Source organism: Arachis ipaensis, chromosome B1 (assembly GCF_059453495.1).
Source record: "Arachis ipaensis isolate K30076 ecotype BB chromosome B1, ASM5945349v1, whole genome shotgun sequence".
Lineage (NCBI taxonomy): Eukaryota > Viridiplantae > Streptophyta > Magnoliopsida > Fabales > Fabaceae > Arachis > Arachis ipaensis.
The window spans coordinates 29,266,827-29,411,005 of record NC_142436.1 but is presented as its reverse complement, the minus strand read 5'-3'; the positions used below and the strand labels follow the sequence as shown (position 1 = coordinate 29,411,005).

At 38.4% G+C, this 144,179-nt stretch overlaps 6 non-coding genes and 3 pseudogenes across 6 annotated transcripts; 4 read left to right on the top strand and 5 right to left on the bottom strand.

The window, feature by feature from the left end:
• The first annotated feature begins 26,398 nt into the window (after window positions 1–26,398).
• LOC148576082 (uncharacterized) lies at window positions 26,399–26,966 on the top strand (annotated as a pseudogene).
• A 14,032-nt stretch (window positions 26,967–40,998) lies between these two features.
• On the bottom strand, window positions 40,999–41,598 carry LOC148576081 (uncharacterized; annotated as a pseudogene).
• Window positions 41,599–47,298: 5,700 nt separating this feature from the next.
• Window positions 47,299–47,406, bottom strand: LOC148576080 (small nucleolar RNA R71). The gene has a single exon (XR_015903758.1). It is a non-coding gene; the product is annotated as a small nucleolar RNA R71 (small nucleolar RNA).
• A 10,957-nt stretch (window positions 47,407–58,363) lies between these two features.
• Window positions 58,364–58,471, top strand: LOC148576079 (small nucleolar RNA R71). Its single transcript, XR_015903354.1, has one exon. It is a non-coding gene; the product is annotated as a small nucleolar RNA R71 (small nucleolar RNA).
• An 8,503-nt stretch (window positions 58,472–66,974) lies between these two features.
• Window positions 66,975–67,082, top strand: LOC148576078 (small nucleolar RNA R71). The gene has a single exon (XR_015904605.1). It is a non-coding gene; the product is annotated as a small nucleolar RNA R71 (small nucleolar RNA).
• A 9,403-nt stretch (window positions 67,083–76,485) lies between these two features.
• LOC148576077 (zinc finger BED domain-containing protein RICESLEEPER 2-like) lies at window positions 76,486–77,137 on the bottom strand (annotated as a pseudogene).
• A 38,431-nt stretch (window positions 77,138–115,568) lies between these two features.
• LOC148576076 (small nucleolar RNA R71) lies at window positions 115,569–115,672 on the bottom strand. Its single transcript, XR_015903661.1, has one exon. It is a non-coding gene; the product is annotated as a small nucleolar RNA R71 (small nucleolar RNA).
• Window positions 115,673–131,462: 15,790 nt separating this feature from the next.
• LOC148576075 (small nucleolar RNA R71) lies at window positions 131,463–131,566 on the bottom strand. Its single transcript, XR_015903573.1, has one exon. It is a non-coding gene; the product is annotated as a small nucleolar RNA R71 (small nucleolar RNA).
• A 9,845-nt stretch (window positions 131,567–141,411) lies between these two features.
• Window positions 141,412–141,519, top strand: LOC148576074 (small nucleolar RNA R71). The gene has a single exon (XR_015904048.1). It is a non-coding gene; the product is annotated as a small nucleolar RNA R71 (small nucleolar RNA).
• The last annotated feature ends 2,660 nt before the right edge of the window (window positions 141,520–144,179 follow it).

The following is a 144,179-nucleotide window of genomic DNA, read 5'->3' as shown; positions in this document are numbered from 1 at the left end:
GATGTCTACTTTCCAACGCAATTGAGAGCGTGCTAATTGGGCTTCTGTAGCTCCAGAAAATCCACTTTGAGTGTAGGGAAGTCAGAATCCAACAGCATCTGCAGTCCTTTTTCAGCCTCTGAATCAGATTTTTGCTCAGGTCCCTCAATTTCAGCCAGAAAATACCTGAAATCACAGAAAAATACACAAACTCACAGTAAAGTCCAGAAATATGATTTTTGAATAAAAACTAACAAAAACATAATAAAAACTAACTAATATACTAAAAACATACTAAAAATAATGCCAAAAGGCGTATAAATTATCCGCTCATCACAACACCAAACTTAAATTGTTGCTTGTCCCCAAGAAACTAAAAACAAAGTAGGATAAAAAGAATAGAATATACAATAAATTCCAAAAACATCTATGAAGATCAGTCTTAATTAGATGAGCGGGGGTATTAGCTTTTCGCTTTTGAACAGTTTTGGCATCTCACTTTATCCTTTGAAGTTCAGAATGATTGGCATCTATAGGAACTCAGAATTTAGATAGTGTTATTGATTCTCCTAGTTCAGTATGTTGATTCTTGAACACAGCTACATTATGAGTCTTGGCCGTGACCCTAAGCATTTTGTTTTCCAGTATTACCACCAGATACATAAATGCCACAGACACATAACTGGGTGAACCTTTTCAGATTGTGACTCAGCTTTGCTAGAGTCCCCAATTAGAGGTGTCCAGAGCTCTTAAGCACACTCTTTTTTGCTCTGGACCACGACTTTAACTGCTCAGTCTCAAGCTTCTCACTTGACACCTTCACGCCACAAGCACATGGTTAGGGACAGCTTGGTTTAGCCGCTTAGGCCAGGATTTTATTCCTGTAGGCCCTCCTATCCACTGATGCTCAAAGCCTTGGATCCTTTTTATTTTACCCTTGTCTTTTGGTTTAAAGGACTATTGGCTTTTTCTGCTTGCTTTTTCTTTTACTTTCTTTTTCTTTTTTTCTTTTTTTTCATATTTTTTTGCAAGCTTTGCATTCACTGCTTTTTCTTGCTTCAAGAATCATTTTTATGATTTTTCATATTATCAATAACATTTCTCCTTTTTCATTATTCTTTCAAGAGCCAACAATTTTAACATTCATAACAACAAATTCAAAAGTATGCATTGTTCAAGCATTCATTTAGAAAGACAAAAAGCACTGCCACCACATCAAAATAATTAAACTGTTTTAAAATTTGAAATTCACGTACTTTTTTTTTCTTTTTCTGAAAACATTTTTCATTTTAAGAAAGGTGATGGATTCATAGGACATTCATAGCTTTAAGTCATAGACACTAAGACACTAATGATCATGTGATAAAGACACAAACATAGATAAAACATAAAGCATAATATTCGAAAAACAGAAAAATAGGAGCAAGGAGATTAAAGAACGGGTCCACCTTAGTGATGGCGGCTTATTCTTCCTCTTGAAGATCTTATGAAGTGCTTTAGCTCCTCTATGTCTCCTCCTTGCCTTTGTTGCTTCTCTCTCATGGCCTTTTGGTCCTCTCTAATTTCATGGAGGATAGTGGAATACTCTTGTTGAGGTCCATGAGTGGACTCTCTTGTTTGCTCCATCCTTTTCTTAGTGATGGGCTTTTGAGATGATCTCTCCATTTCCCATGACTCGGAGGTGGAAGCTTTTGCCTTCCTTTTCCTCTTTCTAGAGGTTTCTCCAGCCTTAGGTGCCATAAATGGTTATGGAAACACAAAAAGCAAAAAGCAATACTTTTTCCACACCAAACTTAGAAGGTTTACTCGTCCTCGAGCAAAAGAAGAAAGAAGGCAGGAGGAGAAGAAGAGAATGGAGGAGATGGAGAGGTGTGAGTGGTTAAGAGGTGATGGGGAAGAGTGTTATTGGAATGTGTGAAGAAGAGAGAGATTGAATTGAGGTAGGTGGAGATCCTGTGGGGTCTACAGATCCTGAGGTGCCAAGGATTTCTCATCCCTGCACCATTCTGGCGTGTAAACGCCCTTTGAGTGCCAATCCTGGCGTTAAATGCCAAGTTGCTGCCCATTTCTGGCGTTTAACGCTAGCTTGGTGCCCTTTTCTGGCGTTAAACGCCAGTCTGGTGCCCATTTCTGGCATTAAACGCCCAGAATGGTGCCAGACTAGGCGTTTAACGCACATTCTGCTACCCTTACTAGCGTTTAAACACTAGTAAGCTCATCCTTCAGGGTGTGCTATTTTTAATGCTATTTTTGAATTTGCTTTGATTTTTGTAGTTATTTTTGTGACTCCACATGATCATCAACCTAAAAAAGACATAAAATAACAATGGAAAATGGAAAATTAACATAGATAAATAAAAATTGGGTTGCCTCCCAATAAGCACTTCTTTATTGTCTTTAGTTGGACCTTGACTGAGCTTTATTCAAGCCTCAGTTTTGAGCATTCTTGCTCAAAATTGCTTTCAAGATAATGTTTGATTCTCTGTCCATTAACAATGAACTTTTTGTCAGAGTCAGTATCCTGAAGCTCAACATATCCATATGGTGACACACTTGTAATCACATATGGTCCCCTCCATCGGGATTTTAATTTCCCCGGGAATAATTTGAGCCTAGAATTAAACAACAGAACCTTCTGTCCTGATTCAAAGACTCTAGATGACAGTTTCTTGTCATGCCACCTTTTTGCTTTTTCCTTATAAATTTTTGCATTTTCAAAAGCATTGAGTCTGAATTCCTCTAGCTCATTCAGTTGGAGCAATCTTTTCTCTCCAGCTAACTTAGCATCCAGGTTTAGGAATCTGGTTGCCCAGTAGGCCTTATGTTCCAGTTCCATGGGCAGATGACAGGCCTTTCCATACACAAGCTGGTATGGAGAGGTTCCTATAGGAGTCTTGAATGCTATTCTGTATGCCCACAGAGCATCATCCAAGCTTTTTGCCCAATCCTTTCTACGGGCAATTACAGTCCGTTTCAGGATTCTTTTTAGTTCTCTATTAGAGACTTCAACCTGCCCATTTGTCTGTGGATGATATGGAGTTGCTACTTTGTGGCTAATTCCATATCGGACCATAGCAGAGTAAAGCTGTTTATTGCATAAATGAGTGCCCCCGTCACTGATGAGTACTCTGGGAACACCAAATCTGCTGAAGATATGTTTCTAGAGGAACTTCAACACTGTCTTAGTATCATTAGTGGGTGTTGCAATTGCTTCTACCCATTTAGATACGTAATCTACTGCCACCAGAATGTAAGTGTTTGAGTATGATGGTGGGAAAGGACCCATGAAGTCAATACCCCATACATCAAATAACTCAATCTCTAAGATTTCTTGTTGAGGCATGGCATAACCATGAGGTAAGTTACCAGCTCTCTGGCAACTGTCACAGTTACGCACAAACTCTCGGGCATCTCTATGGAGAGTAGGCCAGTAGAACCCACATTGGAGGACCTTAGTGGCTGTTCGCTCACCTCCGAAATGTCCTCCATATTGTAATCCATGGCAATGCCATAGGATCTTCTGTGCCTCTTCTCTGGGCACACATCTGCGGATCACTTCGTCTGCACATCTCTTAAAGAGATATGGTTCATCCCATAAGTAGTACTTTGCAACAGAAATTAGTTTTTTCGTTTGCTGTCTGCTATACTCATTGGGTATGAACCTCACAGCTTTATAATTTGCAATGTCTGCAAACCATGGTACTTCCTAAATGGCGAAGAGTTGCTCATCTGGAAAGGTCTCAGAGATCTCAGTAGGTGGGAGGGACGCCCCTGCTACTGGTTCTATCCGGGACAGGTGATCAACTACCTGGTTCTTTGTCCCTATTTTGTCTCTTATTTATATATCAAACTCTTGTAGAAGCAACACCCATCTTATGAGCCTGGGTTTTGAATCCTGCTTTGTGAGTAGATATTTAAGAGCAGCATGGTCAGTATACACAATCACTTTTGAACCTACTAAATAGGATCTAAACTTGTCAATGGTATAAACCACTTCAAGCAACTCATTTTCTGTGGTTGTGTAGTTTTTCTGTGCGTCATTTAAAACATGGCTAGCGTAATAAATGACGTGTAGAAATTTATTATGCCTCTGTCCTAATACTGCACCAATGGCATGGTTACTGGCATCACACATTAGTTCGAATGGTAATGTCCAGTCTGGTGCAGAAATAACTGGTGCTGTGACCAGCTTAGCTTTCAGAGTTTCAAACGCCTGCAGACACTCTGTGTCAAACACAAATGGCATGTCAGCAGCTAGCAGATTGCTCAGAGGTTTTGTAATTTTCAAAAAATCTTTTATAAACCTCCTATAGAATCCTACATGCCCCAAAAAGCTTCTGATTGCTTTAACATTGGCAGGTGGTGGTAATTTTTCAATTACCTCCACTTTAGCTTGATCTACCTCTATTCCCTTATTTGAAATTTTGTGCCCAAGGACAATTCCTTCAGTCACCATAAAGTGACATTTTTCCCAGTTTAAAACTAGGTTGGTCTCTTGGCATCTTTTCAGAACAAGTGCTAAATGGTCAAGGCAGGAGCTGAATGAGTCTCCAAATACTGAAAAGTCATCCATGAAGACTTCCAAAAATTTCTCTACCATATCAGAGAAGATAGAGAGCATGCACCTCTGAAAGGTTGCAGGTGCATTGCACAGACCAAAAGGCATCCTTCTGTAGGCAAATACTCCAGAAGGACATGTGAATGCTGTTTTCTCTTGGTCCTGAGGATCTACTGCAATTTGGTTGTACCCTGAATAGCCATCTAAAAAGCAGTAATAGTCATGTCTTGCTAGTCTCTCTAGCATCTGGTCTATGAATGGTAAAGGAAAATGATCCTTTCAGGTGGCTGTATTGAGCCTTCTATAGTCGATACACATACGCCACCGTGTAACTGTTCTTGTAGGAACCAGTTCATTCTTTTCATTATGAACCACTGTCATGCCTCCCTTTTTGGGTACAACTTGGACAGGACTTACCCCGGGGCTATCAGAAATAGGATAGATAATCCCAGCCTCTAGTAATTTAGTGACCTCTTTCTGCACCACCTCCTTCATGGCTGGATTTAGCCGCCTATGTGGTTGAACCACTGGCTTAGCATCATCCTCCAATAGGATCTTGTGCATGCATCTTGCTGGGCTAATGCCCTTAAGATCACTTATGGACCACCCAAGAGTTGTCTTGTGTGTCCTCAGCACCTGAATTAGTGCTTTCTCTTCCTGTGGATTTAAAGCAGAGCTTATGATCACCGGAAAAGTGTCACCTTTTCCCAGAAATACATATTTCAGGGATGGTGGTAGTGGTTTGAGCTCAGGTTTAGGAGGCTTATCCTCTTCCTGAGGAATTTTCAGAGATTCTTTTATTTCCTCTGGTTCCTCCAGATCAGGCTGAACATCTTTAAAGATGTCCTCTAGCTCTGATTCGAGACTCTCAGTCATATTGATCTCTTCCACCAAGGAGTCAATAATATCAATGCTCATGCAGTCATTTGATGTGTCTGGATGCTGCATAGCTTTGACAACATTTAACTTGAATCATTCTCATTGACTCTCAGGGTCACTTCCCCTTTTTGGACATCAATGAGAGTTCGTCCAGTTGCTAGGAAAGGTCTTCCTAGAATGAGAGTTGCACTATTGTGCTCCTCCATTTCCAGCACTACAAAGTCAGTGGGAAAGGCAAATAGCCCAACCTTGACAATCATGTCCTCAATTATGCCTGATGGGTATTTAATGGAGCCATCAGCAAGTTGAAGACATATCCGGGTTAGTTTGACTTCTTCAGTCAAGCCAAGCTTTCTGATAGTGGATGCAGGTATTAGGTTGATACTTGCTCCAAGGTCACATAGAGCTGTCTTGGTACAAGCACCCTCTAATGTGCATGGTATCATAAAGCTTCCTGGATCCTTAAGCTTCTCTGGTAAGCTTTTTAGAATGACTGTACTGCATTCTTCAGTGGGAAACACCTTTTCAGTTTCTCTCTAATCCTTCTTATGACTTAAGATCTCTTTCATGAACTTAGCATAAGAGGGTATTTGCTCAAGTGCCTCTGCAAACGTGATCTTTATCTCAAGAGTCCTAAGATAGTCTGCAAAGCGAGCAAATTGTTTATCCTGTTATGCTTGGCAGAGTTTCTGAGGATAAGGCATCTTGGCTTTATATTCTTCAACCTTAGTTGCTGCAAGTTTATTCCCTACAGAGGTGGTTGGAGAAGCCTTCTTAGAGGGGTTACTATCAGCACTTGCAGGTGTCTGATCCTTCATTGGCGTTTGAACGCCAGGATTGGGTGCTGGATAGGCGTTTAACGCCAGCTTCCCACCCTTTTCTAGCGTTTGAACGCCAAAACTGGGCAAGGAATGGGCGTTTAACGCCAACTTTTCTCCCTTTTCTGGCGTTTGAACGCCAGAATTATTCCTCTCTGGGCTCTTTCTATCCTCAGAGGGGTTTTGGACAGTGGTTTGGTCATCCTCTGTCAGTTGTTTCTTTCTTGGCTTTCTGCTACTTTGGGCTGAATTATTCAATGTCTTCCCGCTCCTTAGTTGAACAGCTTAGCATTCTTTTGTTATCTGTTTAGATAGCTGCTGTCTTGTCTGATTTAATTGTGCTTCCATATTCTTGTTAGCATTTTTAGTGTCTTGGAACATCTCTTTAAATTCTGCTATTTGTTTTGTCATAAGGAGTAATTGCTGATTAAGTTCAACAATCTGTTTTTGAGGATTAGGATCAGTAGTTACTGCCCTAGCCTCTTCTTTTATGGAGGACTCACTGGTTGAGTACAAATGTTGATTTCTAGTAACCGTATATATGAGTTCTTGAGCCTCTTCAATTGTCTTTCTCATGTGTATAGATCCACCAGCTGAGTAGTCTAGAGATATTTGAGCTCTTTCTGTAAGCCCATAGTAGAAGATGTCTAACTGTACCCACTCTGAGAACATTTCAGAGGGGCATTTCCTTAGCATCCCTCTGTACCTCTCCCAGGCATTATAAAGGGATTCATGATCTTCTTGTTTAAAGCCTTAACTGTGGAAGACCGGAATACTGGTAATTTTGCTGCACCATGATAATGAGCTGAGGATTTAGCTCAAAACTGCTTGCTTTGATGGGAGGTATACAGATGCTACTCCCATATGCAGCTGTAATGGGGTCAGCATATGACCCCAGAGTCCTTCTGGACTGCTCATTTCCACTTAGGTCCATGATGGAGAAAGGAAGATGATGTGGATTGCAAATAAAATATATTTTGTTTTTATTTTATTTTAATTAAAATTAACAGAATAAAATAAAACAAAATAAATGAAAAATAAAATAAAAGTTTCAAAAATTAAGAGAGAAAGTAGAAAGATAAATAAATAATTCGAATGCTAAAATGGCTAATTAATTAAAAAAATTTGAAAAATTATGGATATGATTTTCAAAAATTAGATGAAAATGAAATAAAAGCAAATTGAAAACTAAATTAATTAATTAATTAAAAAGATTTTGGAAAAAGAATGCTTAGTTAATTTTGAAATATGAAAGAGAAAAGTAGTTAGGTGATTTTTTTGAAAAAGATTTTGAAATTAGCAATCAAAAAGATATGATTGAAAATTATTTTGAAAAAGATATGATTGAGAAGATATGATTGCAATTTAAAAAAAAAAAGATATGATTGAAAAGATATGATTGAAGAAATTAAAAAGATTTGATTTTTTAAAAAGATTTGAAAAGATCAATTTTTGAAATTAGAATTTTGACTTGACTAAAAAAAAAGATATGATTTTGAAAATCTTTGACTAATTTAATGCAAAATTTCGAAATTTATGAGTAAAATAAGAAAAAGATATTTTTTAATTTTTGAATTTTAATGAGGAAAGAGAAAAACAACAAAATGACACTAAACTTAGAAATTTTAGATCAAGACAAAGAGAACAAACAAGAAAACTTTGAATGTCAAGATGAACACCAAGAACACTTTGAAGATCAAGATGAATACCAAGAACAAATTTTTGAAAAATTTTTAAGTAGATAAAAGCACAAGGGACACCAAACTTAAAATTTTTAGAAAATCAACACAATTTTTCGAAAATTTAAAGGAAAACACAAAGAAGACACCAAACATAGAATTTTTAAAGATTCAAGAAAGAACTAAGAACATGCAAATTTGAAAAATTGAAAGAAAATAAAAGCATGCAATTGACACCAAACTTAAAATATGAGACTAAACTCAAACAAAAGACTCAAATTTAGTGACTTTAAACCAACAAAAATAAATTATTCCTAATCTAAGCAACAAGATAAACCGTCAGTTGTCCAAACTCGAACAATCCCCGGCAACGACGCTAAAAACTTGGTGCACGAAATCACAATCACACTTTTGCAGTTCCGCACAACTAACCAACAAGTGCACTGGGTCGTCCAAGTAATACCTTACATGAGTAAGGGTCGATCCCACGAAGATTGTCGGCTTGAAGTAAGCTATGGTTATCTTGTAACTCTTAGTCAGGATATCAATAATTCCCAGATTTAATTGTAAAAAGTAGAAGAACATGAAATAAATACTTGTTATGCAGTAATGGAGAATAGGTTGAGGTTTTGGAGATGCTCTGTCCTCTGAATCTCTGCTTTCCTACTATCTTCTTCTTCACACACGCTAGGCTCCTTCCATGGCAAGTTGTATGATGGTGGATCACCGTTGTCAATGGCTACCATCCGTCCTCTCAGTGAAAATGGTCCAAATGCGCTGTCACCGCACGGCTAATCATCTGTTGGTTCTCACTCATGTTGGAATAGGATCCATTGACCCTTTTGCGTCTGTCACTACGCCTAGCACTCGTGAGTTTGAAGCTCGTCACAGTCATCCCTTCCCAGATCCTACTCGGATTACCACAGACAAGGTTTAGACCTTCCGGATCTCAGGAATGGCCGCCAATAATTCTAGCTTATACCACGAAGGTTCTAAACTTAAATTAGAAACCCAAGAGATATGCACTCAAGCTATTACAGATAGAACGGAGGTGGTTGTCAGGCACGCGTTCATAGGTGAGAATAATGATGAGTGTCATGGATCATCACATTCATCAGGTTGAAGTGCGAGTAAATATCTTAGAATAGAAACAAGCGTGATAGAATGGAAAACAGTAGTAATTGCATTAATTCATCGAGACACACTAGAGCTCCTCACCCCCAACCATGGGGTTTAGAGACTCATGTAGTAGAAGATACAATATGAAATGTGTAGAGTGTCATGAGGTACAAGATGAATCACTAAAAGTAGTTTTTATAATAAACTAGTGACCTAGGGTTACAGAAAATGAGTAAGCTAGAATAGTTAGTGTAAAAATCTACTTCCGGGGCCCACTTGGGGTGTGCTTGGGCTGAGCATTGAAGCTTTCACATGTAGAGACCTTTCTTGGAGTTAAACGCCAGCTTTTGTGCCAGATTGGGCGTTTAACTCCAGTTTTCATGCCAGTTCTGGCGTTTTGACGCCAAAATTTCTATGCTGACTTGGAACGCCAGTTTAGGCCATCAAATCTCGAGCAACGTATGGACTATTATATATTGCTGGAAAGCCCAGGATGTCTACTTTCCAACGCAATTGAGAGCGTGCCAATTGGGCTTCTGTAGCTCCAGAAAATCCACTTTGAGTGCAGAAAAGTCAGAATCCAACAACATCTGCAGTCCTTCGATAGTGCTGTCAGAAAATAACATGTGTGCAATGGTATGTTAATATGTGTTATACAGATTTTTAGCAAATTTTGATTGGTTTGACATTTACTATCTGGGAGCGAAACCTTCTCTTCTTTTGTGAGTAACAATTTTATCATGCATCAAAGTCTTCTATTTTTGTCATAAAGAAGAAGATCTTTTTTTTTTGTTTTCTTTCAAAGAGACTAAAGAAATAGAAATAAATTTAACTTGAAAATTGAAATAATTGAATGTAAAGTTTGCTGTAAATATAAATAAAAGAAAATGATGACAAATTATGAAATGTAAAATGACTGAATTCTAATTTGTAATAAAAGTAAATTGCAAAATTTTAAAGTACAGAATTCAAAAGAAAAATAAAAAAATGATGGAAGGAAAAAATGAACTCATAACAGACTCAGAAAGTCGCTGGAGATATGAGTGTGCGAGAGCATTTTCTAAGGAAAAATTCCAACCCTTTGCTCTTCGGCTGCTTCTCTATTTATAGACACCTTCGCCTAATCCTCTTTTGACACATCGCCTATACAATTATCTCGTTAATAACCATTCCCGCCAAAGACACTCCGTTCTCTACGCATCAACCTCCTCTTCGACCATATCCTTTTAATATGCCACAGTTCCTTATTGATTTGACTCCTTGTTGATATCGAAACATTCAAACTTTTTGACGCTTTTCATCTATTTTTGATTGAATCTTTTTCTTCGACATCAATACCAAATAACATTGACACACCTCTGTCTTTGATCGAATCCTTCTTGTTGATGTCTACGCAAAATGATTTCGACCCAAATTTTGTCGAGTAACAATTTTAATAGAGTACGTAATTGAGTACTTAACTGCTTTTAAAGAGGTTCTAATTTATACTTGAAAGTTGATCGACAATATAATATTTTTGGCACATGACAATAATCAAAGTCTAAATTTATCGAACACGGACTTGCGAAAGAGTTCAATTATATCTTGTAAAAAATATTATTTTTGATATAAAAATATGAATTAAACTAATCTACATTTTTTTAGCTCCTCTAAGTTTTAGAAGGTAGCTTAGATGTCAATTTCTTTAGTGAAAAAAAAAAGGAAATCAGTATTAACCTAAATACAAGAGAAAAATATTAGAGAAAAGGACAAATAGGACCCTAACCTTTTGTCCCAAGGACATTTTCGTCCCTGACCATTGAAAAATACTTTTAAGTCCCTAACCTTCACAAAACTTGGATCAATCCCTCCATCCAAGACCCAACAGAAAAGTCTGACATGACTCCCGTAATGCTTGTCACGTGTACACGTCGCCTGGCAAACTTCCCTCTCACGCGTGCGCGTCGCCATGAATTCAACAAATCCTCATTTCTTCATGAATTCTCCAACTTTGCATGCTTTTTTTTTTCATTTCTTTCAAGCCATTTTTGCCTTCAAAACTTTAAATCACTCAAACAAACATATCAAGTCATCGAATGGGAGAAAAGTAAATTAAATTTAGCTCTAACCCCATTACAACCCTTGAAAAGACCTCTTGATATGTGTATCCATGCATTGAATATATGTTGATTGGTAGAAGAAGAGCAAGCCTTAGAAAGTAAGATTAGTACAGAATTGAGAGAATCGACCCTCAAACACTAGAGAGATTAGAGTGCAAACACTTCCGGTGAGGGTTCGATGCTCAATCCCTTGTTCCTTGCTTTCACGAGCTTTCTTCTTGCAAGTATATTTATACTTCATTTTGAGATTTGAATTAGTGGAATTCATAAATCATCATACTATCTTAGTCCTACTTGTTCATATATGTTCTTGGAGATTAATTCATTTTAACCAAGTAGGTAGACGCATTTTACTTATTAGTTGATGAACCACAAGAGTTTAGCATGAGGACATAATGTTTAAGTTTGGAAAAGTTGATGAACCACAATTTTATGGTTTATATTGTATTGAATTTGGTGAATTTTATCAACTTTTTTCATATTTATTTACTAAAATAGCATAGTTTTGTGAATTTTTCCTAAGTGTGCTTAATGATTGAAAATATGTTTTCTAGGCTATTAAATTGCTAAAATTAATTTACTCTTATCCCATTCTATGTCTTGATATATTTGTTTGAGTGATTTAAAGTTTTGAAGACAAAAATGGCTTGAAAGAAAAATGGAAAAAAGGCATGCAAAGTGGAGAATTCATGAAGAAATACGGATTTGTTAAATTCATGACGACACGTATGCGTGGGTCACGCGTAGACGTGAGAGGGAAGTCTGCCAGGCGACACTCACGCGTACGCATGACAAGCATTTAGTGACGGATCTAAAAAATTTTGATAGTGGGGCAAAATATATATAACATTATAATAATTTTTATAATAAAAATATTATGTTTACATAAAAAATTAGCTATCAAATTATCTAATATAAATTTGTGTATAAATACATATATCATTTAACTTATTTTTAATATGTATTTTGTATTTCAAAAATTATTTTTTAAGATTTATTCTGTACAAGTGATTATTTTATGTATACATAGCATAATTGTTGTTATAATTATATTTTGTTATTGTAAAATATGATTAAGTTTCAAAATATCTAATTACAAATTAAAATATTAAAATAGTAATTTAAATAATAATATATAATTTAAAATTTAATTTTTTATATTTCATATTTTGAAACCTTGATAATATAATTAAAATGTCTTTTTTTTTTGTATATGTCGTTAAACAATCATTTAAAACTCAACTTTCATACAAATTAGCTGTTGATGATATTAGTGTAGTTATTATGAAAAAAAACTAAAGCTAATTTTAAAAGAAGAAACACAAATGGATAGATAATATTCTTTCGAGTCGATCTCTAAGAAAGAATACCAATCTTATTTAAATTTAAAAATTGATCATTATAATAGACATCTAATATGAGGTTTTCAAATTGGCTATCAAGTGTCGAAAGTTGAATAAAAAATTATTGTGCGGTCAAATTTAATAATTTAGTGGGAGCAAATAAATATTATTATTATATACTATTCAATAAAATTCTAAATTGTAGTGGGGGGCGTTTGCTCCCACAGCCACATGAGTGGATCCGTCCCTGCAAGCATTACGGGAGCTACGTCAAACTTTTCCATTGGGTTTGATGGAAGCATTTGGATAGAAGACAGAGACTGATCCGTCCAAGTTTTGTGAAGGTCAGGAATTTAAAAGTATTTTTTAATGATTAAGAATAAAAATATCCACGGAGCAAAAAGTTAGATACCTATTTATCTTTTTCTCAAAATATTATGGAATAATATTTGTGAAATTAGAATAAGCACCGAAATAAAAACACGAGACATGAATGTCGCTAAGACGCTAATAAAGAGGACAAAATGTTGGTTGTATATATGGTGCAGGGTATTATGAGATACATGTACCAACCACGGAGAGTAAAATATTTCCACAAATTTCATGTCTAATCTACGAAATTCTCTTTCATTGAGGTCACATGTATTCGGACACATTTTATTCGAGCTATGAATAAATATTCAACTACAACAAAAAATTATTTTTACTGACAAATTTTTAATAATAATAATATAAATAATTATTATATGTCTTATTTAATTTATATTTTTATGATAATTATATTTTTTGTAATTATTAAAATTTTTTATTTATAATTATATAAGTATCATTAAAATATTTTAATAATAATATATAACACAATTAATATTTAATTATTAATAAATATATTAGTAATTAATTTTATTATCGTTAAAAATAAAATAAATAATCACTAAAATAATTCTTTTAATAGTGTTCACATTGTGACGGTATACATTTGAAACCAAGATGTTCCTTTTTCATGACTCAAATAAAATATAGTGATTTGATTTAGTGGGACTGTGGAATTCATCCTAATGATGAATGATGAAACTAGTGCCAGGTAGGTTGTATTGTTAGAAATACCAAAGTTAATTTCTTTCAATTATTATCTTATTTCATTTAATTATCTATAAATCAATCCTACATTTATAAAAATGATAAATCTTTTTTTTTTAAATTTAAATTTTGATATCATAAACCCTAAAAAAATTTCCAAAATCACTATAACATATTTTATAAAAAATCCGAACATTTCAAATTAGATCAATATTAATTTATTAAAAATAACAAGCATAAAAAATATGTTAGTTTATGACCGGAAAAATAAATAATAAATAAGTTTCAACTAGTGTATTATAGATATTATATATTTGAAATTATAAATGTTATACGTATAAAATTATAGATATTAAATTAGAAATGTTATAATAATTTCTACCATATAATTTATATTTTTACATATAAAGTATTACAAAATAAAAAATAAAATATGAAAGAAAATTATGAAACAAATTTTTAAATGTAGTTATTAACTTATCAAATTAAAATAAATAAATAAATATACATATGAATATCAAATAAAAATATTAAAATACTTATTTAAATCATAATTTATTAACGTATATATGAGATAATTTAAATTATAGAATAAGATATAATTTGAAATTGAATAATATTAATTGTAAAGATATATTAATTATTAACATTACATATGTTATGTGTGTGAAGTTATAGATATTAATTAAGTTAAAGATATTTTTATAAATTTCACTATGTAGCTTCTATTTTTATATACCGGCTGCCATAAAATTAAATAAATATAGAAAAAATTATTAAACAAATTTTTAAATAAAATTTTAACAAATAAGATTAAAATTAATAAATAAAAACAAATATAAATATCAATTAAAAAGTATCAAATTAATTGAAACCATACTGCATTATCGCGCATGTAAAGAATAAATGACCATTTGTACCCATGATAGATGAAAACGCTGACATTTGTACCCATGATAGCCTAAACCTAAAGTTATACCCATGATAGATGCCCTCCGTGTGACAAAAGTGCCCTGACTTGGATCTGAGCTTGGTTCGTGGGAATTCGATCCTAGGTGGCACTCCCTCCCTCATCTTCAACCCCTCTCTCTCTCACTCACTCTCTCTCTCTCTCTCTCTTTACTCCCCAATACCCAAGAAGAAGAAAGGCCAGACCTTTTCCCTTGCTGAGTTCACTGGCGCCAAAACCGACTACCAAGATCCCATCGTGCTCCCCACCGGTCCGCGCCAGTGCACCGCCAAGGAGCTCGACCGCGACCGCAACCGTCTTGGCGGCGGCATCAGGAACTACGGCGGTGACCGCGCCAACAGAAGCTCCAGTGGTGGTGATGATTCCTCCAATTCGAGGTGGGTTACGAACAAGAGTTCTGTGCCGTCAGACAGTCGGAGATTCGGTTCCAACGGTGGTTGGTGCACAAAATTGTTACTCTCTTACAATTTCGCACACATGACCAGCAAGTGTACTGGGTCGTCCAAGTAATACCTTAACGTGAGTAAGGGTCGAATCCCACGAAGATTGTTGGTTTGAAGCAATCTATGGTTATCTTGTAAATCTTAGTCAGGAAGTCAATTATGTTTATCAGTTGAATTGTGAATAACCAGTAGAGCATAAATTAAAAGTTACTTGTTGTGCAGTAATGGAGAATATGTTGGAGTTTTGGAGATGCTTTGTCTTCTGAATCTCTGCTTTCCTCTGTCTTCTGATTCACGCACGCATGTCCTCCTATGGCAAGCTGTGTGTTGGTGGATCACCGTTGTCAATGGCTACCTCCCATCCTTCCAGTGAAAACTACGCTCACGCGCTCTGTCACAGCACGGCTAATCACCGGTTGGTTCTCGATCCGGTTGGAATAGGATTTACTATCCTTTTGCGTCTGTCACTAACGCCCAGCCTTCAGGAGTTTGAAGCTCGTCACAGTCATTCAATCCCTGAATCCTACTCGGAATACCACAGACAAGGTTTAGACTTTCCAGATTCTCATGAATGCCGCCATCAGTTCTAGCTTATACCACGGAGATTCTGATTAAGGAATCTAAGAGATACTCATTCAATCGGATATAGAACGGAGGTGATTGTCAGGCACACGTTCATGGTTCGAGGAAGGTGATGAATGTCACAGATCATCACCTTCATCACAGTTAAGCGCGAATGAACATCTTAGATAGGAACAAGCGTGTTTGAATGGAAAACAGGAATACTTGCATTAATTCATTGAGACACAGCAGAGCTCCTCACCCCCAACAATGGGGTTTAGAGACTCATGTCGTCAGAGAATACAAAGTTTAGATCTGAAATGTCATGAGATATAAAATAAGTCTCTAAAAGTCGTTTAAATACTAAACCAGTAGCCTAGGGTTACAAAATATGAGTGGACTATGATGGATGATGCAGAGATCCACTTCTGGGGCCCACTTGGTGTGCTGGGGCCCACTTGATGTGTGCTGGGGCTGAGACTTTAAGCAATTCATGTGCAGAGGCCATTTGTGGAGTTGAACGCCAGTTTTTGTGCCAGTTTGGGCGTTCAACTCCAGTTTTTGATCCTTTTCTGGCGCTGGACGCCAGAATTGGGCAGAGGAATGGCGTTGAACGCCAGTTTACGTCGTCTATTCTTGTGCAAAGTATGGACTATTATACATTGCTGGAAAGCCCTGGATGTCTAATTTCCAACGCAATTGGAAGCACGCCATTTCGAGTTCTGTAGCTCCAGAAAATCCACTTTGAGTGCAGGGAGGTCAGAATCCAACAGCATCAGCAGTCCTTTTTCAGCCTGAATCAGATTTTTGCTCAACTCCTTCAATTTCAGCCAGAAAAATACCTGAAATTATAGAAAAACACACAACTCATAGTAAAGTCCAGAAATATGAATTTTTCCTAAAACTACTGGAAATAAACTAAAAAAACTAACTAAAACATACTCAAAACTATATGAAATTATCCCCAAAAAGCGTATAAAGTATCCGCTCATCACAACACCAAACTTAAACTGTTGCTTGTCCTCAAGCAACTAGACAAATAAAATAGAAGACTAATAGGTTGAGAAGCAATAATATCTCAGAGTTTTTGACTGAAGCTCAGATTCTAATTAGATGAGCGGGGCTAGTAGCTTTTTGCTTCTGAACAGTTTTGGCATCTCACTTTATCCATTGAAGCTCAGAGTGATTGGCATCTATAGGAACTCAGAATCCAGATAGTGTTATTGATTCTCTTAGTTCAGTGTGATGATTCTTGAACACAGCTTCTTTATGAGTCTTGGCCGTGGCCCTAAGCACTTTGTTTTCCAGTATTATCACCGGATACATAAATGCCACAGACACATAACTGGGTGAACCTTTTCAGATTGTGACTCAGCTTTGCTAAAGTCCCCAGTTAGAGGTGTCCAGAGTTCTTAAGTACACTCTTCTTTTTGCTTGGACCTTGACTTTAACCGCTCAGTCTCAAGTTTTCACTTGATACCTTCACGCCACAAGCACATGGTTAGGGACAGCTTGGTTTAGCCGCTTAGGCCAGGATTTTATTCCTTCGTGGCCCTCCTATCCACTGATGCTCAAAGCCTTGGGATCCTTTTCATTACCCTTGCCTTTTGGTTTTAAGGGCTATTGGCTCTTTGCTCTTGCCTCTTGGTTTTAAGAGCTTTTGGCTTTTTCTGCTTGCTTTTTCTTTTTCTTTCTATATATATATTTTTTTTCTTTTTTCGCTACTTTTTTTTTTTGCACGCTTTGTTCTTTGCTGCTTTTTCTTACTTCAAGAATCATTTTTATGATTTTCAGATTATCAATAACATGTCTCATGTTCATCATTCTTTCAAGAGCCAACATATTTAACAGTCTTAAACAACAAATTCAAAAGACATATGCACTGTTCAAGCATTCATTCAGAAGACAGAAAGCATTGCCACCACATTTAACTAATTAGAATTTCTCTTATTAAAACTCGAAATTTTATTGCCTCTTATTCAAAAGATCTACTACTTTATTCATGTTTGCTGATGATGAGAAAAATAGACTATAACTTAATTGGGGATAAAATCAAACTAGACACTAATTACTACTAATGATCATGTAATGAAGACACAAACATAGATAAGCACTTAACATAGAGAAAACGAAAAACAGAGAAAGTAAGAACAAGGAACGAGTCCACCTTAGTGATGATGGCATTTCCTTCTTGAGGCACCAATGATGTTCTTGAGCTCTTTTATGTCTCTTCCTTGCCTTTGTGGCTTGATTCCTAGTGATTTTTGGTATTTCTATCCTCAGTTGCTTCCAATAATTATGTGGAGGGAGGTGCATCCCCTGAGGTATCTCTTGATTTGCAGCCACATGTTCTACCACTGAGCTATAGATCCTTCACATAATTGTTTTACCACACCAAACTTAGAATGTTGCTCGCCCTCGAGCAAAAGAAGAGGGAAGGTGGGGATCCTGTGGGGTCCACAGATCTTGAAATGATCCTGTGAGGTCCACAGATCTTGAGGTGTCAAGGCGTTTACATCCCTGCACCAATTTGGGCATGCAAAATGCCCTTGCACACAACTCTGGGCGTTCAGCGCCAGGTTGGTGCCCATTTTGGGCGTTCAGTGCCCATTTACTAGCCATTTCTGGCGTTGAACGCCAGAACCATGCTTGTTCTGGGCGTTCAGCGCCAGGATGTTGCCCATTTTGGGCGTTCAGCGCCAGAACCATGCTCTGTTCTGGCGTTGAACGCCAGACAGGTGCTTCCTCCAGGGTGTGATTTTTCTTCTGCTGTTTTTGATTCCGTTTTCAATTCTTAATATTTATTTTGTGACTCCACGTGATCATGAACCTAATAAAACATGAAAAACCATGAAAGTAAATAAAAATTGGGTTGCCTCCCAACAAGCGCTTCTTTAATGTCCTTAGCTGGACCTTGCTGAGCTTTTAATCTAGCTTCAGCCTTGAGCATTCTTGCTCAATGTTGCCTTCTAGATAATGCTTGATTCTCTGTCCATTGACAATGAACTTCTTATCAGAATCACTATCTTGAAGCTCCACATAACCATATGGTGATACACTTGTAATCACGTATGGTCCCCTCCACTGGGATTTCAGTTTCCCGGGGAATAGCCTGAGTCTAGAGTTAAACAACAGAACCTTCTGTCCTGGTTCAAAGATTCTAGATGACAGCTTTCTGTCATGCCACTTTTTTTATTTTTCTTTATATAGCTTGGCATTTTCGAAAGCTGTGAATCTGAACTCCTCTAGCTCATTTAGCTAGAGCAATCTTTTTTCTCCTGCTAATTTGGCATCAAAGTTTAGGAATCTGGTTGCCCAGTAGGCCTTATGTTCCAGTTCCACGGGCAGGTGGCATGCCTTACCATACACGAGTTGGTATGGAGAGGTCCCTATAGGGGTCTTGAATGCTGTTCTGTAAGCCCACAGAGCATCATCCAAGCTCCGTGCCCAATCCTTTCTACGGGTATTTACTGTCCGTTCCAGGATTCTTTTTAATTCTCTGTTAGAGACTTCAGCTTGCCCATTGGTTTGTGGATGATATGGAGTGGCCACCTTGTGGCGAATTCCATACCGAACCATGGCAGAGTAAAGCTGTTTATTGCAGAAGTGAGTGCCCCCATCACTGATTAGTACTCTAGGGACACCAAACCTGCTAAAGATATGTTTCTGGAGGAACTTCAGCACTGTTTTAGTATCATTGTTGGGTGTGGCAATAGCCTCAACCCATTTTGATACATAGTCAACTGCCACCAAAATATAAGTGTTTGAGTATGATGGTGGGAAAGGTCCCATGAAGTCAATTCCCCATACGTCAAACAACTCAATCTCCAAGATTCCTTGTTGAGGCATGGCGTAACCATGAGGCAGATTGCCAGCTCTTTGGCAACTGTCACAGTTACGTACAAACTCTCGGGAATCTTTATAGAGTGTGGGCCAATAGAAGCCACATTGGAGGACCTTGGTGGCTGTTCGCTCACCTCCGAAATGGCCTCCATATTGAGATCCGTGGCAATGCCACAGGATCCTCTGTGCTTCTTTTCTAGGCACACACCTACGGATAATTCCGTCTGCACATCTCTTAAAGAGATAAGGTTCATCCCACAAGTAGTACTTCGCATCAGTAATTAATTTCTTCTTTTGTATCCTGTTGTACTCCTTGGGTATGAACCTTGCAGCTTTATAGTTTGCAATATCGGCAAACCATGGTGCTTCCTGAATGGCGAATAAATGCTCATCAAGAAACGTCTCAGAGATCTCAGGAAAGGGGAGGGACGTCCCTTCCACTGGCTCTATCCGGGACAGATGATCAGCCACTTGGTTCTCTGTCCCTTTTCTGTCTCTTATTTCTATATCAAACTCTTGCAGAAGTAATACCCATCTGATGAGCCTGGGTTTTGAATCCTGCTTTGTGAGTAGATATTTAAGAGCAGCATGGTCAGTGTACACAATCACCTTTGATCCTACTAAGTAGGATCTGAACTTGTCAATGGCGTAAACCACTGCAAGTAATTCCTTTTCTGTGGTTGTGTAATTTTTCTGGGCATCATTTAAAACGCGACTGGCATAATAAATGACATGCATAAGCTTGTCATGCCTCTGTCCCAATACTGCACCAATGGCATGATCACTGGCATCACACATTAACTCAAATGGTAATGTCCAGTCTGGTGCAGAAATGACTGGCGCTGTGACCAGCTTAGCTTTCAGCGTTTCAAACGCCTGCAGGCACTTTGTGTCAAACACAAATGGCGTGTCAGCAGCTAGCAGATTGCTTAGAGGTTTTGCGATTTTTGAAAAATCCTTTATAAACCTCCTATAGAATCCTGCATGCCCCAGAAAGCTTCTGATTGCCTTAACATTGGCAGGTGGTGGTAATTTTTCAATTACCTCTATTTTTGCTTGATCCACCTCTATTCCCTTGTTTGAGATTTTATGCCCAAGAACAATTCCTTCAGTCACCATGAAGTGACACTTTTCCCAGTTTAAAACTAGGTTGGTCTCTTGGCATCTTTTCAGAACAAGTTTCAGGTGATCAAGACAGGAGCTGAATGAGTCTCCATATACTGAGAAGTCATCCATGAAGACTTCCAGAAATTTTTCCACCATGTCAGAGAAAATAGAGAGCATGCATCTCTGGAAGGTTGCAGGCGCATTACATAGCCCAAATGGCATCCTTCTATAAGCAAACACTCCGGATGGACATGTGAATGTTGTTTTCTCTTGATCCTGGGGATCTACTGCAATCTGGTTATAGCCTGAGTAGCCATCCAAAAAGCAGTAATAATCATGACCTGCTAGTCTCTCTAGCATCTGGTCTATGAATGGTAAAGGAAAATGATCCTTTCTGGTGGCTGTATTGAGCCTTCTGTAGTCAATACACATGCGCCACCCTGTAACTGTTCTTGTAGGAACCAGTTCATTTTTTTCATTATGAATCACTGTCATGCCTCTTTTTTTTGGGACGACTTGAACATGGCTCACCCAGGGGCTATCAGAAATGGGATAAATAATCCCAGCCTCTAGTAATTTGATGACCTCTTTCTGCACCACTTCCTTCATGGCTGGATTTAGCCGCCTCTGTGGTTGAACCACTGGTTTGGCATTATCCTCCAATAGGATTTTGTGCATGCATCTAGCTGGGCTTATGCCCTTAAGGTCACCTATGGACCACCCAAGAGCTGTCTTGTGTGTCCTTAGCACTTGAATAAGTGCTTCCTCTTCCTGTGAATTTAAAGCAGAGCTTATGATCACTGGAAAAGTGTCACCTTCTCCTAGAAATGCATATTTCAAGGATGGTGGCAGTGGCTTGAGCTCTGGTTTAGGAGGTTTTTCCTCTTTCAGAAGAAAGTTCAGAGGCTCTTTCATGTCCCCTGAATCCTCCAAATCAGGCTGAACATCTTTAAAGATGTCTTCCAACTCTGATTCGAGACTCTCAGCCATGTTGATCTCTTCTACCAAAGAGTCAATAAGGTCAACTTTCATGCAGTCTGTTGATGTGTCTGGATGCTGCATGGCTTTGACAGCGTTCAACTTGAACTCGTCATCGTTGACTCTCAGGGTTATTTCCCCCTGTTGGACGTCAATGAGGGATCGTCCAGTTGCTAGGAAGGGTCTTCCTAGAATGAGAGTGGCACTCTTGTGCTCCTCCATTTCCAGCACAACAAAGTCAGTGGGAAAGGCGAATGGCCCAACTCTGACAATCATGTCCTCAATCACGCCTGATGGGTATTTAGTGGAACCATCAGCAAGTTGGAGACATATCCGGGTTGGTTTAACTTCTTCAGTTAAGCCAAGCTTCCTGATAGTGGATGCAGGTATTAGGTTGATGCTTGCCCCAAGATCGCATAAGGCTGTCTTGGTGCAATCACCTTCCAATATGCATGGTATCAGAAAACTCCCAGGGTCTTTAAGCTTTTCAGGAAAGCTTTTCAGAATGACTGCACTGCATTCTTCAGTGAGGAGAACTCTTTCTGTTTCTCTCCACTCCTTTTTATGACTCAAGATCTCTTTCATGAACTTGGCATAAGAAGGTATTTGCTCAAGTGCTTCTGCAAATGGAATCTTTATTTCAAGAGTCCTTAGATAATCTGCAAAGCGAGCAAATTGCTTATCCTGCTCCTCTTTCCGGAGTTTTTGAGGATAAGGTATCTTGGCTTTATATTCCTCAACCTTAGTGGTTAAAGAAGCCTTTTTAGAGGGGTTGTTATCAGCACTTGTGTGTGTCTGATCCCTCACTGGCAATTGAGTACCAGAGTCAGAAGCTGGAGTGACGTTAGACGCCAACTCACTGTCTGTTCCTGGCGCCTGAACGCCAGAAATGTGCCCATTTTGGGCGTTCAACGCTGGATTCTGCCCCATTTGGGCGTTCAACGCCAGATTCTTGCCCATTTCTGGCGTTGAACGCCAATCCTGCCTTGTTTCTGGCGCTGAACGCCAGTTTTGGGCATGGTCTGGGCGTTCAGCGCCAGCCTTCCACCCATTTTCTGGCGTTTTAGTGCCAGAATTATTTTTCCCTGGGCTCTTACTGTCCTCAGGTGAATCTTTGGTGGGTCGCTCATTTCTTGAATTTTTGATGCCTTGAGGTGGGGTATTTAATGTTTTCCCACTTCTTAATTGAACTGCTTGGCATTCTTCTGCTATTTGCCTTGACAGCTGCTGCTTTGTTTGCTTAAACTGTTCGTCCATATGTATATTAGCTATCCTTGTCTCCTGTAGCCTATCTTTGAATTCAGCTAGCTGTTTTGTTAGAAAATCCAATTGCTGATTGAATTCAGCAGCTTGTTTTACAGTACTGAATTCAGCAGTTACTGTTTTAACCTCTTCATTCATGGAAGGGTTGCTGCTTAGATACAGATGCTGATTCCTGGCAACTGTATCAATGAGCTCTTGAGCCTCTTCGATTGTCTTTCTCATATGGATAGATCCACCAGCTGAGTAATCTAGAGACATCTGAGCTCCTTCTGCAAGCCCATAGTAGAAGATGTCTAACTGAACCCACTCTGAAAACATTTCAGAGGGGCATTTTCGTAGCATCTCTCTGTATCTCTCCCAGGCATCATAAAGGGATTCATTATCTCCTTGTTTAAAGCCTTGGATGTCCAGCCTTAGCTGTGTCATCCTTTTTGGGGGAAAATACTGATTCAGGAATTTTTCTGTCAGCTGTTTCCATGTTCTTATGCTGGCCTTAGGTTGGTTATTTAACCACCTCTTAGCTTGATCTTTTACAGCAAATGGAAACAGTAATAGTCTGTAGACATCCTGATCTATTTCCTTATCATGTACTGTGTCAGCAATTTGTAAAAATTGTGCCAGAAACTCTGTAGGTTCTTCCTGTGGAAGACCGGAATACTGGCAACTTTGCTGCACCATGATAATGAACTGAGGATTCAACTCAAAGCTACTAACTCCAATGGAGGGTATGCATATGCTACTCCCATATGAAGCAGTAGAGGGGTTAGAATATGACCCCAAAGTCCTCCTGGACTGTCCATCTCCACTTATGTCCATGATAGATATATGGATATAACTTGGACTGATTTATCTTTTTATTTATTTTATTTTATAAGATGTAAATACTTAAATAAAATAAAATAACTAAAAAGAATTTGAATTTTGAAATAAAAAAATATTTTTTTTTCGTAAAAATAAAAATTAATTAGTTAATAAAAAAAGAAATTTTTGAAAAAGAGGGAAGATATTTTCGAAAATTGGAGAGAGAGAGAGTTAGTTAGGTAGTTTTGAAAAAGTTAAGAAACAAACAAAAAGTTAGTTGGTTAGTTGAAACAGATTTTGAAAAGATAAGAAGTTAGGAAGTTAGAAGAGATATTTTGAAAAGATATTTTTGAATTTAGTGAGGAGAGAGAAAAACAATAAGATAGTACAAGATTTAAAATTTTTAGATCTAATGCTCCTTGTTTTTGAAAATTTTGGAGGGAAAACACCAAGGAACACCAAACTTAAAAATTTTAAGATCAAGACACAAGGAAAACTCAAGAACACAAGAACATGAAGAAAGAACACCAAACTGAAAACTTTTAGAAAACCCAACCAAAATTTTCGAAAACCAAAGGGAACTCAACAAGAAAACACCAAACTTGAAGTTTGGCACAAAATTTAATAGAGAAAATATTATTTATGAAAAAGAAGGTTTTGAAAAGAATATAAAAGACTCTAACCCAATTACCAAGAACACAGATTAACGCTCTAGCCAAATGAGTTCTGGGACCTTCAAAAATTTTAAGAAAGATTATTTTTGAAAACACCAAACTTAAAGTTTGGCACAGGATTTAATAGAAAAATTATTTTTGAAAAAGGTTTTTTTTTAAAAAAAATTATGATAGCCAATTATCATGAACATAAACACCACGTTCTAATTAACTGAGCTATAATTTTAAAGTGTTTTAACAAGGGATAAATAATAAAAGACTCTAAACCAAAAAGAAAGATTTTTTTCCTAATCTAAGCAACAAAATAATTCGTCAGTTGTTCAAACACGAACAATCCCCGGCAACGGCGCCAAAAACTTGGTGCACAAAATTGTTACTCTCTTACAATTTCGCACACATGACCAGCAAGTGCACTGGGTCGTCCAAGTAATACCTTACGTGAGTAAGGGTCGAATCCCACGGAGATTGTTGGTTTGAAGCAATCTATGGTTATCTTGTAAATCTTAGTCAGGAAGTCAATTATGTTTATCAGTTGAATTGTGAATAACCAGTAGAGCATAAATTAAAAGTTACTTGTTGTGCAGTAATAGAGAATATGTTGGAGTTTTGGAAATGCTTTGTCTTCTGAATCTCTGCTTTCCTCTGTCTTCTGATTCACGCACGCATGTCCTCCTATGGCAAGCTATGTGTTGGTGGATCACCGTTGTCAATGGCTACCTCCCATCCTTCCAGTGAAAACTACGCTCACGCGCTCTGTCACAGCACGGCTAATCACCGGTTGGTTCTCGATCCGGTTGGAATAGGATTTACTATCCTTTTGCGTCTGTCACTAACGCCCAGCCTTCAGGAGTTTGAAGCTCGTCACAGTCATTCAATCCCTGAATCCTACTCGGAATACCACAGACAAGGTTTAGACTTTCCGGATTCTCATGAATGCCGCCATCAGTTCTAGCTTATACCACGGAGATTCTGATTAAGGAATCTAAGAGATACTCATTCAATCGGATATAGAACGGAGGTGATTGTCAGGCACACGTTCATGGTTCGAGGAAGGTGATGAATGTCACAGATCATCACCTTCATCACAGTTAAGCGCGAATGAACATCTTAGATAGGAACAAGCGTGTTTGAATGGAAAACAGGAATACTTGCATTAATTCATTGAGACACAGCAGAGCTCCTCACCCCCAACAATGGGGTTTAGAGACTCATGTCGTCAGAGAATACAAAGTTTAGATCTGAAATGTCATGAGATATAAAATAAGTCTCTAAAAGTCATTTAAATACTAAACCAGTAGCCTAGGGTTACAAAATATGAGTGGACTATGATGGATGATGCAGAGATCCACTTCTGGGGCCCACTTGGTGTGCTGGGGCCCACTTGATGTGTGCTGGGGCTGAGACTTTAAGCAATTCATGTGCAGAGGCCATTTGTGGAGTTGAACGCCAGTTTTTGTGCCAGTTTGGGCGTTCAACTCCAGTTTTTGATCCTTTTCTGGCGCTGGACGCCAGAATTGGGCAGAGGAATGGCGTTGAACGCCAGTTTACGTCGTCTATTCTTGTGCAAAGTATGGACTATTATACATTGCTGGAAAGCCCTGGATGTCTAATTTCCAACGCAATTGGAAGCACGCCATTTCGAGTTCTGTAGCTCCAGAAAATCCACTTTGAGTGCAGGGAGGTCAGAATCCAACAGCATCAGCAGTCCTTTTTCAGCCTGAATCAGATTTTTGCTCAACTCCTTCAATTTCAGCCAGAAAAATACCTGAAATTACAGAAAAACACACAACTCATAGTAAAGTCTAGAAATATGAATTTTTCCTAAAACTACTGGAAATAAACTAAAAAAACTAACTAAAACATACTCAAAACTATATGAAATTATCCCCAAAAAGCGTATAAAGTATCCGCTCATCAGTGGTTCTGGTGGTCTTGGGTTTGAAAGAGAGAGGAAGGTAGGGTTTGGGTCTAGCGATGGCACAGATTCTAATAATTGGAACAAGAAAAAGGTTGAATTTAACGGTGAAAGTGAGAGGAGTGAGGGTGGTGGTGGGAGACCTAGGCTTGTTTTGCAACCTCGTACAGCACCTGTGAACAATGAGAGACAGGAGGGTGTGTTTCTTTTTCTTCCTACATATGTATTGCTGCCTATTCTTCCTCTTCCTCCTTCTTGATTATCTTCTCGCATTGTTTTTTCAAACCTCCACATGGGTTGCTGCATCAGCAAATCCCATACCCAAAACAAAAATCCATATCACCAAAATAATCAAACCCTCTCTCCCCAACTCAAACCTTAACCAACAAATACCACAGCGGCAACCACCACCAGTGTTAGTGGAAGAGTCTGTAAAAGAGGTCCTATCAGAAACACCCATTGCCAAACAAAATCAAGTTCCAATTTTGAAGCCAGAATCGGACACCCTTCTGCCTCCTCTTCAAAACCCTGATGACAAAATCGAATCAAAGAACCCACATCCCATTTTCAACCCCATTATCATCAACAAAAAAGAAGGTGAAGTCTCAGAGGTAGTGTCTCAGCTCTCAGAAGAACCATGCAGCATCAGCGGAAGCTTCTCCACCGCTACCACAGTTACGGAGAAGAGAGAAGAAGAAGTAACCAGCAAAAGAAGCATCAGGGAGGGAACAACAACAATGATGTGGAACAGCAATAGATCCCCGTCGAGGAAGCGCCCTCACGCCTGTGACGGCAATATCACCTCCGGGAGGGAGTGGAGTGTTGAGGAAGAAGGGGGCAGAGTGGGTATTGGAGAGTGAAGAGAGAGAGAGAGAGAGAGGGAGAGAGAGAGAGAGAGAGAGAGAGAGAGAGAGAGGTTGAAGATGAGGGAGGGAGTGCCACCTAGGATCAGATTCTCACGAACCAAGCTCAGATCCAAGTCAGGGCACTTTTGTCACACGGAGGACATCTATCATGGGTATAACTTTAGTTGCAGGCTATCATGGGTACAAATGTCAGTGTTTTCATCTATCATGGGTACAAATGGTCATTTATTTCTCATGTGAATTTCCATACCTTTGAAAATCGGATCGATATTGACAACATTCTATCTAGATGAATTCAAAAGTTGTTCAAATTTTTTGGCTCCTTCTAACCAGCAAGGCATTGTATTTAACACTTTTAAAATAGAGATGGATAGATGTTGATTTTTTTGTTCAATTTCTTGGCATGTTGTATGCACTTTTCTATTTGAGTGCTGAACTTTAAATTGAATTGAAGGTTTGGACAAGTAATTATATTTACAGTACAATTCGTCTAGAGAGATGAGAGAGAGAGTGAGAGTGGGTGGGAAACACAAGGAGGGATAGACTTAGGATACAAGACAAAGATCCAAGAGTTTGGAACCGAGAGGAGTATCGAAAGCTTGAGAATGAGTCTTTCTCAATCTTCGTGGATAACCTTCCTAACGATGTATCGAAGAGAGAGTTGTATCACTTGTTTAACTGGACGGGTGATAAACCCCATATTTAGGGTTTATCTTGTGTTGAATTTAGAGGGTTTTGTCAACCTTTCTCCCATTTATCCAATGAAATAGCATGATTTTGTAAATTCTCCTTTAATTGTGCTTAAGAGTGAAAACATGCCTTTTAGGTCCTTAATTGTTTAATCTTAATTTACCTTTGATTCCATTAGATGCCTTGATATGTTTGTTAAGTGATTTCAGATTTAGGAGGCAAAGATTGGATCAAGAAAATGAAGGAAAAGCATGTAAAAATGGAGAACTCATGAAGAAATGAAGGAATCGCAAAAGCTGTCAAGCCGACCTCTTCACACTTAATCGGCCATAACTTGAGCTACAGAGATCCAAATAATGCGGTTCTAGTTGTGTTGGAAAGCTAACATCCGGGGCTTCGAAACGATATAAGATTTGCCATATTTGCTACACGTATGGTAATGCGTATGCGCACTGTACGTGCACACGTCGCTGCTGCCATATGATCCACTTAAAGCAATACGTGGCCAGCGAATTCTAAAGCCTTGTGGGCCCAATCCAACTCATTTCTGATGCTATTTAAGCCAAGGATTGAAGGGGAATCAACATACTTTACATACTTTCACACATTAGTTTAGTTTAGTTTAATTTTTGGAGGGAAAGTTAGTTTTAGAGAGAGAAGCTCTCACTTCTCTCTAGGATTAAGAATTAGGATTAGGATTAGTTCTTGGATCTAGGTTTTCATTCATGCCTTCTTCTACTTTTGCTTCTCAATTCTTGTTGTTACATTCATCTTTCTCTATTCTTTTGTTGTAATCTCTTCTATTTTGTTTCCATGCTTTGTTATAGATCTATTTTTGTTCCTTCTCTTCTCTTTCAACTCAATTAAAGGTAATTCATAATAATTGTGTTCCTTTTGATTGTTGTTGTTAATTCATTGCCATAATTGTTGTTAGATTCTATTTTTGTTGTCAATTTACTTTGCTTTCCTTTTATGCCTTCCAAGTGTTTGATAAAATGCTTGGTTGGATTTTAGTGTAGATTTCGTACCTCTTGGCTTTGGTAGAGTAATTAGTGATGCTTGAGTTATCTAATGCCTTTGTTGATTGATAATTAGAAGTTGCTAATTGATTTGGATACCACTAAAGCTAGTCTTTCCCTTGGGAGTTGGCTAGGACTTGTGGAATCAAGTTGATTCATCCACTTGACTTTCCTCCATGATTAGAGGTTAACTAAGTGGTAGCAATGGATAATTTGTGGTCACAATTGAGGAGGATAACTAGGATAGGACTTCTAGTTCTCATATCTTGCCAAGAGCTTTGTTAGTTGTTAGTTTATTTTATTTGCCATTTATATTTCTTGCCTATTATTCCAAAAACCCCAAACAATACCTCATAACCAATAACAAGAACATTTGTTTGCAATTCCTAGGGAGAACGACCCGAGGTTCAATACTTCAGTTTATAAATTTAGGGGTTTGTTACTTGTGACAACCAAAGTTTTGTATGAAAGGACTATTGTTGGTTTAAAAACTATACTTGCAACGAGATTTCAATTGTGAATTCTAGACCACGCAAAAGTCCAATCATCTAAATGGCGCAGCATTCGCACAACTCTCGGGTTTTTGGCTTGGGGGTGGAATTTCTCAATCCACGCGTACGCGTACATGGCGCGTGCGCGCGGATTGGCAAAAATGCTTGCTGCACGCATATGCGCGCAGTGCGCGTACGCATGCATGGCGCTCTCTTTTTTTTTTTTTTAGAAGCATAGAAATAGAATTTGATACTCTCCTAACCTACAAACACTCTAAAGCAACCAAAATTCAAATTTAACAAAAATCTTTAAGTTTTTGAAAAAATTTTCAAAGTCAAAACAAACACAACTTGCACTTCAAGTAACCTACTTTAACAACAATCTAAACTAATCAAAACACACTATAACAACCTATCAATCAAAACGAAATGTATAAGAGTATATTAAAGAAGAAAACTACCTATGATGGCAACTCAAATCACTTATTAAGTATACATACAAGAGAATTGAAAGAGTTTACCATGGTGGGGTGTCTCCCACCTAGCACTTTTATTTATTGTCCTTAAGTTGGACTTATGGGGAGCTTCTTATCAAGGAGGCTTGTGCTTGAAGCTATCTTTGAACATCCACCAATGCTTGAATCTCCAATAAGCTCCATTCTTCAAAGTTAATATCTTCAAGCCTTGATGGAGTTCTGCACAAGCTATGAGCTCCCAAATTTGATTTTTCTTGTGCGATCCAGGATCCCACACTTTATTTTCACACCCGTCTTGAAGTTGATCATTATTAGTCCATCCGGGTGGCATGACTTTAAAATTCTCCACCAATCATTACTATACAACTTTGAGCATGCAACCATCATGAACTTAGAGTGATGTTTCCAACCACTACACAACTCTCTTCTACTTTTAACTCCACAAAGAGCTCTAAGTTGACCATCATTTTCAATCAAACCATATTCAAGTGAGAAAGTAAAGCTTAGGGATAAGAATTTTACCCACTTGAATGTTGTGTTGGATGGTGACTTAGGGAGAGAGACCTCCCCACACTTAGACAATGCGAGGTCTACTTCTTTAGTCTCTTCTTTAGTTGTTTCCACCTCTTCGCAAGCTTTTTCGATTTCAACCTTTTCCCCTTTATCACTTGGCTTGGTGTTGTCTTCAAGAACTTCAATTTCTTGCCCAATGAGAGCTGATTTAATTTTGGATAGGAATTCATTGATGAATGAATTCATCTCTTGATCAACCTCTTCATATTCTTCAATTTTGATATACACCAATTCAACTTTTTCTCCTTGGTAGCTTTCTTCCGATTCGCTCTCTTTCTCATTGCTCACCAAGGGTATGGAAGGTTGTGCACATTCTTCTATAATTTCAACTTCATGTCCAATGGGAGAGGATTCCATTGTAGAGAGAAATTCATCCATGATTGAATCCATCTCTTCATAAGCCTCTTCCAAGTCTCCAACTATGATATGCCTTGGAGGTTGCGCACCCTCATCAACATCAATATCAAGCTTCTTGGAAGAGTGCTCCATGATACTATATTCCCATGGACTTTCAACATCTCCTAAATCTTCAACCATTTCTTCCTTTTCTTCAATGATCATAGGCTCCTCCAATTGTTCCAACACAAAATTCGACTCTTCCTTCTTCTCCACCGGATTTTCCAATTTCTCCTTCATACTTTGCTCTTCTTTTGCTTTTTCATATGTGGCCACGGAAGCACCTTGAGTATTCAAGCATTGGTAGGCTAAAGTATGCACTACCTTGGTCAAGTTAGTCACAAACTCTAGGGTGTTCTATGCCCTTTGCCTATATTGCTTTCTCACTTACATGCGTAGCTAACATGTAGTGAGAACCTTACTCTTGTTTGGCATTAGTCCCCGCCTATGTTATACTTGCTTTGCTATCTTTTTTGTAGGCTTAATTCTCTTTATTTTTCTTTCCTTTTAGGTTGGCCACCAAGAGGGAAAGGAAAAGCTTCTAAATGGGGCAACAAACAACTTCACCCGTACAACCCTTTGAAGGAGCTCATCAATTGTAGCAACCCGTCTACATTGCTCTTCTTTGCATGCACCGAGGACGGTGCAATCTTCAAGTGTGGAGAGGTCGTTCAACTGATCTCCATGGGTAACAATTTCCTTTTCAACACCAATTTTTATTTTATTTTCTTCGTTAGATAGTTGTTGCATCGCATGTTAGGTTGCATGTTAGTTAGAATTTGTACATATTTTTGCTACTTCTTTCTTATTAGGACTACTTGGTTAGGGTGATGATTTCTTTTCCAAGAAATTATTTTTAGGGCAATCTACCAATTTGAAAGGTTTTTGTTGAACTTGGTTGAAAGAATTTATTTTGGAACATGGTTTTTGAGCTAAGAACACAAGCTTGTGAGATTTGAGCCTAATGGTGTGGTTACATCTTATAACCACTTATTTTCCCTTCTTGTGTGCATTATTCTCTTTCTATGACTGTAATCTTTGATTTGTTTGATTCTTTATGTCCATTATTCCTTGTATTCATGCACTTATAAGATTGAGGCCATTATTTCATTATCTCACTTGCCCAAATAGCCTACCTTTTACTCTCCATTGTTAACCAATTTTGAGCCTATGCTTAACCCAATTGTTCTTTATTTTAGCACATTACAAGCCTAAAGCGAAAAATAATAAAAGTCCCTTGTTTGGATATTTGATTAGCTTAGGCTAGTGAGAGTGCTTATTATTCAAGTTTGGGGAGATTTGGGAACATTGGTTGGAATAAAAGGGTAGTTTTGTATTTTTGTTGTAAATATTGGGAATTGGGTACATGCTCATGTGTAATGAATGTAAAACTTTATGCATTGATGATCTTGTATATAAAAAGATGAGAAAAAAGGAAAAGAAAAAAAATAATATGGAAAAAAAAAGAAAAAAATAGAAAAAGAAAGAAACAAAGAAAAAGAAAGAAATAAAAGGGGACAAAATACCCCAAAGCAAAGCTCAATAAGGGTCAATGCATAAGTGTTGTAAAATAAAAAGGAGTACATGAGTATGTGAAAAAGTGATAAAAATGGGTAGTTAGGTTAGCTTTGAAATTGTATAGGATGTCATAGGTTAGGTGGGAAGTTTAAGCTTATCAAAGATTCAAATTTCAAGCTCACTTAACCATATATGCATCCTACGTTGACCCTAGCCCCATTACAACCTATGAAAAGACCTCATGATACTAGAGCGACTAGAGTGCAAACACTTCCGGTGAGGGTTCGATGCTCAATTCCTTGATTCCCGGCTTTCATGAGCTTTCTTCATGCAAGTCTACTTGAACTTCATTTTGATATTTAAATTGGTAGGATTCATGAGTCGTCATGGGACCTTAGCCCTACTTGTGCATATATGTCTTGGAGGATTGATTTATTTTTAACCAAGTAGGTAGAATCATTTTGCATTTAGTTGCATTCATATAGTTTAGGTTGCATTTAGTTAGACCTCATTGAATAAAAGTTGAAATCCTTTTCTCTCTCTTGGTTTAAGCATGAGGACATGCTTGGATTAAGTGTAGGGAGGTTGATAAAACCCATATTTAGGGTTTATCTTGTGTTGAATTTAGAGGGTTTTGTCAACCTTTCATTCATGCCTTCTTCTACTTTTGCTTCTCAATTCTTGTTGTTACATTCATCTTCCACTATTCTTTTGTTGTAATCTCTTCTATTTTGTTTCCATGCTTTGTTATAGATCTATTTTTGTTCCTTCTCTTCACTTTCAATTCAATTAGAGGTAATTCATAATAATTGTGTTCCTTTTGATTGTTGTTATTAATTCATTGCCATAATTGTTGTTAGATTTTATTTTTGTTGTCAATTTACTTTGCTTTTCTTTCATGCCTTCCAAGTGTTTGATAAAATGTTTGGTTGGATTTTAGTGTAGATTTCGTACCTCTTAGCTTTGGTAGAGTAATTAGTGATGTTTGAGTTATCTAATGCCTTTGTTGATTGATAATTAGAAGTTGCTAATTGATTTGGATACCACTAAAGCTAGTCTTTTCTTTGGGAGTTGGCTAGGACTTGTGGAATCAAGTTGATTCATCCACTTGACTTTCCTCCATTATTAGAGGTTAACTAAGTGGTAGCAATGGATAATTTATGTTCACAATTGAGGAGGATAAATAGGATAGGACTTCTAGTTCTCATACCTTGCCAAGAGCTTTATTAGTTGTTAGTTTATTTCCTTTGCCATTTATATTTCTTGCCTATTATTCCAAAAACCCCAAACAATATCTCATAACCAATAACAAGAACATTTGTTTGCAATTCCTAGGGAGAACGACCCGAGGTTCAATACTTCGGTTTATAAATTTAGGGGTTTGTTACTTGTGACAACCAAATTTTTGTATGAAAGAACTATTGTTGTTTAGAAACTATACTTGCAACAAGATTTCAATTGTGAATTCTAGACCACGCAAAAGTCCAATCATCAATGGGTCGTATAAATGATATATATTTATCACGAAAAAAAAAGTGATATCATATATATCTTTGTGGTTATACGCTACACTACGAAGGGAGGAGCTTTGAAGGCAGTAAGAGAAATGAATCGGATGAGATTGAGAGGAAGGGTAGTGTTTGTAGGTGAAGCAAAATATAGAAGCGGGAAAGGAGGTAAAAGAACTCGATCCACATGGAAATGGATGGACAAAGAAGGTGGAAGTAAATGTGGCAAAAGAAAATCTGGAATGGCTACAGAGAAGCCTTGTGGGAGGGACAACAACTGCTATTTATTTTAATTCCTTGAGAGAGAAGATTGTGAAAAACTTGCCCCAAGTCACTCAAGTAAGAGAATTAGGCGCATAGAAAGCCTTACTGACGTTTGATAGTGTGTTGAGCACTGAAGAGACGTACACCTTTAAGATGAATAATCTACTACAGGTTTTCCATAGTGTATGGCGATGGGAGGAGTCAGAGCGCAGTAAAACCAGAAGAGTGTGGCTCAAATGTTTTGGAGTTCCGCTGTATGCTTGGTTGGGAGAAACGTTTAAAACCACAGGGAGTCAATGGGGTGAAGTTGTCGGATGTGATACGATGACGGAATCGTGTTATGACTTTATTGTTGGATGAGTTCAAATCAATACCTGCATTATGGACGTGATCAACGAATGGGTGCACATTACAATTGGTATTAGCGGTTTTGATGTGATGGTAAAAGAGGTGGGGCGTGAGACACATGGAAGTACTAGTTATAAGTTGCATAAGGTTGCTGCTCGAAACACAAGCTGCGAGTTACAAATAAAAAATACTTCAAGTAACTGTGTAGATGCGACTATCAGGACGGTGGGGCTGGTGAACCGACTGGAATGCATAGACCAGGCGGAAGAACTGCTATTGGCGATGGCGAGAGGAGGTGAACCAACCAAGGTCAGAAGCGTAATTTATGAAAGTATTTTGAATGAGTGGGTTAATGTGAAGGTAATAGAAAATCGCCGCAATCTGGTAACGAAAAAATCAAATAAAGAAGTCATTGAAGAATATGCGGATTTGGTGGGGGCTGCCGTTTTAAGTAATTATGCAGATTCTGAGAAAACGGTTGCTTGGGATATTGAGAATTTGAATCATGGGCTGCAAGGGAGAGCCATAAGGGATACACCAAAAAAACAAGGCATAAAGAAAGCTGGGCCGAACAATAATACACACTATATTGGGCCACGAATTCCTTTTAGGCCAAGTACTTCTTCAACAGCCACATGCAGCGCTGGGATTTCCACCTAGGTGGACCGGGTCACGCTGATCCGGGTCGAGGGAAGAAGACTGCGCCGTGTGATTGTAGCCCTGGCCTTCGTGAAACAGCAGCAGCAGTGACCTAGGGAGTTTGCGGCGTTGGTTCATCTCTGGTCCTACCAGCAAGAGGCGCAGGAAACGTAAGCTTAATCCGCGCGAACCCAGATTTGGAGGACAGATGCACGATAGCAACAATGCTCTAGGCTATGGGTGAGAACGTGGTAGACGGGAGAAACAATTGCGATGAGGCGCGTGGGTGCGATGAGTTGGGGCCGACTCTGGTGGTTGTGGAGGATGGAAGGGGTAGAGGGATGAGGAGGACTGGTGACTCTGCGCTAGTGTTGGTTGAAGGCCTTGGAGACATTGGAGCAGTTGGAGACAAAAATGGAGATCCTCGGGCTGCTAGTGACGATGGCATCCTTGAGGATATTGACGGGGATTACAGCTCAGACGGGGAGAACTTTTCAACAGGTGAAACTCAAGACAGAAGATATATAAACAAGCTAGTTGCTGCTGACGATGTTGAACATGGCCGAGATGGATTGAAGATAGGCCCGGGAATGTTGGTGCCGAACGGGGATGGAGACGGAAATGCTCGAAGGAAGGGAGAGGAAGATGATAACGATGAGGACTTTGGTGAAAACCAGAGTTCAAATTTGGAGGAGCAGATGCTGGAAAACAAGAGAACATGGGAAATAGTAGTGGAGTCTGGCGCAGTGTTGCACAATGAAGAAGATGACATCATGTCCGCACAGCAAGCTCAGAATGAAATAATCGCTCAGAAAAGAAGACTGGCGAAACAAAAGGTGAAAGTAAGACGGTGCAGACCGAAGAATAAAAATAAGGTGTGTATTAGTATTTTAAAATGATTTTTATTTCATGGAATGTCAGGGGGTTGAGGGGGGATGGAAAGGCGAGAATGATTAAGAACCTGAAGAAAAAATTTAGGCTAAATATGCTAGGCTTGATTGAAACAAAAAAGAGTACAGTCACAAAATTTGAGGTTGTAAGCTTCTGGGGGCGGGACAATGTTGGGTGGGAATATGTTGAGTCTGATGGTGTTTCAGGTGGTCTGCTGTTAATGTGGGACGAAATGTCTTTTAAAATGAAAAATTGTTATAAAGGGGAGAGATGGTTATGCGTAGAAGGGATCATATTGAAAAACAATTTCAACTGTGCTTTTTTCTTGGTTTATGGTCCCCATATTAGAGACGAAAAACTTGTTGTGTGGGAAGAGTTAAGTTATGCAGCTGGTTTATGTCAGGTCCCTTGTTGTTTCATGGGATACTTTAACGAAATTATACAAGTAGAGGAAAGAAAAGGTAATGCTAGCTTATCCATTTTCTGCTGAAGAGTTTAAGAGCTGGATGAAAGATATGCTTTTGGTGGACTTACCGCTTATTGACCGGACGTTTACCTGGTTCAGAGGACGGTCCTGTAGCAGGATTGATAGAGTCTTGGTTAATTTAGAATGGATAGAGGAGTTCCCAGTGATTCGCTTGAGAGGAGGACCACGGGGCTTGTCAGATCACTGCTCGATGATAGTGGAGGATACTAGTATGAGATGTGGTCCTAGACCGTTCCGGAGTCTTGACTCATAGTTTACACATGAAGGTTTTCTAAGAGTGGTCAAGGAAGAATGGAAGGGGTTAGGGAATTTACAACTCACAGATAAATTGAAGGCCTTGACGATTCCTCTGGGAAAATGACACAGAGATAACTTTGGTGATATGGATAAGAAAATTATGAAGTTTGAGGAGGAGATTAAGAAGTTAGATGACATGGTAAGCATGGGAGTATATGATGGAACAGTGGAGGCAAGAAGAAAGGCGTTGGTGACTTGCTGTGAGAAGTGGTATGCTAGGAAGGAAATGCATTGGAAATAGATGTCGCGGTCCTGTCTTACGAAGGACATGGACAAAAATACTAGGTATTTTCACAATATAGCTTCAATAAGAAGGAAGAATAACAGGGTTGATGCATTGGTTATTAATGGACAGGTAGTCAGGAATCAAGCAAGAATAAAAATTGCTATCAGAGAGTTCTACAAGAATTTGTATCATCAGGAGGAGTCTCCGATGGTGAGCTTTAGAGATGGACTGGTGAATTTAATAGGCGAAGAAGATGCTGCAGCTCTGGAGGTATTACCGTCATCTCAGGAGATTAAAGAAGCCGTGTGGGACTGTGAATCTTCTAGGGCACCAGGAAGTGATGGGTACAACATGAACTTCATCAAGAAGTGTTGGGATGAAATCGAGGATGAATTCACGACAGCGGTGTTAGGATTCTTTCAGACAGCTAGATTACCGAAAGACTCGAATCTCACATGGGTGGCTTTGGCGCCAAAGTTCTTTGGGGTTAAGGAGATTAAGGACCTCCGACCAATCAGTATGGTTGGTTATGTGTATAAAGTGATTTCTAAGGTTTTGGTTAGGAGGATGAGATCAGTTATGCCAAGTCTGGTTGGAGAGACTCAGAGTGCATTCGTAAAGGGTCGGAAAATACATGACAACGCTCTTATTGCTTGCGAAACGGTGCATTGGCTCAAATCGAGTAAGAAGAAAGCGGCTATAATCAAGCTGGATTTTCAAAAGGCATATGATAGGATCAAGTGGCAATTTGTGGACATTGTCCTGCAGAAGATGGGCTTTGGACGCAGGTGGAGGAAGTGGGTTATGGAGTGTGTCGGCACAGCTACTATGTCAGTATTGATAAATGGATCACCAACTAAGCCGTTCAAGATGGATAGAGGTCTGAGACAAGGTGATCCTCTTTCTCCTTTCCTATTCGTACTGGTTGTTGATGTCCTACATAGGATGATTGGGGAGGCTGTGAGAAATGGTCGGATATCCCTTCTATTCGTAGGGAGAGACAATATAAAATTGTCACATCTCTAATTCGCTGATGACACTGCCTTATTCTGCCCGCCAGAGGAAGAGTCCGTTAAGAATTACAAAAGGCTTCTTCGATGCTTTGAACTGATGTCAGGACTAAGTATTAATTTTGAAAAATCGAGTTTGATACCAATCAATTGTGATCAACAATGGGTACAGAGGATGTGTAGTCTGCTGGGGTGCAAGGAAGCTGCTCTTCAGGTTAGATACCTGGGGATCCTTGACGTGGCGAAAATTGGCGAATTAAGAATTATTATAAGATATGCGTTGCAAGTATAGTTCTTAACCAACCAGAAATCCACTTATCAATTTAGAAGGGTTGTCACAAAAATTAAAATTAAAATACTGGGAGTATGAATCCCAAGTCGTCTCCCAACGAGTTGCAGAAAGGTGTGCTATTTTATTAATCAGATATTTTCAAAATGGTTTGAGTTGAATAAACAGGAAATTAAATTAGAGAAATTAAATAATTTAAATAGAAGCCTTGACTGGGAGTAGATTAGTTGGAAGTCCTATTCTTGTTGCAGTACTCTCAAGATTAATTGATAATTGAAGGTTGTTCTGTTTAGTTATCCTTTACTAGGTAAGGGAAGGTTAAACAAGTTGGAATGCTGTTTCTATTTACAAGTCCCAATCCGCTCAATTGAAAAGGATAAGTGTCAGTGATTAGAGAGCATTCCAACAATAAACCCAATTACAATTTTTCTTTTAAGCACCCCAACTCAAGGGTTCCTTTCAATCAACTCCCCATCAAGTTAAGGAACTACTCGCTCATTGTGAATGTAGAACTCATAACATAAGAAAGGGAATTAAAGGAAGACATGATAAATAAAACTCAAAGGAATCAATTAAAAATAAAAGTAATTCTTGTATTAATAAATTCTAAAATAATCCAATAGTAAAATTGAGTAAATTAAAGGACATGGAAGAGTAAAGCCAAGTAAAGAAAATGAACTAGAATGACGAAGTCTTGATGAGGTAATAACTCTTCTCAATATCCCAATGCAAAGAACAATAGAGATTAAAATCCTAAGAACTATGAATGTGTCGAGAGAAAAACCTAGAGGAGGAGTAAAAACTAGATCTAAAAACTAAAATTGTGTAGAATGAATGTTGTTGTTGGTTTCTGCATGTCCTCTGGCTCTAGTCTGCTTTTTCGGGCCGAAAATTGGGTCAAAACAGGGCCCAAAATCGCCCCCAGCGATTCTGCAGATTATGCAGATCGCGCACGTCACGCGATCGCGTCATTCATGCGGACGTGTCATTCGGCGTTTTACTTGCCACGCGGGCGCGTCGTCCACGCCTCCGCGTCACTTGTGCTATTCCAATCCGCACGGTTGCGTGAGCCATGCGGCCGCGTCACTGCGATTTTCTCTCTTTCGCGCGGTCGCGTGAGCCATGCGGCCGCGTCATTTCTCGCTGGTCATCTCCTCAACTTCTTGTGTTCCTTCCATTTTTGCAAGCTTCCTTTCCAATCTCCAACTCATTCATGTCCTATAAAGCCTGAAACACTTAACACACAGATCACGGCATCGAATGGAATAAAGGGGAATTAAAATACATAATTAAAAGTCTCTAGGAAGCAAGTTTTTAATCATGTAATAATTTTAGGAAGGAAATATAAATGCATGCTAATCATATGAATAAGTGGGTAAAAATCATGATAAAATCACACAATTAAACACATTATAAACCATAAAATAGTGGTTTATCAACCTCCCCACACTTAAACATTAGCATGTCCTCATGCTTAGTTAAAGGAGATAAAACAGATGAGTAGGAACATGTAAAACTCATGCAATGCAATACAACCTATATATGTGAATGCAACTATATGATCCTTGTCCACTCGATCAATAGTAAATAAGCTCTTCAAAATAATTACAAATCAAATTCCACTAATTCTATTCTTATACAGTAAGAACAGATAAAAATGCAAGAAGGCAGCTCATAAAAGCAGAGAACATAGAAATTTAAGCATTGAACCCTCATTGATGATGTATGTACCTCTAATCTCTCTAGTGTACAGGGAAATCACTCTATCCTTCTCTAATCATGCTCTCTAATTTTTGTTCTTCTCCTAATCAATCAACAACATTTAATATACCATTGCAAACATCATGAGGTCTTTTCAAGGTTGTAATGGGGCTAAGGTAATAGTAAGGATACATATATGGCTAAGTAAGCTTATAAACTGAATCTTTAATTAACCCAAGCTTTAACATAACCTATATATATATTCGATATAACTTTAGAATTCATACCTAGCTACCCAGAATTTTCCTTTCACATTCCATACTCATCTGTCAACTTTTTATCTTAATTTTATCATACATGCATTGATCTTTGAATTCTTAAATTTACATTGGGGTAATTTTGTCCCCTTATTTATTTATTAAATATTTTTTGTTTTTTTTTCAACATAAACATAAAAATAAACATAGCTTATCAATGCACATAGATATTTAATTCTTATAGTTTCACATGAGTAGGTATCCAAATTCCCATTATATTATCATGACACATTCCCTTATTATCTTTTGTTCCCACAATTTCCCATACTTAATTAGTACACACAATTCTATCTTAAGCTAACCAAAGATCCAGTTTGGGATATATAATTGTTTTTCCGCTTAAGGCTAGTAATGTGGTAAAATATAGAACAAATGGGATTTAAAGGCTCAAAGTGGCTAACAAAGGTAATTGAAAGGGTAGGCTTAATTTGGATAAGTGAGCTAAACAATTAATGGCCTCAATCATATGCAAACATATAAATATAATAAACATTGGACATATAGAATGAAACAAAATATAGATTACAATTATAGAGAAGTAAACACACAAGAATAAAATAATTATGGTTAAATAATGTAACCATGCATAAAGGCTCAAATCTCACAGGTTGTGTGTTCTTTAGCTCAAAAATCTTGTTCCAAATACAACTTCAAGCAAATTTAACATAAAAGTTTTAATTAAAATTAGTGAAATTTTTGTTCCAAAAATAGAGTCTTAGAAGAAACTTATTGTCTTTTCAATCAAGTAGAACATGCATGCAACTAATCTATTACTATACAATTTATCCTATTCTATAAAAAAAAACTAACTAAATATCCTAATTTATTGGTGTTTAAAGAAGAGAAATTACCTCCGAAAGTCAGGTACTGACCGACCTCCCCTCACTTAAGGCTTTGCACCATCCTCGGTGCCATCTGTCAGAAACAAAGGTGGGCTGGTAGCAGTATCTCCACAGTCTGGGCCATCATGGCTTCCTGTGCTGGTAAAGGAAGTGGAATCCGGGGTGTCTGAGTCCTTGAACTTTCCCATAATCAGCTCCTTGAGGTATGTGAATCGGCGCTTGTTACGGCGCTCTCTCATCTTAGCTTTGTGTTCCTACCGATCCAACCTTTCGAGTATCTGATGGAGCAGTTGGTCTGTTGTAGGTGCTTATGGTGTTGAAGAAGGAATATCTTCAACCGATTCAGTAGGATGGCTTGTGGCAGTTGGTGGAGGACTGATGTATTTCCCGTTAGGGACATACTGATCATCCCGTGGAAGCATGGCTTTGGTGTCCCCAGCTCTGTAGGAGACTCCGGCTGCTGAGACAAGATCTAAGACCAAGGCGGGAAAAGGTAAGTTGCCCACAATTTGTACGTGTCCCATGGCATTCCAGATGTGTCTTGGTAGGTTCAGAGGTTGGTCTGTAAGGATGCACCATAGTAGAACGGCCATGTCCGCAGTGAAGGAGGACTCGTGAGTGCTCAGGAAGACGTAATGGGACATGATCTGTGCCCATACGCGAGCCTCCAAGGTAAGTGCTGAAGCCGATATTTTCTTAGGGCAGGTACGATGGTATTCGTAGATCCAGCGGCTGCCAGGTAGTGCAATAACTCTGAGAACAGCGTCCCAGTCAAATTGGTACATCTGGCACTTGAGTGCGGCTTCTTGAAAGGCATCCAAACCTTCTGGAATAGGGAGAAGACCTATAGCTCTTTGAATGGCCTCTTCTGTAATGGGGACTTGCTTCTGACGGACAAGGATAGACTGCAGGGTTGGCAGGTGGAAGTTGGAGTAGAACTCGACTACCCAAGAAAGATTGACCTACCTCGGCTGTCTCTGTAGGAAACCCCATTGTCTTTGTGCAATTTGCGGCTCAACAAAGGTAGCAATATGGTTTGGGAGGAGAAGAAGGTATTCATTGTTGTAGCTCCTTTCTGCCAGGATGGGGAATATCTGCTCACAGTAGCAATTGAGAAATCGCGCAGTGTCCTTTGCTGGGAAGGCTTTTTCTTTATCATCAACCTTTATAATCCTCTTAGTTCTTTTTGTTGAGGGTTTAACCGCAGTTGAAGAGGGTTCTGCCACTAATGCTCCTTTTGTTCCTCTTCTTGCTGGTTGTTTGGGAGTAGCCTTCTCCTTTCCTTTCTTAGTGGCCATCCTAAAAAAGGAAAGAGGAAGGAAATTAAGTTCAAAGAGAAAGAGCAAGGAAGAGGGTTGTAGGAGTGATAATCATTGCACGCTAAAGAGGATGTCATTAACACATGGTCATGACTACATGTGAAAAGGTCATCAATGGAAATATAGCAAGTGCATATGAGGACAATTAAATGCAAGAGGTTTATTGGCATGCAGGCAAAGGCATGAGGAGCATACATCAAACATTCAATGTCCAAGTTAGGTTACCAAGTCTTTCAAACTAATAATTTTTTCGTAATAACAATTATATTTAAGTAATAAAATATAAAAAGGGTTTTGTGAAAAGCAAGCATTTAGAGTAGTAGAATAGAATAACGTAGGAAAGTGCATAATGCCATATGGGCTTTTTCACAAACACATAGCATGCATGGTAAAGAGGGTATAGAAAGTATTAAATTAAACATGAAAGCAACCCTTTTAATATATATATATATATATATAAAATTGCCAAACAATTTTACAACAATCCACAAGCATATAGCGAGAAATAATGACTCAAATAAAATTCCAACACCAAGTAAAAAGGAAAAAGAAAGAAAAAGAAAATATGGATAATGAAAGTAAAAAGAAAAGAGAAGAAAGTAAAATATAAAAGAAGAAGAATAATAGAAAAGTAAGGGGAGAAGAAGAAAAGAAAACCTTATTAATGGAGGTGAGAGAGAGAGAGAGAGAGTAGAAAGTGAGAAAGAAGGAAGAAGGAAGAAATAAGGAGGGAAAAAGAAAATAGGATTTGGGTAAAAGAAAGATAAGATAATTGGCAAACCAGGGAAGCTGTGCGGTGCAAGCGACATGGCTGCGTGGGGCACGCGGTCGCGCGAATTGCGCTTATGATAATTGACGCGGTCGCGTCGGTCACGCGGTCGCGTGACCCGTTTCATGCTACTGGCGCGAGGGTAGCCTCGCACTCGCACAACTCTCTGTTTGAAAGTTTGTTTTTTACCAAATCTGGGGTGACGCGATCGCGTGGGGCATGCAATCGCGTGAGTGGCCATGAGAAGGATATGACGTGGTCACGTCGGTCATGCGGCCTGATGAGCGGATAATTTGTACGCTTTTTGGCATTGTTTTTAGTATGTTTTTAGTAGGATCTAGTTACTTTTAGGGATGTTTTCATTAGTTTTTATGTTAAATTCACAATTCTGGACTTTACTATGAGTTTGTGTGTTTTTCTGTGATTTCAGGTATTTTCTGGCTGAAATTGAGAGACTTGAGCAAAAATCAGATTCAGAGGTTGAAGAAGGACTGTTGATGCTGTTGGATTCTGACCTCCCTGCACTCAAAATAGATTTTCTGGAGCTACAGAACTCAAAATGGCGCGCTTCCAATTGCATTGGAAAGTAGACATCCAGGGCTTTCCAGAAATATATAATAGTCCATACTTTGCCCAAGTTTGGATGATGCAAACTGGCGTTCAACGCCAGCTCTCTGCCCAATTCTGGCGTCCAGCGCCAGAAACAAGTTGCAAAGTGGAGTTCAATGCCCAAATTGGCACAAAAGCTGGCGTTCAACTCCAAGAATGACCTCTCCATGTGAAGACTTTAAGCTCAGCCCAAGCACACACCAAGTGGGCCCCGGAAGTGGATTTATGCATCAATTACTTACTTCTGTAAACCCTAGTGACTAGTTTAGTATAAATAGGACTTTTTACTATTGTATTAGACATCCTGGATTGTATTTTTGATCCTGTAATCAGGTCTTGGTTACTCCGGTTCCCTTCTGGGACCGAGACCAATGAACTCCATTATCACTTATGTATTTTCAACGGTAGAGTTTCTACACTCCATAGATTAAGGTGTGGAGCTCTGCTGTTCCTCAAAGATTAATGCAAAGTACTACTGTTTTCTATTCAATTCATCTTATTTCGCTTCTAAGATATTCATTCGTACTTCAACCTAAATGTGATGAACGTGACAATCATCATCATTCCCTATGAACGTGTGCCTGACAACCACTTCCGTTCTACCTTAGATTGAATGAGTGTCTCTTAGATCTCTTAATCGGAATCTTCGTGGTGTAAGCTAGAATGATGGCGGCATTCAAGAGAATCCGGAAAGTCTAAACCTTGTCTGTGGTATTCCGAGTAGGATTCAATGATTGAATGACTGTGACGAGCTTCAAACTCGCGATTGCTGGGCGTAGTGACAGACGCAAAAGGAGGGTGAATCCTATTCCAGCATGATCGGAAACCTCAGATGATTAGCCGTGCCATGACAGGGCATCTTGGACCATTTTCACAAGAGGAGGGGATGTAGCCACTGACAACGGTGATGTCCTTGCATAAAGCCAGCCATGGAAAGGATTAAGACTGATTGGATGAAAGACAGTAGGAAAGCAGAGGTTCAGAGGAACGAAAGCATCTCTATGCGCTTATCTGAAATTCTCACCAATGATCTACATAAGTACTTCTATCCTTATTTTATTATTATTTTCAAAAACTCCATAACCATTTTATATCCGCCTGACTGAGATTTACAAGGTGACCATAGCTTGCTTCATATCAACAATCTCCGTGGGATTCGACCCTTACTCACGTAAGGTATTACTTGGACGACCCAGTGCACTTGCTGGTTAGTTATGCGAAGTTGTGAAGATATGTTTAGACCATGGTTCTGTGCATCCGTTCGTGGTGCCATTTCCAGGGAATCAATTTCAAATAATAATTCACAACCTGAGTAACAATTTCGCATACCAAGTTTTTGGCGCCGTTGCCGGGGATTGTTCGAGTTTGGACAATTGACGGTTCATCTTGTTGCTCAGATTAGGTAATTTTCTTTTTATTTTACTTTCAAAAATTTTTCAAAAATCTTTCAAAAATTTCTCATCTGTTTTCGAAAAAAAAAATGTTTTCAAAAATATATTTTTCTTCAGAATTTTTAAGAATGAATTCTAGTGTTTCATGAAGCATGTGAAGCCTGGCTGGCTGTAAAGCCATGTCTAAATTTATTTGGACTGAGGCTTCCAATTTGTTATCAAGAGCAAGCTAGTTGTTGCTAATCCACCTGCTGCTGTTCCTGATTTACATACTAAAGCTTGGCTGGCTATTAAGCCATGCCTGACCCTTTGATTGGAGCTTTAGGCTAAAGAGCATAAGATTCCTGGAATTCATATTAAAAATTTTGGAATCCTTATTTTCCTTTTTCAAAATAATTTTCGAAAAAAAATTCCAAAAAAAATTAGAAAATCATAAAAATCAAAAAAATATTTTTGTGTTCTTGTTTGAGTTTTGAGTCATGTTATAAGTTTGGTGTCAATTGCATATTCATCTTGCATTTTTCGAAAATTCATGCATTCATAGTGTTCTTCATGATCTTCAAGTTGTTCTTGGTAAGTCTTCTTGTTTGATCTTGATGTTTTCTTGTTTTGTGTTGTATGGTGTTTTTCATATGCATTCTTGAATTCTTAGTGCCTAAGCATTAAAGATTTCTATGTTTGGTGTCTTGCATGTTTTCTTTGCATTAAAAATTTTTCAAAAATATGTTCTTGGTGTTCATCTTGACATTCAAAGTGTTCTTGATGTTCATCTTGACATTCATAGCATTCTTGCATGCATTCATTGTTTTGATCTAAAAATTTCATGCATTGCATCATTTTTGTTGTTTTTCTCTCTCATCATAAAAATTCAAAAATAAAAAAAATATATCTTTCCCTCTTTTCTCTCATAAATTCGAAAATTTGAGTTGACTTTTTCAAATTTTTTTAAAAATCTAGTTGTTTTTATGAGTCAAATCAAATTTTCAATTTAAAAATCTTATCTTTTTCAAAATCTTTTTCAAAAATCAAATCTTTTTCATTTTTCTTAGTTATTTTCGAAAATTTTAAAAATATTTTTCAAAAATCTTTTTCTTATCTTTATCACATAATTTTCGAAAATAACATCATCAATTAATGTTTTGATTCAAAAATTTCAAGTTTGTTACTTGCTTGTTAAGAAAGATTCAAACTTTAAGTTCTAGAATCATATATAGTGATTTATTGTGAATCAAGTCATTAATTGTGATTTTAAAAATCAAATCTTTTTCAAAACTAATTTCAATCATATCTTTTGAAAAATATCTTCTTATCTTATCTTTTTCAAAAATTTGATTTCAAAATATCTTTTCTAACTTCCTAACTTCTTATCTTTTCAAAATTTGTTTCAAATAACTAACTAACTTTTTGTTTGTTTCTTATCTTTTTCAAAACCACCTAACTAACTCTCTCTCTCTCATTTTCGAAAATCCCCTCCCTCTTTTTCAAAATTTCTTTTTAATTAACTAATTATTTTTAATTTTTTATTTTAATTTTCGAAAAATTACTAACCTTTTTCAAAAACTATTTTCAAAAATCACTAACTCTTTTTCAAAAATTATTTTCGAAAATTCGCTTTCTCTCTCATCTCCCTCTATTCATTTATTCTTCTACTAACAATAAGGAACCTCTTTACTGTGACATAGAGGATTCCTCTTCTTTTCTTGTTCTCTTCTCTTTCTTATGAGCAGGAACAAAGAAAAAGGTATTCTTGTTGAAGCTGATCCAGAACCTGAAAGGACTCTGAAGAGGAAACTAAGAGAAGCTAAATTACAACAATCCAGAGACAACCTTATTGAAAATTTCGAACAAGTAAAGGAGATGGTAGCCGAACCCAACAACAATAATGCAAGGAGAATGCTTGGTGACTTTACTGCACCAAATTCCAATTTACATGGAAGAAGCATCTCCATCCCTACCATTGGAGCAAACAATTTTGAGCTGAAACCTCAGCCAGTTTCTCTGATGCAGCAGAACTGCAAGTTTCATGGACTTCCATCTGAAGATCCTCTTCAGTTCTTAACTGAATTCTTGCAGATCTGTGATACTGTTAAGACTAATGGAGTAGATCCTGAAGTCTACAGGCTCATGCTTTTCCCTTTTGCTGTAAGAGACAGAGCTAGAGTGTGGTTGGACTCTCAACCCAGAGATAGCCTGAACTCTTGGGATAAGCTGGTCACGACTTTCTTAGCCAAGTTCTTTCCTCCTCAAAAGCTGAGCAAGCTTAGAGTGGATGTTCAAACCTTCAGACAGAAAGAAGGTGAATCCCTCTATGAAGCTTGGGAAAGATACAAGCAGCTGACCAAAAAGTGTCCTTTTGACATGCTTTCAGAATGGACCATCCTGGATATATTCTATGATGGTTTATCTGAGCTATCAAAGATGTCATTGGATACTTCTGCAGAAGCTCAAGAACTCATTGACATGGTTGCTAATAACCAGTTCATGTACACTTCTGAGAGGAATCCTGTGAGTAATGGGACGCCTATGAAGAAGGGAGTTCTTGAAATTGATACTCTGAATGTCATACTGGCTCAGAATAAAATATTGACTCAGCAAGTCAATATGATTTCTCAGAGTCTGAATGGAATGCAAGCTGCATCCAACAGTACTCAAGAGGCTTCTTATGAAGAAGAAGCTTATGATCCTGAGAACCCTGCAATAGCAGAGGTAAATTACATGGGTGAACCATATGGAACACCTACAATCCATCATGGAGAAATCATCCAAATCTCTCATGGAAGGATCAAAGGCCTCAACAAGGCTTTAATAATGGTGAAAGAAATAGGTTTAACAATAATAAACCTTTTCCATCATCCACTCAGCAACAGACAGAGAACTCTGAACAAAATACCTCTAATTTAGCAAACTTAGTCTCTGATCTATCCAAGGCCACTGTAAGTTTCATGAATGAAACAAGGTCTTCCATTAGAAATTTGGAAGCACAAGTAGGCCAGCTGAGTAAAAGGATCACTGAAATCCCTCCTAGTACTCTCCCAAGCAATACAGAAGAGAATCCAAAAGGAGAGTGCAAGGCCATTGACATAAGCACCATGGCCGAACCTGTAAGGGAAGGAGAGGACGTGAATCCCAAGGAGAAAGACCTCCTGGGACGTCCAGTGATCAATAAGGAGCTTCCCTCTGAGGAACCAAAGGACTCTAAGGCTCATCTAGAGACCATAGAGATTCCATTGAACCTCCTTATACCATTCATGAGCTCTGATGAGTATTCCTCTTCTGAAGAGAATGAGGATGTTACTGAAGAGCAAGCTGCCAAGTTCCTTGGTGCAATCATGAAGCTGAATGCCAAATTATTTGGCATTGAAACTTGGGAAGATGAACCTCCCTTGTTCACCAATGAACTAAGTGATCTGGATCAACTGACATTGCCTCAGAAGAGACAGGATCCTGGAAAGTTCATAATACCTTGTACTATAGGCACCATGATCTTTAAGGCTCTGTGTGACCTTGGTTCAGGAATAAACCTCATGCCCCTCTCTATAATAGAGAAACTGGGAATCTATGGGGTGCAAGCTGCTAAAATCTCATTAGAGATGGCAGACAATTCAAGAAAACAGGCTTATGGACAAGTAGAGGACGTGTTAGTAAAGGTTGAAGGCCTTTACATCCCTGCTGATTTCATAGTCCTGGATACTGGAAGAGAAGAGGATGAATCCATCATCCTAGGAAGACCTTTCCTAGCCACAACAAGAGCTGTGATTGATGTGGACAGAGGAGAATTGATCCTTCAAATAAATGAGGACAACCTTGTGTTTACAACTCAAGGATCTCTCTCTGCATCCATGGAGAGGAAGCAGAAAAAGCTTCTCTCAAAGCAAAGTCAACCAAAACCCCCACAGTCAAACTCTAAGTTTGGTGTTGGGAGGCCACAACCAACTTCTAAGTTTGGTGTCAAACCCCCATATCCAAACTCTAAGTTTGGTGTTGGGAGGTCTCAATAAAGCTCTGCACATCTGTGAGGCTCCATGAGAGCCCACTATCAAGCTATTGACATTAAAGAAATGCTTGTTGGGAGGCAACCCAATGTTTATTTATCTAATTTTATTTTTGTTTTTCATGTTTTCTTAGGTATATGATCATGTGGAGTCACAAAATAAACGAAAAATTTAGTAACAGAATCAAAAGCGGAAGAAAAATCACACCCTGGAGGAAGCACCTGCCTGGCGTTCAACGCCAGAACAAAGCATGGTTCTGGCGCTGAACGCCCAAAATGGGCAGTGTCTGGGCGCTGAACGCCCAAAATGGGCAGTATCTGGGCGCTGAACGCCAGAACTGCACCCTGGAGAAGAGCTGGCGCTGAACGCCCAGAACAAGCATGGTTCTGGCGTTCAACGCCAGAAATGGGCAACAAATGGGCGTTGAACACCCAAAATGGGCACCAACCTGGCGCTGAACGCCCAGAGTTGTGTGCAAGGGCATTTTACATGCCTAATTTGGTGCAAGGTTGTAATTCCTTGAACACCTCAGGATCTGTGGAACCCACAGGATCATCTCAGGATCTGTGGACCCCACAGGATCATCTCAGGATCTGTGAATCTCACAGGATCCCCACCCACCTCACCCTCTCTCTCTCTCCATTCATGGTCATCCCTTCTGTTTTCCATTCACCACTCACATCCATACATACATCCCTCTATCTCCTCCATATCTTCTTCTTCTTCATCTATTCTTTCTTCTCTTGCTCGAGGGCGAGCAATATTCTAATTTTGGTGTGGTAAAAGCATAAGCTTGTTGTTTTTCCATTACCATTAATGGCACCTAAGGCTAGAGAAACCTCAAGAAAGAGGAAAGGGAAGACAAATGCTTCCACCTCTGAGCCATGGGAGATGGAAAGATTCATCTCACAAGCCCATCACTAAGAAAAGGATGGAGCAAACAAGAGATCACATTCATGAATTTCAACAGGCACATGAAGAAGCTCATCATCAAGAAATCCCTGAGATACATCAAGGGATGCACTTGCCTCCACAGAATTTTTGGAAGCAAATCAACACCTCCCTAGGAGAACTAAGCTCCAACATGGGACAATTAAGGGTGGAACATCAAGAGCACTCCATCATCCTTCATGAAATTAGAGAAGATCAAAAAGCAATGAGGGAGGAGCAACAAAGACAAGGAAGAGACATAGAAGAGCTCAAGGACATCATTGGTTCCTCAAGAAGAAAACGCCACCATCACTAAGGTGGACTCATTCCTTGTTCTTACTTTCTCTGTTTTTCGTTTCCTATGTTAAGTGCTTATCTATGTTTGTGTCTTCATTACATGATCATTAGTAGTTAGTAACATTGTCTTAAAGTTATGAATGTCCTATGAATCCATCACCTCTCTTAAATGAAAAATGTTTTAATTCAAAACAACAAGAGGTACATGAGTTTTGAATTTATCCTTGAACTTAGTTTAATTATATTGATGTGGTGACAATGCTTCTTGTTTTCTGAATGTATGCTTAAACAGTGCATATGTCTTTTGAAGTTGTTGTTTAAGAATGTTAAATATGTTGGCTTTTGAAAGAATGATGACAAGGAGACATGTTATTTGATAATCTGAAAAATCATAAAAATGATTCTTGAAGCAAGAAAAAACAGCAAAGAACAAAGCTTGCAGAAAAAAAAAAAATAGGCGAAAAAAAAATAGAAAGAAAAAGAAAAAGCAAGCAGAAAAAGCCAAAAGCTCTTAAAACCAAGAGGCAAGAGCAAAAAGCCAATAACCCTTAAAACCAAAAGGCAAGGGTAAATAAAAAGGATCCCAAGGCTTTGAGCATCAGTGGATAGGAGGGCCTAAAGGAATAAAATCCTAGTCTAAGCGGCTGAACCAAGCTGTCCCTAACCATGTGCTTGTGGCGTGTAGGTGTCAAGTGAAAACTTGAGACTGAGCGATTAAAGTCAAGGTCCAAAGCAAAAAAAAAAAAGAGTGTGCTTAAGAACCCTGGACACCTCTAATTGGGGACTTTAGCAAACCTGAGTCACAATCTGAAAAGGTTCACCCAATTATGTGTCTGTGGCATTTATGTATCCGGTGGTAATACTGGAAAACAAAGTGCTTAGGGCCACGGCCAAGACTCATAAAACAAGCTATGTTCAAGAATCATCATACTGAACTAGGAAAGTCAATAATACTATCTAAACTCTGAGTTCCTATAGATGCCAATCATTCTGAACCTCAATGGATAAAGTGAGATGCCAAAACTATTCAAGAGGCAAAAAGCTATAAGTCCCGCTCATATGATTGAAGCTATGTTTCATTGATAGTTTGAAATTTATAGTATATTCTCTTCTTTTTATCCTATTTGATTTTCAGTTGCTTGGGGACAAGCAACAATTTAAGTTTGGTGTTGTGATGAGCGGATAATTTGTACGCTTTTTGGCATTATTTTTAGTATGTTTTTAGTAGGATCTAGTTACTTTTAGGGATGTTTTCATTAGTTTTTATGTTAAATTCACAATTCTGGACTTTACTATGAGTTTGTGTGTTTTTCTATGATTTCAGGTATTTTCTGGCTGAAATTGAGGGACTTGAGCAAAAATCAGATTCAGAGGTTGAAGAAGGACTGCTGATGCTGTTGGATTCTGACCTCCCTGCACTCAAAATGGATTTTCTGGAGCTACAGAACTCAAAATGGCGCGCTTCCAATTGCATTGGAAATTAGACATCCAGGGCTTTCCAGCAATATATAATAGTCCATACTTTGCCTAATTTTAAACGACGCAAACTGCCCAATTCTGGCGTCCAGCGCCAGAAACAAGTTGCAAAGTGGAGTTCAACGCCCAAATTGGCACAAAAGCTGGCGTTCAACTCCAAGAATGACCTCTCCACGTGAAGACTTCAAGCTCAGCCTAAGCACACACCAAGTGGGCCCCGGAAGTGGATTTATGCATCAATTACTTACTTCTGTAAACCCTAGTGACTAGTTTAGTATAAATAGGACTTTTTACTATTGTATTAGACATCCTGGATTGTATTTTTGATCCTGTGATCAGGTCTTGGTTACTCCGGTTCCCTTCTGGGACCGAGACCAATGAACTCTATTATCACTTATGTATTTTCAACGGTAGAGTTTCTACACTCCATAGATTAAGGTGTGGAGCTCTGCTGTTCCTCAAAGATTAATGCAAAGTACTACTGTTTTCTATTCAATTCATCTTATTTCGCTTCTAAGATATTCATTCGTACTTCAACCTGAATGTGATGAATGTGACAATCATCATCATTCCCTATGAACGTGTGCCTGACAACCACTTCCGTTCTACCTTAGATTGAATGAGTGTCTCTTAGATCTCTTAATCGGAATCTTCGTGGTGTAAGCTAGAATGATGGCGGCATTCAAGAGAATCCGAAAAGTCTAAACCTTGTCTGTGGTATTCCGAGTAGGATTCAATGATTGAATCACTGTGACGAGCTTCAAACTCGTGATTGCTGGGCGTAGTGACAGACGCAAAAGGAGGGTGAATCTTATTCCAGCATGATCGGGAACCTCAGATGATTAGCCGTGCCGTGACAGGGCATCTTGGACCATTTTCACAAGAGGAGGGGATGTAGCCACTGACAACGGTGATGCCCTTGCATAAAGCCAGCCATGGAAAAGAGTAAGACTGATTGGATGAAAGACAGCAGGAAAGCAGAGGTTTAGAGGAACGAAAGCATCTCTATGCGCTTATCTGAAATTCTCACCAATGATCTACATAAGTACTTATATCCTTATTTTATTATTATTTTCGAAAACTCCATAACCATTTTATATCCGCCTGACTGAGATTTACAAGGTGACCATAGCTTGCTTCATATCAACAATCTCCGTGGGATTCGACCCTTACTCACGTAAGGTATTACTTGGACGACCCAGTGCACTTGCTGGTTAGTTATGCGAAGTTGTGAAGATATGTTTAGACCATGGTTCTGTGCATCCGTTCGTGGTGCCATTGCCAGGGAATCAATTTCAAATAATAATTCACAACCTGAGTAACAATTTCGCATACCACGGCCGCGTGGGAAGGATTGTGCGTTCAGCACCAATCCAGCACCACTCTAGCACAACTTTCGGCCGTGCACCCTTTTGACGTCGAAATCCAGGGCACGCGGCCGCGTGAGTGACGCGGTCGCGTGGGGCATTTTGTGCCACTGGCACGCCTCCAGCCGCGCTCTTGCGGGACTCTCTGTTTGTTTTATTATTTCCTCCCATCTCCTGCGATGCGGACACGTCAATGAGGCGGTCGCGTCGCATGAAAAAATTTTTTTTTAAATAAAAGTATGTAAATGTAGATGCACAAAATGTACTAATAAAGAGAAGAGTTATTGAATAGGAAAACTGAGAATAAAGAAAAGGACGATCATACCATGGTGGGTTGTCTCCCACCTAGGACTTTGCTTTAACGTCCGTAAGTTGGACGCTCCATTAGCTCAGGCTTTGGCTATGTGGGGATCTTCCAAGAGGAAGATCTCGAGCTCCTTGTTTTTCTTCAGCTTCTCGCCATGGTACAGCTTTAAACGATGTCCATTAACCTTGATAAGTTCAGAGCTTGAAGGATGGCTTAGGTGGTAAACTCCGTATGGTTCGGCCTTCTCTACTCTGTATGGACCTTCCCATCTTGATCTTAACTTGCCTGGCATGAGCCTTAGTCGAGACTTATAAAGGAGGACTAAGTCCCCAGGTTAGAACTCTTTTCTCTTGATGTGTTGATCATGTACAGCCTTCATCTTCTCCTTGTATAGTCTTGAGTTCTCATAAGCTTCTAGGTGAAGGCTTTCCAGTTCTTGCAGTTGCAATTTCCTTTCAGCTACGGCTTTCTCAATTCCCATGTTGCACTCCTTTACTGCCCAAAAGGCTTTGTGCTCTACTTCAACAGGGAGATGACAAGCTTTACTATAAACTAAGCGGAAAGGACTCATCCCAATGGGTGTTTTGTATGCTGTTTTGTATGCCCAGAGTGCATCTTGTAGCCTGGTGCTCCAGTCTCTTCTATGAGGTTTGACTATCTTCTACAAGATACGCTTTATCTCTCTGTTTGACACCTCGGCTTGCCAATTAGTCTGAGGGTGGTAGGCTGTTGCAACCTTATGAATTATCCCATGCTTCTTCATCAATCCTGTTAGTCTCCTGTTACAAAAATGGGTGCCTTGATCGCTCACGATTGCTCGTGGTGATCCAAAGCGACAAATAATGTGGTTTCTCACAAAGGAAACAACAGTGTTAGCATCATCAGTGCGGGTAGAAATTGCTTCCACCCATTTGAAAACGTAATCCACAGCTAACAATATGTAAAAATAACCATTAGAATTTGGAAATGGACCCATGAAGTCAATGCCCCAAACATCAAAAATTTCACAGAAAAGCATAATTTGTTGAGGCATCTCATCCCTCCTGGATATATTACCAAATTTTTGGCATGGGAAACAAGATCTACAAAATTCAGCAGCGTCTCTAAAAAGAGTAGGCCACCAGAATCCACAGAGATTTTTCTAGCTGTTCTTTGAGGGCCAAAATGTCCTCCACTCTCAGATGAGTGACATGCCTCTAAGATGGACTGGAATTCTGATTGAGGCACACACCGTCTAATTACCTAGTCAGTGCCACATCTCCATACACTGACCATCTCCATAAATATGGGTCATCCCATATATAATATTTAGACTCGCTTTTCAGCTTGTCTCTTTGATGCTTAGAAAAGTTTGGAGGAAAGGTTCGGCTAACTAGATAATTAGCTACAGGTGCATACCAAGGGACTACCTCAGATACTGCTTGCAGGTTATCAAAGGGGAAATTATCAGCTATAGGAGTGGGGTCATCTGTAATATGCTCAAGGCGACTCAAGTGGTCTGCCACTAAATTCTGGCTACCACTCCTATCCTTGATTTCTAAATCAAATTCTTGTAATAGCAGTATCCAACGTATAAGCCTTGATTTGGACTCCTTCTTAGCTAAGAGATACTTTAGAGCTGCGTGGTCTGAGTACACTACTACCTTCGTACCAAGTAAATAGGCTCGGAATTTATCCAGAGCAAAAACAATAGCAAGAAGCTCTTTCTCAGTAGTAGTGTAATTGGACTGAGCGGCATCTAAAGTTTTAGATGCATAAGCAATAACAAAGGGGTCCTTACCTTCATGATGAGCCAGTGCTGCTCCTACTGCATGGTTGGAGGCGTCGCACATTATTTCAAATGGCTGGCTCCAGTCTGGTCCTCTCATAATTGGAGCTTAGGTCAGGGCGGTCTTCAGCTTATCAAATGCTTGTTTGCAATCCTCACTGAACTCGAACTCAATATCCTTCTGCAGTAGCTTGGATAAGGGAAGTGATACCTTAATGAAGTCCTTAATGAATCTCTTGTAAAAACCTGCATGGCCAGGGAACGAACGGACTTCCCTCACAGAAGAAGGATAAGGTAAACTAGAAATAACATCCACCTTTGCTGGATCTACAGAAATGCCAGTATTAGACACAACATGTCCCAGTACAATACCTTATTTTACCATAAAGTGACATTTTTCAAAATTTAATACAAGGTTTGTACTGACACATCTATCTAATACTCTAGATAATCCAACTAAGCAAAGGCTAAAGGAATTGCCATATACACAAAAATCATCCACAAAAACTTCCATACAGTCCTCAATAAGATCAGAGAAAAGACTCATCATGCACCTTTGGAAGGTAGCTGGTGCATTGCACAAGACAAAGCGCATTCTCTTGTAAGCATAAGTCCTAAAAGGACGTGTAAAAGTGGTCTTTTCCTGATCCTCAGGAGCTATATGAATCTGGAAATAACTTATGTAACCATCTAGAAAACAATAATGTGATTTACCTGACAGGCGATCCAGCATTTGATCAATGAATGGAAGAGGATAGTGATCCTTACGAGTGGCCTGGTTGAGGCGTCTGTAGTCAATGCAGACCCTCCAGGCGTTCTGAACTCTGGTTGCCATGAGCTCTCCGTGCTCATTATTCACTGTAGTGACTCCAGACTTCTTGGGCACCACTTGTACTAGGCTTACCCATTCACTGTCTGAAATGGGGTAGATGATGTCTGCCTCCAGTAGTCTGGTCACTTCCTTCTTGACAACCTCTAAGATATGGGGTTCAGTCTTCTCTGGGGTTGACGGACAGGTCTTGCTCCCTCTTCTAAAAATATCCTATGCTCACAGACTTGAGGGTTGATGCCTACTATGTCTGCCAAACTCCAACCAATTGTCTTCTTGTGCCTTCTCAGCACACTAAGTAACTGCTCTTCCTGTTGAGAAGTGAGTTCCCTTGCAATGATAACTGGAAACTTCTGCTCGTCTTCAAGGTAAGCATATTTGAGGTGTGGAGGAAGAGATTTTAATTCTAACTTCTGATCATGGTCAGGCTCTGGGTTGTCTGGAGCTGGCAACAATGATAAAGCACTGTCATTGTCCTCTGAGAATATCCCCACACTTGGACCTTGTCCTATGTACTTCTCTTCAAATTCCTCCTGGTGAACTTCAGCCACGGTTTCATCTATAATGTCAAACTGGAGGATAGAATGATCCTCCGGAGGATGCTTCATAGCTCCATTCAGATTGAAGATTACTACTCGGCCATCTATTTCAAAAGAGTATGTTCCTGAAAAAGCATCTAATTTGAACTTCGAGGTCTTCAGGAATGGTCTTCCAAGTAGGATTGATGATGGCTTCTCTAAGTCATTTTAGGGCATCTCCAGGATATAAAAATCAGTGGGAAACGTGAGCCCCTTAATGCCCACTAATACATCTTCAGCAACTCTGGCCACTGTAATAATGCTTTTATCTGCTAACACAAAACGAGCTGCCGACCTTTTTAAGGGAGGGAGCCTCAAAATATAATATATAGACAAAGGCATTATACTCACACATGCTCTTAAATCACACATGCTCTTAAATCACACATGCAGTCAGAAAATACTACACCACCAATAGTACAATTAACCATACATGGACCTAGGTCACTACACTTTTCAGGTAAACCTCCCATTAAAGCAGATATGGAACTACCTAAAGGAATAGTTTCTAATTCATTAATTTTGTCTTTATGTATACATAAATCTTTTAGAAACTTTGCATATTTAGGTACCTGTTGAATAACATCAAAAAGAGGAACAATTACCTTAACCTTTTTGAATATCTTTACCATTTTGGGATCAGGTTCCAGCTGCTTCCTGGGCTTCCTTGCAAGTTGTGAAAATGGAATGGGAGTGGTGTCTCTGCACTATCTGCGCCCTGTGGTGCTTCCTCCTGTGGCTGAATTTCTTCTTTTTCAGCTATGTCCTGTATGTCCTCTTCCTCTTCAACATCTTCTATTTCCACTACCTCTTCAGCTGAGGCATTTTCTGGTGGGCTTGGCTACTCCTGATTCCTCTCCTGCAGTGTGGTTCCGGACCTTAGGGTGATGGCATTAATGCCACCCTTTGGATTGGGTAATGGTTGAGAGGGGATTCCACTGGAGCTCAAGGGCTGGTTATTGGAGTTATTCATTGATCCAATCTGTGAGACAAGAGCTTGTAAAGTAGAGTTCAGACCATTTAGTGTAGCATAAAGGTTATTTTTCATGGTCTGTTGTCTCCGATCAATAGATTGTAGTAAGTCATCATTAGAAGATGAGGAAGGATAAGTAATTTGAGAGGTCTGCTGTTGGGTATTCTGTGGTCCTTGGGATTGCCTCAGGTGAGGTGCTCTGTAGGGCTGGTTCTGGTTCTACTACCTGTTGTTGTTGTTATTCCACCTCTGATTTCCCTGATTGTCTCTGCCTCCTCTGTTGTTGTTGTCCCTCTAATTCTGGTTAGAATTGTCTTGCCATCTATGGCTGTAATTGCCACCTTGATTGTACCCTTGGTTGGGGCAGTCATAGAAGTTATGAGTGGCTGCCACGGTGTTGTCTTCCTGCTGGAGCTGCGGACATTCATCAGTATAATGGCTATAATCAGCACAGACTCCGCAAACTATCTGTGGGACTAACTATTGGCTTTGCTGTGGTGGAGAAGGTTGAGCTTGCTGAACTTGTTGTTGATTCAATTGCATCTGCTTCAGCAAGTTGGTCATTTCACAAATACTCTGAGTTAGAGCAGCAGTCTCTCTGCTAGAGGATACTTCTGCAACGACTTTTGAACGGTCTTGTTTCTGCCTGTGATTCCGAGTGGATTCAGCTAAGTCGCTGATCAGTTGTCATGCCTCATCAGTGGTCTTGTACTTTTTCATAGACCCATTGCTAGCACTTTCCAATGTGGTCTTATCTTGGGGCCTCATGCCCTATGTGACGTAACTGAGCAACACTATCTTGTCAATCATATGGTGGGGGCATGCTTCCAGAAGATTGTTGAAGCGCTCCCAGTATTCATAGAGAGTCTCAGATTCGTCCTGAACAATCATGGAAATATCTTTCCTTAGTTTATCAGTAACTTCAGCTGGAAAGAATTTTTCCAAGAATTCACTTCTAAGTGTATTCCAGTTGGATACAGTTGCTGCGGGTTGAGTGTAGTACCACTCTCTTGCCTTTCCCTCAAGAGAAAACGGGAAAGCTTTCAACAAAATTGAAGTTTCATCTGCACCATCACGCCTGACAGTAGAATAGGCTGCTTGAAAATCTCTCAGGTGCTTGATAGGCTCTTGAGCAGGTAAGCCATGAAACTTGGGCATCAAATTGAGCAGTGCAGTATTTATTTCAAAGTCTGTAGCCACCGCTGGGTGATGCGCTTGAAACAGTTGCATTGTAAAATCAGGGACTCCAGCCTCCTGGATAGTAACTCTCCTAGGTGCTGCCATGTCACCTACACGTAAATCAATCGAATCAGTAGAACGGGGGCTGGTTTCTTCCTCAAATGACGTTTCAGATCCGCCCTCTGAGAGGACTAACCGACGCCGAGCTTGCCTTATTCGTGAAATAGTTCTTTCAATCTCAGGATCGAATACTGGCAAGCTTGGATCAGGAAGTGAACGCGTCATCTAGCGAAAGAAACAAGCAGCTCATAGTAGCAAGATAAAATAAAATACAAATAAATAAATTCCAATTAATAACTTTAGCACTCTATTGCAACTCCCCGGCAACGGCGCCAAAAATTGACGTGGCGAAAATTGGCGAATTAAGAATTATTATAAGATATGCGTTGCAAGTATAGTTCTTAACCAACCAGAAATCCACTTATCAATTTAGAAGGGTTGTCACAAAAATTAAAATTAAAATAATGGGAGTATGAATTCCAGGTCGTCTCCCAACGAGTTGCAGAAAGGTGTGCTATTTTATTAATCAGATGTTTTCAAAATGGTTTGAGTTGAATAAACAGGAAATTAAATTAGAGAAATTAAATAATTTAAATAGAAGCCTTGACTGGGAGTAGATTAGTTGGAAGTCCTATTCTTGTTGCAGTACTCTCAAGATTAATTGATAATTGAAGGTTGTTCTATTTAGTTATCCTTTACTAGGTAAGGGAAGGTCAAACAAGTTGGAATGCTGTTTCTATTCACAAGTCCCAATCCGCTCAATTGAAAAGGATTAGTGTCAGTGATTAGAGAGCATTCCAACAATAAACCCAATTACAATTTTTCTTTTAAGCACCCCAACTCAAGGGTTCCTTTCAATCAAATCCCCATCAAGTTAAGGAACTACTCGCTCATTATGAATGTAGAACTCATAACATAAGAAAGGGAATTAAAGGAAGACATGATAAATAAAACTCAAAGGAATCAATTAAAAATAAAAGTAATTCTTGTATTAATAAATTCTAAAATAATCCAATAGTAAAATTGAGTAAATTAAAGGACATGGAAGAGTAAAGCCAAGTAAAGAAAACGAACTAGAATGACGAAGTCTTGATGAGGTAATAACTCTTCTCAATATCCCAATGCAAAGAACAATAGAGATTAAAATCCTAAGAACTATGAATGTGTCGAGAAAAAAACCTAGAGGAGGAGTAAAAACTAGATCTAAAATCTAAAACTGTGTAGAATGAATGTTGTTGTTGGTTTCTGCATGTCCTCTGGCTCTAGTCTGCTTTTTCGGGCCGAAAACTGGGTCAAAACAGGGCCCAAAATCGCTCCCAGCAATTCTGCAGATTATGCAGATCGCGCACGTCACGCGATCGCGTCATTCATGCGGACGCGTCATTCGGCATTTTACTTGCCACGCGAGCGCGTCGTCCATGCCTCCGCGTCACTTGTGCTATTCCAATCCACGCGGTTGCGTGAGTCATTCGACCGCGTCACTGCGATTTCCTCTCTTTCGCGCGGTCGCGTGAGCCATGCGGCTGTGTCATTTCTCGCTGGTCATCTCCTCAACTTCTTGTGTTCCTTCCATTTTTGCAAGCTTCCTTTCCAATCTCCAACTCATTCATGCCATATAAAGCCTGAAACACTTAACACAGATCACGGCATCGAATGGAATAAAGGGGAATTAAAATACATAATTAAAAGTCTCTAAGAAGCAAGTTTTTAATCATGTAATAATTTTAGGAAGGAAATATAAATGCATGCTAATCATATGAATAAGTGGGTAAAAATCATGATAAAACCACACAATTAAACACATTATAAACCATAAAATAGTGGTTTATCAATCCTTCTTGGTGCAAATCCTAGGCTGGTCAAGACGTGGAAGCCAATTATAGACAAAGTGGAGGAGAAGCTAAGCTTATGGAAATCCAAGGTACTTAATATAGCGGGGAAGCTTGTACTCATTAAGTCAGTTTTAAATAGTTTGTCGGTATATTATTTAAGCCTATATAAGATGCCTAAAGCTGTTGCGGAGAAACTTGTTTCATTACAAAGGAGATTCTTGTGGGGTAAGGAGGATGGGGGGAATGGCATGGCTTTGGTTAGATGGGAAGTGGTCCAAGCCCCAAAGAGGCTAGACGGGCTAGGAGTTGGTGATGCGATGCTCCGCAATACTGCACTGCTATTTAAGTGGTGGGGGAGGTTCTCTAAAGAGGAGTGTTCGTTGTGGAAGAAAGTAGTTTGCTCTCGTAATAATCTCTCCCCTAACCAGCTTTTATCAATCCAGGATTTACCTACTAGAGGGGGGCCATGGAAGGACATTTGTTAGATACAGTTTAAGGAGCAATCTCTAAGAGATAAGATGATAATTGGCTTGGCAATGGAGATTGGTGATGGTAGAAGGACTCACTTTTGGAAAGATGTCTAGTTAAGTTGCGGTTCTCTAAAGGAAAGGTTCCCAAGGCTATTCTCGGTTTCAAACCAAAAAGGCTTTGTCATAGGAGTTTGTGGGTTCTGGGATGGGCTTGAGTGGATTTGGAACTTCCAATGGAGGCATGAGCTATTCCAATGGGAGTTGGAACTTCTGAATCAATTACATGAAACATTGAGGCCGGTCAAACTAACCTCTGATAGAGAGGATAGAGTTGTCTAGAAATTTGACAGGCAAGGTGTATTTTCTACTAACTCCTTTGTGCAGGTATGGTGCACGAAATTGTGATCATCAACAATGGCGCCAAAGACTTGGTGCTCTCAAACGTGAATCACACTTTGTCACAACTTCACACAACTAACCAGCAAGTGCACTGGGTCGTCCAAGTAATAAACCTTACGTGAGTAAGGGTCGATCCCACGGAGATTGTCGGCTTGAAGCAAGCTATGGTCACTTTGTAAATCTCAGTCAGGCGGATTCAAATGGTTATAGAGAATTGATAATTAAAACATAATTAAAATATAAACTAGGATAGAGATACTTATGTAATTCATTGGTGAGAATTTCAGATAAGCGTATAGAGATGCTTTCGTTCCTCCTAAACCTCTGCTTTTCTGCTGTCTTCATCCAATCATTCCTACTCCTTTCCATCGCAAGCTGTATGTTGGGCATCACCGTTGTCAATGGCTACATCCCGTCCTCTCTGTGAAAATGGTCCAACATGTTGTCACTGCATGGCTAATCATCTGTGGGTTCTAGATCATACTGGAATAGGATTTACTATCCTTTTGCGTCTGTCACTACGCCCAGCACTCGCGAGTTTGAAGCTCGTCACAGCCATCCATTCCCAGATCCTACTCGGAAAACCACAGACAAGGTTTAGACTTTTCGGATCTTAGGAATGGCCGTCCATGGGTTCTAACTTATACCACGAAGACTCTAATATCTCGGACTCGGTCCTCTGTATTAGATATCTAAGAGATACTCATTCTATCTCATTTTCATGTAGAACGGAAGTGGTTGTCAGGCACGTGTTCATAAGTGAGAATGGTGATGAGCGTCACATAATCATCACATTCATCATGTTCTTGGGTGCGAATGAATATCTTAGAATAGGAATAAGCTTGAATTGAATAGAAAAACAATAGTACTTCGCATTAATACTCGAGGAACAGCAGAGCTCCACACCTTAATCTATGGTGTGTAGAAACTCTACCATTGAAAATACATAAGAACAAGGTCTAGGCATGGCCAAGAGGCCAGCCTCCATGATCTCAGAACTAAAACGTCCAAAGATCCCTGAATACAATAGTAAAAAGTTCTATTTATGATAAACTAGTTACAAGGGTTACAGAGATAAGTAAATGATGCAGAAATCCACTTTCGGAGCCCACTTGGTGTGTGCTTGGGATGAGAATTGAAGCTTTCACGTGGAGAGATCTTTCTTGGAGTTAAACGCCAGTTTATAACCTGTTTCTGGCGTTTAACTCCACTTTGCAACCTGTTTCTGGCGTTTGACTCCAGAATAGGGCAGAGAGCTGGCGTTGAACGCCAGTTTGCGTCATCTAAACTCAAGCAAAGTATGGACTATTATATTTTTCTAGAAAGCCCTGGATGTCTACTTTCCAACGCAATTGAGAGCGCGCCATTTGGAGTTCTGTAGCTCCATAAAATCCACTTTGAGTGCAGGGAGGTCAGAATCCAACAGCATCTCCAGTCCTTCTTCAACCTCTGAATCTGATTTTTGCTTAAGTCCCTCAATTTCAGCCAGAAAATACCTGAAATCACAGAAAAAGACACAAAATCATAGTAAAGTCCAGAAATGTGAATTTTATTTAAAAACTAATAAAAATATACTAAAAACTAACTAAATCATACTAAAAACTATGTAAAAACAATGCCAAAAAGCGTATAAATTATCCGCTCATCACAACACCAAACTTAAATTGTTGCTTGTCTCCAAGCAACTGAAAATCAAATAGGATAAAAAGAAGAGAATATACTATAAATTTCAAAATATCAATGAAACTTAGCTCCAATCAGATGAGTGGGACTATTAGCTTTTTGCCTCTTGAATGGTTTTGGCATCTCACTTTATCCCTTGAAGTTCAGAATGATTGGCATCTATAGGAACTTAGAATTCAGATAGTGTTATTAATTCTCCTAGTTCAGTATGTTGATTCTTGAACACAACTACTTTATGAGTCTTGGCCGTGGCCCTAAGCACTTTGTTTTTCAGTATTACCACCGGATACATAAATGCCACAGACACATAACTGGGTGAACCTTTTCAAATTGTGACTCAGCTTTGCTAAAGTCCCTAATTAGAGGTGTCCAGGGTTCTTAAGCACACTCTTTTTTTGCTTTGGACCTTGACTTTAACTGCTCAGTCTCAAGTTTTCACTTGACACCTTCACGCCACAAGCACATGGTTAGGGACAGCTTGGTTTAGCCTCTTAGGCCAGGATTTTATTTCTTTAGGCCCTCCTATCCACTGATGCTCAAAGCCTTGGATCCTTTTTATTATCCTTGCCTTTTGGTTTTAAGGGCTATTGGCTTTTTGCTCTTGCCTTTTGGTTTAAAGAGCTTTTGCCTTTTTCTGCTTGCTTTTTCTTTTTCTCTCTTTTTTTCGCCATTTTTCTTTTCTCTCTTTTTTTTTTTTGCAAGATTTTGTATTCACTACTTTTTCTTGCTTCAAGAATCAATTTTTTGATTTTTTTGATTATCAAATAACATTTCTCCTTTTTTATTATTCTTCAAAAGCCAACATATTTAACATTCATAAACCACAATATCAAAAGACATATGCACTGTTCAAGCATTCATTCAGAAAATAAAAAGTATTGTCACCACATCAATATAATTAAACTAGTTCAAGGATGAATTCGAAACCATGTACTTCTTGTTCTTTTGTTTTTAGAACATTTTTCATTTAAGAAAGGTGATGGATTCATAGGACACTCATAGCTTTAAGACATAGACACTTAGACACTAATGATCATATAGTAAAGACACAAACATAAATAAAACATAAAGCATAGTAAACGAAAAACAGAAAAATAAGAACAAGGAGATTAAGGAACGGGTCCACCTTAGTGAGGGTGGCGTCTTCCTCTTCTTGAAGAACCAATGGTGCTTTTGAGCTCCTCTATGTCTCTTCCTTGTCTTTGTTGCTCCATCCCTAGTGATTTTGGTGCTCCTATCCTTAGTTGCTCCCAATAGTTGTGTGGAGGAAAATGTATTCCTTGAGGTATCTCAGGGATTTCTTGGTGAGGGAATTCCTCATGCTCTTGTTGTGCAGTCAAATGCTCTACCACTGAGCTATGGACCCTTTAGATGAATCTTTCCATCTCCCATGACTCGGAGGTGGAAGCTTTTGTCTTCCCTTTCCTCTTTCTAGAGGTTTCTCCGGCCTTAGGTGCCATAAATGGTTATGGAAAAACAAAAAGCAATGCTTTTACCACACCAAACTTAAAAGGTATGCTCATCCTCGTGCAAAAGAAGGAAGAAGGTAGTAGAAGAAGAAGAAAATAGAGGAGATGGAGGTGTGTGAATAGTTCGGCCACTGGGGGTTTAAGGTGGTTATAATGTGTGAAAAGGAAGGAGTGATGGTTTGAATTTGAGTGGGTGGGTGTAGGTGGGTGTATGATGGTTTTGGAGGGGAATTGGAGGTGATTGGTGAAGGGTATTTGGGGAAGAGGGTTATGAAAAGGTGTGAGAAGAAGTGGTGGAGATCCTGTGGGGTCCACAGATCCAGTAGGGTCAAGGACTTAACATCCCTGCTCCAATTAGGCGTGTAAAACGCCCTTGCTGTGCAATCCTGGCATTTAACGCCAGACTGCTGCCTGTTTTAGGCGTTAAACGCCCAGAAGTAGCCTATTTCTGGCGTTTAACGCCAGGTAGATGCTTGTTTCTGGCGTTAAACGCCAGCTTGGTGCTTGTTTCTGGCGTTAAAACAGGAAATAACAAAAAGAAAATAAAATAGATATGATTAAATAACATTGGGTTGCCTCCCAACAAGTGCTTCTTTAATGTCAATAGCTTGACAGTGAGCTCTCATGGAGCCTCACAGATAATCAGAGCAGGGTTGGAACCTCCCAACACCAAACTTAGAGTTTGAATGTGGGGGTTCAACACCAAACTTAGAGTTTGGTTGTGACCTCCCAACACCAAACTTAGAGTTTGACTATGGGGGCTTTGGTTGACTCTGCAGTGAGAGAAGCTTTTCATGCTTCCTCTCCATGGTTACAGAAGGATATCCTTGAGTTTTAAACACAAGGTTGTCCTCATTCAGTTGAAGGATCAATTCTCCTCTGTCCACATCAATCACAGCTCTTGCTGTGGCTAGGAACGTCTTCCAAGGATGATGGATTCATCCTCATCCTTCCCAGTGTCTAGGATTATGAAATCAGCAGGGATGTAAAGGCCTTCAACCTTTACTAACACGTCCTTTACTAATCCATAAGCCTATTTTCTTGAGTTGTCCACCCTCTCTAATGAGATTCTGGCAGCTTGCACCTCAAAGATCCCAAGTTTCTCCATTATAGATAGTGGCATTAAGTTTATTCCTGACCCCAGGTCACACAGAGCCTTCTCAAAGGTCATGGTGCCTATGTTACAGGGAATTAGGAATTTACCAAGATCCTGTTTCTTTTGAGGTAATTTCTGCCTATCCAATGCATTTAGTTCATTGGTGAGCAAGGGAGGTTCATCTTCCCAAGTCTCATTATCAAATAATTTGGCATTCAGCTTCATGATTGCACCAAGGTACTTAGCAACTTGCTCTTCAGTAACGTCTTCATTCTCTTCAGAAGAAGAATACTCATCAGAGTTCATGAAGGGCAGAAGAAGGTTTAATGGAATCTCTATGGTCTCTAGATGAGCCTCAGATTCCTTTGGTTCCTCAAAGGGATACTCCTTATTGGTCATTGAACGTCCCAAGAGGTCTTCCTCACTGGGATTCACGTCCTCCTCCTCCTCTCTGGGTTCGGCCATACCAAGTAAGGTAATGGCCTTGCACTCTCTTTTTGGATTCTCTTCTGTATTGCTTGGGAGAGTACTAGGAGGAGTTTTAGTGACTCTTTTACTCAGCTGGCCCACTTGTGCCTCCAAATTTCTAATGGAGGACCTAGTTTCATTCATGAAACTTAGAGTGACCTTAGATAGATCAGAGACTATATTTGCTAAGTTAGATGGATTCTGCTCAGAATTCTCTGTCTGTTGCTGAGTGGATGATGGAAAAGGTTTGCTATTGCTAAACCTATTTCTTCCACCATTATTAAAGCCTTGTTGAGGCTTTTGTTGATCCTTCCATGAGAAATTTGGATGATTTCTCCATGAGGGATTATAGGTGTTTCCATAGGGTTTACCCATGTAATTCACCTCTGTTATTGCAGGGTTCTCAGGATCATAAGCTTCTTCTACAGAAGATGCCTCTTGAGTACTGTTGGATGCAGCTTGCATTCCATTCAGACTCTGAGAAATCATATTAACTTTCTGAGTCAATATTTTGTTCTGAACCAATATGGCATTCAGAGTATCAAATTCAAGAACTCCCTTCCTCTGAGGCGTCCCATTACTCACAGAATTCCTTTCAGAAGTGTACATGAACTGGTTATTTGCAACCATGTCAATGAGTTCCTGAGCTTCTGCAAGCGTTTTCTTTAGGTGAATGAATCCACCTGCAGAATGGTCCAGTGACATCTTTGATAGCTTAAACAGACCATCATAGAATATATCCAGGATGGTCCATTCTGAAAGCATGTCAGAAGGACACTTTTTGGTCAGTTCCTTGTATCTCTCCCAAGCTTCATAGAGGGATTCACCTTCTTTCTATTTGAAGGTTTGAACATCCACTCTAAGCTTGCTAAGCTTTTGAGGAGGAAAGAACTTGGCTAAGAAAGCCGTGACCAGCTTATCCCAAGAGTTCAGGCTATCTTTAGGTTGAGAGTCCAACCATACTCTAGCTCTGTCTCTTACAGCAAATGGGAAAAGCATAAGCCTGTAGACCTCGGGATCAACCCCATTGGTCTTAACAATATCATAGATTTGCAAGAATTCAGTTAAGAACTGAAAAGGATCTTCTGATGGAAGTCCATGAAACTTGCAGTTCTGTTGCATCAGAGAAACTAATTGAGGCTTTAGCTCAAAATTGTTTGCTCCAATGGCAGGGATTGAGATGCGTCTTCCATGTAAATTGGAATTTGGTGCAATAAAGTCACCAAGCATCTTCCTTGCATTGTTATTATTTTCGGCCATGTCTCTTTCTTTTTCGAAAATTTCTGTCAGATTTTCTCCAGAGAGTTGTGCTTTGGCTTCCCTTAGCTTCCTCTTCAGAGTCCTTTCAGGTTCAGGATCAGCTTCAACAAAAATGTTCTTATCCTTGTTCCTGCTCATATGAAAAAGAAGAAAACAGAAAATAATAGGGATCCTTTTTGCCACAGTAGAGAGGTTCCTTTATGTGAGCAGAAAAGAATTCGAACACGGAAAGAGGGAGAAGAATTTTCGAAAATCATTGAAAAGAAAAGAAAAATATTTTTGTTTTTAAATTAAATTTAAAGTTAGAATTCGAAAATACACAAAAGAAAAATGAAATTAAATTAAAGTAAAAATTAAAACAATTAGTTAATAAAAAAAGGAATTTTGAAAAAGAGGGAAGGAATTTTCGAAAATTAGAAAGAGAGAGTTAGTTAGGTAGTTTTGAAAAAGATATGAATCAAACAAAAAGATAAGATTAATTGAAAAAGATTTGAAAATCAATTTTGAAAAGACAAGAAGCTAGAAAATAAGTTAGAAAAGATTTTGAAATTAATTTTGAAAAAGAAATTTAAAAAGATTTGATTTTGAAAATTAAAGTTGATTACTTGACTAACAAGAAACAAAAAGATAGGATTTTAAAATTTAAAGATTGAAACTTTCTTATTAGGCAAGTAACAAACTTAAAATTTTTGAATCAATCACATTAATTGTTAGCATTAATTTTGAAAATATGAAATAAAAATAAGAAAAAGATTTTTGAAAATCAATTTGAAATTTTCGAAAATTATGAAAGAAAAATGAAAAAGATTTGATTTTTGAAAAAAAATTGAAAAAGATAGAATTTTTTTTTAAATTGAAAAATTGATTTGCCTCATAAGAAATAAATAGATTTTAAAAATTTTTGAAAAAGTCAACTCAAATTTTCGAATTTTATGAGTGAAAAAGGGAAAGATATTTTTTTATTTTTTTGAATTTTTAATGATGAAAGAGAAAAACATAAAAAAGACTCAATGCATGAAAATCTTGGATCAAAACAAATGATGCATGCAAGAACACTATGAATGTCAAGATGAACACCAAGAACACTTTGAATGTCAAGATAAACACCAAGAACTTATTTTTTTGAAATTTTTTTTAGAAAAGGAAAACATGCAAGACTCCAAACTTAGAAATTTTTAATTTTTAGACACTAACAAATTGAAAATGCATATGAAAAATAAGAAAAAGATGCAAAACATGAAAATGCAAAGATCAAACAAGGAAATTCATCAAGAACAACTTGAAGATCATGAAGAATGCAATGCATGAATTTTCGAAAAATGCAAGAAAGAGATAAACATGCAATTGACACCAAACTTATGACTTGACACTAGACTCAAACAAGAAACACAAAATATTTTTGGTTTTTATGATTTTATTAATTTTTTTTGGATTTTTTGAAAATTCTTTTGAAAAGGAAAATAAGGATTTCAAAATTTTTAATAGGAATTCCAAGAATCTTGCAATGTTAGTCTAAAACTCCGGTCCAGGAATTAGACATGGCTCACTAGCCAGCCAAGCTTTCAGTGAAAGCTCCAGTCCAAAACACTAGACATGGCCAATGGCCAGCTAAGCTTTAGCAGATACAAATCAGACATACAATAGCTGATACTTCATTCAACTTGCTTCTGTGCTGATGAGTGGAAGCCTCTGTCAAAAGAGTTAGACATGGCTTTACAGCCAGCCAGGCTTCAACATGTTTCATGAAACTCTAGAATTCATTCTTAAATTTTGAAGCCATAGAATAATTTATTTTTTTGAATTTTTTTTTGTCGAATATTTTTCGAAAATAAAAATAAAAGCTTAAAATTAAAATAAAATTACCTAATCTGAGCAACAAGATGAACCGTCAGTTGTCCAAACTCGAACTATCCCCGGCAACGGCGCCAAAAACTTGGTGTTGTTGCCGAACCTAACTTGGCACTGTTGTTGCCGGAAACAAATGTGAAATTGTTGTTCGTTCCCTTCCCCGGAAATGGCACCAAAAACTTGGTGCACGAAATTGTGATCATCAACAATGGCGCCAAAGACTTGGTGCTCTCAAACGTGAATCACACTTTGTCACAACTTCGCACAACTAACCAGCAAGTGCACTGGGTCGTCCAAGTAATAAACCTTACGTGAGTAAGGGTCGATCCCATGGAGATTGTCGGCTTGAAGAAAGCTATGGTCACTTTGTAAATCTCAGTCAGGCGGATTCAAATGGTTATAGACAATTGATAATTAAAACATAATTAAAATATAAACTAGGATAGAGATACTTATGTAATTCATTGTCGAGAATTTTAGATAAGCGTATAGAAATGCTTTTGTTTCTCCTGAACCTCTGCTTTCCTGCTGTCTTCATCCAATCATTCCTACTTCTTTCCATGGCAAGCTGTATGTTGGGCATCACCGTTGTCATGGCTACATCCCGTCCTCTCTGTAAAAATGGTCCAATGCGCTGTCACTGCATGGCTAATCATCTGTCGGTTCTCGATCATACTGGAATAGGATTTACTATCCTTTTGCGTCTGTCACTATGCCCAGCACTCGCGAGTTTGAAGCTCGTCACAGCCATCCCTTCCCAGATCCTACTCGGAATACCACAGACAAGGTTTAGACTTTTCGGATCTCAGGAATGGCCGTCCATGGGTTCTAACTTATACCACGAAGACTCTAATATCTCGGACTCGGTCCCCTGTATTAGATATCTAAGAGATACTCATTCTATCTCATCTTCATGTAGAACGGAAGTGGTTGTCAGGCACGTGTTCATAAGTGAGAATGGTGATGAGCGTCACATAATCATCACATTCATCATGTTCTTGGGTGCGAATGAATATCTTAGATTAGGAATAAGCTTGGATTGAATAGAAAAACAATAGTACTTCGCATTAATACTCGAGGAACAGCAGAGCTCCACACCTTAATCTATGGTGTGTAGAAACTCTACTGTTGAAAATACATAAGAACAAGGTCTAGGCATGGCCGAGAGGCCAGCCTCCATGATCTCAGAACTAAAACATCCAAAGATCCCTGAATACAATAGTAAAAAGTCCTATTTATGCTACACTAGTTACTAGGGTTACAGAGATAAGTAAATGATGCAGAAATTCACTTCCGGGGCGCCCTTGGTGTGTGCTTGGGTTGAGCATTGAAGCTTTCACGTGGAGAGGTCTTTCCTGGAGTTAAACGCCAGTTTATAACCTGTTTCTGGCGTTTAACTCCACTTTGCAACCTGTTTCTGGCGTTTGACTCCAGAATAGGGCAGGGAGCTAGCGTTGAACGCCAGTTTGCGTCGTCTAAACTCGGGCAAAGTATAGACTATTATATATTGCTGGAAATCCCCGGATGTCTTCTTTCCAACGCAATTGAGAGCGCGCCATTTGGAGTTCTGTAGCTCTAGAAAATTCACTTTGAGTGCAGGGAGGTCAGAATCCAACAGCATCTGCAGTCCTTCTTCAACCTCTGAATATGATTTTTGCTCAAGTCTCTCAATTTCAGCCAGAAAATACCTGAAATCCCAGAAAAACACACAAACTCATAGTAAAGTCCAGGAATGTGAATTTTATTTAAAAACTAATAAAAATATACTAAAAACTATGTAAAAACAATGCCAAAAAGCGTATAAATTATCCGCTCATCAAGGTACTACAGGTGGAGACACTTTCGGAGGACATAACAAGCTATAGCTTTACTAAGGCTATTTGGAAAGGTTTAGTCCCTCCAAGAGTTGAGCTATTTATATGGTTTGCGTTGATAGGTAGAGTGAATACAAAAGAAAGACTTTGTCGACTCGGAATTATTAATCTGGGTGATAATGTGCGTGTTTTATGTGATAAGGATGTTGAATATGTCTACCACCTGTTTCTTGGTTGTGATTTTACATGGCAGGTGTGGTGCGCTTGGTTATTAGAATTTGGCAAAATTTGGTCCATTCTGGGCATTTTAAAGGAACACTTTCAAAGCTGGACAGGTGTCACGAGGAAGGAGGAAAGTAAGAAGTGGTTTATAAATTTTTTCGCGGTAATCTGGAACGTCTGGTTGCAAAGGAATAGGAGATTATTTCAAAATACAAAAAAACGTGTTGAAGACATCATCAACATGACTATACTTAGCTACGAGGAGTGGAGGAGCGACGATCCCTTTTGTTGTTGATGGCAATGCCGGAGATGACATAGGAATACGCATTTGTTTGAGAATTTTAGGTGACTACTATAGGTATTTTTATGTTGGTTTATGTCTCTAACGCTCCACATTTGTGTTGAGCTCTTGTTTCAAAAAAAAAATTATATTTACAGTACATCAGTTATTATTAAACCAAAATTATAAAAAAATTGGGCTTTTTTGGTTGTTTATTATTGCCTTTCAAATATTTTTATAGGATTTTAAGGTAGTTGGAGAGGGTGACGACAACAGACAAAATTGTAGTAATATTAAGAGTGATATTAGAAAAATAAAAAAATATAAAAAAATAATTTAAAATATTAACTAAAATTTACAATATTAATCGATAAATAAAAAATTTGTTTTTAAATAGAATTTATTTTATTATTATTTTTTTTACCTCCAAAAATCAAACTCAAAACTTGTAGTTAACCGATAAAAACATTTGCCATATTAACTACTCATTTTTTTTAATTTTCCACAAGATCTCTTATTTTGACATGTTAAATATTAAAATTTTATTTAAAAATTTGTCGTGAGTCCTTCCTCACACTTTATTTAAAAGCCAATCCTTCGGTGCCTTGAGAAACCAAACCTCACTAATAATGCCGTAAGGATTCAAACTATGAACAACTCTTAGTATGTGTTACGTTGCACAAGGATACAATCGCAACACTTTATACATCCACGTGGCAACTTCAACGTCGTTATTCTCCCAATGCAATTAAACATGAATGTACACAAGAAGAAGTAGATTCTGCAATTAAATTCGAATCATAATATAACAATATTGGTGTCCCCGCAGCTCAGAATGAAAAACAGTGCGTTCATTCGCCCCAAGTTACTACAACAATAATCAAGAGATAGGATCCGAATGCATGAATCTTTCTACAAAAAATCTTTGAGGAAATTAAATGCGAGTAGTCATGTGTCATGTCATTTTATAATAGTCTTAAGTATGGTATAGTAGTTCGTTTGATGGGCATCATCAATAGCTATTTTCATTTCTTAATTTTATTTAATTTGCCCTGTAATTTCTTTCAAGATTTTATGAGTGATATGCGTGCCTGCTCTAAATTTTTAAAATGAGCCTTTTGATTATTTCTTTCTCGTAGTTATGTGGCCCGGCTCTTCTAGAAGAACACAAACAATGACATATATATGATATTATGATGGATTATAGGAATACTCAGCATATATATTAAGTATTAACATGATTTATTTAGATATAAAACCATTTAAGTTTTTACTCAGTCACTAAAATTTTGGGAATGATTATTTATATCAAGATATTACGTAGAACATTCATCATATATAGGTCTATAGTGTAACTAAGCCTACCAAAAATAAAATAAAATAAGAGTGTTGTTATTTCAACAATACAAACTCATTTCAGCAAGGAGCTATGATTTTTCGTCAGTACTCGTACAAAATATTGAAGAATAAAAATGCATTGTGCATGTCTCTCTATTTAATTGAAAGAAATTAAAGGTGCGGTTTAAATATTTTTATTTCTTTCTTCTCTTATTTATTTATTTTTTTTTACTTTTTTCTTGTGTTGTCATTCTCCCATACAAATTCATAATTTCACTACAAAAAAGTCATCGAATATTATCAGATTTATCAGTTAATTTATCAAAAAAATTTGTCAGTAACCTATTTACCATTGAATTAAGTGGCAGAATAAATTTAATAATATAAATCTCGTTGGTAACTGTTTTTTAGTAGATTTTTTCATCTGCCGCTAATTATCAACGGATATAAAATTTTAATTGCAAAATTCTTGAGCTTGTTACCATCATATTTTTCTCCTGATAAATCCAACGGTAATATATTATTTATTATTAATAATTAAATTAATAGTTACCGGCGGATTTAACCCACGGTAAATCTAATGGTAAACTTAAATTTTAATTTTTTTTAAAAATGTATTTGAAAATTCAATATATAATTTTAAATATTTAAATTTAATAATTTCTAAACTAACAAAATTCAAAGTTTTTTAATTTCTTATAATAATTTATCTATAATTTTTAGTTGAAAATTCACAAACAAGTTTAAATATTAAAGTTTATTATTAAAAAAAATTCAATTAAGTAGAAAAATCAGATTTGAAATGCACCAAACTCTTAATTACAAAAGTTGAATAAAATTAAATCAAAAATCTAAAGAGCAATATTGATGAGCAATTGAGCATTAGAGAATAGACTATAAACTTTATACTAATGCTATTACATTACATAAAGAATCAACCATATCAAACTATTTATGATACTAACAATTAACTAATTTATCATCTCTTCCCATTCTTCTATCTTGATCGTAATTCTTCGACTAATTGTAAGTTGCTTGAAGAATCAAAGGGTTAGTGTAGTGACCTGTTATGTTATTATAATCTTACACTTTACATTGTTACTGCTACAAGAGTGTATTGAACCTAGGGGTGGACATGGTTTGGATTTTCAAAAGCTAAACCGCATCCACTTTATAACAAGTTTTGTGGTTCATGAAATTAAATTAGAATCGAATTAAAAAGAGAAATTGGTTTTAAACCGGTTTAAAAAATTAAAAACTGATTGCAGACCGATTTTAATATTTAAATCTAATTTTTTAATATCTAAATTTAAAATTCGATTTTAAATCTGGTTTTTTAATATCCAAATTTAAAATTCATTTTTTTTTGAAAATCTAGTTTTAAAATCATATTTTTTAACCTCAAAAACCAGATTTTTTAACCAAAAATCCCGGTTTTAGAAATCCATTTCCAAACCAGTTTTTTTAACCAAAAATCTAATTTTAAAACCAGTTTTAGAAAATCTAATTTTCAAACCATAATTTTTTTAAAAGTAAAATTAATACTAAAGTCTTTTTTAAACTATATAGGTCCATTACAACTACGATTTGGTTCTTTATAAATCTAATGACAATAGCTAATCTATATAATATTTAATCATTCTCAAAACATCAAAAGGATACCACCAAAAAATCTCCCTAGAATAACAACCACAAAATATCAAAAGATGCCAACAAAGTCATCAAACAACTACAACTTTTGAGAAAAATGTATCTGCACATAACAAAATATATCTTTATCATTTTGAGATAAATCTTCGAATGAAAGTATAAAACCAAATGTGAATACTAAGCATACCTAGTCATCATCAAGTTTATCAATTGATGCTGTCATAGAACAAGCACCATCATTAGAGAAAAATATATCTGCCAAGGAAAACAAATTAAGAGTAAAGTATCGTTTTTGTCCCTAACGTTTCGGGTAAGTCCTATTTGTGTCTCTAACGTTTAAATCGTCCTATTTGTATCCTTAACGTTTATAAACGTGATTCAATGTTATCCTACTACCAATGTTATCCTACTCAAATGATACTTTACTCTTAATATCAAGTCTATATTTTCAACAAATTTTAATTTGTAACTAATATGAAAAAAATTTTATACCTTGATCAACTTGTTGAAGAACTTCACCATCATCATCATCTAAAGAAGAGAAAAGATCTTCCTTAAGCCAATCTCCTATGCAGACTAAGGCCTTTACCATTATAGGTATTAAGGAACTGCGGTATGGATCGAGGACTCTTTCTCCAATACTAAATGCAGACTCTGAAGCTACCGTAGAAACAGGTATAGCCAATACCTCACGAGCCATATTTTCCAGAAGCAAAAATCAAGTTAAGTTGACCTTCCACCAATTAGGATATCGAACTTTTGGGAGTATGTTTCGCATTCTTCTTGTAAATATTTATCAAGTTCAGATCTTGCATTGTATTTGTTCTACGACCTGTTACTTGTAGAGAAAAGCTCATGCCATGAACATCGGTATTAATGTTGTTGGCTTCAACATCTTGCATATTAGCTTTACTTGCTTTCTCAGAACTTTGGTATTACTGATAAAGTAACTTTATGTACTTGGACAACTTGGACTTCAATTGGCCCCCTCTTTCTTCTCCAAATAAGTAATCCAAGAAATAATTGACATACTCAATCTTTTGCATTGGATTAAGTACGATAGCAATCAATAACAACATATTCACTTAATCAGGATTGCCCCAATACTTCTCATACTTAACCCTCATCCTTTCTGCCATTGACATAGTACTGAAATCAACAGAATCATAAGAATGACGAATAAATCGTCTACTGAAATCAACAGAATCACAAGAATGACGAATAAATCGTCCAATTGCAAATACTTCCTTCATATACATATCACTGGTAATATATAATGTACCAGAAATATGTACAGTGGCATCACTGAACACTCGCAAAAATGGTACAATGGACATAGCATACTCTCAGTCTGAATCAGAAGGCACACCTCTCCCTTTTTCTCCACTCATCTCTTCTATATATGTGTTATCTTTCAAAGGAAGCAATTCAAATGCTTTGAGATGCTTCAAAGCTACCTCTAACATTTGATAGGTAGAGTTCCACTTAGTCTTAACATCCATGCAAGACAAGCCTTTATATTGAATGTTTTCTAGTTCAACACACTTTTGAACCCTAGTGGCTCAAGATGGGGAAGATCTAACATATTTTACTGCACTACGAATCCTCAAAACTAATTTATCGATCTCTTTCAACCCTTCTTTTACAATTAAGTTTAGAATATGTGAACAACACCTCATGTGAATAAATTCACCATTCAAAATAATGCTATTCCAAGAACTTAATCATTGCTTCAGATATTTAATTGCAACATCATTAGACAATGCATTATCAATTGTCACACTAAATACCTGATTCAAATTTCAATTATTTAAACAAGATTTAATAGTTGCTCCTACAACCTCTCCTGAATGACTTGTCACTTGGCAAAAATGAAGTATTTTTTATGCAATTTCCAATCCAAATCCACAAAATGTGCTATCAAACTCATATAAGCAAAATTTTGAATTGAAGTCCAAGTGTCAGTTGTTAGACATACTCTACCACAATTTGTCGAGAAAAAAATCTTGCAACTTCATCTTCTCTTCAGTATAAAGAGCTTCAATGTCACGTGCTAATGTAGTCCATGAAGGAACTTTGAATCTTGCTTGTAGAGCATGCATAAATCTTCGAAATTTTAGGCTCTCAACGAAGCGAAATGGTAGCTCTTCCCCAACAAACATTTCTACAAGTGCCCTTTGAGCCTCCTCTTGGTCAAATTTGGAAGCATTGGGTGAATTTAAAACACCATGCTCATTTATAGCCGGTGCGGTTGTTGTTTTTCTTCATTTGTTCGAATTATTATTAGGATTTTGCTTGGATCTTCTCAAATAACCACCCATTGAGCTGGTTTTATTCCCATATTGTATTAAGCTACCACAATATTTGCATGTAGCCTTCTTCTTGATAGCATTCTCTATATCAAAATGATCCCAAACAGCTGACCCATTTTTATGAATACTTGACGGTGGAGAAGATAGTTGAGTGCTAGCAGACATCCCTGCTGCTTCAATATTACTGTTTTCAGTCATCTTACTTTGCATATAAAGCAAAGTATATAACTCAAAATGAGAAAACACCCAAAATTAAAGTGATCTGTGATCCAACAATAACAAATAGCCAAAATAAAAGAACACCCAAAATAAATGACCTGAACTTTTTTCTACACCCAATCATGTAAAATAACTTATAGAACAAAAAAATGCAGAAGCATAACTTTGAAGAAGAATTGAATTTTAATAGGGTTGAAGTTTAAAAAGTCCCATTAATGTTCATGCTAGAAACATTTTTCTGGTATATTCTTTCTATCTAATAAGAAAGGATATGATAAATAATAAATAATGGACAACACTTTTAAGCTTCATTTTGAATTTGGTTGTGACCAATTAATCTTCATGCTAGAAACATGAGTTAGTCAAATTAATAAAGGTTAAAATGAAGAATATAAAATCTCGAAATCAATTACATTTTATTTAATTTGGCTTATTAAGTATAATGTATCATGTCACTTTTTACTTGGCTAAATGGGAAAAATAATGGACTCATATTTGAAACAGTCAAAACTCATAAGAGTGATAATTTTCAATTCTTTATCAAAAGTGACCAACCAAACTGAATTGAAATTCACTGTTATCAAAATGCATAAATATCACAATCAATAAATAAACCAAGAATCAAGAACAAAATCAGAACAAAGATCAAGAACAGCATACTGTATAGATCCAAGAATCACAACCAAAATCATAATAGTATTAATATTGAATAAAAAATAGTTCAAAAAAGCAACAAAACAGAAAGAAAAAACATAATACAATAACAGAAAATAGAACAAATAATTACACAATAATAGAAAATAATCCAACCATCAACCTTAACTAGGATAAGAAAAATCAGATCTAAGAACAAAAATAATAAAATAATTAGTCCAACCATAAACCATAGCCACAATCAAATTTTCTTAGGTCCAAAAATCACTAATTATCAAATTCCAATAAAAATTGTGGATACATATTTTTATTGTAACAAATTTCTTTCAAAAAATAAAGAAAAATTTAGAACAGGGAAATAATTAAAAAAGATGAGAAACAATGGCAAATGACGAACTAGAAATCTAGAATACACAGAAGCAGATGCTGACCCACTGACCCAGAAGTAAGAAGAAGATCCAGTTGCTCGCACCTGTGACAGTGAGTCGGCAATATAACAATCTGACCTTTTGAAAATTAAATAATGAGTGATTTACGATTTATTATATTTATTGAGAATTTTATTTAAAAAAAATATTTTTTTAAAGTTATTAAATTAAATTTTATGATACTTTGAATTTAAAATCCATTAGACTTTCTAAATAATTTTTATTATAATGAGATATTTAGAAAAAGATAAAAGAATTTTAATTATTATTTTTTTTTACCAAAGATAAGAAGACTCGAACCTGCAACCTCTTAAATGAGTATGAAGAAACTATGCCATTTGAGTTATAACTCATTAGCTAATTATTATTATTATTGTTCAAAAAAAAAAAAGAAAGTGGCCGAAGCCATCAAAGAAACAAAAGGAAAAATGAAAACATGGCTTACATATATATATATATATATATATATATATATATATATATATATATATATATATCCCTTTCATTTAATAAATCAATGCCACTTAATCAAGAATCATTATTATTCATCTTCATTTCTCTTCATTTGTCATCGAACTTGGAAAAGAAACAAACGAACCGAGAGTGAATAAGAGAGAACCTCTATGACCGTTTGGCTTTCGACTCTGATTTCTTACGATCCGTAATTCCAATAAAAAACCTAATTCGATAAAAGTAGATGTATCTTCCTTTTCTACACGTTGGCATCACTTTTCTTCGGTAGAAGTTGATAGTGACGTAGCTCCTCTTCCTTTTGAGTTCGACCAATTGGAATTCTAGAAGGCACAGACGATTTCTAACATTTTCTTCTTTAGTAGCTCGGTCAGAAAGCTTCTCCGGAGCTTCTGTTATTTTGATTCTGTACGGAGGTAGAATTCGATAATTTTAATATGAATTAAATGTATTCTTTATGTGTGATTTTTGGTTTGATGATTATTTTTTGAATTTGAGTGATTTTGTGCTTGAAATTTTGTTAAATCTCGTTGATTTTGATGCTTTAAAGTTCGACCATTATAGATCTGACAAGAATTGAACTATTTTTTATGTATTTAAGGGCTGTTGCTAAGCTTGAATATTGAGAAAATTATTGAGATTTGGTGTTAGAAGGATTAGTAGTTGAAGTACTCCTTGCCACCAGTATTGTGCATCATTCTCAGCATGTAAGCAGCAAATTCTACACGATGTCCTTCAGGGACTTGTTGTGCTCGTAAGGATCGCCCTATCTCCTTGAACCAATCATCATCTCATGTAGCACTTGTGTTTCCATTGAACTGCGTTGGGTTATCTTTAAGAAAGAAGCTAGTGTCATTGGTTGGTTACCGTTGCGTGCCCTACCTTTTGTTTCATCATCATTCCTGTTTCCTTGTCTAGCCCCATGACTACTTTCAGCTCCGTTTTGACGATTAAGACATTCAACTACTCGATTGGTAGCAGCTACTGAATTGCGTACAACAGTGACCATAGCGTTTATGAATTCGAGGATAGTCATTATGCCAAGAAAAGTCTCCTCACTCGTTTCCTCTGGTCAAGGGTGTCCTTATCTGTTCACAACCATTTGAGTTCTATTGATACCTAACAATCAATATTAAGGTGATCAATCTTAACATATCAAAATCAAGTATCAGTATTACTAAAATGGATATCCACAGACCTTTATGCAGAATATATTATAGAATATCCTAACTGCATGGAATAAAAATTCAGAGTATGCAAGGAAGCATAATCAGTCCATTCCAAGGCTCTAAGGACGAAGTGCTATGATACTAACTTTTAATGACCCAACTTTTGACACATCATGACTAATTCCAATCGTTTAGGTGTTACTTGTCATACGGACCTACTTGGCTATTGACTCGAAATTTCATTATCAGGTATTTCTAGAAGCCTTTTTCGAATTAACGTGATTAATAAAAGTCGTTTCTGTTTTGGTGTGTTAAGGCATTGAAATAAATCTTTCGCAAACTCATAATAATAGTTATAGTAATATCACAAGAAAGACATATAAGGATAGACAAAATATATGACATAGGTCGAAAGGTACATGCCAAATATCCAAAATACAGATTAACTACATTGAGTATATACATAGACAAGATATAAAAAATAGTCCCAACCCTTACACGGGTCCCTTAAGCTGGAACAGATCTATTGAAAGATACTATCCCTCTAAAATACTATAAAAGCGAGGAAAAACGGTACTATAGATCATCAAAAGGAACATAAGGTCAGTTACATCAAACTTCTAGATGGTCTCCAAACAACTTTCTGATAACTGGTCCAACCTTCTCAAGAATAGACTCCACATCGGACTCTAAATTTGCTTCCAACTGCTCAACCCAGATGGGTGGTACATTAGAAGGTCTAACCATTGTAGGATCAGAGTGTGCGGCCTGAGTAGCTACAACATGGTGCCCCCAAGGGTCATCTGGCATCGGCTCAACCTATAGTGCAGGAACCGAAAAATACTGAGCAAGATTTAGATCAGCCTCATATATGTACAAAAAATGCTGAGCAAGATTTGTCTGGAGAAACAGATCATAGTTAGCTCCTTTGAAGTTGCCTTGATCTTGAGGGTACTAAGGAGCATGTGCATCCCTTTTGAAGTTCGATCCCCTCAGTTGAAAATACTCTCTAGGACTTCGGTTGTTGTTTCCTCCTCGAGTATCCCTTGCCGAAGCCACCTTCTTAGCATAATCTTTAACCACTCTAGCCTTGTCCACTAGTTCTAAGAATCTTTTTATCTCCAACGGAGCCACAGTAGTCATAATGTCATCCTTGAGGCATCCTTGGTATTTGATGCATTTTCAACTTTCGTAGGACTCGGGAGCACCTTGAAAATTCCTTGAGAACCTATAAAACACCTCAAACTTACTGGTGTACTCTGTTACAGTCTTAAACCCGTGCTTCAACTGCATGAGTTCCAACTCCCTTGTCTTCCTTATTGACTCTGGAAAGTACTTCTTGTAGAAAACAGTCTGAAATAACTCCCATGGAATATCCTCATTTTGTAGCTGCATCAGTCGACACACCCCCTGCCACTAGTGCTAAGCCTCACCCAACAACGGATAGGCCGCAAATTCCACAAACTGGTTTTTTGGAATATGTTGAGCTTGCAACGCGTGCTCCATGGCTTGAACCAGTTATCAGCTTCAATAGGATCCGTCGACCCCTTGAAAGTAGGTGACTTAACCTTCAAAAAAGTAGCCAGAGTCATTGGACCAACCCCTAAGTTATTCCCAGTTCCTTCTCCAATCCAATTCCTATTTCCATGTCCCATCTTCTCCATGGCATGAGCAGTTGCAGCAGCGCTAGCTTGCATCGTGTAACAGCCCAGACCATTCGCTAGCACGATATTGTCTGCTTTGGCACATAAGGCCTCACGGTTTTGCCTTTGATGATAGGGATGATTACCGAAGCCCCCCACACTCACTCATCAAAACGCGTCATGTTAGGGAGAGGTATCCACACCCTTATAAGGCATGCTTCGTTCCCCTCCCAACCGATGTGGGACCTTACAATCCACCTCCAATGTATGCAAATTTTCACCCACAAGATGAATTCTACTTTCTACCATAACCCTCCATGGAAGAATATTCATGTCCATCGATCCAAGAGCAATATGATCTTACTTATGTTAGAAATTTGGAACAAGAATCAAGGGATCGCCTCAAGGAATCAATGGATCAGCTTCAAGCAACCATCCGTCAAAAGATAGATTCATGGGATTCATACCACAAGCAAAACATGTTCAAGGATGATTGTGGAGGAGCAATCGAGGAGTTTTGAATCGCCACACCCCTACCAAGAAGAACCACATTCCTATTATGAACCCTTTCTCCAAAACAGTGAATCTTCTTATCTACCCCAATCTCCAATAGATGCAACCCTTGATCTTATTCTTCAAGGGCAAGAAGAGATGAAAAGAAAGGTGCTAGAATTCACGGCCGCCTTGGACGAGGTGGTAAACCGATTAGCCTCCCAATATTTGAGCACTCAAAGTACTCCCATGGCCACATGTGGATAATCAATTGAGGAGCATAGCATGAAGGAAAGATTGAAAACTCCGGTAGAAAATGAGGAATGTTGCTTTGTATTGGAACAATTCAAGGAAGCTATGATTGTTGAAGAAGGGGAAGAATTGGTTGAAGACTTAGGAGATGCGGAACCTCCATGGGAACCTAGAGTTAAGGGAAACCCTTCCAAGAAGAATGAAGTTGATGTTAAGGAGGAAAGTGCACATCCTCCAAGGCATATTCTATATGAAGAATTGGATGGGATAGAGCAAGAATTGAGTTCCCATGGCAATGAAGATCAAGCATCAAATCTTAGTGGTGAAGAATCCATTGAATTTGAAGAACCTTCTCCTGGTGAATTTGAAAGTGTTGTGGAGGTAGACTCCTCCCACCCTCCCAATTAAGGTTTGAGTAAGGGAAAATAGTTAGATAAAATTGATGGACAAAAGATTGAAATTGAGAAATCTTGTGAGGAGATGGAGGTCCTTAGAAAAAGAAGGACGGGAGTTGAGTGCACTTTGTCAAGATCCTTAGAAGTTTCTTTTCCTAGGTTATCATCTATTCCTTCATTCGAGTGGGTAAAGCTTATCTCTATTAGCTTTATTCTCCTACTTGAGTATGGTTTGCTTGAAACGGATGGTCAACTTAGGGCACTTTGCGGGATGAAGCGTAAGAAAAGGATGTTTCGTGGTTGGCATTGCAAATCAAGGCTCATTATGGTCAATACTTCAAGGATTAGATGCAAGGGTTGGGCTAGTGATAACTTGGATGGGTCTAGAAGGAGAGTTAGGCACTTCATTGAGAATTAATCTTGCTTACCACCCGGATGGCACAATAATGATCAACTTGAAGATGGGTGTCAAAAAAAATGTGGGATCCCAGATCGCACAAGGAGAATCAATTTTCGGAGCTCATGGTTGGTGAAGAACTCCATCAAGGCTTGGTGGCATTAATTTTGAAGAATGGAGCTTATTGGAAGTCCAAGCATTGGTGGATGTTCAAGGATGGATTCAAGCACAAGCCACCTTGAGGAAGAGCTCCCCATAAGTCCAACTTAAGGACAATAAATAAAAGTGTTAGGTGGGAGACACCCCACCATGGTAACATCTTTTCATTTTTTCCTTTTGTACATATTGGTAAATTAGTTTAATTTCATGTTTTGATTGGTTTGTTGAGTTTAGTTAGTATTCTAGGATGTTAAATAAGGTTTTATGGTGTTTTTGGTAGCTGTTTGGAGGTTTGGAATGCTTGATTTGGTGCAAGAACATGGAAAATTTTTGAAAAATAGAGCACCATTCCACACATATGCGTGACCCCAAGTTTTTTGCCAATCCACCCGCACGCATTATCCACGCATATACGTGGATTCAAAATTTCTACCTCCATACAAATTCCAGAGAGTTGTGCTTACTTTGTGCGCATTTTGTGCCAGCGGCACAACTACGACCCATGCGTAAGCGTGGAAGACGCTTACGCATCGATCACCCTTGCCGCCATCCACGCATGTGCGTGAAGGACGCGTACGCGTCGCCTCTATAAATAACCCATCACGCGTACACGTCGCTCCCATTTCACCTCACCACGTGCACACGTCACCCTACGCGTACGCGTGGATAGCCCTGTTTCATCATCTTCTTTTCTTTTCTTCTACACATTCTTTCCTTCTCTTCCCTTCTTCTCTTTTCTTTTCCTCCTTCACCCATCATCCAACACTACCAATCACTATCTAACACCATTTCTTTTAGATAGTTATTTGGTTAGTTTGATTTTTGTTTAATTTTCTGTTTTTCATGATAAGTGTTGGATTATTAACCTTGTTTGCTGTATATTGCTGCTTATTACTAACTGAATGCTATTTTAGCATAATTGTTTTTAGATATTCATTGTTGGTTTCTCTTGTTGAGGTTACAATTTGTCACTTGGTTTTGAATTCTTCATGCTTAACTTTTGTGAACACCAAGTGAATGACATTGCCTTCAAGCTTTTTAAGTCTTTTGAATTGCATGATTTGGCCACCATGTGATTTGAACCCTTTTCTTTGATTAGGCAATTTCTTGATGGATGTTGTGCATTTATCTTAATGCATCATGTTGCTTGATCATATACATCCATATGTTATGCTTATGCCTTAAATGACATGATTGACCATTAATTGTGTACTTATGTGCTCTACACATATTTGAGATTACTCATTTTGGCATATTGTTCTTTTGTGAGATTAGATTGGAAGCTCACCTAAAGACATCCTCTTTAAAGTTCTCAAGCTATGTGGACCGTGCTTGCTATGTGATTGACTTTTCACCTCTAGTTTTCTTTTATTACATTACATAGCAACCATGTGTCCTATCTTATGTCCACTAGATGATGCGAGCCAAATTCAAAGTGTGTCATTGATTGATGTGTAAGTCTCATATTCCATTTTGTTCATTAAAGGTACCTTGCACATCAATCTATGTCCATACCTTCGTCCAATTCACAATTGCTTGATTATGGCTTGAATGCTTTTATGCTTCTTCACCACTTGTTTGTTTATCTTAACTTACAAGTCACTTTGAAGCATCCCAAGCATACTAGAATGAGTGAAGTGTATCCTTCTTTTGTGTAAATGTGACATATCTCTCTATAATAGTGTGTGTGCTAAAAGGCGCCTAATTTAGAATTCACACACCTATTTGTCATTAATGTCACACTAATTCACTCACCCCATTCTAGTAGTTTTTACCTCATTCCAACAATGTATGCTTTCTTGCTTTACATTTTCGCATCTTACGGTATTATTTTCTATTTTTCATGAATGACGCACCATAAGCTAAAAATGGAAGCGGGAGAAAGAACATGCAGCAACCGGTTGATCTGCCAGCTGAAGGTGTCAACCCGTGTAGTCGCCGTACCGCCTTGTTCATCTTTGAATGCACCGAGGACGGTGCAAACTTTTAAGTGTGGGGAGGTCGTCCGACTAGTCAGTGCTCCTGGGTGACAAATTTCTAATCCTGATACTTTCGCATTTCATTTTAGGCCTTTTAGGAATTTTTGTTGCATTTTCTTATTTTTGCATATGTATACATAATAAGCTTAGTCAAAATAATGAAATTCTTCAAGAATTTATCTATAGGCAACCCAATTGATTTGAGTAAAAAAAATTTTCATTGAACTTGCTTGAATTATATATTGTGAAACATGATTTTTTGGGCTAAGAACACAAGCTTGTGAGTTTTGAGCCTAATTGTGTGGTTACATCATATAACCACTTATTTTCATTCTTGTGTGTATTATTCTCTTTCTATGATTGTAATCTTTGATTTGTTCGATTCTTTATGTCCATTATTCCATGTATACATGCATTTATATGATTGAGGCCATTGTTTCAATTAGCTCACTTACCCAAATAGCCTTACCTTTTATCTTCCATTGTTCGCCAACTTTGAGCCTACGATTAACCCACTTATTCCTTAATTTAGCACATTACAAGCTTTAAAGCAAAAAATAATAAATTTCCTTTATTTGGATCTTTGATTAGCTTAGGCTAGTGAGTGTGTATCATTCAAGTGTGGGGAAACTTGGGACATTGGTTGAGGTAAAAGTGTATTTTGATTTTTTCATTGAAAATCATGGGAATTGGGTACATACTCATGTGTCAATTGTGATTAAACCATATGCATTGATTCTCTTGTATATATTTTAGTTTGAAAAGAAAAAAAAAATATATATATATATATATATATATATATAGAAAAATAAAAAGAAAAAAAAATATATATATATATATAAAAAGAAAAAAAAGAAAAGTAATAAAAAGGGGACGAAATGCCTCAAAGTAAAGTTCAATAAAAATCAATGCATATGGGTGGTGATAAAAAATAGAATGCATGAGTATGTGAATAAGTGAAGAATGGGTAATTAGGTTAGCTTTGAAATTGTATAGGTTGTTATATAGGTTAGGTGGAAAGTTTAAGTTAATCAAAGATTCAAATTTCAAGCTCACTTGACCATATGCATCCTACCTTGACCCTAACCCCATTACAACCTATGGATAAGTCCTCATGATATTTGTATGCATGCATGAAATAATTGTTGATTGTTAGATGAAAAACAAATCTTAGAAAGCATGATTAGAAGAGAATTGAGTGAATCACCCCTATACACTTGAGTGATTAGAGCGGATACACATCCAATGAGGGTTCGATTGCTCAGTTACATGTTTTCACCTAGAATCATCAATTTTCTTGCAAGTTTGTATAATCTTTAATAACTCAATTCAATTGTGGTTTGGCATGGTTATTAATACTTTTAGCCCTTATGCTTATATATGCTTTCTTGGAAGTTGATTTATTTTGACCAAGTAGTTGCATTCATTTAGATAGATTGCATGTAGGTAGATTGCCTTTAGTTAGTTTGCATTGAATAAATATTGATACCCTCTGTCTCTTTCTTGGTTTAGCATGTGGACATGCTTGGTTTAAGTGTGGGGAGATTTGATGCACCACTATTTCGTGGTACATTTTATGCTGAATTGAGTGGATTTTATCAACTTTTTCCCACATTTATTCAATGAAATAGCATGGTTTCATAATTTTCTCCTAATTTATACTTAAGAGTGAAAACATGCTTTTTAGGCCTTTAATTTGCTAATTTTAATTCACCTTTGATATCACTAGATGCCTTGATGTGTTTGTTAGTGAATTCAGGTTGAAAAGGCTCGAAATGGATCAAAGGAGTGAAGAAAAAAGCATGCAAAGTGGAGAGATCATGGAAAATCAAGGATTTGGAGTGCACACATCGACGCACATGCATGAGAGACGCGCACGCGTGGATATGAAGTCGCATGGCGACGCATACGCGTGACATGACGCGTACGCGTGGAAAGTAAAAATGCCAATCGACGCGTACACTGGGGGCAATTTCTGAGCTTTCCAGGCCCAGATCCAACTGATTTTCTGAGCCTATTACATGCAGAATTCAAGAGGAGTTTAGGGGGGAGCACATAGTTTAGTTTTTATGATGCTTTAGTTAGTTTCTAGAGAGAGAAGCTCTCTTTTCTCTCTAGAATTAGGTTAGATGTATATTAGGATTTCTTAGATCTAGATTTAATTCATGCGTTGATTTACTTTCCATTTACAATTTCTTGTTCCTTTACTTTTGGTTTCTTAGTTTAGTACTTTACTCCTTGTATTTGTTTACTTTGTTGTTGATGCACTCTTGTTTCTTCTATTTTTCTTTAATGCAATCTATGTTTGATTTCTTTTATTGTTTAATTGCTTTGTTGTTGTTAATTCTCTTGCAATTGGTAGTTGTAGATTTACTTTTCTTGCAATTTTATCTTGCTTTCCTTTTGTGCCTTCCAAGTGTTTGATAAAATGCTTGGAAGGATGTTAGAGTAGATTTTTGTATTCTTGGCTTGGGATGGTAACTTAGGTGAACTTGAGTTGCTAATGTCCAAGTGAATGATGGTTGGTGTCCATTGACACTAGCTTCCACTAAGTTAATTAGTGAGGTGGCTAGGACCTATGGATTAGGATTAATGTAGCTCATTTGACTTTCCTTCACTTGTTGGAGGATGACTTAATGAGATTAATCCTTGCAATTATCATGTTTTGGTTAGTAACAAAGATAAAGATCCTTAACCATCAACCCTTGCCAAGACCTTTTTATCATTTGAGTTTCATTTACTTTCTTGTCATTTATGTTTCTTGTCCTTTATCCAATTCCCCAAAAATACTTGTCCCATAACCAATAACATGAACACTTCCCTGCAATTATTTGAGAGACGATCCAAGGTTTGAATACTTCGGTTATTTTTATTGGGGTTTGTACTTGTGACACACAAATTTTTGATTGAGGATTATTTGTTGGTTTAGAAACTATACTTGCAACGAGATTTCATTTGTGAAATTCTATACCATCAAAAAATCCCTTCATCATGATGCTTCGAGAAGAGGAGTTGCTCAAAGAATTTGAGAGTCTGAAGATTGGTGATCAAGAAGTGTCTGAAACTCTATGTTTGAGTCGATTGCAGATCTCAAGTGACTTTAAATCCGATCTCCTAAAGGCTCATGAAAACGATGATGTGTTACCAAAGGTGTTGCCAGCTATTGAGCAAGGAAAGCGGTGGAGAGTGTCAGAGGATCAGGATGGGCTATGGAGATTCAAGGATAGGATCATTGTGCCGAATGTTGTCACTTTGCAACAAGATATCTTAAAGGAAGCACACAAAAGCATATTCTCTATTCACCCAGGGAGTACTAAGATGTACCATGATTTAAAGGCGATGTTTTGGTGGTCGGGTATGAAGAATGATGTGGCAGAATATGTTTCAAAGTGTTTAACCTGCCAGAAAGTAAAGATCGAACACTAGAGACCTTCCGGGATGTTGCAACCTTTAGAGGTTCCGCAATGGAAGTGGAAAAGCATTGCGATGGACTTTGTGTCGCGATTGCCAAGGACTAGGGCCGGTTTTGATGCTGTCTGGGTGATCGTGGACCGACTGACGAAGTCAACTCACTTTTTACCCATTTGGATGAATTACACCCTTGAGGAGCTAGCACGATTATACATAAATGAGATTGTGAGACTTCATGGTGTACTTGTTACTATAATCTCTAATAGAGATCCTCGTTTCACTTCAAGGTTTTGGGGTGCATTTCAGAAAGCTTTCGGGACCCGCTTAAGCTTGAGCACAGCTTACTGTAACAGCCCAAACCACCCGCTAGCACGATATTATCCGCTTTGGCATACAAGGCCTCACGGTTTTGCCTTTGACGATAGGGATGATAGCCGAAGCCCCCCCACACTCACTCGTCAAAACGCATCATGCTAGGGAGAGGTATCAACACCCTTATAAGGCATGCTTCGTTCCCCTTCCCAACTGATGTGGGACCTTACACTTACCATCCTCAAACAGATGGTCAATCCAAGAGGACGATCCAAATCTTAGAAGATATGTTAAGGGCTTGTGTTCTGGACCAGCCGGCGAGCTGGGATCGATATATGCCGCTGGTGGAGTTTGCGTACAATAATAGCTACCATGCGAGCATCGGAATGGCTCCGTATGAGGCTCTGTATGAGAAGAAATGTTAACCTCCACTATGCTAGTATGAAGCTGGGGAGAAAGGCTTGTTGGGGCCGGAGATGATAGCTGAAACTACCGAACAAGTCAAGAAAATCTGGGATACGATACTCACTGCGCAGAGTCGTCAGAAAAGTTACGCCGATCAGAGGTGGAAGCCCTTGAAATTTGAGTAAGGAAACCATGTTTTCCTTAAAGTTACTCCAACCACAAGAGTAGGTAAGGCAATAAAAGCGAAGAAGTTGAATCTTCGGTACATCGGTCCGTTTCAGATCCTGGAGGGGGTTGGGATGGTGGCATATCGAATGGCTCTACCACCCCACCTTTCGAACCTACACGACGTATTTCACGTGTCACAACTTCGGAAGTATACTCCTGATGCTAGCCATGTGTTAGAAACTGAATCTGTTTAGTTAAAAGAAGATTTGATGCTTCCGGTGACTCCGATCAGAATTAACGATACTAGTATCAAATGGTTGCGTGTAAAAGAGGTTTCATTAGCCAAAGTGGCATGGAGTCGAGCCGGTGTTGAGGAGCACACTTAGGAACTTGAGTCGGAGATGCGAACTGATTACCCGCACTTATTCTCAGGTAATTAAATTCAAATTTTGTGGGCGAAATTCCCAATTAGGTGGGTAGAATGTAAAACCCGGTTAATTAATGACTAATTAGCCCATAAATGAGAATTTATTCTAGAAAGCCAAAAATGTGATTTTTATGGCTTAATATGATAGAGGAGATTGAAATGAGAATTTTGATACAAATTTTATAGAAATCGGTCCAAGATTGGACCGAACGGGTCAAACCGGGCCAACCGGACCCATATTGGGCCCTTGACCCAACCAAACTAAACCTAAAACCCTTATTTCAGCACTTTCTCTCCTCCCTTAAACCCCAAATGCAGCCATGGAAGGGAAGAAAACTCTTCCAAAAACATAAACTCTCACTTGATATTCAAACCACCATAACTTTTGATCCGGAGCTCCGATTGCCGCAGCGTTTGCGGCCACACGTTCACCGCAACGAGCTCTACAAAACTCGCTACTTTGTTCTTGAGGTAAGCTACAATTTTAGTCCAGTTTTATCAACCTTAAATTCGAATTTTTGGAAAAAAAAGTGTTGAGATTTTGGGCTCTTTGATGTTATAGGATCCACCTAGCTTGAAGGAGAAGAGTAATCTTGTCTCTTTGATCCTTGGGTGTGGTAAGATTCTCAACCCTAGTGGAATTTGTTGGTTTATGATGTTGGGTATTGAGTTATTGTGTTTGGATCTAATAATTGTGGCTTAGGTAGTGTGTATGTGAATATTGAAGCTTGATTGAGGTTTTGGAAAGCTTGGAAGTGGGCTTTGGTGTGCTAAAAATCTGTTCTTTGAGGTGTTGAAGCTTGGTGAGCTTGTGAAAAAGTGATTTAGAGGTGTTTCGGGTTAAGCGGAAAAGCGGCTAACGTTGGTCTCGGTTTTCTGTATCTAAATTGTAATGTGGTGTGAAAACTTAGGCTAGAGGCCCTTGATGCTATGAATTATTGTCAGTCTAGAATTTCTCTTAATAGAAATAGAACTTCGTTGTAAGCATAGTTCCAAATCAACTAATAACCGTCGATCAAATTTTAAGATTTGGTTGTCACAAAGTTCAACCCCAATAAAAGTAAACCGAAGTATTCAAACCTCGGATCGTCTCACAAGGAATGGGTAAACATGTGCATCAACATTGGTTAGAATTCCAGGGTTGGGAGTCATGATCAAGAAATTAAACTACTAGACTTAACATGCGAGAAATCTTAAAGTGCAAGAACTAAATTAAGTAACTAAAATAAGATATGAGCAATTTCAAACTAACAAGATAACATCCAATGTAATTCTACTCTAGAACTAAGCAAGTAACTATAACTAAAATTAATGCAATTGAAATTTTTGGTTTTCAAATATGAATAATAAATGGAACTCTTGACTAGGCCTAGGAATTGAGGTCACCATACTTGTCTAATAACCATATCTTGACAATTGTGAGGAACCAAGCTCATTAAGTTTACTTCTATACTTGAAGTATATCAAATGGCTTGATCAACATCAATCCATAAGTTCTAACCTAGCTACTAATTGACTTAGTAGTAGGCTAGTGTCAATGGTTATCAAATTAATCACTAAGGGTTCTCAAATCACCAAATCCATTAGACCCAATGACTCAAGTTTGCCCAATTCCCTTAGCCTAGTGGTGCACGAATTGTGAATCACACTTTTCACAACGCGTACCACTAACCAGCAAGTGCACTGGGTCGTCCAAGTAATACCTCACGTGAGTAAGGGTCGAATCCCACGGAGATTATTGGTTTGAAGCAATCTATGGCTATCTTGTAAATCTTAGTCAGGAAGTCAATTATGTTTATCAGTTGAATTGTGAATAACCAAAAGAGCATAAATTAAAGGTTACTTGTTGTGCAGTAATGGAGAATATGTTGGAGTTTTGGAGATGCTTTGTCTTCTGAATCTCTGCTTTCCTCTGTCTTCTGATTCACGCACGCACGTCCTCCTATGGAAAGCTGTGTGTTGGTGGATCACCATTGTCAATGGCTACCTTCCATCCTTCCAGTGAAAACTACGCTCACGCGCTCTGTCACAGCACGACTAATCACCGGTTGGTTCTCGATCCGGTTGGAATAGGATTTACTATCCTTTTGCATCTGTCACTAACGCCCAGCCTTCAGGAGTTTGAAGCTCGTCACAGTCATTCAATCCTTGAATCCTACTCGGAATACCACAGACAAGGTTTAGACTTTCCGGATTCTCATGAATGCCGCCATCAGTTCTAACTTATACCACGGAGATTCTGATTAAGAGATCTCAGAGATACTCATTCAGTCGGATGTAGAACGGAGGTGGTTGTCAGGCACACGTTCTTGGTTTGAGGAAGGTGATGAATGTCACTGATCATCACCTTCATCACAGTTAAGCGTGAATGAACATCTTAGATAGGAACAAGCGTGTTTGAATAGAAAACAGAAATACTTACATTAATTCATTGAGACACAGCAGAGCTCCTCACCCCCAACAATGGGGTTTAGAGACTCATGCCATCAGAGAATACAAAGTTTAGATCTGAAATGTCATGAGATATAAAATAAGTCTCTAAAAGTCGTTTAAATACTAAACTAGTAGCCTAGGGTTACAAAATATGAGTGGACTATGATGGATGATGCAGAGATCCACTTCTGGGGCCCACTTGGTGTGCTGGGGCCCACTTGGTGTGTGCTGGGGCTGAGACTTAAGCAATTCACGTGCAGAGGCCATTTGTGGAGTTGAACGCTAGTTTTTGTGCCAGTTTGGGCGTTCAACTCCAGTTTTTGATCCTTTTCTGGCGCTGGACGCCAGAATTGGGCAGAGGACTGGCGTTGAACGCCAGTTTTCGTCGTCTATTCTTGTGCAAAGTATAGACTATTATATATTGCTGGAAAGCCCTGGATGTCTAATTTCCAACGCAATTGGAAGCACGCCATTTCGAGTTCTGTAGCTCCAGAAAATCCACTTTGAGTGCAGGGAGGTCAGAATCCAACAGCATCAGCAGTCCTTTTTCAGCCTGAATCAGATTTTTGCTCAGCTCCTTCAATTTCAGCCAGAAAAATACCTGAAATTACAGAAAAACACACAACTCATAGTAAAGTCCAGAAATATGAATTTTTCCTAAAAACTACTGGAAATAAACTAGAAACTAACTAAAACATATTCAAAACTATATGAAATTAACCCCAAAAAGCGTATAAAATATCCGCTCATCACAACACCAAACTTAAACTGTTGCTTGTCCTCAAGCAACTAGACAAATAAAATAGAAGACTAATAGGTTGAGAAGCAATAAAATCTCAGAGTTTTTGATTGAAGCTCAGATCCTAATTAGATGAGCGGGACTAGTAGCTTTTTGTTTCTGAACAGTTTTGGCATCTCACTTTATCCATTGAAGCTCAGAGTGATTGGCATCTTATAGGAACTCAGAATTCAGATAGTGTTATTGATTTTCTTAGTTCAGTGTGATGATTCTTGAACACAGCTTCTTTATGAGTCTTGGCCGTGGCCCTAAGCACTTTGTTTTCCAGTATTACTACCGGATACATAAATGCCACAGACACATAACTGGTTGAACCTTTTCAGATTGTGACTCAGCTTTGCTGAAGTCCCCAATTAGAGGTGTCCAGAGTTCTTAAGCACACTCTTCTTTTTGCTTTGGACCTTGACTTTAACCGCTCAGTCTCAAGTTTTTACTTGACACCTGCACGCCACAAGCACATGGTTAGGGACAGCTTGGTTTAGCCGCTTAGACCAGGATTTTAGTCCTTTAGGTCCTCCTATCCACTGATGCTCAAAGCCTTGGGATCCTTTTTATTTGCCCTTGCCTTTTGGTTTTAAGAGCTTTTGGCTTTTTCTGCTTGCTTCTTTTTTTTTTTTTTCTGCAAGCTTTGTTCTTTGCTGCTTTTTCTTGCTTCAAGAATCATTTTTATGATTTTTCAGATTATCAATAACATGTCTCATGTTCATCAATCTTTCAAGAGCCAACATATTTAACAGTCTTAAACAACAAATTCAAAAGATATATGCACTGTTCAAGCATTCATTCAGAAGATTCAGAAAGCATTGCCACCACATTTAACCAATTAGAATTTCTTTTATTAAACTCGAAATTTTATTGCTTCTTATTCAAAAGATCTACTATTTTATTCATGTTTAATGATGATGAGAAAAATAAACTATAGCTTAATTGGAGATAAAATCAAATAGATACTAATTACTATTATATGACTTCTAAGGTGAACTTTTATAAGGACACTGTCACAGAGTTAAGGCAGAAATTGGAAATTGACAACCTTTATTCTGGGGGCACAGGGGTTCCTCTGATCCTTGGGATGCTTGGTAGAGAAGGCTTTTGGCGCTTCAGTTCCCTTAAGTCACGCCCCTGCTCCTCTTGTTCTTTAAACATATAGGTCAGCATTTGATTGTGTTCCTTCTGTTGTTTTATTATTTGCTCCATAGCTTCCTGTATCTTGGTGACAGACGTCTCAAGATATTCCCAATATTCTGCTTGAGGAATCTCTGGGAGGAATTCCTGTGCTCTCTTCTTGATAGGATCCTCCTGTGCTTGTTGTCTCTCCATTGATGCTTTGGTGATTGACTTTTCAATTAGGATATATTCAGTTATTCCCATCTTGACTCCAGCGTCCTTGCACAGCAGAGAAATCACGCTTGGATAAGCCAACCTGGCCTCTCTTGAATTTTTATTAGCTATCTTGTAGAGTTCAGTGGAAATCAGCTGATGAACCTCCACTTCCTTCCCCGTCATGATGCAATGAATCATCACTACTCTTTTAACTGTGACTTCAGAACGGTTGCTAGTGGGCAACAAAGAACGCCCAATGAAGTCCAGCCATCCTCTGGCAACTGGTTTGAGATCCTCTCTCTTGAGTTGATTTGGGACGCCCTTTGTGTTGGTGGTCCACCTGGCTCCAGGGATACATATGTCCTCTAGGATCTTATCCAGGCCAATGTCTACTCTCATCATCCTCCTGTTGAAGGAGTCTGGATCATCCTTTAGCTGAGGTAGCTTTAATATCTCTCTGATCTTGTCAGGGGTGGTATGAACAATCTTTCCCCTGACCATGGTCCGAAATTCGTAGCAGGCTGTTCCAGATAGTCTTTGCTTGTCAGTCTGCCACATATTAGCATAGAACTCCTGGACCATGTTCCTTCCTACTTTTGTTTCAGGATTAGCTAGGACTTCCCAGTTCCTGATTCGAATTTGCTCCTGGATCTCCGGATATTCGTCTTCTTTCAGATCGAATCTAACTTCCGGGATCACTGATCTCAGACCCATTACTTTAAGATAATGGTCTGAATGTTCTTTAGATAAGAACTTCCCTTGATTCCAAAGTGGTTTTGGAACGCTCTCTTTCTTGCCTCTTGGATTGGATTGTTTTCCTTTGGGAGCCATGATCTTAGTGATCTCGGAAAAACACACCAAACTTAGAAGTTTGCTTGTCCTCAAGCAAAAGAAAAGAAAGGAGAGGGATAGAAGGAGATCGAGGTGCACTTGTTGATGGAGGAGGGGGAGGCCGAACCCAATTTTAAAGGGGTGGGGGGTCGGTTTTCGAAAAATTGGAAGAGATAAGATAAAAATATTGAGTTGAAAAAGATAAGATAGAAGATAGAGTTTAATTTTGAAAAGATATGATAGATTTTTGAAAAAGATAACTCTGAATTTTGAAAAAGATAATATGGATATTTGAAAAAGATATGGATTAGTTGAAAAGATTTTTGAGTGAAAAAGATAGATTTGTTTTCAGAAAAGATTTTGAAAAGAGTTGGATTGAATTTGGAAAGATGGATTTTTAGAAATTAAGGATTTTAGAAATCAGGGTTCTTGATATGTTCATGTAAAAATCATGCATTGAAGCATAAAATTTGAAATTAAAATGGAAATACGTGTGGGATAACTGGATTTGGCTCCTCCCTGTCTTCCTGGCGTTTGAACGCCCAAACACTGCTTGTTTTGGGCGTTCAACGCCAAATGCTGATCTCCTGGGCGTTCAGCGCCCAGTTGCTGCCATTACTGGCGTTCAACGCCCATTGGGTGCCTGTTTCTGGCGTTGAACGCACAATTGCTGTCTTCACTGGCGTTCAGCGCCCAGTGGATGCCCATTTTGGGCGCTGAACGCCCAAAATGCCTCTTTACTGGCGTTTTCTTGCCCTTGAGCTTCCTATCTCTGTTTTGTGTGCAGATTCCTTCTGTAACCCTGTAAACTTATACAAATGATTCTATACCTTAGTGTCAGTGAACTTTATATAAACAAATAAAAAATAAAAATAGGGCGAAAATGCTTAGAGGATTGATGCCCCATGGCTAGGTTGCCTCCCAGCAAGCGCTTCTTTATTGTCTTTAGCTGGACCTTGCTGAGCTTTTAATCTAGCTTCAGCCTTGAGCATTCTTGCTCAATGTTGCCTTCAAGATAATGCTTGATTCTCTGCCCATTGACAATGAACTTCTTATCAGAATCAATATCCTGAAGCTCCACATAACCATATGGTGACACACTTGTAATCACGTATGGTCCCCTCCATCGGGATTTCAGTTTCCCGGGGAATAGCCTGAGTCTAGAGTTAAACAACAGGACCTTCTGCCCTGGCTCAAAGATTCTAGATGACAGCTTTCTGTCATGCCATTTTTTTTATTTTTCTTTATAAAGCTTGGCATTTTCGAAAGCTGTGAATCTGAATTCCTCTAGCTCATTTAGCTGGAGCAATCGTTTTTCTTCTGCTAATTTGGCATCAAAGTTTAGGAACCTGGTTGCCCAATAGGCTTTATGTTCCAGTTCCACGGGCAGGTGACATGCCTTACCATACACAAGTTGGTATGGAGAGGTCCCTATAGGGGTCTTGAATGCTGTTCTGTAAGCCCACAGAGCATCATCCAAGCTCCGTGCCCAATCCTTTCTACGGGTACTTACTGTCCGTTCCAGGATTCTCTTTAATTCTCTGTTAGAGACTTCAGCTTGCCCATTGGTTTGTGGATGATATGGAGTGGCTATCTTGTGGCGAATTCCATACCGAACCATGGCAGAGTAAAGCTGTTTATTGCAGAAGTGAGTGCCCCTATCACTGATTAGTACTCTAGGGACACCAAACCTGCTAAAGATATATTTCTGGAGGAACTTCAGCACTGTTTTAGTATCATTGTTGGGTGTGGCAATAGCCTCAACCCATTTTGATACATAGTCAACTGCCACCAGAATATAAGTGTTTGAGTATGATGGTGGGAAAGGTCCCATGAAGTCAATTCCCCATACATCAAACAACTCTATTTCCAAGATTTCTTGTTGAGGCATGGCGTAACCATGAGGCAGATTACCAGCTCTTTGGCAACTGTCACAATTACGTACAAACTCTTGGAAATCTTTATAGAGTGTGGGCCAATAGAAGCCACATTGGAGGACCTTGGTGGCTGTTCGCTCACCTCCGAAATGGCCTCCATATTGAGATCCATGGCAATGCCATAGGATTCTCTGTGCTTCCTCTCTGGGGACACACCTACGGATAATTCCGTCTGCACATCTCTTAAAGAGATAGGGCTCATCCCACAAGTAGTACTTTGCATCAGTAACTATTTTCTTCTTTTGTATTCTATTGTATTCCTTGGGTATGAACCTTGCAGCTTTATAGTTTGCAATATCGGCAAACCATGGTGCTTCCTGAATGGCAAATAGATGCTCATCAGGGAACGTCTCAGAGATCTCAAGAAAGGGGAGGGACGTCCCTTCCACTGGCTCTATCCGGGACAGATGATCAGCTACTTGGTTCTCTGTCCCTTTTCTGTCTCTTATTTCTATATCAAACTCTTGCAGAAGCAATACCCATCTGATGAGCCTGGGTTTTGAATCCTGCTTTGTGAGTAGATACTTAAGAGCAGCATGGTCAGTGTACACAATCACCTTTGATCCTACTAAGTAGGATCTGAACTTGTCAATGGCGTAAACCACTGCAAGTAATTCCTTTTCTGTGGTTGTGTAATTTTTCTGGGCATCATTTAAAACACGACTGGCATAATAAATGACATGCAGAAGCTTGTCATGCCTCTGTCCCAATACTGCACCAATGGCATGATTACTGGCATCACACATTAGCTCAAATGGTAATGTCCAGTCTGGTGCAGAAATTACTGGTGCTGTGACCAGCTTAGCTTTCAGCGTTTCAAACGCCTGCAGGCAATCTGTGTCAAACACAAATAGCGTGTCAGCAGCTAGCAGATTGCTTAGAGGTTTTGCGATTTTTGAAAAATCCTTTATAAACCTCCTATAGAATTCTGCATGCCCCAGAAAGCTTCTGATTGCCTTAACATTGGCAGGTGGTGGTAATTTTTCAATTACCTCTATTTTTGCTTGATCCACCTCTATTCCCTTGTTTGAGATTTTATGCCCAAGAACAATTCCTTCAGTCACCATGAAGTGACACTTTTCCCAGTTTAAAACTAGGTTGGTTTCTTGGCATCTTTTCAGAACAAGTTTCAGGTGATCAAGACAGGAGCTGAATGAGTCTCCATATACTGAGAAGTCATCCATGAAGACTTCCAGAAATTTTTCCACCATATCAGAGAAAATAGAGAGCATGCATCTCTAGAAGGTTGCAGGCGCATTGCATAGCCCAAAGGGCATCCTTCTATAAGCAAACACTCCGGATGGACATGTGAATGCTGTTTTCTCTTGATCCTGGGGATCTACTGCAATCTGGTTATAGCCTGAGTAGCCATCAAAAAAGCAGTAATAATCATGACCTGCTAGTCTTTTTAGCATCTGGTCTATGAATGGTAAAGGAAAATGATCTTTTCTGGTGGTTGTATTGAGCCTTCTGTAGTCAATACACATGCGCCACCCTGTAACTGTTCTTGTAGGAACCAGTTCATTTTTTTCATTATGAATCACTGTCATGCCTCCCTTTTTTGGGACGACTTGAACAGGGCTCACCCAGGGGCTATCAGAAATGGGATAAATAATCCCAGCCTCTAGTAATTTGGTGACCTCTTTCTGCACCACTTCCTTCATGGCTGGATTTAGCCGCCTCTGTGGTTGAACCACTGGTTTGGCATTATCCTCCAATAGGATTTTGTGCATGCATCTAGCTGGGCTTATGCCCTTATGGTCACCTATGGACCACCCAAGAGCTGTCTTGTGTGTCCTTAGCACTTAAATAAGTGCTTCCTCTTCCTGTGAATTTAAAGCAGAGCTTATGATCACTGGAAAAGTGTCACCTTCTCCCAGAAATGCATATTTCAAGGATGGTGGTAGTGGCTTGAGCTCGGGTTTAGGAGGTTTTTCCTCTTTCAGAAGAAAGTTCAGAGGCTCTTTTATGTCCTCTGAATCCTCCAAATCAGGCTGAACATCTTTAAAGATGTCTTCCAACTCTGATTCGAGACTCTCAGCCATGTTGATCTCCTCTACCAAAGAGTCAATGAGATCAACTTTCATGCAGTCTGTTGATGTGTCTGGATGCTGCATGGCTTTGACAGCGTTCAACTTAAACTCATCATCATTGACTCTCAGGGTTATTTCCCCCTGTTGAACGTCAATGAGGGATCGTCCAGTTGCTAGGAAGGGTCTTCCTAGAATGAGAGTGGCACTCTTGTGTTCCTCCATTTCCAGCACAACAAAGTCAGTGGGAAAGGCGAATGGCCCAACTCTGACAATCATGTCCTCAATCACGCCTGATGGGTATTTAATGGAACCATCAGCAAGTTGGAGACATATTCGGGTTGGTTTAACTTCTTCAGTTAAGCCAAGCTTCCTGATAGTGGATGCAGGTATCAGGTTGATGCTTGCCCTAAGATCGCATAAAGCTGTCTTGGTGCAATCACCTTCTAATATGCATGGTATCAGAAAACTCCCAGGGTCTTTAAGCTTTTCAGGAAAGCTTTTCAGAATGACTGCACTGCATTCTTCAGTGAGGAGAACTCTTTCTGTTTCTCTCCACTCCTTTTTATGACTCAAGATCTCTTTCATGAACTTGGCATAAGAAGGTATTTGCTCAAGTGCCTCTGCAAATGGAATCTTTATTTCAAGTGTCCTTAGATAATCTGCAAAGCGAGCAAATTGCTTATCCTGCTCCTCTTTCCGGAGTTTTTGAGGATGAGGTATCTTGGCTTTATATTCCTCAACCTTAGTGGTTAAAGAAGCCTTTTTAGAGGGGTTGTTATCAGCACTTGTGTGTGTCTGATCCCTCACTGGCAATTGAGTGCCAGAGCCAGAAGCTGGAGTGACGTTAGACGCCAGCTCACTGTCTGTTCCAGGCGCCTGAACGCCAGAAATGTGCCCATTTTGGGCGTTCAACGCTGGATTCTGCCCCTTTTGGGCGTTCAACACCAGATTCTTGCCCATTTCTGGCGTTGAATGCCAATCCTGCCTTGTTTCTGGCGCTGAACGCCAGTTTTGGGCATGGTCTGGGAGTTCAGCGCCAGCCTTCCACCCATTTTCTGGCGTTTTAGTGCCAGAATTATTTTTCCCTGGGCTCTTACTGTCCTCAGGTGAATCTTTGGTGGGTCGCTCATTTCTTGAATTTTTGATGCCTTGAGGTGGGGTATTTAATGTTTTCCCACTTCTTAATTGAACTGCTTGGCATTCTTCTGCTATTTGCCTTGATAGCTGCTGCTTTGTTTGCTTAAACTGTTCGTCCATATGTATATTAGCTATCCTTGTCTCCTGTAGCCTGTCTTTGAATTCAGCTAGCTGCTTTGTTAGAAAATCCAATTGCTGATTGAATTCAGCAGCTTGTTTTACAGTACTGAATTCAGCAGTTACTGTTTTAACCTCTTCATTCATGGAAGGGTTGCTGCTTAGATACAGATGCTGATTCCTGGCAACTGTATCAATGAGCTCTTGAGCCTCTTCAATTGTCTTTCTCATATGGATAGATCCACCAGCTGAGTAATCTAGAGACATCTGAGCTCCTTCTGCAAGCCCATAGTAGAAGATGTCTAACTGAACCCACTCTGAAAACATTTCAGAGGGGCATTTTCGTAGCATCTCTCTGTATCTCTCCCAGGCATCATAAAGATATTCATTATCTCCTTGTTTAAAGCCTTGGATGTCCAGCCTTAGCTGTGTCATCCTTTTTGGGGGAAAGTACTGATTTAGGAATTTTTCTGTCAGCTATTTCCATGTTCTTATGCTGGCCTTAGGTTGGTTATTTAACCACCTCTTAGCTTGATCTTTTACAGCAAATGGAAACAGTAATAGTCTGTAGACATCCTGATCTATTTCCTTCTCATGTACTGTGTCAGCAATTTGTAGAAATTGTGCCAGAAACTCTGTAGGTTCTTCCTGTGGAAGACCGGAATACTGACAACTTTGCTGCACCATGATAATGAGCTGAGGATTCAACTCAAAGCTACTAACTCCAATGGAGGGTATGTAGATGCTACTCCCATATGAAGCAGTAGAGGGGTTAGAATATGACCCCAAAGTCCTCCTGGACTGTCCATCTCCACTTATGTCCATGATGGATATATGGATATAACTTGGACTGATTTACCTTTTTATTTATTTTATTTTATAAGAAGTAAATACTTAAATAAAATAAAATAACTAAAAAGAATTTGAATTTTGAAGTTAAAATTTTTTTTTTTAAATATATTTCAAAAAATTGTTTTTAAAATAGAGAGAAAAGATATTTTTTTGATTTTTAAGAGGGAAGAGAAAAACAATAAGATAGCACAAGATTTAAAATTTTTAGATCTAATGCTCCTTATTTTCGAAAATTTTGGAGGGAAAACACCAAGGAACACCAAACTTAAAAATTTTAAGATCAAGTCACAAGGAAAACTCAAGAACACGAAGAAAGAACACCAAACTTAAAATTTTTAGAAAACCAAACCAAAATTTTCGAAAATTTTAAGGAAAATCAATCAAGAAAACACCAAACTTAAAGTTTGGCACACAATTTAATAGAGAAAATATTATTTATGAAAAAGAAGGTTTTGAAAAGAATATAAAAGACTCTAACCCAATTACCAAGAACACAGATTAACGCTCTAGCCAAATGAGTTATGGAAATTTTCGAAAATTTTAAGAAAGATTATTTTTGAAAAAGGTTTAAAAAATATGATAGCCAATTACCATGAACATAAACACCACGTTCTAACTAACTGAGTTATAAATTTAAAGTGTTTTAACAAGGGATAAATAATAAAAGACTCTAAACCAAAAAAGAAAGATTTTTCCTAATCTAAGCAACAAAATAATCCGTCAGTTGTTCAAACACGAACAATCCCCGGCAACGGCGCCAAAAACTTGGTGCACGAATTGTGAATCACACTTTTCACAACGCGTACCACTAACCAGCAAGTGCACTGGGTCGTCCAAGTAATACCTCACGTGAGTAAGGGTCGAATCCCACGGAGATTGTTGGTTTGAAGCAATCTATGGCTATCTTGTAAATCTTAGTCAGGAAGTCAATTATGTTTATCAGTTGAATTGTGAATAACCAAAAGAGCATAAATTAAAGGTTACTTGTTGTGCAGTAATGGAGAATATGTTGGAGTTTTGGAGATGCTTTGTCTTCTGAATCTCTGCTTTCCTCTGTCTTCTGATTCACGCACGCACGTCCTCCTATGGCAAGCTGTGTGTTGGTGGATCACCGTTGTCAATGGCTACATTCCATCCTTCCAGTGAAAACTACGCTCACGCGCTCTGTCACAGCACGGCTAATCACCGGTTGGTTCTCGATCCGGTTGGAATAGGATTTACTATCCTTTTGCATTTGTCACTAACGCCCAGCCTTCAGGAGTTTGAAGCTCGTCACAGTCATTCAATCCTTGAATCCTACTCGGAATACCACAGACAAGGTTTAGACATTCCGGATTCTCATGAATGCCGCCATCAGTTCTAACTTATACCACGGAGATTTTGATTAAGAGATCTCAGAGATACTCATTCAGTCGGATGTAGAACGGAGGTGGTTGTCAGGCACACGTTCTTGGTTTGAGGAAGGTGATGAATGTCACTGATCATCACCTTCATCACAGTTAAGCGCGAATAAACATCTTAGATAGGAACAAGCGTGTTTGAATAGAAAACAGAAATACTTGCATTAATTCATCGAGACACAGCAGAGCTCCTCACCCCCAACAATGGGGTTTAGAGACTCATGCCGTCAGAGAATACAAAGTTTAGATCTGAAATGTCATGAGATACAAAATAAGTCTCTAAAAGTCGTTTAAATACTAAACTAGTAGCCTAGGGTTACAAAATATGAGTGGACTATGATGGATGATGCAGAGATCCACTTCTGGGGCCCACTTGGTGTGCTGGGGCCCACTTGGTGTGTGCTGGAGCTGAGACTTAAGCAATTCACGTGCAGAGGCCATTTGTGCAGTTGAACGCCAGTTTTTGTGCCAGTTTGGGCGTTCAACTCCAGTTTTTTATCCTTTTCTGGCGCTAGACGCTAGAATTGGGCAGAGGACTGGCGTTGAACGCCAGTTTTCGTCGTCTATTCTTGTGCAAAGTATGGACTATTATATATTTCTGGAAAGCCCTGGATGTCTACTTTCCAACGCAATTAGAAGCACGCCATTTCGAGTTCTGTAGCTCCAGAAAATCCACTTTGAGTGCAGGAAGGTCAGAATCCAACAGCATCAGCAGTCCTTTTTCAGCCTGAATCAGATTTTTGCTCAGCTCCTTCAATTTCAGCCAGAAAAATACCTGAAATTACAGAAAAACATACAACTCATAGTAAAGTCCAGAAATATGAATTTTTCCTAAAAACTACTGGAAATAAACTTGAAACTAACTAAAACATATTCAAAACTATATGAAATTAACCCCAAAAAGCGTATAAAATATCCGCTCATCACCTAGCCAAGAGTAAAGAAAAATACTCCATAATCAAGGGAAACATTTCATCAAACACATGGTATGCATTGATAAAAGACATTCAAATTGTAATTAAATTATAAATTGAAAGTACGCACTAACAATTGTCAATGGAAAACTACTCAAATAATACTATTAATCATGGAAAACATCAATGTATCATCAACAATTCAAGATCCACAAAGTTCATAAGATGAATAGAGAATGGGAAATAACAAGAAAACATAAATCTAACACAAGATCTCAACAAAATCATACTAGAGAATTCAAATTAAGTAATCAAAACTAGAAATCAACAAAATCCAATTCAGAATTCAACAAGGGAAGATAAAATCAAACTAGATCTAGAGAGGAATAATAGTTTCTCTCTCTAGAAGAACAAGAACAAAAAAACTAGCCAAAATTGGGTCTAAGTGTGTAATGAATGATCCCCCCCCGCTTTCCCCCTAGAGTTCCTGGGTCTTTTCCATGCAGAATCAGCTTGAATTTGGACCTGCTGAGCCTCAGAAATCGCCAGCCACGATTTCTTTAATGAGGTCACATGCTGCTCGTCACGCGTGCGTGCACGTCACGCGTACGCATCGCCTGAATTTTGCGATCCACGCTTACGCGTCAAGCATGCATATGCGTTGGTAGGAATTTCGCCAATCCACGCGGATGCGTCACTCTCGCGCGCCATGCTTAGCTCCTTGCACCCACGCGTGCGCGTGGGGTACGCGTGCGCGTCGCAGCTGCTTTTCCAAAACCCAATTCTTCATGTTCCTTCCACTTGTGCATGCTTCCTTTCTCTCTTCTAGGTCATTCTTGCCCTATAAACTTTGAAATCACTCAACAAACATATCACGGCATCGAATGGTAATAGAAGAGGATCTAAATATGGCATTTTTAAGGCAAAAGAAGCATGTTTTCCATCATGAAGCAAAATTAGGAAGAGAACACAAAACCATGCAATTTCTATGAATAAGTATGGAAAATATTGACAAAACCCCCCAAATTCTACACAATATAAACCACAAAATTGGAGTTTATCAAACTTCTCCACACTTAAACCAAGCATGTCCTCATGCTAAAAATAGAAAGACTAAAGACCATGGGAGAAAAGGGTTCATAAAGTGCAAATTACCTAAATGAATGCATGCAATTAATGTAAATGTATCTATCTACTTGGTCAAGGGTAAATCTATTATCGAATAACACATATGAGCATATAGGGCTAAGGTGACATGTAGTCCATGAATCCTACCAATTGGAACATCAAAATGATGTGTATATAACTTGCGAGATGAACGCTTGTGAAAGCCGGGAACAAGGAGTTGAGCATTGAACCCTCACCGAAAGTGTATCTGCTCTGTTCGCTCAAGTGTATAGGGATCATCGCTCAATCCTCCCCTAATCATGCTTTCCAAGATTTGTCTTTCATCTAACAATCAACAATTACTCAATGCATGCATACAAGTATCATGAGGACTTATTCATATGTTGTAATGGGGCTAGGGTAAAGGTAGGGATATATATAGTCAAGTGAGCTTGAAATTCGAATCTTTGATTAACCTAAGACCTCACCAACACATATAAAAACCTATATAATTCTAATACAATACCTAACTACCCATGATTCTCACTTTTCACATACTCATGCATTCTCTTTAATTCACATTCCATATGCATTGTTATTGTTACTTTACTTTGGGGCATTTTTGTTCCCTTTTTATTGCTTTTCTTTTTTCTTTCTTTTTCTATATATTTTTTTCGATATATATATATATATATATATATATATATATATATATATATATATATATATATATATATATATATATATATTAATAAAGCATGTACAAAAGTATCAATGCATATGGTCTTACATTTAATGCATAAGCATGTACCCATTCCCAACATTTTCAATAAAAATACAAGATACACTTTTACCTCAACCAATGTTTCCAGGTTTCCCACACCCAAATGATACACACTCTCACTAGCCTAAGCTAATCAAAGATCCAAATTAAAGAACGTTTATTGTTTTTCACTTAGGGGTAGTGATGTGCTAACATTAAGAACAAAAGGGATTAAATAGGTTCAAATTTGGCTAACAATGGTTGATGAGAGGTAGGCTATTTGGGTAAGTGAGTTAAATGAAATGATGGCCTCAATCATATAAATACATGTATACATGGAATAATGGACATAAAGAATCAAACAAATCAAAGATCACAATCATAGAAAGAGAATGATGCACACAAGAATGGAAATAAGTGGTTATAAGATATAACCACACCATAAGGCTCAAAACTTGCATGCTTGTATTCTTAGCACAAAAACTATGTTCCAAAATACATTTTTCAAGCAAGTTTATTGCAAAAAATTTTCAAAATTTGGTAGGGTGCCCTGAAAACATATTTTCTTGGAAAAGAGGTCATCACCCTAACCAGGTAATCCTAACAAGAAAAACTAACTAAACATGCAAGGTGTCCTAATTAACAAAACAAAAGAGAATTAAAGTCCAAGGATATTGAAAAGAGGAGATTATTACCCATGGAGATCAGTCAAACGACCTCTCCACACTTAAGATTTAGCACGGTCCTCCGTGCTACTAGCAAGGTGCAATGGGTGGTTGATAAATCATTATTTTATGGTTTATATTGTGTTTAATTGTATGATTTTATCAAATCTTTACCCACTTATTCATTAAATAAGCATGCATTTATAATTCCTTCCTAAAAATGCTTTATGGTTGAAAACTTGCTTCCTAGAGACTTTTAATTTTGTATTTTAATTCTCCTTTATTCCAATCGATGCCGTCATCTGTGTGTTGAGTGTTTCAGGCTTTATAGGGCATGGATGACTTGGAGATTAGAAAGGAAGCTTGCAAAAATGGAAGGAACACAAGAAATTAAGGAGATAACCAGCGAGAAGTGACGCGGACGCATGGCTCATGCGACCGTGCGACATAGAGGAAATTGCAGTGACATGGCCGGCTGGCTCACGCGACCGCGTGGATTGGAAACTGCACAAGTGACATGAAGGCGTGGGCAACGCGCACGCGTGGCAAGGCAAAACGCTGAATGACGCGAATGCCTAAATGACGCGATCGCGTGACGTGCGCGATCTGCATAATCTGCAGAATTCACTGGGGGCGATTTTGGGCCCTGTTTTGACCCAGTTTTCGGCCCAGAAAAGCATATTAGAGCCGTGGAACATGCAGAGACCAAGAACAACATTCATTCCGCATAATTTTAGGCTATTTTTATGAAATTCTGGGGGTGGTGGTGATGGTGGCTGGATGGTGGTGGTGGTGATGATGTTCTTACCACCATTACCAGAATTGCAAATTTGATAAAACAGAAACATGAACAGTGCAAGTAAACAGGCCTAAATCCACTAACCACATTCAAGGCTACCTAACAACCTAAAATCCACTACAACATGCATATCTAACTAGCCTAAACATGAACATAAACAGAAAATAATGAAAGAACGACTAAGGATAGAGGGGTGGCGTTCGTCGGAACCTGGTAGGCCGAATAAGGAGAGTGGGCAGAAAGGTGGCTGGGGGTGGTGGTGACGGTGTCTGGCGCGGTGGCTGGCGGTGGTGGGCACGGCTGTTCGGGGCAGGGGAAAGAAGGGATGGGTAATGGGGTAGGGGGTAAGAGGGGGAGGGAGGGGGTAGGTGTGTGTGTGGCGGATGGGGGGGGGGCTGCGGCTGGGACAGGCGGCAGTGGTGGTTGGTGGTTGCGAAGGGAACAGTGGCGGAGAGGGGGGGAAGAAGAAGAAAGAAGAAGAAAGAAGGGGGAGGAGGAAGGGGGTAGGTGGCGGCGGCGTCTGGGAGGTCGGCGGCGTCTGGGGGTGGTGGTGATGGTGGCTGGATGGTGGTGGTTGGATTGGAGGGGAAGAGAGGGAGGAGAGGGTTTCAGGGGGGGCGCGACTGATAGTGTTCGCATGGTTGGGGGGTTATAAATTTGAATCCACGCGGCCGCGTAGGGCACGCGGTCGCGTGGCTGGAGCGAAATGGGGGTGAAGCGATCGCGTGGATGACGCGATCGCATGGAGGGAAAAAAAGATTGAATGACGCGATCGCCTGGCGCATGCAATCGCGTCGCTGGGATTTGTGCTAAACACACGAATCCAGTGTCGTTTCAGCGCAACTCTCTGTCTCCTTTGGGGTGTTCGTGCAATCCATGCGACGCGGTCGCGTCGCTCACGCGATCGCCTGGGATTGGTTGTGTGCAAGTGACGCGATCGCGTGGGTCATTTGTGCGAAACGCACAATGGCCGCACGATTCCAGCCTAACTTTCTGGACGTTGGATCTTTACGCCGATCTCCAGGTCACGCGGCCGCGTGGATGACGCGGTCGCGTGGGAAGTGTATTTTCGCCATTTGACGCGATCGCATGGATGATGCGGTCGCGTCGCGCACCCCTTTTTTTATGTAGTATGCAGAATGCAATGATTAATATGAATGCGATGCAAAATTCCAGGTTCAATATTATAAAATAAAATAAAACTTGAAAACAAACAAAACGAAATAAAAATTGAAAAATGAACAATCATACCATGGTGGGTTGTCTCCCACCTAGCACTTTTAGTTAAAGTCCTTAAGTTGGACATTGGAGGGGCTTCCTGTTATGGCGGCTTATGTTTAAATTCATCCAAAAATCTCCACCAATGCTTGGAATGCCAATAGCCTCCGGGGTCCCAAACTAGGCATGTAAAACTCCTGAGCAGCTTCAAACAAATTTTTAGGCTCCCGGAATGACGAATGTCGGAATAGATTCCAGGATCCCAAACTTTGCTTTTAAATCCGCCTCCGTCTTGATCTATATTTTTCCATCCGGGCGGTTTAGAAAGTAGATTCTCACCATGGTGACCAAATGTTTTCCGAGATCTATTCAATTGAACATGATACCAATCCGTGCACTTCAAGTTGAAGCGTGGAACCTTGTTGAACCTTGTGCACCAGCTCTGAGCACGAGCCATTTCCCTCTTACTCTTAAAGCCGCAGAGAGCTCTAAGCTGGCCATCTGTTTCAAGCAAACCGTATTCAAGTGAAAAAGTAAAGTTAAAGGTCAAGGATTGTACCCACTTGAAGCTTGTATTGGGTGGTAATGGCCTTGGGGTAGGTGTTTCCGGTGGTTCTGTAAGTTCTACTCCCTTGTGCTCTTCTGTGAATTCCTCCACTTCTTTGCAAGGTTCTTCAAATGCATATGTGTCCTGGTCAAAGTCTTCTGTGTCTTCCTCATCACTCGAGTCATAGATTGGAGGTTGAGAGAAATCTACCTCTGCATCATCTTCGTATTCATTTGGGGAAGATTCTTCGATCTCAGAGAATTCACTTGCGGATGCAAGTTCATTACTAAGAGAACTTGACTTGTGACTATCATCATCAAGGGAATTTGTGTCCTGGGTTATTCCATCTAGTTCTTCATAAACGACTTGCCTTGGGGATTGAACACTGTCCTCCTTAGCATCAACTGTAACGTCCTTGACGGAGTTCTCCTCAGCTCTGAATTCCCATGGGGGTTCAGCGTCTCCTAGATCTTCAACCAACTCTTCTTCTTGCGTAATGACACCTTCTTCTACTTGTTCTAGTACGAATTCATTCTCTGTCTTGTCCACTGGAGTTTCTAGTATTTCCTTCATGCTACGCTCTTCGTTAGATTGTCCACATGGGGCTGTGGTTGGTCCTTGAATGTTCATACGTCTAGAAGCTAATTGAATTACTACTTGCTCCAGTTGTTGAATGGTTGTTTGAAGTTTATTTACTGTTTCCTTGAGGCGAACCTCTGATTCTCGGGGTGATGGATTTGGACATGATACATAGGAAAGTGGTGGTGCTTGGGAGTGATTGGATTAGAACTGGGGTAAATAGGGATCATGTGGTGGCGAATGGTGAAGAGAAGCTTGTGAGTGTGATGGTTCGAGGTTATGTTGAGAGGATGGTTTACAGGCACGGGGTGGGGCTTGTTGGTAGTTACAAGGTTGTCCACCATATCTATCATCTGGGTATGCATTGTAGAATGGTCGTTGTCCATGATATCTTGGAGGGTGTTGTTGCCTAAAGGGTTGATTAGATCCTCTTGGCTCCATCCATCCTTGATTGGTCTGACCTTGATGCATATTCCTGCTGTAACTTCTATTTCCTTCAACAAAGTTAGAACCAAACTCAAAGCGAGAGGGGTGAGAGTTCATAGTAGCAAATAAAATTAAAAAGGAAAAAAACAGAAATAAATAATCAAGTAAAAGAAAAATATTTACAATAACCAATAATAAGGCACACGTTAGAAGTTCCCCGGCAACGGCGCCATTTTTGACGTTAGGATTTTTGCCAATAAAGAATTTCATAAAAACAGTCGCGTTGTAGATATAGTCTCTAAACCAACAAAAATCCCTTCGTACAAACGTTTTGGTTGTCACAAGTAACAAACCCCTAAATAAATTTTCAACCGAAGTATTCAAACCTCGGGTCGTCTTCTCAAGGAACTACAGGGAAGTATGTTCTTATTATTGGTTATGGAGATTGTAAATTCGGAGTTTCAAGAATGAGGAACAAATATGACAAATAATTTAAATAGCAATTAAAATAAATAAATACTGTAAAGCAAACTTTTGGGCAAGGGATGAGAAATTGGAAGTCCAAATTAGTTACTCTTCTCAACAATAAAGAAGATTGAATCTTAATTCCACTTAGTTAGCCTTTGCTAAAGCAAAGGAAAGTCAAGGGACTAATTAGTTTGATCTTCGAATCCTATTTATTTCCTAAGAAAAGGTTGGGATTATTAAAGTTCAGTTCAATTAGCAAAGATAACAGTTATCAATTATGTTGAGATAAGATAACTCCTGAGTTACTGATTTCTTAACCAAGACCAAAAGGGAAAAAGTAAATTTGCTGGAATAAAAATGTCTTCAGATTGAAAGCAATGGTGACATGAATAAAAGAAAGCAATAATAAACTGAATTACCTCAATTAACATTAATTCAAATAATCTGGAACATAGAAGAATTCCTAAATTAAATGGCAAAAGTAAATAATCAACTAAAGTAATGGAATGAATAAAAGTGAAAGGGAAGCTTAAAGTAAAGGAACATTAAACCTGGGATCGAGAGTCACTCCTAAAACTAAGAGAAATCCTAAATCCTAAGAGAGAGGGGAGAGAACCTCTCTCCAAACTAAATCTAAATCATGAGAAGTAACTAAATTGGCGAGCTCTCCCTAAATAGATGCATTCCCTCACTTCATAACCTCTGGTCTATGCCTTCTGGACTTGGATTTGGGCCAAAAAGGGCTTAAGAAATCGCTGGGAGCGTTTTCTGCAATTTCTGGTGCGTGGCCTCTGTCACGCGGTTGCGTCATTCGGAGCTTTTCTTGTCACGCGGTCGCATCAGTCATGCGGCCGCGTCATATGTGTTTTTCTTAAGGTGTGCTGTCGTGTCAGTCATGCGGCCGCATCGCTGTTGATTCGTGCTTGGCATGCGTCCGCGTCGCCCATGCGATCGCGTAGATGCCAGTTTCTCAAAAAACTCCATTTTGTGCTTTCCTTCCATCTTTGTATGTTTCCTTTTTCATCCTTTAAGTCATTCCTACCTTAGAAGATCTGAAACTACTCAACACACTAATCACGGCGTCGAATGGAAATAAGGGTAATTAAAATAATTAATTTTAAAGCATAGGAAACATGTTTTTCACATACATCACATAATAAGGAAGGGAAAGTAAAACCTTGCAATTAATATGAATAAGTGGGTGAATGATTGAATAAATCACTCAAACTAAGTGATGAGAGGATAATTTATACGCTTTTTGGCATTGTTGTTAGTATGTTTTTAGTAGGATCTAGTTACTTTTAGGGATGTTTTCATTAGTTTTTATGTTAAATTCACATTTCTAGACTTTACTATGAGTTTGTGTGTTTTTCTGTGATTTCAGATATTTTCTGGCTGAAATTGAGGGACTTGAGCAAAAATCAGATTCAGAGGTTGAAGAAGGACTGCTGATGTTGTTGGATTCTGACCTCCCTGCACTCAAAGTGGATTTTCCGGAGCTACAGAACTCAAAATGGCACGCTTCCAATTGCGTTGGAAAGTAGACATCTAGGGCTTTCCAGAAATATATAATTGTCCATACTTTGGCGGAGTTTAGATGATGCAAAAGGGTGTTGAACGCCAGTTCTACGCTGCAGTCTGGAGTTAAACGCCAGAAACACGTCACGAACCAGAGTTGAATGCCAGAAACACGTTACAACCTGGCGTTCAACTCCACAAAGAGCCTCTGCACGTGTAACATTCAAGCTCAGCCCAAGCACACACCAAGTGGGCCCCGGAAGTGGATTTATGCATCAATTACTTATTTCTGTAAACCCTAGTAATTAGTTTAGTATAAATAGGACTTTTTACTATTGTATTTTCATCTTCGGAACATCTTGGGACGTCTGGTTCTTAGATCATGGGGGCTGGCCATTCGGCCATGCCTGAACCTTTCACTTATGTATTTTTAACGGTAGAGTTTCTACACTCCATAGATTAAGGTGTGGAGCTCTGCTGTTCCTCATGAATTAATGCAAGTACTACTGTTTTTCTATTAAATTCAACTTATTCTGCTTCTAAGATATTCATTCGCACTTCAACATGAATGTGATGAACGTGACAATCATCATCATTCCCCCACGAACGCGTGCCTGACAACCACTTCCGTTCCACCATTAGAATTGATGATTATCTCTTGGATCTCTTAATCAGAATCTTCGTGGTATAAGCTAGATTGATGGCGGCATTCATGAGAATCCGGAAAGTCTAAACCTTGTCTGTGGTATTCCGAGTAGGATTCTGGGATTGAATGACTGTGACGAACTTCAAACTCGCAAGTGCTGGGCGTAGTGACAGACGCAAAAGGAGGGTGAATCCTATTCTAGTATGATCGAGAACCTCAGATGATTAGCCGTGCCGTGACAGAGCATTTGGACCATTTTCACAAGAGGATGGGATGCAGCCATTGACCACGGTGATGCCTCCAGATGATTAGCCATGCAGTGACAGCGCATCGGACCATTTTCACAAAGAGGATGAAAAGTATCCATTGACAATGGTGATGTCCTTACATAAAGCCAGCCATGGAAAGGAGTAAGATTGATTGGATGAAGACAGCAGGAAAGCAGAAGTTCAGAGGGACGAAAGCATCTCTATACCTTTATCTGAAATTCTCACCAATGATATACGTAAGTATTTCTATCTTTATTCTCTGTTTATTTATTGTTATTTTCGAAAACTCCATAACCATTTGATATCCGCCTGACTGAGATCTACAAGATGATCATAGCTTGCTTTATACCAACAATCTCCGTGGGATCGACCCTTACTCACGTAAGGTTTATTACTTGGACGACCCAGTGCACTTGCTGGTTAGTTGTATCAAAGTTGTGAATGAAAAACGATTTATTAAGACGTGCGTACAGAGTTTTTCGCGCCGTTGCCTGAGATCACAATTTCGTGCACCAAGTTTTTGGCACCGTTGCCGGGGATTGTTCGACTTTGGACAACTGACGGTTCATCGTGTTGCTCAGATTGGGTAATTTTCTTCTTATTTTATTTTCAAAAAGTTTTCAAAAATTTTTCAAAAATATTTTCTTCTTTTTCGTTTTTCCCAATTAATATTCGAAAAAAAAATTTTTTTCTCCTTTGTTTTCGAAAAAAAAAATAAAAAAAAATTCTTTTCAAAAATTTTTATTATGTTCTTCAGAATTTTTAAGAATGAATTTTAGTGTTTCATGAAGCATGTTGAAGCCTGACTGGCTGTAAAGCCATGTCTAAATTCATTTGGACTGGGGCTTCCAACCCATCATTATCAAAGAGCAAGCTAGTTGTTGCTAATCCACCTGCTGCTGTTCCAGATCGAAAAGATTTACATGCTAAAGCTTGACTGGCTATTAAGCCATGTCTAACCCTCAGATTGGAGCTTTAGACTAAGAGTACAAGATTTCTGGAATTCATATTAAAAATTTTGGAATCCTTATTTTCCTTTTTCAAATTAATTTTTGAAAAATACAAAAAAATTTTAGAAAATCATAAAAAAAAAATATATATTTTATGTTTCTTGTTTGAGTCTTGAGTCAGATTTTAAGTTTGGTGTCAATTGCATACTCATCTTGCATTTTTCGAAAATTGCATTCATGCATTGCATTCATCATGATCTTCAAGTTGTTCTTGGTAAACCTTCTTGATTGATCTTCATATTATATTGTTTTGTGTTGTATGGTGTTTTTCATATGCATTCTTGAATTCTTAGTGCCTAAGCATTAAAGATTTCTAAGTTTGGTGTCTTGCATGTTTTCTTTGCATAAAAAATATTTCAAAAATAAGTTCTTGGTGTTCATCTTGACATTCAAAGTGTTCTTGGTGTTCATCTTGACATTCATAGCATTCTTGCATGCATTCATTGTTTTGATCCAAAAATTTTCATGCATTGAGTATTTTTGTTGTTTTTCTCTCTCATCATAAAAATTCAAAAAAAAATATCTTTCCCTCTTTTCTCTCATAAATTCGAAAATTTGAGTTGACTTTTTCAAAATTTTTAAAATCTAGTTGTTTCTTATGAGTCAAATCAAATTTTCAATTTAAAAATCTTATCTTTTTCAAAATCTTTTTCAAAAATCATATCTTTTTCATTTTTCTTATTTATTTTCGAAAATTTTAAAAATACTTTTCAAAAATCTTTTTCTTAATTTTATCACATAATTTTCGAAAATATCATCAACAATTAATGTTTTGATTCAAAAATTTCAAGTTTGTTACTTACTTGTTAAGAAAGATTCAAACTTTAAGTTCTAGAATCATATCTTGTGATTTCTTATGAATCAAGTCATTAATTGTGATTTTAAAAATCAAATCTTTTTCAAAACTAATTTCAATCATATCTTTTCAAAAATATCTTTTTATCTTATCTTTTTCAAAATCATATCTTTTTCAAAAATTTGATTTTAAAATATCTTTTCTAACTTCTTATCTTCTTATCTTTTCAAAATTTGATTTTCAAAATTAACTAATTGTTTCAAAATTCAATTTTAATTTATTTATTCTTTTAATTTTCAAAAATCACTAACCATTTTTCAAAAATAATTTTTGAAAATTCTCTTTCTCTCTCATCTCCTTCTATTTATTTATTCATCTACTAACACTTCTCTTCATCTCACATCTCTGCTCTCCTCACCCTTGTGTTTCTTTCCTTACATTACATTCTTTTCTTCTACTCACATAAGGACCTCTATACTGTGGTAAAAAGGATCCCTATTATTATTTTTCTGTTCCCTCTTTTTCATATGAGCAGGAGCAAGGACAAGAATATTCTTGTTGAAGCAGATCCAAAACCTGAAAGGACTCTAAAAAGGAAACTAAGAGAAGCTAAATTACAACAATCCAGCAAGCACCTTTCAGAAATTTTCGAACAAGAAGAGGAGATGGCAGCCGAAAATAATAATAATGCAAGAAGGATGCTTGGTGACTTTACTGCACCTAATTCCAATTTACATGGAAGAAGCATCTCCATCCCTACCATTGGAGCAAACAACTTTGAGCTGAAACCTCAATTAGTTTCTCTGATGCAGCAGAACTGCAAGTTTCATGGACTTCCATCTGAAGATCCTTTTCAGTTCTTAACTGAATTTTTGCAGATCTGTGATACTGTTAAGACTAATGGAGTAGATCTTGAAGTCTATAGGCTCATGCTTTTCCCTTTTGCTGTAAGAGACAGAGCTAGAGTGTGGTTGGACTCTCAACCCAAAGATAGCCTGAACTCTTGGGATAAGCTGGTCACGGCTTTCTTAGCCAAGTTCTTTCCTCCTCAAAAGCTGAGTAAGCTTAGAGTGGATGTTCAAACCTTCAGACAGAAAGAAGGTGAATCCCTCTATGAAGCTTGGGAGAGATACAAGCAACTGATCAAAAAGTGTCCTTCTGACATTCTTTCAGAATGGACCATCCTGGATATATTCTATGATGGTCTGTCTGAATTAGCTAAGATGTCATTGGATACTTCTGCAGGTGGATCCATTCACCTAAAGAAAACGCCTGCAGAAGCTCAAGAACTCATTGACGTGGTTGCTAATAACCAGTTCATGTACACTTCTGAGAGGAACCCTGTGAGTAATGGGACGCCTCAGAAGAAGGGAATTCTTGAAATTGATACTCTGAATGCCATATTGGCCCAGAATAAAATATTGACTCAGCAAGTCAATATGATTTCTCAGAGTCTGAATGGAATGCAAGCTGCATCCAACAGTACCCAAGAGGCATCTTCTGAAGAAGAAGCTTATGATCCTGAGAACCCTGCAATAGCAGAGGTAAATTACATGGGTGAACCCTATGGAAACACCTATAACCCCTCATGGAGAAATCACCCAAATCTCTCATGGAAGGATCAATAAAAGCCTCAACAAGGCTTTAATAATGGTGGAAGAAACAGGTTTAGCAATAGCAAGCCTTTTCCATCATCCACTCAGCAACAAACAGAGAACTCTGAACAAAGTACCTCTAATTTAGCAAACTTAGTCTCTGATCTATCTAAGGCCACTCTGAGTTTCATGAATGAAACAAGGTCCTCCATTTGAAATTTGGAGGCATAAGTGGGCCAGCTGAGTAAGAAGATCACTGAAACCCCTCCTAGTGCTCTCCCAAGCAATACAGAAGAAAATCCAAAAGGAGAGTGCAAGGCCATTGATATAACCATCATGGCCGAATCCAAGGAGGAAGGGGAGGACGTGAATCCCAAGGAGGAAGACCTCCTGGGACGTCCAGTGATCAATAAGGAGCTTCCCTCTGAGGAACCAAAGGAATCTGAGACTCATCTTGAGAATATAGAGATTCCATTGAACCTCCTTATGCCATTCATGAGTTCTGATGAGTATTCTTCTTCTGAAGAGAATGAGGATGTTAATGAAGAGCAAGTTGCCAAGTTCCTTGGTGTAATCATGAAGCTGAATGCCAATTTATTTGGTAATGAGACTTGGGGAGATGAACCTCCCCTATTTACCAATGAACTAAATGCATTGGATCAACTGAGATTGCCTCAGAAGAAACAGGATCCTGGAAAGTTCCTAATACCTTGTACCATAGGTACCATGACCTTTGAGAAGGCTCTATGTGACCTTGGGTCAGGAATAAACCTCATGCCACTCTCTGTAATGGAGAAACTGGAATCTTTGAGGTACAAATTGCTAAAATCTCATTAGAGATGGCAGACAATTCCAGAAAATAGGCTTATGGACAAGTAGAGGACATATTAGTAAAGGTTGAAGGCCTTTACATCCCTGCTGATTTCATAATCCTAGATACTGGGAAGGAAGAGGATGAATCCATCATCCTTGGAAGACCCTTCCTAGCCACAGCAAGAGCTGTGATTGATGTTAACAGAGGTGAACTAGTCCTTCAATTGAATGAGGACTCCCTCGAGTTTAAAACTCAAGGACATCCTTCTGTAAACATAGAAAAGAGGCACAGTAAGCTTCTCCCACTGCAGAGTCAACCAGAGCCCCCACAGTCAAACTCTAAGTTTGGTGTTGGGAGGCCACAACCAAACTCTAAGTTTGGTATTGAACTCCCATATCCAAACTCTAAGTTTGGTGTTGGGGAGTCTCAACAATGCTCTGAACATCTGTGAGGCTCCATGAGAGCCCACTGTCAAGCTATTGACATTAAAGAAGTGCTTGTTGGGAGGCAACCCAATTTTTATTTATCTAATCATATTTTTTATTAGTTATATGTCTTCATAGGTTCATGATCATGTGGAATCACAAAAACAACTGAAAAAATTGAAGAAAAATAAAAAATAGCATAAAAAAACAGCACACCCTGGAGGAGGAGTTCACTGGCGTTCAAACGCCAGTAAGGAGCATCTGTCTGGCGTTCAACGCCAGAACAGAGCATGGAGCTGGCGCTGAACGCCAGAAACAAGCATGAAGCTGGCGTTCAACGCCAGAAACATGCTGCATCTGGGCGCTGAACGCCCAGAACAAGCATCAGTTCGGCGTTTAAATGCCAGAATTGCATGCAAAGGCATTTTACATGCCTAATTGGTGCAGGGATGTAAATCCTTGACACCTTAAGATCTGTGGACCTCACAGGATCATCTCAGGATCTGTGAACCCCACAGGATCCCCACCTTCCCTCCTCATAATCCTAGTTTTTTTTCACATCTTCTTCTTCATCTATTCTTTCTTCTCTTGCTCGAGGGCGAGCAATATTCTAAGTTTGGTGTGGTAAAAGCATTGCTTATTTTGCTTTTCCATAACCATTGATGGTACCTAAGGCCAGAGAAACCTCAAAAAAAAAAAAAAGAAGAGAGAAGAGAAAAGGGAAGACAAAAGCTTCCACCTCCAAGTCATGGGAGATGGAGAGACTCATGTAAAGGATCTATAGCTCAGTGGTAGAACATTTGACTGCAAATCAAGAGATCCCTGAGATACCTCAGGGGATACATTTTCTCCCACACAATTATTGGGAGCAACTAAGGATAGGAGCACCAAAATCACTAGGGATCAAGCAACAAAGACAAGGAAGAGACATAGAAGAGCTCAAGGACATCATTGGTTCCTCAAGAAGAAAACGCCACCATCACTAAGGTGGACTCATTCCTTGTTCTTACATTCTCTGTTTTTCGTTTTCTATGTTAAATGTTTATCCATGTTTGTGTCTTCATTACATGATCATTAGTGTCTAAGTGTCTATGCCTTAAAGTAGTGAATATGAATCCATCACTTCTCTTAAATGAAAAATATTTTAAAAACAAAAGAACAAGAAGTACATGAGTTTCGAATTTATCCTTGAACTTAGTTTAATTATATTGATGTGGTGACAATGCTTCTTGTTTTCTGAATGAATGCTTGAACAGTGCATATGTCTTTTGAAGTTGTTGTTTAAGAATGTTAAATATGTTGGCTCTTGAAAGAATGATGACAAGGAGACATGTTATTTGATAATCTGAAAAATCATAAAAATGATTCTTGAAGTAAGAAAAAGCAGCAAAGAACAAAGCTTGCAGAAAAAAAGTAGAAAAAAAGAAGAAGAGAAAAAGCAAGCAGAAAAAGCCAAAAGCTCTTAAAACCAAGAGGCAAGAGCAAAAAAGCCAATAACCCTTAAAACCAAAAGGCAAGGGAAAATAAAAAAGGATCCCAAGACTTTGAGCATCAGTGGATAGGAGGGCCTAAAGGAATAAAATCCTGGCCTAAGCGGCTAAACCAAGCTGTCCCTAACCATGTGCTTGTGGCGTGAAGGTGTCAAGTGAAAACTTGAGACTGAGCGGTTAAAGTCAAGCTCCAAAGCAAAAGAAGAGTGTGCTTAAGAACCCTGGACACCTCTAATTGGGGACTTTAGCAAAGCTGAGTCACAATCTGAAAAGGTTCACCCAGTTATGTGTCTATGGCATTTATGTATCTGGTGGTAATACTGGAAAACAAAGTGCTTAGGGTCACGGCCAAGACTCATAAAGTAGCTGTGCTCAAGAATCAATATACTGAACTAAGAGAATCAATAACACTATCTAAACTCTGAGTTCCTATAGATGCCAATTATTCTGAACCTCAATGGATAAAGTGAGATGCCAAAACTATTCAAAAGGCAAAAAGCTACAAGTCCTGCTAATCTGATTGGAGCTATGTTTCATTGATATTTTGGAATTTATAGTATATTCTCTACTTTTTATCCTAATTGATTTTCAGTTGCTTGGGGACAAGCAACAATTTAAGTTTGGTGTTGTGATGAGCGGATAATTTATACGCTTTTTGGCATTGTTTTTAGTATGTTTTTAGTAGGATCTAGTTACTTTTAGGGATGTTTTCATTAGTTTTTATGTTAAATTCACATTTCTGGACTTTACTATGAGTTTGTGTGTTTTTCTATGATTTCAGGTATTTTCTGGCTGAAATTGAGGGACTTGAGCAAAAATCAGATTCAGAGATTGAAGAAGGACTGCTAATGCTGTTGGATTCTGACCGCCCTGCACTCAAAGTGGATTTTCTGGAGCTACAGAACTCAAAATGGCGCGCTTCAAATTGTGTTGGAAAGTAGACATCCAGGGCTTTCCAACAATATATAATAGTCCATACTTTGGCCGCGTTTAGATGACGCAAAAGGGCGTTGAACGCCAATTCTATGCTGCAGTCTGGAGTTAAACGCCAGAAACACGTCACGAACCAGAGTTGAACGCCAGAAACACGTTACAACCTGGCGTTCAACTCCAGAAAGAGCCTCTGCACGTGTAACATTCAAGCTCAGCCCAAGCACACACCAAGTGGGCCCCGGAAGTGGATTTATGCATCAATTACTTATCTTTGTAAACCCTAGTAACTAGTTTAGTATAAATAGGACTTTTTACTATTGTATTTTCATCTTCAGAACATCTTGGGACGTCTGGTTCTTAGATCATGGGGGCTGGCCATTTGGCCATGCCTGAACCTTTCACTTATGTATTTTTAACGGTAGAGTTTCTACACTCCATAGATTAAGGTGTGGAGCTCTGCTGTTCCTCATGAATTAATGCAAAGTACTACTGTTTTTCTATTCAATTCAACTTATTCCGCTTCTAAGATATTCATTCGCACTTCAACGTGAATGTGATGAACGTAACAATCATCATCATTCCCCACGAATGCGTGCCTGACAACCACTTCCATTCCACCATTAGATTGGATGATTATCTCTTGGATCTCTTAATCAGAATCTTCGTGGTATAAGCTAGATTGATAGCGGCATTCATGAGAATCCGAAAAGTCTAAACCTTGTCTGTGGTATTCCGAGTAGGATTCTGGGATTGAATGACTGTGACGAACTTCAAACTCGCGAGTGCTGGGCGTAGTGACAGACGCAAAAGGAGGGTGAATCCTATTCCAGTATGATCGAGAACCTCAGATGATTTGCCGTGCCGTGACAGAGTAAGGTGTGGAGCTCTGCTGTTCCTCATGAATTAATGCAAAGTACTACTGTTTTTCTATTCAATTCAACTTATTCCGCTTCTAAGATATTCATTCGCACTTCAACGTGAATGTGATGAACGTGACAATCATCATCATTCCCCACGAATGCGTGCCTGACAACCACTTCCATTCCACCATTAGATTGGATGATTATCTCTTGGATCTCTTAATCAGAATCTTCGTGGTATAAGCTAGATTGATAGTGGCATTCATGAGAATCCGAAAAGTCTAAACCTTGTCTGTGGTATTCCGAGTAGGATTCTGGGATTGAATGACTGTGACGAACGTCAAACTCGCGAGTGCTGGGCGTAGTGACAGACGCAAAAGGAGGGTGAATCCTATTCCAGTATGATCGAGAATCTCAGATGATTTGCCGTGGACAGAGCATTTGGACCATTTTCACAAGAGGACTAGTCAAACTGAATGCAACCGAGTTTTGAAGTTTAAAACAGCAACAACATATCTCTCAAAGTTTTCAGAAATAAAGCCTCTAAGGAACAAAGTTTTATATACAAAAGATAAGAGAAAACTATAATAAAGGTAAAGTAGAATAGAACAAAAGAGAGAGAGCCATCCTCTGCTCTGTCACTATTCCGCAAACCCACTAAGGTGGGTTGCGACCTACATCTGAAAAATAACGACAACATTTGGTATGAGAATCGAAGGTTCTCAGTATGGTAACAGTGCCCAATATATAAGATATAAGATTCCAAGATGCCAAAGGCAATCCTAAAACTTCACATCAATACAGTCATATTCAAGCTTAACAAAATATTTAAATAAACTTAAACCATAAACAGGATAATCTAACTTAAGGGATTTCTAACTAATACTATTCACCGTTGTCCCATAGCCTTCACCAACCTACCCTCCGAATCGCCACCGCCTACCTAACCTCCTCAGTACCAGACAAACACAGATAATGCAAGCAAGTAAATCACGGTTAATAAACATATACATCAAGTAAATCAGGAAGCAAGTAAGCATGTTATACATTTAGGTAAGAGATACAAATAAGGAAAGCAATCAAAACACTTAGAAGATGCACATGATGAATGCCTGTCCTATTGGCTCGTGATATCACTTATTGGTTCAAAATGCCAACCTGACAGCTGACACATCCCCGGGATGTCGCCTTTCTGCCATGACCAGGGATATAGTTCCCTGCCCACTATCATATCATGCACGTCCAAGAGATATAGTGCTTGGCCATTCTTTCAGGTTATAGTGCCCGAACTCACTCTGGCGGCAGAAAGGTTATGTGAGCAGGAGACTGCCTCAGTCTTCACATCACAACATAGGCAGGAGACTGCCTCGGCCCCTACGTTGGTACCGCTACCTCGACAAGCGAGAGACTACCACAACCCTTGCCCGAGGCGCATAGCGACTTACCGAATCAATGCATGTCACGTGAGCGGGAGACTGCCTACAGCCCTCACATCCGAACGTAGGTAGGAGATTGCCACAGCCCCTACGACGGAGAATAATGCATATCAAAAATTGCATACTCAATCTCGGAGATCACTGCTCATAGCACAAGTTTGCTTATACTCAACTCATTAACAATAATCATTCGTGTTTCTCAATTCATTGTCATCTCAACACTCCGCCCAGACACTCAAGTTATTCTACCCACAGAACTCCCCAAGCCTAGTCACTGTCTTCTAAACTTATAACAGAAATTTATTAATTTAATTTACTAAATCACCTCTAATAATCGTAGGATCTAATTACTAGATAGAAATCTTAAACGATAACTAAAGAAGTTTAAAAAGCTAGAGAATTTTTAAAAAGGTGAAGAAAACCATTTTTCAGCAAAATAGGCATTTTGCATAAGCGAACCCCTACCCTGAGTACTTACAAGTCAAAATTTGCATCCGCGTACGTGGCACTCTATTCGCGTATGCGAGTGATCCAAAACAGAATGGAATGCTCGCATCGTGTGTTACAATTTGCGTACGCAAACTTGTGTCCGCATACGCGAGACCCAAGGCATTGGAGAATGCCCGCGTCGTGTGTACAGTGTCGCGTACGCATGCTGTATCAGACTTGGAAAATTTTTAAATCTGCAGAAATAATATTTTTAGCCCTAACTTCCAACATTCATAACTTCCTCTACAAAACTCCATTTTTTTCAAACTTTATATCATTTTAAAGCTCTTGAAATTGTCTTTAATTTGAAATAAAAACCATAAAATTTGAAAATAAGAGGCTCAAGTTATGATCTGCCAAAGTTCATTAAAAAATAAGGTTTTACACCAAATTACCAAAATGCTCTAGTTTCCAAAACTTCAAAACCAACCCAAACAAAACACACTCAAAACAGCTCAAATATCCATAGTAAACACTTCCCAAACATTTCTCAATCATCTAGCTATCAGACTATCAAATCGTCATAATTTCCTTAATGTCTTCTCAATATAACCATCCTAAAGAAAATCAACAAACCGAACTTCAAACAATTCATATATACACCATTCTAAATCATCACAAACATGTTTCATCCACTTATCATCATAAAATCTCAAATTACTCATCATCTATGAACAACAACATCATCAATCATCAACACATCAACAGTTACCCATTATCAACATCATAATTCATCCAATCATCACAATCATCATAATCATGAATATTCATACTCCACCATATACAACTCTTTCAACCTTCATCAAAATCATCATGAACCATAACATTTACATGGAATTAATCATACAATACAACCACACCATTCAATCCTATCTTAAAGGTCACTAGCCTAAGTGTCATAAAACATTACATATTACATAAAAGAAACCGAAACTATACCTTGGCCGATTCCTAATATACACAAATTCACCAAGTTGAGTCCTCAATCAAGCTCAACAATGCCTAGCCACCAAGGATCAACTCCAAGTTCAACCAACAAGAATTTCCAAACTAAACCATAAAAATTTCCAAAATTAAAATTTAGGGTTCACAAATACAAAAAATCACAAGGATATAGAGCTTTCTTACCTTACTCACTATGAATTGGGACAAAACCCAACAATAACCCGGTACTAGATCCACCTAAACAACCAAAATTACAAAATCTACTCAAAACAATACACAAAAATGCAAAATCTATTAGGGCTAGAAACTAGAGCATGGATTTCGAGTTTTTACATGCTTTGTTTAACTAGAATTGAAGAGCTCGACAAGAGCTTCACGTGGCCACAAATGGCTCGTCAATTGGAGTACCGTAGCTCAAGTTTTGAGCAAAACAAGGTTTGGGTGTATAGTAAAACCCCAACCCCCTTCTCTTCTGTCGTCTCATCGTCCCTCTCTCTCTCTCTCTCTCTCTCTCTCTCTTTTGAAAAATGAGGCTGAATACCTCTTAATGATCACCTATATATGTTGGGTTTGGGTCCAAATTGGGTCCGGTCCAGCCCGTTAGCGTTTTAGGTCTGTTTGGCCCACTTTGGGCCAAAACATTTAAGATTAGTGCCCGGTTTTTAGTTTTAAATATTTTCTTAACTTTTTCTATAGTTTTTATTGCTCTCACGCAGTACTGGACAAACTTAAGCTGGTACTGCCGGCTAATTTACCGGTACGTATTTTTATGCAATTTTTCTCATAAAATTACATTTTCTCACTCAAAAAAAAATCTATTGAGTCTAAATATCATATTTAAAATTTTAAATTAACATTTCTAAATTTTGAACCTATTTCGGATAATTTAATTATTATTTTATTTTAATTAACTTATTAATTAAAACCACGTTCTTACAATGATATAGTGGGTGAGGTTGTGTAGTAGACATAGGTGGTGTCAAAGGAATGAGATGGACAAATGGAATGGAGTGGAATGGAGACGATGGTAGTGATGATGATGGCATGGGTAAAGTAGTAATTTTATAAAATTTAACTGTTGACTAGGTGAATAAATCATTGATTAAACATTTAAGTCATTTTGTCAAATGAAATATATTTTTCGAAGGTTATTTTATCAAAAATATATGTTGAGGTATGTTTTTGTCAAAAATTAAATCTTTTGAGTGCTAAAATGACTATTTATTCTTTATTCAATGAATAAAACACATGACCTATCTTTTACATAAAAATTTATAGAATAATACTATACATCTAAGTCTTTTTGTTAACAAAATCTAATGAGGTTGGTCTAATAAAATAATAATCAGTTATGGCTAGCATTATTCTAAATTTTATTGTTAATCTTAATTAGACTTGGTTTATAAAGACTTGAACGTGTAGTATTACTCAAATTTATATATCATTAATCCTCCGAAAATTGATGGGGTATCGTTGGTTATTAAGGTATTCTCTAAGCCATATGCATTTAATGAAAATGTTTGGAGGTCATAATTTGAGAATCAAAGAGAGTTATTATTTGTTTTTTCTAAATAAACTCATTGAGTTTATAATTACTCTTCCTAACGTGCTCATATAGCATTCATGCATTATGGTTTATACATTAATTACATATTCATATTCATTATACTTGAAAATTAATGTTATTCATATTTTTTTTTTGAAAGAGGAGCTCAACACAAAAAGTGGAGCAAACAGCAACAACAAAGAGTAAATAAAAGTAACATAAAACCAAAGCACCCATTATGGTCCTAACCCCTCTATGTCATCTCCGACATTGCCATCAACAACAAAAATGGTCCGCACCTAACCACTCAGTGTATCTCTAAAAGGACATGTTAATAATCTCCTCCACTCGTTTTTTTATTCTGAAAGATCCTCCTGTTCTGCTCCAACCATATGTTCCACATAATGGCACAAAAGGACACCATCCATCTCTTGTACTCCTCCTTCCTATATGATATGTCAGTCCAACTCTGAAAATGCTCCTTGACTGTACCCGGATAAGTCCATAGTACACCAACATATGATATCCAAGCACACCATACCTGCGAAGAAAAACTGCATCCAAGAAACAAGTGGTGACCATTTTCATCACCTCTGTTACACAAAACACATAGAGTATCTTTTTGGTTGATAACCCCGAAACGCCTTAGTCTCTCCTTCGTATTGACCCTACCAGACAAACAACTCCACTCTAGGTGGCACAAGCCCTTTCCAAATAGTCCTAGTAAAGCTGTAACTTGATATATCCTCCGGCGCCATTTTCACCTGCAATACCTGCACAAATGAGTTAGTAGAAAAAACACCTTGTTTATCATATTTCCACATAACTCTATCCTCTCTGCCATATACAAGTTTGACTAGCCTCAGAGTATGGTGAAGCTGGTTCACTAGTTTCAATTCCCATTGGAATAGTTCCTGCCTCCACTAGAAGTTCCACATCCAGACTAAACCATCCCAGAACTCACAATCCCCTATCACGAAACCTTTTTGGTTTGAAACAGAGAAGAGCCTTGGAAAATGAACTTTGAGGGACCCTCTACTAATCTAGACATCCTCCCAAAATTGAGTGCGTCTCCCATCACCCACCTCCATCAACAACCCAGTAATCATCTTCTGTCTAACTTCCTGATTCTTGAATTGTAACTGAAAAATATCCTTCCATAAACCCCCCGATCAGGCAATTCCTGAGAGGATAGAAGCTCATGTGGATTCAAGTTATTGGAGGAGCAAATCACCTTCTTCCACAGCAGACACTCCTCCTTTGAGAACCGCCACCACCACTTAAACAGGAGGGCTGTGTTGTGAACCATAGCATCCCCAACTGCCAGCCCGCCTAGTCGCTTAGGAGCCTGAACTACTCCCCACTTAATCATTGCCATACCATTCCTCCCGTCCTCCTTACTCCAAAGGAATCTTTTTTGCAAGGCAACTAATTTCTCTGCAACCACTTTTGGCATCTTGTATAGGCTCAAATAATACACCGGAAGTCTATTCAATACAGATTTGATCAACACCAACTTACCGGATTTATTTAGCACCTTCGCTTTCCAGAGGCTCAGCTTTTCCTCCACTTTGTCTATTATTGGCTTCCACGTATTAACGAACCTTGGGTTCGCACCCAATGGGATGCCCAGATATTTAACCGGAAGAGTGTCTTGCTTGCAGCCTAGCACACTGCACATACTTCGTACCCACTGCTCATCATAGTTAATGGGAATCAAACTTGATTTATCAAAATTTATGCTTAAACATGACATTAACTCAAACCAACGAAGCAGCCTCTTATAATTCTTAATGGTCTCTTCCTTAGGAGGGCAGAATAAGATAGTATCGTCAGCAAACTGGAGGTACAGCAACTCAATCCGGTCTCTCCCCACCAACAACGGCGATATGCAACCATTTCTCACAGCTTCCCCCAGCATTCTATGTAGGATATCAAAAACAAACAAACAATAACGGAGACAAAGGATCACCTTGTCGCAGTCCCCTTTCCAATTTGAATGGCTTGGAAGGCGAGCCGTTTATCAAAATTGACATGGAACACGAACACACACATTCCATAATCTAACCCATCCATCTTCATCTAAACCCCATCTTCTGCAGCACTAAGTCAACGAAGCTCCACTTTATTCTGTCATAAGCCTTCTGGAAGTCTAGTTTTATTATGGCCGCTTTTTTCTTTCTCAATTTGACCCACTGAACCGTTTCGCACGCAATAAGGGCCCCATCATGAATCTTCCGACCCTTGACGAATGCACTCTGTGTCTCGCCTACTAGTCCTGGCATAACTACTCTCATCCTCCGAACTAACATCTTTGAAATAACCTTATACACACATGATGAGTGGATAATTTATACCCTTTTTGGCATTGTTTTACATAGTTTTTAGTATGTTTTAGTTACTTTTTATTATATTTTTATTAGTTTTTATGAAAAAATCACATTTCTGGACTTTACTATGAGTTTGTGTATTTTTCTGTGATTTCAGGTATTTTCTAGCTAAAATTGAGGAACCTGAGCAATAATCTGATTCAGAGGCTGAAAAAGGATTGCAGATGCTGTTGGATTCTGACCCTCCTGCACTCGAAGTGGTTTTCTAGAGCTATAGAAGCCCAATTGGCATGCTCTCAATTGCATTAGAAAGTAGACATCTTGGGCTTTCCAGCAATATATAATAGTCCATACTTTTTCCGAGATTTGATGGCCCAAACTGGCATTCAAACGCCCACCAAAGACCCTTTTCTAGAGTGAAACGCCAGAACTGGCACCAGAACTGGAGTTAAACACCCAAACTAGCACCCAGCTGGCATTTCACTCCAAGAATGGCCTATGCACGTGAAAGCTTCAATGCTCAGCCCAAGCACATACCAAGTGGGCCTCGGAAGTGGATTTCTGCACTATCTGCACTTAGTTACCTATTTTCTGTAAACCCTAGTAACTAGTTTAGTATTAATAGCACTTTTTACTATTATATTCATATCTTATCATCATCTTTTGATGAACTTTATCATCTTAGGACTTGGAGGCTGGCCATTCGGCCATGCCTAGACTATTTTCTCTTATGTATTTTCTACGGTGGAGTTTCTACACCTCATAGATTAAGGTGTGGAGCTCTGTTGTTCTTCATGAATTAATGCAAGTACTATTGTTTCTCTTTCAATTCACGCCTACTTCTTCTCCAAGATATACTCTCGTACTTAATTCAGTTAAGTCAGAATGAAGGGGTGACCTGTGACAATCACCCACTATCTTCGTTACTCGCTTAGCCAAGATCCGTGTGCCTGACAACCACAAAGCGGACTACATGATGTTCAACGTAGTCATTGGACAACAGCCAGAGTATATTCTCTTGGGTCTCTAATACACGAATCGAGTCCGTGAGATTAGGATCTTCGTGGTATATGCTAGAACCATTGGCAGCAATCCTGAGATCCGAAAAGTCCAAACCTTGTCTGTGGTATTCCGAGTAGGATCTGGGAAGGGATGACTGTGACGAGCTTCAAACTTGTGAATGTTGGGCATAGTGATAGTGTGCAAAAGGATAAGGGTCCTATTTCGACGCTAGTGAGAACTGACAGATGATTAGCCGTGCGGTAGTTGTACCTGGTATTTTTCATCCGAGACGAGAAATCTGACAGTTGATTAGCCGTACAAAGATCATACCTGGTATTTTTCATCCGAGAGGATCATACAGCTTGCCATGGAAAGGGAGCACGCATGATTGGAAGAAGACAGTAGGAAAACAGAGATTCAAAAGCAACAAAGCATCTTCACACGCTTATCTGAAATTCCCACCAATGAATTACATAAGCACCTTTATTTTAATTTTATGTTTTATTTATCTTTTAATTATCAAAACCTCATAACCATTTGAATCCGCCTGACTAAGATTTACAAGATGACCATAGCTTGCTTCAAGCCGACAATCTCCGTGAGATCGACTCTTACTCACGTAAGGTATTACTTGGACGACCTAGTGCACTTGCTGGTTGGTTGTGTGGAGTTGTGAATAGTGTGAATCAAAATTTCGTACACCAAGTTTTTGGCGCCGTTGCCGGGGATTGTTCGAGTTTGGACAACTGGCGGTTCATCTTGTTGCTTAGATTAGGTAATTTTATTTTATGTTTAAGCTTTGTAATTTTTATTTTCGAAAAAAAAATGAAAAGAAAAAAAATATTTTGTTCTTCAGAGATTTTAAGAATGAATTCTAGAGCTTCTTAAGATATGTTGAAGCCTGGCTGGCTGTCAAGCCATGTCTAATCTTTTGGATCGAGGTTTCCACTTTCCATTATAGAAAGGACATGTCTGTATTTGTTATGCTGAAGCTTGGCTGGCCATTTGGCCATGTCTAATTCTTTTGGACCAAAGCTTTAGACTAACATTGCACGAATCCTGGAATTCTTATTAAAAATTTTGAATTTCTTTACTTTCTTTTTCCAAAATAATTTCAAAAAAAATACAAAAAAATTAATAAAAATCATAAAACCAAAAAATTTTATGTTTCTTGGTTGAGTCTTGTGTCAAATTTTAAGTTTGGTGTCTATTGCATTTTTTTTAATTTTTTTAAATTTTTGAAAATTCATGCATTGTGTTCTTCATGATCTTCAAGTTGTTCTTGATGATTTTCTTTGTTTAATCTTGTGATTTTCTTGTTTTGTGTTTTTTGTTATTTTTCATATGCATTTTCGAATTCATAGTGTCTAAACATTAAAAATTTCTAAGTTTGGTGTCTTGCATGTGTTTCTTTTCTTAAAAAATTTTCAAAAAAATGTTCTTGATGTTCATCATGATCTTCAAAGTGTTCTTGATGTTCATCTTGACATTCAAAGTGTTCTTGCATGCATTAATTGTTTTGATCTTAAATTTTTATGTTTTGTTTCATTTTGTTGTTTAATGAAGAAAGAGAAAAATAACAAAATAATATTTCTTCATTAATTCAAAAAAAATAAAAAATAATATCTTTCCCTTATTTTATTCATAAATTTCGAAATTTTGGGTTGACTTAGTCAAAAATTTTTACAATTAAATTGTTTCCTATCAGTCAAGTCAAAATTTCAATTTAAAAATTTTATCTTTTCAAATCTTTTTCAAAAATCAAATCTTTTTCATTTTTTTCTTTCATGTTTTTCAAAAATTCTTCAAAATAAATTTTTCAAAAATCTTTTTCTTAATTTTATAATTTTCGAAAATATTGCGAACATTTAATATTTTGATTCAAAAAATTTCAAGTTTGTTATTTTCTGGTTAAGAAAGGTTTAATTTTCAAGTCATCAACTTTAATTTTCAAAATCAAATCTTTTTAAATTTCTTTTTTTAATCTTTTTCAAATAAATTTCATTCATATCTTTTTCAAAACTTAATTTCAAAATCTTTTTCTAACTTCTTATCTTTTCAAAATTTATTTTCAAATCTTTTTCAATTAACCACTTGATTTGTTTGTTTTAATTTTAAAAGTTTACTATTTCTTATCTTTTTCAAAACCACCTAAGTACTTTTCTCTCTCTAATTTTTGAAAATCACTAACCACTTTTTCAAAATTCTTTTTCATTAACCAAATGTTTTAAATTCTAATTTTATTTTATTTCTTTTCTTAAATTTCAAATTCTAACTCATAATTAAAATAAAAACAAAAATATTTTCTTTTCTTTTAATTAAAAATTCGAATACACACACTCTCTCTCTCATCTCTTTCTATTTATTTTATTTATTTACTAACACTTCTCTTCTACTTATAATTCGAACCTTCTCCCTCTCTCTGTGTTCGAATTCTTCTTCTTCTCCCTTCTTCATTCTATTCTTCTATTCTTCTACTCACATAAAGGAATCCCTATACTGTGACATAGAGGATTCCTCTTCTTTTTCTGTTCTCTTCTTTTTCATATGAGCATGAACAAGGATAAAGACATTCTTATTGAAGCTGATCCTAAACCTGAAAGGACTCTAAGGAGGAAGCTAAGAGAAGCTAAAGCACAACACTCTAGAGAGGACCTAACAGAAATTTTCGAAAAAGAAGAAGACATGGCAGCTGAACACAATAACAATGGTAGAGATGCAAGGAAGATGCTTGGTGACTTTACTGCACCAACTTCCGACTTCTATGGAAGAAGCATCTCAATTTCTGCAATTGGAGCAAACAACTTTGAGCTTAAGCCTCAATTAGTTTCTCTAATGCAGCAGAATTGCAAGTTTTATGGACTTCCATTGGAAGATCATCATCAGTTCTTAGCTGAATTCTTGCAAATGTGTGACACTGTTAAGACCAATGGGGTTAATCCCGAGGTCTATAGACTTATGCTTTTCCCCTTTGCTGTAAGAGATAGAGCTAGGATATGGTTGGACTCACAACCTAAAGAAAGCCTGAACTCTTGGGAAAAGTTAGTCAATGCTTTCTTGGCAAAATTCTTTCCACCTCAAAAGTTGAGCAAGCTCAAAGTGGAAGTCCAAACCTTCAGACAGAAGGAAGGTGAATCCCTCTATGAAGCTTGGGAAAGATACAAGCAATTGATCAGAAGGTGTCCTTCTGACATGCTTTCAGAATGGAGCATCTTATGTATATTCTATGATGGTCTGTCTGAATTGTCCAAGATGTCATTGGACCACTCTGCTGGTGGATCTCTTCATCTGAAGAAAATGCCTGCAGAAGCCTAGAAACTCATTGAGATGGTTGCAAATAACCAGTTCATGTATACTTCTGAAAGAAATCCTGTGAATAATGGGATGACTCAGAAGAAAGGAGTTCTTAAGATTGATACTCTGAATAACATATTGGCTCAGAATAAAATATGGACTCAGCAAGTCAATATGATTTCTCAGAATCTGACTAGAATGCAAGCTGCATCCGTCAGTACTAAAGAAGCCTCCTCTGAAGGAGAAGCTTATGACCCTGAGAATCCTACAATGGAAGAGGTTAATTACATGGGAGAATCCTATGGAAACACCTATAATCCTTCATGGAGAAATCACCCAAATTGCTCATAGAAGGATCAACAGAAGCCTCAACAAGGCTTTAATAATAATAATGGTGGGACAAATAGGTTTGGCAATAGCAAGCCTTTTCCATCATCTTCTGAGAAACAGACAGAGAATTCTAAGCAGAGCCTCTCTGACTTAGTAACCATAGTCTCTGATCTATCTAATTAAGACCACTCTCAGTTTCATGACTGAAACAAGGTCCTCCATCAGAAATTTGGAGGCACAAGTGGGTCAACTGAGTAAAAGAGTTACTGAAACTCTTCCTAGTACTCTCCCAAGCAATACAGAAGAGAATCCAAAGAGAGAGTGCAAGGCCATCAATATAACCAACATGACCGAACCTATAGAGGAGGAAGAGGCAGTGATTTCCAGTGGGGAAGACCTCAATGGACGTCTACTGACCACTAAGGAGTTCCCTAATGAGGAACCAAAGGAATCTGAGGCTCATACAGAGACCATAGAGATTTCACTGAACTTACTGTTGCCATTCATGAGCTCTGATGAGTATTCTTCCTTTGAAGAGAATGAAAATATTGTGGAAGAGAAAGTTGCTCAGTATCTAGGAGCAATAATGAAATTGAATGCCAAGTTATTTAGTAATGAGACTTGGGAGGATGAACCTCCATTGCTCATCAATGAACTGAATGCCTTGGTTCAACTGAAATTAACTCAGAAGAAACCGGATCCCGGAAAATTCTTAATACTTTGTACCATAGGTACCATGACCTTTGAGAAGGCTCTGTGTGACCTGGGGTCAGGAATAAACCTCATGCCACTCTCTGTAATGGAGAAACTAAGGATTTTTGAGGTACAAGCTGCAAGAATCTCACTAGAGATGGCAGACAAATCAATGAAACAGGCTTATGGACTTGTAGAGGATGTCTTAGTGAAAGTTGAAGGCTTTTACATCCCTGTTGATTTCATAATCCTAGACAATGGGAAGGATGAAGATGAATCCATTATCCTTGGAAGACCCTTCCTAGCCACAGCAAGGGCTGTGATTGATGTGGACAGAGGAGAGTTAGTCCTTCAATTGAATGAGGACTACCTTGTGTTTAAGGCTCAAGAATTTTCTTCTGTAACCATTGAGAGAAAGCATGAAAAGCTTCTCTCAATACAGAGTCAAATAGAGCCCCCGCACTCAACTTCTAAGTTTGGTGTTGGGAGGCCACCATTAAGCTCTGAGTCTCTGTAAAGCTCTCTAAGAGCTCACTGTCAAGCTATTGACATTAAAGAAGCGCTTATTGGGAGGCAACCCAATGTTATTTAATTATATTTAATTTTATAGACAATTGTTTTCCATTGTTATTTTATATTTTCTTTAGGTTGATGATCATGTGAAGTCATAAAAATAGCTGCAGAATTAAAGCAAAATCAAAAACAGCATAAAAAATAGCACACCCTGGAGGACAGGCTTACTGGCGTTTAAACGCCAGTAAGGATAGCAAAATGGGCGTTTAACACCCAGTCTAGCAGCATTCTGGGCGTTAAACGCCAGAAATGGCAGGCAGACTGGCGTTTAACGCCAGAAAAGGGTGTCTGGTGTCTGGCTGGTGTTAAATGCTAGAATTGGCAGACAGACTGGTGTTTAACGCCAGAAAAGGGTGTCTGATGGGCGTTAAACACCAGAAATGGGCATCAGCTTGGTGTTTAACACCAGAAAAGGTAGCAGAGTTGCGTTAAACACCAGAAATGGTACACAGAGGGCGTTTAAACGCCAGAATAGTGCAGGGACCAGAATTTCTTGACACCTCAAGATCTGTGGACCCCACAGGATCCCCACTACCCCAACTCACTCTCTCTCCTCTTCACACCTCTCCATAACACTCTTCCCCAAATACCATTCCCCTATATAATCCTACCCTCTTCCCCACAATCCCTTCACCACTCACATCCATCCATCATAAAATCCCACCTACCTCACCATTCAAATTCAAAATATTTCCCTCCCAAAACCCAACCCCTCATACACGAATTTCCCCTCTCTCTACCCTATAAATATCCCTCCTTACCACCTTCAATTTCACACATCATACACACTTAAACCCCCTTGGCCGAAAGCAACCTTCCCCTCCATCTCCTCCATTTCTTCTTCTTCTACTCCTTTCTTTCTTCTTTTGCTCGAGGATGAGCAAACCTTTTAAGTTTGGTGTGGGAAAAGCTCTGCTTTTTTGTTTTTCCATAACCATTAATGGCACCTAAGACCGGAGAAACCTCTAGAAAGAGGAAAGGGAAGGCAATTGCTTCCACCTTCGAGTCATGGAAAATGGAGAGATTCATCTCAAGGGTCCATCAAGACCACTTCTATGATGTTGTGGCCAAGAAAAAGGTGATCCCCGAGGTCCCCTTCATGCTCAAAAAGAGTGAATATCCGGAGATCCGACGTGAGATTTGAAGAAGAGGTTGGGAAGCTCTTACCAACCCAATCCAATAAGTCAGAATCTTAATGGTTCAAGAGTTCTATGCCACTGCTTGTGAATCCGAACCCAAAGAATTGGCTCACAATGGTTCGGGGGAATTACTTGGATTTCAGTCCAAAAAATGTGAGGTTGGTAGTTAACTTACCAATGATGAGAGGAGATCCTCATCCTTTCACTAGAAGGGTCAACTTTGATCAAAGGTTGGACCAACTCCTCATGGACATCTGTATGGAAGGAGCTCAATGGAAGAGAGACTCCAAAGGCAAGCCAGTTCAACTAAGAAGGCTTGACCTCAAGCCCGTGGCTAGGGAATGGTTGGAGTTCATCCAACGTTCTATCATTCCCACTAGCAACCAGTCTGAAGTTACAATAGACCGGGCTATCATGATCCATAGTATCATGAATGGAGAGGAAGTAGAAGTTCATGAGATCATACCTCTAGAACTATACAAGGTGGCGGGCAAGCTCTCCACTTTGGCAAAGTTAGCCTTCCCTCATCTCATCTGTAACTGGTATACGAAATTGTTACTCTGAGGTTGTAAAATTTGTTGTTCGTTCTCTCCCTGGCAATGGCGCCAATAACTGGTGCACAATACCATGGTCCAAGCATAACTTCACAACTTCGCACAACTAACCAGCAAGTGCACTGGGTCGTCCAAGTAAGAAAACCTTACGTGAGTAAGGGTCGATCCTACGGAGATTGTCGGTATGAAGCAAGCTATGGTCACCTTGTAAATCTCAGTCAGGCAGATATCAAATGGTTATGGAGTTTTCGAATTATAATAAATAAATAGAAAATAAAGATAGAAATACTTATGTAATTCATTGGTGAGAATTTCAGATAAGCGTATAGAGATGCCTTCGTTCTTCTGAACTTCTGCTTTCCTGCTGTCTTCATCCAATCAGTCTTACTCCTTTCCATGGCAAGCTTTCTGTAAGGGCATCACCGTTGTCAATGGCTACATCCCATCCTCTCTGTGAAAATGGTCCAAATGCTCTATCACGGCATGGCTAATCATCTGGAAGTTCTCGATTATACTGGAATAGGATTTACTATCCTTTTGCGTCTGTCACTACACCCAGCACTCGCGAGTTTGAAGTTCGTCATAGACATCCCTTCCCAGATCCTACTCGGAATACCACAGACAAGGTTTAGACTTTCCGGATCTCAGGAATGGCCATCCATGGGTTCTAACTTATACCACGAAGATACTAATAACTCGGACTAGGTCCCTTGTATTAGATATCTAAGAGATACTCATTCTAGCTTGGTTGCATGTAGAACGGAAGTGTTTGTCAGGCACGCGTTCATAAGTGAGAATGATAATGAGCGTCACATAATCATCACATTCATCATGTTCTTGGGTGCGAATGGATATCTTAGAAGCGGAATAAGTTGAATTGAATAGAAAACAGTAGTACTTTGCATTAATTCATGAGGAACAGCAGAGCTCCACACCTTAATCTATGGAGTGTAGAAACTCTACGGTTGAAAATACATAAGTGAAAGGTTCAGGTATGGCCGAGAGGCCAGCCCCCAAAACGGGATCACAGGATCAAAAATACAATCCAGGATGTCTAATACAATAGTAAAAAGTCCTATTTATTCTAAACTAGCTACTAGGGTTTACAGAAGTAAGTAATTGATGCATAAATCTACTTCCGGGACCCACTTGGTGTGTGCTTGGGCTGAGCTTTAGCTTTCCACGTGCAGAGGCTTCTTTTGGAGTTGAACGCCAAGTTGTAACGTGTTTTTGGCGTTCAACTCTGGTTCGTGACGTGTTTCTGGCGTTTAACTCCAGACTGCAGCGTTGAACTGGCGTTCAATGCCCTTTTGCGTCGTCTAAACTCGGCCAAAGTATAAACTATTATATATTGCTGGAAAGCCCTGGATGTCTACTTTCCAACGCAATTGAAAGTGTGCCATGTTGAGTTCTGTAGCTCCAGAAAATCCACTTTGAGTGCAGGGAGGTCAGAATCCAACAGCATCAGCAGTCCATCTTCAACCTCTGAATCTGATTTTTGCTCAAGTCCCTCAATTTCAGCCAGAAAATACCTGAAATCACAGAAAAATACAAAAACTCATAGTAAAGTCCCGAAATGTGAATTTAACATAAAAACTAATAAAAACATCCCTAAAAGTAACTAGATCCTACTAAAAACATACTAAAAACAATGCAAAAAAGCGTATAAATTATCCGCTCATCACAACACCAAACTTAAATTGTTGCTTGTCCCCAAGCAACTGAAAATCAAATAGGATAAAAAGAAGAGAATATACTATAAATTCCAAACTATCAATGAAACATAGCTCCAATCAGATGAGCAGGACTTGTATCTTTTTGCCTCTTGAATAGTTTTGGCATCTCACTTTATCCATTGAGGTTCAAAATGATTGGCATCTATAGGAACTTAGAGTTCAGATAGTGTTGTTGATTCTCCTAGTTCAGTATATTGATTCTTGAACACAGCTACTTTATGAGTCTTCGCCGTTGCCCTAAGCACTTTGTTTTCCAGTATTACCACCGGATACATAAATGCCACAGACACATAATTGGGTGAACCTTTTCAGATTGTGACTCAGCTTTGCTAAAGTCCCCAATTAGAGGTGCCCAGGGTTCTTAAGCACACTCTTCTTTTGCTTTGGACCTTGACTTTAACCGCTCAGTCTCAAGTTTTCATTGACACCTTCACACCACAAGCACATGGTTAGGGACAGCTTGGTTTAGCCGCTTAGGCCAGGATTTTATTCCTTTAGGCCCTCCTATCCACTGATGCTCAAAGCCTTCGGATCCTTTTTATTACCCTTGCCTTTTGGTTTTAAGGGTTATTGGATTTTTGCTCTTGCCTTTTGGTTTTAAGAGCTTTTGGCTTTTTCTGCTTACTTTTTCTTTTTCTATTTTTTTCTCTTTTTTTTCCTGCAACCTTTGTATTCACTGCTTTTTCTTGCTTCAAGAATCATTTTTATTATTTTTCAGATTATCAAATAATATGTCTCCTTGTCATCATTCTTTCAAGAGCCAACATATTTAACATTCTTAAACAACAACTTCAAAAGACATATGCACTGTTCAGGCATTCATTCAGAAAACAAAAAGTATTGTCACCACATCAATATAATTAAACTAAGTTCAAGGATAAATTTGAAACTCATGTACTTCTTGTTCTTTTGAATTAAAACATTTTTCATTTATGAGAGGTGATGGATTCATAGGACATTCATAACTTTAAGACATAGTTACTAAATACTAATGATCATGTAATAAGACACAAACATGGATAAGCACTTAACATAAAGAAAACGAAAAACAGAGAATTTAAGAACAAGGAATGTATCCATCTTAGTGATGGTGGCGTTTCCTTCTTGAGGAACCAATGATGTCCTTGAGCTCTTCTATGTCTCTTCTTTGTCTTTGTTGCTCCTCCCTCATTGCTCTTTGATCTTCTCTAATTTCATGAAGGATGATGGAGTGCTCTTGATGTTCCACCCTTAATTGTCCCATGTTGGAACTTAATTCTCCTAGGGAGGTGTTGATTTGCTCCCAAAAATTCTGTAGAGGAAAGTGCATCCCTTGAGGTATCTCAGGGATTTCTTGATGATGAGCTTCCTCATGTGTTTCTTGAGCTCCATGAGTGGGCTCTCTTGTTTGCTCCATCCTTTTCTTAGTGATTGGCTTCTCTTCCACAATGGGAATGTCTCTTTCTATGTCAATCCCAGCCAAATTGCATAGATGGCAAATGAGGTGAGGAAAAGCTAACCTTGCCATAGTGGAGGACTTGTCAGCCACCTTGTAGAGTTCTTGAGGTATATGCTCATGAACCTCCACCTCTTCTCCAATCATGATGCTATGGATCATGATGGCCCGGTCTATAGTAACTTCAGACCGGTTTCTAGTGGGAATGATTGAGCGTTGAATGAACTCCAACCATCCTCTAGCTACAGGCTTAAGGTCCAGTCTTCTCAGTTGAACCGGTTTGCCTTTTGAGTCAATCTTCCATTGAGCTCCTTCCACACATATGTCCATGAGGACTTGGTCTAACCTTTGATCAAAGTTGACTCTCCTTGTGTAGGGGCGTACGTTCTCTTCCATCATTGGCAAGTTGAACGCCAACCCTACATTTTCCGGACTAAAATCTAAGTAATTCCCCCGAACTATAGTGAGATAATTCTTTGGGTTTGGGTTCTTACTTTGATCATGGTTCCTTGTGATCCATGCATTAGCATAGAACTCTTGAACCATTAGAATTCCGACTTGTTGGATGGGGTTTGTTAGAACTTCCCAACCTCTTCTATGGATCTCATGTCGGATCTCCGGATACTCATTTCTCTTGAGTTTGAAAGGGACCTCGAGGATCACCTTCTTCTTGGCCACAACATCATAGAAGTGGTCTTGATGAGCTTTGGAGATGAATCTTTCCATCTCCCATGACTCGGAGGTGGAAGCTTTTGTCTTTCCTTTCCCTTTTCTAGAGGATTCTCCGGTCTTAGGTGCCATAAATGGTAATGGAAAAACAAAAAGCTTATGCTTTTACCACACCAAACTTAGAATACTGCTCGCCCTCGAGTAAGAGAAGAAAGAATAGATGAAGAAGAAGAAGAAAATATGGAGGAGAGGAGGGAGATGGGGATTAATTTCGGCCATATAGGGTGGGTTTGGGTGGGAAATTGATTTTGAATTTTGAAGGTAGGTGGAGTTTATGAGGTAGGTATATGGGGAAGAGTGTTTATTGGAAAGAGAGGATGAACATTGAGAAGAGGGAAGAGAGTGAGTGGTGGTAGGTGGGGATCCTGTGAGGTCCACAGATGCTGAGTTGATCCTATGGGGTCCACAGATTCTGAGGTGTCAAAGATTTGCATCCCTACACCAATTAGGCATGTAAAATGCCTTTGCATGCAATTCTGGCGTTTAAACGCCGAATTGATGCTTGTTCTGGGCGTTCAGCGCCCAGATGCAGTATATTTCTGGCGTTGAACGCCAGCCAGATGCTTGTTTCTGGCGTTTAGCGCCAGCTCTTCCTCAGTGTGCATTTCTGGCGTCTGAACGCCAGGTTGCTGCTTGTTTCTGGCGTTCAACGCCAGATCCATGCTCTGTTCTGGTGTTGAACGCAAGCCAGATGCTCCTTACTGGCGTTTAAACGCCAGTAAGTCCTTCCTCCAGGGTGTGATTTTTCTTCTGCTGTTTTTTATTTTTTTTCAATTTTTTCAGTTGTTTTTGGGACTCCACATGATCATGAACCTATGAAGACATATAACTAATAAAAAATATAATTAAATAAAAATTGGGTTGCCTCCTAACAAGCGCTTCTTTATTGTCAATAGCTTGACAGTGGGCTCTCATAGAGCCTCACAGATGTTCAGAGCATTGTTGAGACTCCCCAACACCAAACTTAGAGTTTGGATATGGGAGTTCAACACCAAACTTAGAGAGTTTGGTTGTGGCCTTCCAACACCAAACTTAGAGTTTGACTGTGGGGGCTCTGGTTGACTCTGTTTTGAGAGAAGCTTACTGTGCCTCTTTTCCATGTTTACAGAAATATGTCCTTGAGTTTTAAACTCAAGGGAGTCCTCATTCAATTGAAGGACTAGTTCACCTCTGTTAACATCAATCACAGCTCTTGCTGTGGCTAGGAAGGGTCTTCCAAGGATGATGGATTCATCCACATCCTTCCCAGTATCCAGGATTATGAAATCAGCAGGGATGTAAAGGCCTTCAACCTTTACTAATATGTCCTCTACTTGTCCATAAGCCTATTTTCTGGAATTGTCTGCCATCTCTAATGAGATTTTAGCAGCTTGTACCTCAAAGATTCCCAGTTTCTCCATTACAGAGAGTGGCATGAGGTTTATTCCTGACCCCAGGTCACATAGAGCCTTCTCAAAGGTCATGGTGCCTATGGTACAAGGTATCAGGAACTTTTCAGGATCCTGTTTCTTCTGAGGCAATCTCAGTTGATCCAATGCATTCAGTTCATTGGTTCATTGCACTAAGGAACTTGGCAACTTGCTCTTCAGTAACATCTTCATTCTCTTCAGAAGAGGAGTACTCTTCAGAGCTCATGAATGGCATAAGGAGGTTCAATGGAATCTGTATGGTCTCTAGATGAGCCTCAGATTCCTTTGGTTCCTCAAAGGGAAACTCCTTATTGATCACTGGACGTCCCAGGAGGTCTTCCTCCTTGGGATTCACGTCCTCCCCTTCCTCTTTGGATTCGGCCATGATGGTTATATCAATGGCCTTGCACTCTCATTTTGGATTTTCTTCTGTATTGCTTGGGAGAGTACTAGGAGGGATTTCAGTGATCCTTTTACTCAGTTGGCCCACTTGTGCCTCCAAATTTCTAATGGAGGACCTTGTTTCATTCATGAAACTTACAGTGGCCTTAGATAGATCAGAGACTAAGTTTGCTAAATTAGAGGTATTTTGTTCAGAGTTCTCTGTCTGTTGCTGAGTGGATGATGGAAAAGGTTTACTATTGTTAAACCTATTTCTTCCACTATTATTAAAGCCTTGTTGAGGCTTTTGTTGATCCTTCCATGAGAGATTTGGGTGACTTCTCCATGAGGGATTATAAGTGTTTCCATAAGGTTCACCCATGTAATTCACCTCTGCTATTGCAGGGTTCTCAGGATCATAAGCTTCTTCTTCAGAAGATGCCTCCTGAGTACTGTTGGATGCAGCTTGCATTCCATTCAGACTCTGAGAAATTATATTGACTTGCTGAGTCAATATTTTATTCTGAGCCAATATGGCATTCAGAATATCAATTTCAAGAACTCCCTTCTTCTGAGGCGTCCCATTACCCATAGGATTCCTCTCAGAAGTGTACATGAACTGGTTATTAGCAACCATGTCGATGAGTTCTTGAGCTTCTGCAGGCATTTTCTTTAGGTGAATGGATCTCCCTTTAGAAGTATCCAATGACATCTTAGCTAATTCAGACAGACCATCACAGAATATATTCAGGATGGTCCATTCTGAAAGCATGTCAGAAGGATACTTTTTGGTCAGTTGCTTGTATCTCTCCCAAGCTTCATAGAGGGATTCACCTTCTTTCTGTCTGAAGGTTTGAACATCCACTCTAAGCTTGCTCATCTTTTGAGGAGGAAAGAACTTGGCTAAGAAAGCCGTGACTAGCTTATCCCAAGAGTTCAGGCTATCTTTGGGTTGAGAGTCCAACCACACTCTAGCTCTGTCTCTTACAGCAAAAGGAAAAAGCATGAGCCTATAGACTTCAGGATCTACTCCATTAGTCTTAACAGTATCACAGATCTGCAAGAATTCAGTTAAGAACTGAAAAGGATCTTCAGATGGAAGTCCATGAAACTTGCAATTTTGTTGCATTAGAGAAACTAATTGAGGTTTAAGCTCAAAATTGTTTGCTCCAATGGTAGGGATGGAGATGCTTCTTCCATGTAAATTAGAATTAGGTGCAGTAAAGTCACCAAGCATCCTCCTTGCATTATTATTATTTTCGGCTGCCATATCCTCTTCTTGTTCGAAAATTTCTGTAAGGTTATCTCTGGATTGTTGTATTTTAGCTTCTCTTAGTTTCCTCTTCAGAGTCCTTTCAGGTTCAGGGTCTGCTTCAACAAGAATGTTCTTTTCCTTGCTCCTGCTCATATGAAAAAGAGGGAACAGAAAAATAATAATAATAGGGATCCTTTTTGCCCAGGTATAGAGGTTCCCCTATGTGAGTAGAAGAAGAAAAGAATGTAATGTAAAGAAGGGAAGTAGAGAAAATTCGAACCCAGATGGAAGAGGGGGTTCGAATTTGTGTGAGATGAAGTGTTAGTAGATGAATAAATAAATAGAAGGAGATGAGAGAGAAAGAGGATTTTCGAAAATAAAATTTTGAAAAGGGGTTAGTGATTTTCGAAAATTAGGAATGAAATCAAGTTAAAATTAAAAATTAAAATAATTAGTTAATTAAAAAGAATTTTTGAAAAAGAGGGAGATATTTTCGAAAATTAGAGAGAGAGAGTTAGTTAGGTAGTTTTGAAAAAGATAAGAAACAAACAAAAAGTCAATTAGTTAGTTGAAAAAGATTTGAAAATCAATTTTGAAAAGATAAGAAGATAAGAAGTTAGAAAAGATATTTGAAAATCAAATTTTTGAAAAAGATAAGATTTAAAAAAAAAAGATATGATAGAATTAGTTTTGAAAAAGATTTGATTTTTAAAATCATAATTAATGACTTGACTCACAAGAAATCACAAGATATGATTCTAGAACTTAAAGTTTGAATCTTTCTTGATAAGCAAGTAACAAACTTGAAATTTTTGAATCAAAACATTAATTAATGAGAATATTTTCGAAAATTATAAGATAAAATTAAGAAAATATTTTTGAAAAATATTTTTAAAATTTTCGAAAATAAATAAGAAAAATGAAAAAGATTTGATTTTTGAAAAATATTTTGAAAAAGATAAGATTTTTAAATTGAAAATTTGATTTGACTCATAAGAACAACTAGATTTTAAAAATTTTTGAAAAAGTCAATCCAAATTTTCGAAATTTATGAGTGAAAAAGGGAAAGATATTTTTTTAATTTTTGAATTTTCAATGAGGAAAGAGAAAAACATGAAAAAGACTCAATGCGTGAAAGTTATGGATCAAAACAATGAATGCATGCAAGAATGCTATGAATGTCAAGATGAACACCAAGAACACTTTGAAGATCATGATGAACATCAAGAACATATTTTTGAAAAATTTTCAATGCAAAGAAAACATGCAAGACACCAAACTTAGAAATCTTTCATGTTCAGACACTATGAATGCAAAAATGCACATGAAAAACAAGAAAAGACACAAAACAAGAAAATATCAAGATCAAACAAGAAGACTGGCCAGGAACAACTTGAAGATCATGAAGAACACTATGAATGCATGAATTTTTGAAAAATGCATAAAATTTTTAGAAAAAATGCAATTGACACCAAACTTAAAAATTGACTCAAGACTCAAACAAGAAACACAAAATATTTTTTATTTTTATGATTTTATGATTTTTTTTTGGATTTTTCAAAAATTAATGTGAAAAAGAAAATAAGAATTCTAAAATCTTTAAGAAGAATTCCAGGAATCTTTCAATATTAGCCCAAAGCTCCAATCAAAGGGTTGGACATGGCTTAATAGCCAGTCAGCTTTAGGATATAAATCAGGCATGCAACAGCTGATATTCAAATTAACTTGCCTCTATGCTGATGGTTGGAAGCCCCTATCCAAAAGAATTAGACCTGGCTTTACAGCCAGCCAGGCTTCAACATGCTTCATGAAACACTAGAATTTATTCTTAAAAATTTAGAATAATTTTCGAAAACAAATGAGAAATTTTTGAAAGATTTTTGAAAGATTTTTGAAAATAAAACAAAAAGAAAATTACCTAATCTGAGCAACAAGATGAACCGTCAGTTGTCCAAAATCGAACAATCCCCGCAACTGCGCCAAAAACTTGGTATGCGAAATTGTTACTCTGAGGTTGTAAAATTTGTTGTTCGTTGTCTCCCTGGCAATGGCGCCAATAACTGGTGCACAATACCATGGTCCAAGCATAATTTCACAACTTCGCACAACTAACCAGCAAGTGCACTGGGTCGTCCAAGTAATAAAACCTTACGTGAGTAAGGGTCGATCCCACGGAGATTGTTGGTATGAAGCAAGCTATGGTCACCTTGTAAATCTCAGTCAGGCGGATATAAAATGGTTATGGAGTTTTCGAATTATAATAAATAAATAGAAAATAA